General features: G+C 46.9%; 4 protein-coding genes and 3 long non-coding RNA genes across 13 annotated transcripts; 2 read left to right on the top strand and 5 right to left on the bottom strand.

Moving 5' to 3' along the window:
• Positions 1-1,312: 1,312 nt before the first annotated feature.
• On the bottom strand, positions 1,313-11,374 carry LOC311594310 (beta-defensin 36). The gene is made up of 2 exons (XM_084775879.1): positions 11,159-11,374; positions 1,313-1,544 (listed from the first exon to the last, which is right to left on the bottom strand). Exons 1-2 carry the CDS (start codon positions 11,214-11,216, stop codon positions 1,399-1,401), a joined length of 204 nt encoding a protein of 67 aa, XP_084632005.1. The 5' UTR covers positions 11,217-11,374; the 3' UTR covers positions 1,313-1,398.
• Positions 11,375-14,480: 3,106 nt separating this feature from the next.
• On the bottom strand, positions 14,481-26,955 carry LOC311594311. Its single transcript, XR_014778044.1, has 4 exons — positions 26,735-26,955; positions 20,744-20,891; positions 15,019-15,505; positions 14,481-14,868 (listed from the first exon to the last, which is right to left on the bottom strand). It is a non-coding gene; the product is annotated as an uncharacterized lncRNA (long non-coding RNA).
• A 7,152-nt stretch (positions 26,956-34,107) lies between these two features.
• Positions 34,108-40,635, top strand: LOC311594017 (beta-defensin 19-like). Its single transcript, XM_084775450.1, has 2 exons — positions 34,108-34,202; positions 40,369-40,635. The coding sequence occupies exons 1-2, from the start codon at positions 34,145-34,147 to the stop codon at positions 40,560-40,562; spliced, it is 252 nt and encodes an 83-aa protein (XP_084631576.1). The 5' UTR covers positions 34,108-34,144; the 3' UTR covers positions 40,563-40,635.
• An 8,689-nt stretch (positions 40,636-49,324) lies between these two features.
• LOC311594066 (uncharacterized protein) lies at positions 49,325-55,612 on the bottom strand. The gene is made up of 2 exons (XM_084775464.1): positions 55,448-55,612; positions 49,325-49,626 (listed from the first exon to the last, which is right to left on the bottom strand). Exons 1-2 carry the CDS (start codon positions 55,503-55,505, stop codon positions 49,394-49,396), a joined length of 291 nt encoding a protein of 96 aa, XP_084631590.1. The 5' UTR covers positions 55,506-55,612; the 3' UTR covers positions 49,325-49,393.
• A 5,798-nt stretch (positions 55,613-61,410) lies between these two features.
• On the bottom strand, positions 61,411-67,333 carry LOC311593566. 3 transcript variants are annotated; one of them, XR_014777759.1, is made up of 4 exons: positions 67,210-67,333; positions 63,723-63,935; positions 62,251-62,506; positions 61,411-61,799 (listed from the first exon to the last, which is right to left on the bottom strand). It is a non-coding gene; the product is annotated as an uncharacterized lncRNA (long non-coding RNA). The 3 variants fall into 3 exon arrangements; XR_014777760.1 differs by lacking the exon at positions 67,210-67,333 and having other exon boundaries at positions 63,723-63,980; XR_014777761.1 differs by lacking the exon at positions 67,210-67,333 and having other exon boundaries at positions 63,755-63,980.
• Positions 67,334-83,338: 16,005 nt separating this feature from the next.
• Positions 83,339-95,184, top strand: LOC311593724. Of its 5 annotated transcripts, none has more exons than XR_014777813.1 (4): positions 83,339-83,466; positions 84,775-85,082; positions 93,771-94,008; positions 94,931-95,184. It is a non-coding gene; the product is annotated as an uncharacterized lncRNA (long non-coding RNA). The 5 variants fall into 5 exon arrangements; XR_014777814.1 differs by lacking the exon at positions 94,931-95,184 and adding an exon at positions 94,848-94,864; XR_014777815.1 differs by lacking the exon at positions 94,931-95,184 and having other exon boundaries at positions 84,945-85,082; positions 93,771-94,066.
• Positions 95,185-104,225: 9,041 nt separating this feature from the next.
• On the bottom strand, positions 104,226-108,188 carry DEFB115 (defensin beta 115; the record flags this gene model as incomplete). The annotated part of the gene is made up of 3 exons (XM_084775170.1): positions 104,226-104,391; positions 106,207-106,371; positions 108,095-108,188. The coding sequence occupies 3 exons, from the start codon at positions 108,186-108,188 to the stop codon at positions 104,288-104,290; spliced, it is 363 nt and encodes a 120-aa protein (XP_084631296.1). The 3' UTR covers positions 104,226-104,287.
• Between the last annotated feature and the right edge of the window lie 13,708 nt (positions 108,189-121,896).

The raw sequence follows: 121,896 nt of genomic DNA, 5'->3' as shown, positions 1-121,896 counted from the left end.
TTTGAAGTTGACAGCTAATTTCAAAGTGTGTGCCTGGAATTCACTTCTGTTGCTCACTTTCTTACTTACTTAATATTATTGATCACGTTTCCTTCCTTTGTGACTGTCTTATATGTGTATGCACACACATACACACACACATATATAATTTTTATGTGGTCCTGGGGAATGAACAGAGGGCCTTATGCATGCTAGGTAAGTGCTCTGTCGCTGAGCTGTATCCTTACATCTTATAATTTTTAAGTTGTGCATGTGTCATAAGTGGCACTCGTACTAGGTAGTTTAATGTCAGTGATACAAGGCAGAGTCACCTGGGAGCGGGGAGCCTCAACTGAGAAAACACCTCCATAAGATTGGGCTGAAGGTGAGCCTGTAGGGCATTTTCTTATATATATATATTTTTTTGGTTTTTCGAGACAGGGTCTCTCTGTGTAGCCTTGGCTGTCCTGGACTCCCTTTGTAGACCAGGCTGGCCTCGAACTCACAGTGATCCGCCTGCCTCTTAATTAGGGATTGATGCGGGAGAGCCTAGCCCTTTTGGGTGGGGCTGTCCCTGGGCTGGTGGTTCTGGGTTCTGTAAGAACACAGACTGAGCAAAACATGAGGAGGAGGCCGGTGAGCATCTCGCCTCCATGGCCTCTGCATCAGTTCCTGCCTCCAGGTTCCTGTCCTGACTTCCGCTGGTGATGAGCTGTGCTGTGGAAGCAGAAGCAGAATAAGCCCTTCCTCCCCAACTTGCTCTTTATCATGGTGTTTTCATTGCAGCAACAGCAACCCTAAGACAGCATCTAAGATGCTGTATAGACAGGAATACCATCTTTCTTTCAGGATAGCACAGTCTCTTCTATTATGCAGTTAACACACTTCTGCAAATGGGGCAATACAGTACACTTATCTCTTGTGCAAAAAAAAAAGGTGCTGGAATTTAAAAATAATGATTTTGAGGTTACAGAGGTTAATAATGGCAAATGTCATTTGTATGAGGACACTGGCGTGACTAAGAACTGGTCAAATCAACCTCTGCAAATGATTATTACCTTGAGCCGTCTACCTGAACAATTCTAGAACACATATGTACACCAGCACGCCTCTGCTGGCTGTCCAACAGTTGTGTCATCATATGCCTCACGGATTCGAGAACCATCCCACTATCCACCCACGAGAGACAGAGATGTCATATAATAACGATGATGACGACGATGAGGATTATTATAGCTTTGACTTCCTAAACCTGAAAATTGCTAACGTAGATTTGCGGGCAACACAGGGGTCAGGACACAGGGGCCAGGACACAGGGGTCAGGCAGGTGCATTTATTGACTGAGCTGAAGAAGCCGTGGGGTCAGTCTAGGACACTTTTCCAGCTGTGTCACCATCTGGGCTTCAGGTTTCCAGGCACCTAGAACATCCAGGACTTTGGCTTTGGCTGGTACTTGGGCTTCACACAGCACATCTTCCCGTTGGTGCAGTAGACGTAGACGCTCTCCTTCCGGGAGCATCGGTGGCGGCACTTGCCGTGGAGATTCCAGCATTTTTGAGCATCACCTGACACAGAAGAGAGAGAGAGAGAGAGAGAGAGAGAGAGAGAGAGAGAGAGAGAGAGAGAGAGAGGAATCAGTCCTAGGAGGAGGACAGCTCTGGCCTGGAGGAGCTGGTCCATGTGCGAGAGGCTCTCTGCTTTCCGTATGACCCCTTCCACCTACTGAAGTTTTTCCTGACCCCATTTTTTTTCTACCTTTCTTTGACCATAAATTTAGACTAAATGACAAATGATGGGATTTTGAAAATCTGCCTTTACAGGACTACGGTAGCCAGCCTGAGTTACATGACATTCTGTCAAAAACAAAATCATAAACCCCAAACCAGGAAAGAAATAACAGTTCTGTTAGTCACAATAGGATGAGGCTGCACCAAACAACCGGACACAAAGAAGGGGAACAGGTGTCCCACGAGAGGCTGACCAGGAGTGACAGCACTCCCTGCCTGAGACAAAGCAAAGGTCCCACCATACCCACTTCTCCACAAAGCGCCAGCTTTGCCTGCAGATGCCTCGGCGTCCCTCAGATGAATGAAGTCTTTAACCTCCAGATGAATCACAAGTTTCCTTTTGACAAGGCACAGACATGGAGCAAGGGCCAGAGAAGGGCAAGAGAAGCCTCTGCAGAAGAGGCTTGGAGGGCCAGCTTCAGCATCAGCATCGGCCTTGCTCTCTCTGGGTGCTCCCTCACAGAAGGAGAGCAGCATTCTCAATTTTCACCAAAGAAAGAAATGACAAACAGATGTCCTCGAGGACGTGAGGAAAGGGGAGGGCTTGTGCACTGCTGGTGGGAGTGCAAACCTGTGCAGCCGCTACGGAAGTCAGTACAGAGATTCCTCAGCAGACCGAAGGACCATATGACCCACATATCCCATTCCCGAATATGCTTAGGGCCGTCACGGCAATCTCTGCTGTCAGAGATGTCTGCACATCTGTGTCGGTGGATGCACCATTCACGATAGCCAAGATATGGAATCAGTCTAGATATCCATCAACAGATGAATAGAGCCAGTGAAGTCCGTATCCACAGGGGATTATATTCAGCTGTAAGAAGGATGAAATCATGACACTTGCAGGAGAATGGATGGAGCTAGGGGCCATATTACATGGACTCACACAACCATTTCCTCTTTCATATATGGGATCCAGGCTTAATCATATACATGCACATACGTACGCCCTGAAAGCAGAATGGGGCCTGTGAGAAGAGAAGGTAGCTAGAGATGAGAGCAGGGAACAAGAGAGAACAACTGACTGTGTCGATGTGAGAGCAGAAAGAGGAAGGGACCAGGCCAAGGGCAGAGGAGACGGCGCGAGTGGGAGGAGAAACACAAAACACGATCTACGTGCATGAAAGCGTCACACTGAGATCCACTATTTTGTAGGCTAGCTGAAAAGTATTAAAAAATAAATTTACAAGACTAACAGCAACTACTTTAATCAGCATGGGACGGAGAGGAGAGAGAAAAACCATATGGCCACACCGTGGAGGCCTCCAAAGGGCATCCCTCCCATCTGTGAACGCTTCTCTGAACACACGTGTGAGGAAACTACCAAAGCCCGGCAAAGACTCACCGGAGAGCGCTAGGCAGAACCGTCCTCAGGCCTGGCGCTATTCCGAGTGCTCACCCACCAGAGCAGAAAGCCTTTAGAAACCCCGCAGCATTTAGGGGGCTGGAGAGAAGGCGGCTCAGAGGTGAAGAGCACTTGCTCTTCTGTCCCGCTCAGTTTCCAGCACCCACATGGCAGCTCACAATAAGCTGTAACTTCAGTTCTGGGGATCCGGCAGCCTCCCCTGGTTGCTGTAATACCAGGCATGCACACAGCATGCAGACATACACACAGGTAATACACCCATAAGGTAAAAATGAATCCATCTTTTAAAAAATTTGGCCGGTCAGTGCAGTACACAGGTACAATTGCAGCACCCAGGAGATGCGGGCAGGAGGACCGGAGGCAAGTCTCAGCTACACAGTGAGTTCAAAGTCAGCCTGGGCTATATGAGACTAAATAAGCAAATAAAATAAAAAAGCCTCTTAGAAAAGATAAATGAACTTGGAGCCACAAAACAGACTCTATTCAGAGGAAGAACAATGCATCAGTGAGTGCGGGACGACCACAGCGGACCAACACGTCAGCAGCTGACGTGCCAAAGGAATAAGGGGCCAAGGACAATGAGCGGGATGTGAAGAAACAGCACCTGGGAAATCTCAAGTGTGACAACACTCCCAGCAGCCAGGAACCTCAGTTCCCTAATACAACGCCCAAACCTTGTTCTGTGATGTCCACACATGTGGGCATATATGCTAAGATACATGCATTTACATATGTGAGCAGAAGGGGGGATATTTGAAGAGCAGGAGGGAGACCAGCAGGAGTGGGGGTGGGGGACCAGAGAGGGTAGATGGATGTATGTGTGTGGTGTGTGAGTGCACGCACGTGTGTAGAAGTGTATGTGTGTGTGCTGTGTGTGAGTGCACGCACGTGTGTAGAAGTGTATGTGTGTGTGCTGTGTGTGAGTGCACACACGTGTGTAGAAGTGTGTGTGCTGTGTGTGAGTGCACGCATGGGTGTAGAAGTGTATGTGTGTGTGCTGTGTGTGAGTGCACGCATGGGTGTAGAAGTGTATGTGTGTGTGCTGTGTGTGAGTGCACGTATGTGTGTATACGTGTATTGTGTGCTATGGAACGCTGTTCTCTAAGGATAGCAGCCATTCCTTAAGGAAAATAGATTTATTTATAGTTTGGCTGAACTGGGGCAATAAAGACACCCCCTTTCTCCCTTTCCTGTATCATAGAAAAGATGCAACATGCCGGGCGGTGGTGGCGCACGCCTTTAAACACAGCACTTGGGAGGCAGAGGCAGGCAGACCACTGTGAGTTCGAGGCCAGCCTGGTCTACAAAGAGAGTCCAGGACAGCCAAAGCTACACAGAAAAACCTTGTCTCAAAAAATAAAAAAAATATATAAATAAATAAATAAAAAAAAGAAAGAAAAAAGAAAAAAAAGAAAAGATGCAACAACAGTCCAGGCACCCCCATGTGTCCTGAGATAAGCAGTCAGACGGTGTGGGAACTCTTCCAGGGAGGCCACCAACAAGGACAAAGACAACAATGTGTGAACGTGTTGTCCGGGAAACCTCTTCCAGGAGGGCAAGCTCCAGCCCCGGGGATTCAGCCCAAGACATTACTGAGAAAATTATAAGTCTTTGGGGTGCACTGTTCCAGTAGTGCTAGCATTGAAGAGAGCCACATCCAAAGCCCCCCCCCACCCCCCCACCCCACCCCGTTTCTGGTGCAGAGGGATTGGCTTTTTGTTTTTCCAGGAAGCGTCTCTGGCTCTCTTCAGGTCACGGACCCATAACCCTACAGCAAGGACCAGCATGTGACATGTCTGCCAATCATAGCATTCCATCTGTCAGGCAGCATAAACAGACAGAGTCACAGGCCCTCCCAGGAACTGGCCACGTGGAATTCAGGTGTGTGCAAGTGGCTGACACTGCGAACCTATGCCATCGACATGTTATGTGACTTATTACTTTCAGTCTATGTGTATGAGAGTTTTGCTTGCATGTATGTGAACCACATGTGTTCAGTACCATAGAAGCCAGAAGAGGACATTAAATGCCCTGGAGTTAGAGTAACCAAAGGTTGAGCAATGCCTTGTGGGTACTGGGAAGCCAAGCCAGGTCTTTGGAGGAGCAGCAAGTTCTCTTAACCACTGAGCCGTGTCTCCAGTCCCACCATTACCATGTTAATTAGAGCAGCCAAGACTACTTGCAAGAGACCGTCCAGGCTGGGCCTACCGAGGAGGGTCCCTCACAGACAGAGGGCTTGGGGCTGTCATTAGACGCTCCCTTCCGCTAGCACACTCTCCCAGCTGTGTGCAGGTCTGTCCCAGCCACATGCAGGAAGGCTAACTGGGGGGGGGGGGGGTGAAATCTCCATCTTTGCAGCTAGAGGGATGCCATTATCCGTGCTGGCATGAGTCATTGGTGGTGCGCCCGTTGTGGGGTTGGGGTCACCTGTGCCCCTGTGTATAACCCCTCACTCATGCACCAATAACGTAAGCCCACTAAACTGCTAGGCCTGGGTGGAACCCTTGCTTTGGTCTGTTGCTGGTGCTCCATGTGGAATAAGTAGACATTAAAAAACAAAACCAAAAAACCAAAAAACATCTCCTCAGGAAGTGTTTACGCAATGCACGGATACAAGCAAATTACAACGATATACGTGTGCAGATGTCATGAATGAACCCATTGTTTTGCACTCTGATTTTCAAAATTAATTAAAAGAGTGGGGCTGGAGAGATGGCTCAGAGGTTAAGAGCACTGGCTGTTCTCTCAAAGGTCCTGAGTTCAATTCCCAGCAACCACATGGTGGCTCACAGCCATCTATAATGAGATCTGGTGCCCTCTTCTGGTGTGCAGGTGTACATGCAGGCAAAACACTGTATATGTAATAAATAAATAAACTGTTAAAAATATTAATTAAAAGAGCATGCTTCAAAAAAAAAAAAAGACAACAGTCAAGCTTGGAGATGCTGTTCAGAGGGGCAGCACTGTTCAGTGTACATGAGGCCCTGGGTACAATTCCCAGTGTAAAAGCAATGGTCACCAGACAGTTAAAGGGATGCAGTGCCCTGTGAGTTGCCAGTACACGTGGGTGTAAGGGATGCTGGAGGGAACCAGGCTGCTCACTATCTTAAGGTTCCAATACCCTCTGCGAACTGCCCTGTCAGGACCAGAACTCAGACCGAGAAGATACAGATGTCTCTTGTCAACCCTGGAGCCAACTCAAGATTGATGCAGGAAAAGAGTGGTCTACCTCTTCCTGTCACAGCGGGGGTGAACGCCTCTGAGCCATCTGTTCACAAACCAAGGGACAAAAAGCTGGGAAACCTGCTTTTCTCAAACCTGGATCGTGATGGACACTTTGTATCTGAAATCTATCCCCAGGGATGAACCGTCCCATTCTTCCCGCAAGGAACCAGGTTTCCCCAAACAGAAGCAGCTTTGATTTCCAGCAGGTGGGAGGGGCGCATGAGATGTTTTATACACAGTTCTCACTCTTGCCCTCCCCCCTTCCCCCACCCACGCTCTTAGGGGGAGGAGTCATTCTGTAGCTGAGGATGGCCTTGAACTCCTGCTTCTCCCAAGGGCTGGGGTCTCTAGGTTTGTGCCACCACGCCTGGCTCCCTCCCTCCTCTGTGTGCTGTGCTTTACTCAGAAGTTCAGCCTTGAACGTTCTCAGTCTGGACCTTTTACACGCTGCCTTGCTGCCCAGCCTTGCTTGGGAGTCTCCCAAGCATCATCTATGCTATACCTAAGCCCCACCCAGCCCTTCTTCCTCAAGATTTAGTGGCTCTCAACCTCCCTAATGCTTCAACCCCTTAATACAGTTCCTCATGTTGTGGTGACCCCCCCCCTCAACCATAAAATTATTTTGTCGCTACTTCATAACTGTACTTTTGCTAATGTTACTAATTGTAATTATTTGTAATCTGATATACAATACCCAAAGGGGTCTCAACTTACAGGTGTAGAACTATTGTGTCTAAGATGGGCGTGGTGGTGCACACCTTTAATCCCAGCACTCGGGAGGCAGAGGCAGGTGGATCTTTGTGAGTTGGAGGCCAGCCTGGTCTACAAAGTGAGTCCAGGACAGCCGAGGCTACACAGAGAAACCCTGTCTCAAAAAACAAAAGACAAAACAAAACAAACAAACAAACATAAAAACAACCCAAAAAACAAGCAAAAAAAAAAAACCCAACCTATTGTGTCTTGAACTGTCTGTTTCTTCATTGGGTGAACTGTTGCCAAGCCCACAGCCCCTTGGGTGTGCAGTATCCTTTGCAGCAGGGTGTCTTGCTTAATGTAGCAAGACTGCCAGGCTGCGCTGGTAGTCTTTATAAAGATGGCTAGGCAGCATACAAGGAGACTACCACAGCTACTGGGTTACTTAAAATAAAGCTTAGGAATCAAATAGACTCCCCTCACCAAGGATGCAACAATTTGAGTTTAATAACAGTAGCCACTGGTGGTACTTAGGAGGCAGAGGCAGGAAGGTCTCTGTGAGTTTGGGGGAAGCCTGGTCTACATAGTGAGTTTCTGGCCATCCAGGGCTACACATCAGAGGAATACTGTGAATTCTACCCTGAGTGTGCAATTGGCAAAATCCTCACTGTGGGAGGATCCAGGTCAGCAACCAGTTATTTCAAGACAACTTTTAAAGACAGATGGATGAAAATCAGAGAAATATTAAAAGGCACATTTTAAAAACAGGATGTTTGTCAGCCAGGGCTACATAGTAAGATCCTGTCTCAAAAGTACATCACAAACAAAAAGTGTCTAAGCATGTAACCTTGGCAACGAGTGGTTCATGAATAAACCACTCTCTGTCTCCATCTCTCTGTCTCTGTCTGTCTGTCTCTCTGCATCTCTCTGTCTCTGTCTCTATGTCTCTGTGTCTGTCTGTCTGTCTGTCTCTCTCTGTCTGTCTGTCTCTCTCCATCTCTCTGTCTCTGTCTCTGTCTCTGTCTCTGTGTGTGTGTGTGTGTGTGTCTATTTGTCTGTCTGTCTGTCTGTTGCACGGATGCAGAGGCTTGGGAACATTTGGTGTCCTCTGTCACTCCACGCCTTGTTGTATTAAGACAGGGCCTCTCACCGAGTTGACTATTCACTGTTTTGGCTACCTTTGCTGGCTAGTGAGTTCCTGGATCTGTTACCACCTCCAACACTGGGGTTACAGGTAGCCGCGTCTGGCCTTTTATGCTGAGGCTGAGGAGCCAAATTCAGGTCCTCTTGCTTGTGCAGGAAGTGAAGCAGCCCCCCAGCCCTTGAACACTTTATGATTACTTCTATGGACTTATTTATTGCTTGTGCACACCAAGGCCAACTTGCAGGAGCCAGCCTGCTCCTACCGTGAGGGTCTTGGTGCTCAAGCTCAGGTTGTGAGGCTCGGCAGCCAGCGCCTTTACCACCGAGTCATTTTCAGCATTTTTAAGGGATGTACATTTCAGTCCCTTTTCATCATGAGACCTTTTGACTGTCAAAAACTGGAACTGAGTAGAACTTCCAGCCTTTGGGGCGCTGGTGAGCAACAGTTCGGATGACCGTTGTCACCGAGTTTAAAAGAGGTAACAGCTGTTTCCAGTCATGTCAAGATCGTCATTTCAGGAATCAGAACTTACCAAGTCAAGTCAGGGACTAGCTAAAGCCTGGTGGGTTTAGACAGAGCCACCTCACTGTAGGCTGTAGGAGGTGAAGGCTGAGGATGGCCAAAGGACTGATGGCATCCACTCAACCCTCTTACCACTACGAGTCATAGGAAATGCAGGAGAAGCTCTTGTAATAACTTCCTGGGAGCTGAGGAGTTTACATTCCCTTCTATCACCATTGTCATTGTCGTCCTCGTCCTCGTCCTCCTCCTCCTCCTCCTCCTCCTCCTCCTCCTCCTCCTCCTCGTCATCAGGCACTGCCTGAGAAACCCCACTAGCCCTGCTAGACTGATGGCACCAACCTCCTGGAGACATGCAGAGGCCTGCTGGCTACCCAGACATTCGGAGAGTGGAGATGAGCAGAGCTAATGTCGCAGGAGGGAGGATCTGTGAGGACCACCCAAGACGGTTGTGAAGCCCCTCGGGCCTCATCACGTCAGGCAGCTGTCAGCTGGGACCTTAGGGGAAAGCTTAGCTTTTGCACCTCATCAAAGCCTCAGGGCGATGGGGAACAGCAGCGGGAAGTAGCCAAACCTCTCCCTCTTGGGCTCTCCTGTAGCACGGCATCAGTCTGGGAAGCCCCTCCCCCCTCCTCCCCTGGTGTAGTAGAGCCTGGGGAAAGTGACGGGGTGGGGGTCGGGGAGAATTGTAAACAGCAAGCCCGCTGCCAAAGCAAGGAAGGGTGTGAGCAGCCCTGGAAGGACTGTTCGGAAAGCTACCAAGGGCTCCTACCAACACCATCTTAAGCTCCCCCAGGCCACAGGGACCCATTTCCTGGGCACCACTGTGCTCAACATTGGACATGCAGTGACTCGTTTACTGTTTTAACTCCTTTGGGGTCCTCCAGGAGAAAGCAAGGTCGACACCTCTTCAGAATGGACATGCCTGTTCGAATGAATCACAGACTATAAGAAACTAACTGCTCCAGGAACTGGAGAGATGGCTCAGCGGTTAAGAGCACAGACTGCTCTTCCAGAGGTCATGAGCTCAATTCCCAGCAACCACAGGGTGGCTCACAACCATTTGTAATGTGATCTGATGCCCTCTTCTGGCTGCAGGTGTACATGCAGGCAGAGCACTGTATACATAATAAATAAATAAATAAATCTTTAAAAAAAGAAAGAAAGAAACTAACTGCTCAGACTCTTTTTCAGGCAGAGCCTCGCTTATCCCAGGCTGACCTCAGACTTGCTAGCTGGCCGTTGACTTTCAGATCCTTCAGCCTCCACCTCCCCCGATCCTGGGATTCCAATCCTGTGCCACCACACCCAATTTCTGTGGTGCTGGGTGTCAAAGCCAAGGCTTTCTTTGTGCTAGGGAAGCACCGCATCAACTGAGCTGCAGCCCAGAATGTTAGGTCTCTCTCTGTTGTTCCCTCAGCCTGCTGTTACAGCACACATGATGTCGTCACAGCCACCAGAGAAATGATAAACTGATCCTCTCCGCACAGCGGTGAGGGTTGTCCAGGAGTCAGAGTCAGACAGGGGTGAGCCAGTTGCCAACTTGGGCTCTTGGCTTTTCTTTCTCCCTTAGATGAAGGGTGTTTCTGGGTCACAGGAGGGAACTGAGGCTAGCTTGTTTAGGAAAATAGCATGTGCTGACTTGGACAGTATTGGGGGTGGCCAGACGTCCCACTAGGTGAGCCGGAGGGGGCAGGTAGCTGGTACAGGGTTGCTGGGAAGGGTAGGCTGACCTCCTCTGACTAAGCTGTCTCGTGGCCCTTACCTGCCATCCCAGGCCCACAAGGCAGCCTCACCTGTGGCTCCTATCACCCACCCCTGCAGTCTGGACTGGGTCCCTGTAGGTGGCATGCCCTCTCTGGAATGGGGGTGTTTATTGATGCTTAAACTTCCTGGGACACCTTCCCCTGTCCACCTCTTCCCCTCCCATGCCTAATTTCAAGTTACTTCTCAGGACTCTACTGACCTCAGGCTAGCCGGGCCCTACGCATGTGTACCCAGTTCCCTTTGTCACAACTCTGGGTATAATGATTTTTAATTGTGTCCAAGGGCCATGCCATTTGCCTTCATTGTTCTAGCTCTAGCACAGAGTATGGTACCGAGAGAGGAGTTGTAAACACAACCTTCTCTCTCCCATTAAGGTGGGTGTGGCTTTTACTAAGCCTAGAACATTTTGGGCACTATTTGGTAAGAGATCTGCTGTTGCCTTCTCCTACCGCCCCCTTTTCTTCCCCCCTCCCCCCACTGCCCTTCGCACGGCTTCCTAGAGCTCAGCATGGCGTGGGTGATTAATGAGACACTCCGAATGTTGCTGCTGGTACCTAAGGTCCAGCACCTGGCAAGATGCCTCTTTCATGGCGTTGGGAATGGCGGCTCCTTGCCCCTGGGCATTGATAAGGTCAGGGTCTCTCTACCTGGCCCCTTCTCTGAGGAAAGCTGCATTACCTGGAGTGAGCTGGGACAAGAGCAGCAGCGCGGCCAAAGTCAGCAGCAGGAGCTTCATGGTTGGCGAAGCTTTCAACACCAAAGCGGCGGCAAAGTTAGTGGCGAGCTGCGGAGGCCAGGTCTCTCTGGTGGAAGTCCCTCGGATCTCCAGGAGCAGCCCACGGGAACAGCCTGAAACCCCGGTCTACAGTGTGGAGCCACACCCACCGACTCCACATCATCCCTTTGTCTTTTGGATCAAGAAGGTGAGGACAGCCAAGGGCCAAGGCCACACAGTGCAACCCTTTCCCACCAGCTCTGCGCCGTGTTATCCAGGGGACCACAAGGGGGCGCCATATACATAAATGCCATTGAGCACGAGTCAGTGGCACGCAGAATAAAAGAAAGACTGGCAGAGAAGAGGAAACTGGGGTGCCAGGCTGGGCAAGGTCAGTTCAAGAGTTAATACAGCATTAGAGGAACAAAATACCGGGAGGAAAACGGCATGCGAGAGTTCTCAGAGCACCTGACCTATACTAAGCAAGCACAAGGTTGTCTTGGCCTTTGCTCGGGGATACAAGAACAGAGGTTCCGGTGCCCTGGTCTGAACGTTTTCGTTTCTTTAGCTCCCTTGGCGGGAGCGAGGTGGCTGCTTCTGCAGTTGGTAGTGCGTTCTTCAGAGTCCTTGTTTCTCAACTTTGCAGCCAAAGTAAGCAATTCCCTCCATTAACTATCCTCGGTCTCTGTTATTTCCGTGAGTTCTACTTCCTGACGGGACCCTCCTGGTATAGATAGAAGGTCAAGGGAACCAAAGCGTGGTGGAGCTTACAAGATAAGATAGCGACCAAACCAACCGTGGGGACAGAAAAATATTGGGACAGTGGGCTGCCCGGGATTTACACAAAGGTAGACGAGAGCACGGGGTCCTGGGTGTCTGGTAATTCCTTCAAGAAGTTTTACAAGGAAGGGACTAAGAGACGGTCAGGGAAGGGATCCAGTGGCCAGTCCTACAGCTCTACCGTGGTGGCCCGCAGCCGCTTCTCTTCCTGTGAAGAGAACAGCCACCCTCAGCATCACGGAATAAGGAATCATTGGTAAAAAAAAAAAAAACAAAAAACTAGCCTCAACTTAATTGTTCGAGGAGCTGAAAAAGCATTAGCTCATTTCCGTGGGTGATGGGCCAAGAACTGAGGCCACCCCAGGACTGCGAAGGGAAGAGGTACAGACATTCTCAGCTCCCCCGCCTCACACCCCCCCTCACTCCTCACTCCCCTCCCCCCCCCCCCCCCCAGCTCCGCCCTGGCTACCAATGACTGTTGGTGGCGGTCACAGAGAAGCAGTTAGTGGTGGGCCTGGCCTCTGGGGTTACTTTGGTCAGCAGGCCGGAAGTGGGGAAGGAGACCTGTTACTAAACAGGGAACTGCGAGAAACAGCGGAAACCTGCACCTTGTCCTTACCACCTCTCACCAGTGACAATGTCAGAGCACAATGGCTACCACTTCGGATGACTGCAGTCCCCAAAGGTCATTAAAATGTAAAAGGGGAAGGACGCTGAGAAGTAGGAGGATGTCATCCTAGTCAGGGCCTCCTACCTGCCAGGGCACGCTACAAAATATCACAAAGGGGAATGTTAGAGTGTGGGGGACAGGTGGCCCTGGCATTCCTCTTTTTTTTTTTTTTTTTTTTTTTTTTGGTTTCTTGAGACAGGGTTTCTCTGTGTAGCCTTGGCTGTCCAGGACTCACTTTGTAGACCAGGCTGGCCTCGAAATCACAGTAATCCACCTGCCTCTGCCTCCCGAGTGCTGGGATTAAAGGCGTGGGCCACCATGCCCAGCCCTGGCATTACTCCTTAAGGATGTCTGGGTACCGGTAGAAGTTTGGTATTGAACGTGCTCAGTGACTAGCAATACCCTTTCTACAAACCTAGTCTTCATTTTGGAAAATATTTTAAAACGAACCCTTGGAACATCTGATGAATATTATGTCTCTCCCCATCACCCTCTCTTAGCTCCCCTCACACCTTTTTTTTGGAGACATGCCTCATGTAGCCAAGGCTGGCCATGATCTCTCTATGTAGCTGAAGGTGACCTTGAACTTCTGATCTTCCTGCTTCCGTCAGCGTGTGCTGTCATGGCTGGTTTTATAAAGGGCTCACTGGTGGCTAAACTCAGGGCCTTGAGTGTTCTAAGCAGTTACTCAGGCAACTGAGTCATATCCTCAGCCCTCCTACTAGTTTAATTAAAAAAAAAAGTTTTACTTTTAAGTGTGTGTGTGTGTGTGTGTGTGTGTGTGTGTGTGTGTGTGTGTGTGTGCATGTGAGTGCAGGTGTACTTGAAGGCCTGAAAAATCCCCTGGGGCTGTGGATGGCTGTAATGCCTTTACCCTCCACATGGATGCTGGCGACTGAGCCCAGTCCCTTCGCACCAGCTATGGGCATCCTTAGCTGCTGAGCCATCTCTCCCGTTCTTATGTGATATTGGAAGAGTCTTTCGTCCTTTTCCTCCCCTTCCTCCTCCTTTATCATCTTCGTCTTCCCCTTCTCCGCGGTGCTAAACCTAGGGCTTCATGCATAGCAGGCAAGTGCCACATCCCTAGAAGATGCACTTTTTTTCTGGGTTTCAATGTGTTTCATGAAGGGCTTGGAGCAGATAACCATGGGGGTCCATTCACCCACCAGTTTATAGGGTTCTGTAGGTGTGGACGTGATGCAGAGAGCAAGCGGATGTAACAACCCAAGGATTTCAGCTCCCACTCAGGGCAGGGCAGTTGCATTTTCACCCACAGACTCTTGAGGTCAGTCAGCCAGTCTCTGCAACCCTTAGAGCACAGAGCTTCCATCAACACTCAGTGCCCAGCGACATGGTGGCACCTTGAAAGCCACACTCCCCTCTTGGGCCACGTCTTGCATATTCATGTGCTATTGTTCCTTTAAAAAAAAAAGTCCTAGCTGAGTATAAGTGTGGTGGGTCCTCTCAGTTACAAGGAACGAAGGACCTGGGAAGGGGGCAGAGGAAGCTGCCGTGTGAACACCTCCAGGCACACCTCGGACACCACGGCCTACTCACTGACAGGGAGAAAGGCCACTTTCCGCCTGACCAAGAATCAAAGAAAACACATTTAAGTGACAAGGTGGTACCACTTTCTGCTATGAAATTAGCAGGAGTATTATTTTATCAATGATCCCAGAAGTTAAGAAAAAGATTTGATTTGTCCCAGTAAGCGTATGCGTATGTGTGTGCGCATGGCTTTGTGCACACGAGTATAGTGCCCGAGGAGGCCAGGTGAGGGCTTGGATCCCCTGGAGCTGAACTTCCTGAAGGTTGTGATTTGCCTGGCATGGATGCTGGGAACTGAGTCTGAGTCCTCTGCAAGATCTGCACATGCTCCTAACCCCCAGTCCCAACCCCAGAGACATTTGTTTTAGAATAGAGAGCAATCCTTTTATTATAAACAGCAGGCTGCTGCATCCTTTTGGCAGGGTGCTTGGCAATACCCAAATAATGCAAAGGTGCTTGCCTGGTGTCCTTACAAGGAGAAGGCAATTTGGACAGAAATACAAGAGTATGTTATGTGACGATGGAGGCAGGGTTGAAACTGTGCCTCTGTAAGCTGAGATGTGCCAAGGGTCAGCAGCAGCAAGGAGCCAGGAGAGCAGCACAGACAGAGCACATGTGCCCTCTGTGTCTCTGGAGGACCCAGCATTAGCACCATTTTGATTTTGAACTTGTAGCCTGCAGGACAGTGGGGAAAGAGGAAATCTGTTTTAACAAAGTGCTCCATTGTGGTATGTTGACTAGCAGGCAGCCCCAGGGAAACAAACAGACCATCGTTTCAAGTTTATTATTACAAGGCCATGCTATGTCTTTGACGGTCACACTCACCGTCAACTTGAGTGGATTGAGAAGTGTCCCAGTGACTAGCGGAGCACACCTCTGAATGTGTCTGTTGAGGGTACGCCCAGAGAGGACTACAGAGGGTGGACACGCCCTGAATATGGGTAGCACCACTCCATAGGCCAGGACCCAAAGGGCAAAGTCAGCTCACTTGGTGTTCTCTTTCGCTCCGCTTTCTGACAGCTACAACATGAGCAGCTTTGCTATTGCCCCTCGCCATGACGCTCCATCTCACTGTGGCTCAGAAACAACTGATGGAAACTGCTGAAGTGTTGGACCAAAAGTAGCATCTTCTCCCTCTCCGGTATCGTGTCACAGGGATGTGAAGTCTAGATAACATAAGCATCTTTGGCCGCTCATGATGACCGAGCAGTGGGAATAGCCAGGCTCTTGTTCTTCCTTCCTTCTGGGTAAGCAATTCTATAAGCCAATCTCTTGCTGCATTCACCTGCATGCCTGTGACCACCAAGATTACCTACAAAGAAGAAAAAAAAAAGTTAAATGTTGCCTGCCCCATCTCAGCGGCCTTCATCTCTAACTCCAGACAAATATGTCACTAGAAGAGAGCGTTTCTGCAGCATCATAAAAATCTTGAATAAATATTGGCATACGGGTCATCGACTGCTAATGTGTGATATTATAAAGCCAGCCCCTTGCAAGCTCTGAACAACCCAGTGTTAAGCAGGAGGATGGTGCCAGGGGACTGACTAATAGCTTCATCCCCCCGCCCCCAAAAAAATCTCAGGACATGAAGTCCTAATGGTGGTGGCAGTGTCCCTGGCTAGGCCAGGTCAACCCCCTTACCCACAAACAGTACAGTAGCTGGCGGTGGACTCTGTCTGGTTCAGCTGAAACCAGCTCCAGGGATCACTTCACCAGGGGAGCATGACCCGAGGACAGTTACCTTTTCCCCTAGGGAACTTTGCAATTTTAGGAGCTGCTTAAATCTTGTCTATATTCTTGCGTTGTATAAATACATCTACAGCAGAAGGACTTCTGGGTAATGTGGGCTTCCAAGAAGAGCACACCCCTTTCCTAGACATTCAGCCCTCGCGGGGTGCTGCACACCCTTTTCCTGGACATTCAGCCTTCCCGGGACACAGACTGCCATGCATATGTTGGCCAGACATATATTCCAGCAAAACATCCATACACATAAAAACAGACAGGATTTAAGAAAAATTTAAAAAACCGTGTGCTTAACTGATTCAAAAATCCATAGGAAGTGAAAGGACTGTTTGCTGTTTCTTTCTTTTTTCGAGACAAGGTTTCCTGGGTAGCCTTGTCTATCCTAGACTTGCTTTGTAGACCAGGCTGGCCTCGAACTCGCAGTGATCCACCTGCCTCTGCCTCTCGAGTGCTGGGATTAAAGGCATGCGCCACCACCACCCCAGCTTGTTTGTTGTTTGTTATCCATCCTCATTCCCAAGGAATAGTGCAGCAGGCTGTGGTAGCTCATTGTCTGGACAAATCCAGGCACAGAATAAAGAGGCTACGCATGCACTCTGGGCTCAGCTGCCATTCCCGGACTCAGCAGTGAGTCTCCTGTCCAGCCTGCACCGCTGGAGTCTTTCTGCTCCTTCTTCCCTTGGCCCTGAAGGAGAATGTAGCCACTTGCTATCTGCCCCAGCTCTCCAGGAGAGCCAATGCCACTTGTTTCCCAAGCTGCAATCTCAGGATGAATGTACAAAGATGCTTAGCTCTGCGCTGCCCTCCTGCCATTTCTCATGAGATAGTTGACATCCAAGGTCATCGGAAGCCGTTGTGCCGCTTGGGGCTCGCTGGAACGGAACGTTCTGTAATTCTTAGGCTTTTGAAAGACAAAGAACGACCTCGTAAAAGAACTTAAAAATATCTGCGCACCAGTCAAGTCTGCCCAGCAGGAAGGAGTAAGACTAAGAAGGTTCTAGAACCTTACAAGTTACTCCTGATTATTTCAGGGACCCAGGATGGGAGGATGTTGGTTAGACAGGGGGTTAGTGTCAGGAGAGACTAACAGTACCCCACTGCCACCCTGGTTACGTTACTTCGGTTGGGCCAAAAAGGCAGGTGGTGGCAGTGAACACAACAGAATGTAAAGACAAGTCATGGTGGCCTCTCTGCCAGGTCCAGCTCAAGGCCCCAAACAAGATATGAAGAACAGTCAATGGTGGTGGACTCTGTCTAGTTCACTCACCCCAGCTCCAGGGAGGCCTCACCAGGGAGGTGCGTACCCACCCTTTCCTCTGGTGAGCTTTGCAATTTTAGGGGCCACTTAAAAACTTGTATCTATTATCAAATCATGCATGTTTACTTATAACAGACAGACTGACTTCTGGGTAAAATAGGGTGTGCCAAAAAGAGCACACCCATTTCCTGGAAGTGTCTGCCCTGGAGGAGGCACAGGGGAGAGGGGACAGAGAGAAGAGAGACATAAGCCCCATGCCTGCCCGGCTCAGCTGGCTCTGGTTCTAAAGAGTGCATTGTGGTTTTCCTGGCTGAGTTAATGAAAGCCCTGGCTACTTTCCGTCCTGCTGGGTCCCATCTGAATTTTTCTCTGTGGGAGCACAAGAGCCAAGGACCTCTTCTGGGGTCTAGGGCAGAGCAAACTCAAGACCACTTTATCCTAGTTAGTTTTCTCTCGCTATAATAAACCATGACCAAAAGCAACTTGGGAAGGGTTTGTTTGGCTTTCAGATTGCTGCCCAGTACTGAGGGAAGCCAAGGCGGGAGTTCAAGGCCGGGACCTGGAGGCAGGAACCGACGCTGAGACCCCACAGGCTGTCTGATGGAGGCAGGTCCTCACTGGGGTCCTCTTGTCGCAAGTGTGTCAAGTTGAAAACCAAGATCAGACACACACACACACACACACACACACACACACACACACACACACACACCTTGTAGACAGAATTAAAATTCTGTGAAGTTAGCTCTGAGAAGCGAGCCGAGGCTGCCATGAGCTGTGGTAATAAAGAACGGTCTGTGGTTTGTCCAGAAAGATATCCAGGCTAGGGTACCTTTCTCAAAAACCTTTACCCGGATCTCCATGGCAACTGGGATGCGGCAGCCAAAGTAAGGAGATTGTAAAGAGATGACAGATTCATGATCACGGCCCTGGGGCTCTAGGCCCAATTAGTTTGGCCTACATTGGTGGCAAAACCTTAGATTTGCTTAGCCATTCATTTTCCGTGTATCTCGAGTGACCCGCCTGGGAGCCAGCGTGGGTTGGGTTGACTGTTCTAGGCCCCGGGCTCTCATCTGCTCACTGGTAAGACTGAGTCCTAGAGAGAATATGGTTCATTCTAAGTCACACAACCAAGCAGTACAGCTGGGGCAGTGGGCTGACTAATTTCAACTCTGTGTTTCTAGGCTTCAATGCCAAAATTCTTCCTAAAGGTGAACATTTCAGGCTGCAGGAGCACTTTTCTTTGACAGAGACTATCCTGACAGACACAAACTGCTGAAAATGCAGGCGATGTCCTCTCCTCCTTAGTTCCCAAACTGGAAAAGTGCAACAGAAGAAAGGAGCTAATCTGGGTTGAGGTGATGGCTCATCAGTTAAGAGTGTATATTGCTCTTCCGGAGGACCTGGGGTCAGTGTCCAGTACCCACATGGTGCCCGCCAACTGCCTGTAACTGCAGCTCCACTGTATCTAATGCCTCCAGGGGCAACTGCGTTCCCCTGCGCATGATGACACAAAAGAACATGTGCGCATATAATTAAAAAATAAAACAGCTCTTCTTAGTTTGTTTGAGACAAGGTCTCTCTTCTCTCTTTGAAGTCTTGGCTGTTTTAGAACTTGCTGTGTAGATCCACCTGCCTCTGCCTCTCAAATTTGGGGATTAAAAGCCTGTGCCACCTTGCCAGCTAACATTTCTTTTAAAAAAAATTAAAAAAAAAAAGTGGCTCATCTAAGCTATGTAAGGATCACGACAGCTGTGTTTGGATATATGCGATTGTATGTGTGGAGGCAGAGGTCAAGCTGAGGTGTCATTTCTCAATAGCCATCACCTTGTGTTTTGAGACAAGGCCTCTCATTGTCCCGGGGTGAGCTGATTAAGCCAGGCTGGCCGGCCAGTGCGCACCAGCGCTCCTGAGTCTCCATTTTCCCAGCCCAGGGATTATAAATGTATTATCACCAGGCCCACTTTTATTTATTTATTTTGTTTAGGCAGCTATGTCCTATGTAGCCCTGGCTGTCCTCGAACTCCATATGTAGACCCTCAAACTCATAAGGGTCCACCCTGCTTCTGCCTCTTTTATATAATTTTATATAATTCTGCCCCTTTTATATCATACTTGGGACCTCAAGCTTGTGTGGCAAGCGCGTTACTGGATGAACTATCACTGTAAGACTTTGTAGAGCATGGTAAATGTTGAGTGTTTTTAAATGAAGTAACATTTTACACATAATATTGTAATCAATTCTTTGAACATTTTATCTATGCATACAATGTGTTTTGGGCATATCTACCTCCTATTCCTTCCCCTAACTTTTCTTTTCTTTCTTTCTTATTTTTTTTTTTCTGAGACAGGGTTCCTCTGTGTAGCCTTGGCTGTCCTGGACTCTCTTTGTAGACCAGGCTGGCCTCGAACTCACAGCGATCCACCTGCCTCTGCCTCCCAAGTGCTAGGATTAAAGGCGTGCGCCACCACAGCCCGGCTCCCCTAACTTTTCTCAGCTTCATCTTCCACCCCCTACCTTCCTCCCAACTCCGTGTCTGTCTTTATTAAAAAAATTATTGTGTGGGTGTGCGTGTTCTGTCTGCACGTACGTCTGTGCACCACGTGCACCACGTGCACCACAGAGGCCAAAAGAAGGCATTGGACCCTCTGGAACTGGAATTGATGACAGTTGTGAGCTGCCATGTGGATTCTGGGAACTTAAGTGGATTCCTCTGGAAGAGCAGCCAGTGATTTTAACCACTGAGCCATCCCCCCCCCAGCCCCCTGCTCCCCCCACCCCAGCTTCTTAAACAGAACTCAAACAGTCCAACTTGTGGTGCCTGTAGACTCATGGATTCGAGGCCATTCAGTGGAGCGCAAACAGTCGACTAGGGGCCACAGTCTTAGAGAAAACTGACTCTCTCTCCTCCTGCAGCAGGCATCAGCTACGAACGGTTTCTCAGTTATGCGTGGGGGCTCATACGTTCCTTTGCCTCCAGAGCAGAGCAGAGCGTTCCGTGTTGGCTTTTTGAGAAAGACTGACATATACTTACAGTGATATGCCCGGCCATTGTAGGAGTCAAATCTTGCTGGTCCTTGAGCGGATAAGGGAGTGTCAGCTTAGGAGCATGTGGTCAGTGCTGTGGGTGTGGAGGCCTAGAGATGGCGGGGGGTGGGGGGGGTGGGGGGGTGGGGGGGGTGGGGGGGGTGGGGGGGTGGGGGTGGGGGGGTGGGGGGGGTGGGGGGGTGGGGGGTGGTGTCAGACTGTCCCCGTGGGCCTCTGAGGACACGTGTCCCAGCCGATTACAAGGCGCAGGGATCCAGAGCTCTCACTGGTCCTTGTACTTTGCTAGACACAAGTCAATACCTGGATTTCCTAAAGCCATGAAGACTGCAGGGTTGATTATGGCTCTGCTGTTGCTTCAGTCCCAGGTCTTTCCAGGTAACCTAGACCCCTCCAGAGCAGGGGCGGAGTGGGAGAGCGGGTCTGGGTTCATGGTCGGGTGGGTATGAGGCCGCGGGAAGAGCCTCAGATCTTGGGTTAAAACCTGCAAGGCGACTTACTTCTCTGTGTTTCGGTGTCCTAATTTCCAATTTTTATGTACCAAATTCGGTAGAAAGGTCAGGACAGGGCACGCTGAAATTTTGGTGTGCAGCGAGGGTAGCTTCTTTGTTTTCTGTAATTTGTCAGAGAGGACCAGGAACTTCCATCCTGCCGGGAGGAGAGTTGGAAGTTAGGGGTGCAGGGATTGCATAGAATCTGGCAGCCAATTGCACCTTATGATTTGCGATACAGTGCTAGCTTGGAGGAAGAGTGAGGCCTCCAGGGTCTTTACCTTCATCCTCCCCTTTCCTCGACCCTCAATAACAGCTGGATGCAGGAGACAGTGGGTACACTGGTACTCAGTTAAATATGATTTATTTTAGACTAGTGTTTTTGTGCTTTTTAAATGTTTGGTTTTTCATTTGTTGTTGTTGTTTGGGTTTTTTTGAGACAGAGTTTCTCTGTGTAACAACACTGGCTGTCCAAGAACTCACTTTATAGACCAGGCTGGATTTGAACTCACAGAGATTAGACTAATTGTTCTAAGCCACACGTTAAATCTATTGCTACCATCATCACTCTTGCAGTACGAGGTCCTAGTCTTCAGGCCTGGAAGTCTTCGATCTGAGGTGCTGATGTTTGTGATACAGTCTTTCTTGTCTTTGAGAGCTTACTCAGTCTCTTATGTGATAGGATGCTTCAGGCTTGTTTTGTAGTTTCTTGACCAAAAATGGTCTCCACAATTCCAATTTCTAATTCCTATTGGCTGGCCAGTGGTTCTAAGCTTTGGAAAAATCTTTAAAAAAAAAAAAAAAAAGCACCCACGAATTCGTAATGGTGCTTCTGATTTAAATTCACAGCCTACTCTGAATTGCTTTATTATTTTTTTTTTTTCTTTTTGCAGTGGTGGGGATGGAACGCAGGGCCTCACGGGTGTTAGGGAAGAGCTCTGCCACTGAGTCCACACCTGGCCTGCTAGGAATGACAGCCTAAACCCTATTCCATCCTTTCACTGTCTCTTACCACAAATACCTCTACAGTAACATGTTCTCAAGCCACTGAAAACTTCTGCACACATTCCTAGGACACTTCCATCTTTATGTTGTGCCGTGTGGCACTTTTATCAGGGTGTGTGGCCACCGAGTCTTTTATGCAGTCATTTTATTTTCACATTTTTGTGGTTCATGCTGGACAGACACTCTGTCACTGAGTCCTGGTGGCTTGATTTCAATCTGTCATTTAGTTAGAGTCCTATAGCCCTGTGTATTTTTAAAATTTTATTTATTTTTATTTTATGTGCATTGTATGTCTATGGGTGTCAGATTTTGGAGTTACAGACAGTTGCGAGCTGCCATGTCGGTGCTGGGAATTGAACCCAGGTCCTCTGGAAGAACAGTCAGTTCTCCCAACCGCTGAACTATCTCTCTAGCCTTAGCCCTGTGTACTTAACACTTCATTCTGTGTCTAATTTGCTAGTCTGAAGCTCTTTCCCTGTTACACATGGAGGCAATATTTGTACAGTTTCAGGTGTTGACAGTCCGCTGTTGTCCTTCATCCTTGGAAGCCCTGAGTAGCTTAAATACGTGACACCAATCTTTATTCCGGCATGAAGCATTATTGTCAACAAGTTTTAGTATAACCTGACTTCTTGTGAGCATGTGTGTGTAGGTGTGTGCACGTGCGTGTGTGCGTGTATGTGTATGCATATATGTATGTAGTCTACTGAATTCATTAATACAGTGATGCTCATATGTATGTGTGTTTAGGGCTGACCACTTGGAGAAACTTATCAGGGAGCTAATTTCTGGAGAAAACTGGCTCTCCCTCTTTCAGCAGCCTGTAGATCTTCATCTGGTGGGTGGCACCCTGTGAGATTTCCCCTCTGCACCCGTGTCTGTCTACTGGTGTGGTCATGTAGGTCTTATTTATGTATCCGGATCGTTAGGGTTTCACGGGCACAGCATCCCAGTCATGTCTGGAAGACACTATTTAGCAGCCGGTGTCCTCTGCCTCCTCTTCCTGTCTTTCCAGTTCTCTAATGTGCTGTTTCCTGTGTGGATGGATTGTATTGGAGATACAGTAACTGGGCCAGGATTAAAAAAAAAAAGATTTATTTATTTATTATTGTATATACAATGCTCTACCTGCACGTATGCCTGCACTCCAGAAGAGGGCATTAGATCACATTATAGGTGGTTGGGAGCCACCATGCGGTTGCTGGGAATTGAACTCAGGACCTCTGGGAGAGCAGTCCGTGCTCTTAGCTTCTGAGCCATCTCTCCAACCCCTGGGCCAGGATTTTTAATGGTCATTAATTCCCTGCATTTTGAGCAACTGTGGGTCTTTTCTTCTTTATTGAAATATACTTTCCACTTTGCATTTCTCTTAAGCCATTAGCTTTCATTATTTCCTAATGTGTTCCTTCTAGCTCAGTTTTTACCCCTCGTAAAGTAACTTGGGTTGCTCAGTCTCTGGTGAGGTTCTTTTCTTTCATAGCTGGATTTATTTAACATTAGTGTTTTTATACAAATTAACTAATTTGTATAAAATTAATTTTATTTCCATTTTAATTTTCCTTTTTTTTTTTTTTTTTTTTTTTTTTTGGAGACAAGGTCTCACTTAGCTGAAGCTGGTCTCGAACTCACCATGTGTGGCTGAGGATGCTCTTGAACTCTTGGTCCCTCCTGCCCCTACTCATGGTAGATATGGGCTACCATGCACAGTCTATGCTATGCTAGGGCTGGAGCTTAGGGCTTTAAGCATGCTAGGCAAGCACCGACTGAGCTACACTGTCTACGTCATTTGTCACCACAGCTCTCTGGGACAGCTACATCTTGAAGAAAAGAGCAAACAGATTCTTAAGAAGGAAAGCCACCAGCTCAAGCTTGGGACACAGATTTTTTAAGTCCAGGTCTATAGATTCTGATGGTTCATATTGTTAACCTCATAACTCACCGCGCTGGTTAAGCCTGGTGGCTCACTACAGCTCCCAAGAGGGAGCGTTTCTGAAGGGCTGGGATTTGGTATGGAGCTGTCCGTAGAGGGTGTGAGATGGTATGAGGTCCCTTTTATTGCCTGGGCCTCTGGCCTCTGCCTGGAACCTCACGGCTGATGCAGGTGTCCTTGCTTCTGCTTCTGGAACAGGGAGCACTGAAAAGTGTTGGAAGTCCCTGGGTGTCTGCCGCGACGAGTGCTTCGAGAGCGAGACCATCTACATCCTGTGCTGGAGCGGCCGACTGTGCTGCGTGAAGGCCAAGAACGTGCCAGAGTTTTCACAGAATTTCAGATAGCACTCTAAGGGCCACAGCCACACCTCAGCGCTTCCCTGAGCTTCATTAAAGCAGCTTCGGCCGACTTCTGTGTTTGCCTCTTTGTATTCATAACCGAAAGCCAGCAGAAGGCACGCGGTAAGAGGGTACATCTAATTTCCCCCCCAGGACCTCATCTGTGGAGCTCACCCACTGCACGGCAAAAATGTTCTGAGAAAATGTATCCTTACTGGTGCAGACTGCCTTTTCTGGTTGTTTCTAAACAAATACATTCGAGAACGACATATTTGAGATTTACACTGTATTAGGAGTTATAGGTAATCTAGACATGACGTAAATATGGTTGGGTTCTGAAATCCCTTGAAATGCCAAAATACGTGCTCCCTCAGTTCTCTCACATATGGTATCACACTGTTTGTGTGTGATCTGTGCACACCCTCTCAGGTGCTTTATTTACTATATATATTACTGGGGTATATTGATTGTGTAAAGTAGTAGGTTTTATTGTGACATTTCCATCTGGTGTACAGTATATTTTGAACATATTCATCCCCACCACTTTCTCATATGTTTCCTGCAGTCGCTTTTAGCTTCCCTAATAGTTCCTGTTCAACATTTGTGCCGTTTTTATTTTCTTCTTTAAATTCCACATATGAGAGAAAACGTGATGTTTGTTTTTCTGAACCTGGCTTATTTCACTTAACAAGATAATCTCCACTTCTGCCCATTTTCCTTCAAATGAAATGATTTCATTCCTTATGACTGAATAACATTTCATTGTATATGTATTCCATATTTTCTTCCTTCCCACTTAAAAAAAGATTTATTTATTTATTATGTATACAGTGTTCTGCCCGCATGTACACCTGCAGGCCAGCAGAGGGCACCAGATCTCAGGATAGATGGTTGTGCCATATGGTAGCTGGCATTTGAACTCATGACCTTTGGAAGAACAGACTGTGCTCTTAACCTCCGAGCCATCTCTCCAGCCCCCTTCCCACTTTCTTATGTTAAGCTTCTGACACAAAGTATCATTCCACAGCCCAGGCTACCCTGGGCTACGATGTAATCCAAGTTGCCTTGAACTTGTGGCAATCCTCCTGCTTCCACCTCCTGACTGTTGCAGGTATCAGTGTGAGTCACCATACCTGCTGTTCCGCATTGTGTCCATCCACTCACACACCGGTGGACACTCAGGCTGCCTTCATGGCTTGGCTGCTGTGAGTAGTGCTGTGGTGATCACTGACAGGCAGGTAGCCATAACACCCGCTGCCTTAGCTTCCTTCCGGCGTGTGCCCGGGGCTGTGAGAGCTACCTTGTGGAAGTTCTAGTTTTAATTGTTTGAGGGAAATCCCATATGTATTTCTGAGTGGCTACACCCAGAAGCGGGGTGTAAGAGCTCTTTCCCTTTCTCCCTCTCCAGCATCTTACTTTCCTCAGTGATTGCCAGTGATGTCTACAAGCTACTCATCCGACAGAGGACTAGTACCCAGAATATAGAAAGAACTCAGAAAGAGCAAAAGTGACCAATAATTACATGAAAAGAAAACGACCAACTTCTTTAGCCATCAGGGAAGTGCAAACCCAAATCCCTCCTGTACGTCATGGCATCTCTGTGTTCCTTGTCACACTTGATGGAATGGACACACAGATAAGTGTGTATACACGACTGTATACACAGCCAGCGAGGGGCAGTACAAGCTTTTATTTTATTTCTATAAAGATTCATTTATTTATGTTATGCCTGAGCGCTCTGCTTGCATGTACACCTGCAGGCCAGAAGAGGGCACCAGATCTAACTATAGATGGTTGTGAGCCACCATGTGGGTGCTGGGAATTGAACTCAGAACATTTGGAAGAACAGACTGTGCTCTTAACCTCTGAGCCACTGCTCCAGCCCCCAAGCTTTTAATCTCAGCCGTTCCTTAACATGTCTTTATAGCATTGACGGGGTCTAAGGATCAAGTAAAATTATGTGTACATAGGCGGTGTGACATGGCGAGGGCAGACATCTGTGCTGTGAAAGCATTAGCGTAAGTGAGTCAGTGAACTCATCTGTCCATCACAGTGTTAGTCACTTTTGCCGCGACAAAGTACTTGGTAAGAAGTGGCTTAAGGGAGAAAGGGCTTATTTTGGCTCACTGTTTGAAGAGACAGTCCCTGGGGGAGGAAAACAGGGGCAGGAGTGTGAGGCAGCTCGTCAAACTGCATCCATAGTCGGCAAGCAGTGTGAGGTGAACACAGACATTTGCCACCCCGCCACCTGCCACCCCACTTTTGGTCGGGACCCCAGCCCATGGAATGGCACCGCCCACGTTCAAGGTGGACCTTTCTTCCTCAGTTAAGCCTCTCTGGAAACACATTTATAGACACACCCGTTATTCCTCATTAATGCTCTGTATCTTCCCTAATTCCGCTAAACTGGCTGTCAAAACTAACCATTACAAGTCAGCTTCTTATCAACTTGACATCGAATCACACACGGCTTTTAACCGTCACATTCCATCTCCCCATCAAAGACTCATGGCCAGGCCATAATGTGAAATGTGTTTAGTTTATCTGTAAGAGTCACTAACACTTTAGTCCCAGGGTGCTCGCCACGCCTGATGACCTGAGTTGCATCCCCAGGACCCACACAGTAGGTCACAAAGCTGACGTCCATGCTTGACTGTAGCACATGTGTGCACACAAACAAACAAGCAAATAAATAAATAAATAAATGTGAATTCACTTTTCACAGACCTTTATGTCCTGTCCCATTCCATAAACGCTGCAGCTCGGCTGAGGTCACTGCTCCACATCGTCACACTGTGAAAACCTGACCACAAGGTCCTTTCCTTGTTGCTGATGCTGAGACAGAAGGAGCAAAGCTCTAGAGAGAGCTGGACAGGCAGTAGCGCGGTTTGAGCTTGGCAACAACTCACAGCTCACTAGCAACAATGCTGTGGCCACATCCAACCAAAAGAGGACAAAGACATTCCCTACACCAGGCCAAACTGGAAGGAACCCAGAATTACCACAGCATCACCGCTGAGAACGGCTAAGATCTCAGCTCTGCTGGGTGATGCTCAGCAGAGAACTCTAAACATGGCAAACCTCTCTCTAGTTGGTATTTAATTAACAGGCATTCCTTGAGTATTTTTCAAAGGCCATAAAACTTATTTTAAAATGCTTGTTTTGCTGGACGTGGTGGGACATACCCAGCACTGGGGAGGCTCGAGGCTCAGGAATTTGAGGTCAGCCTGGGACATCCGAGTTACTGCCTCAAAACAGCCAGACAAACCAGGCCACTTGTTTTAGGACAGGAACTCTCAAGTTGTCCATTGCCCTCCCCAGCATCTTTTGATGAGCCAGCCTGTCTCCATCTTAGGCTTAAAAGCCATCTTATAAGTAAAGACAAACCAGCTTCGTTCCTGCTTATGGTTAAACCTCTGTGTCTCAAGGATTGGGCTGTGTCCAATCCTTCACAAAATGGCTTAACTCAACATGGCACCTGTTCCAAGAACGGAAAAATCATGTCTTTGCTTCAAAAAATTGTTCATAACTGTCTTGCAATTCTTTGTTTTTTCTAAAGGCGACATGACCACCTCTGACCAACTTGTGACTGTTGTTATAGCTGTCTTATTACGCTTATATTCTGCTTTCATCACCCCCACCTATTTTGCCTGCCAAATCTTCCATTAGAAAACTCTCTACTCCTGAGCTATAAAAGCCTGTCTTCCTCATATCCAAGGCAGACCTCTTAAACCCTGTCTTAGGGAGAGGCAGCCCATGTGTATGAATTAAAAAAAAACTTCCTCTAATTAATTGCTTGCTTAAATTAATTTGGTGGTGATGATTTGGTTCAGGAGTCTTTCTCCTTTTGTCTTTGGGAGTAACACTTTGTCCTTGGCCCATGGGCAGCCAAATATGAGTTGGTTGTCTGCTTCTTTGTTTTTTGTTTTTTTGTTTTTCTATTGCATTTACAGTGGCCTGGGCAGTTCTGATGGGGGAGATATTAGGAAAGTCCACACTAGGAACAGAGAATGCATGATCTGCCCCAGGAGGGCAGCAACTGCTTCCGGGAGAAGAAGATAAATTGAGGATCGAGGGATGGAGAAGCCTCCGGAAAGGCGGAGGCTGCAGTGATGATAATAAGCCAGAAGAGAGATGACAAAGGCACAAGGAGTGTAAGGGAGTGATAAACTCCGGAACACACTCAGCATCCCCCGCTCCCACCGCCCATTTACTCTGTATCCACTCCAGACACAAAAGAGGGGGCTGGCCTTGAACCCAGTTCTGAGTAAGCAATCCAAGCCTTAGATTTTCAAAGCTTTGAAATGTTCAAACAATTTGACGGTGTGCAGTTAGTAGCGAGGTCTGTGTCTCTTGCACCAAATCTTAACTGTGCTGGTGAGGAAGGCAAGCCAGGGCACACCAGGGAAGCAGACAAACTGCCAAATCAGGAAGATGAGCAACGGCAGCCAATGACAGTGCTGGTTAGCCTTCAAGATACTGGCTGTCCTGGAACTTGTTATGTAGACCAGGCTGGTCTTGAACTCACAAAACGCCAACTATCTCAGCCTCCTGAGTATGAAGAGAAGCCCATGGTCACGGTGAGTGAACGGTGCTACCACCTTTGCCTCTGTCTGGAGTGTTCCCCTTTGCCAGAGCCAGGCCTGGCACATGGGGAAGAGATGCCTTGGATTGAACACAGCGACAGCACTAACTCTTGGAGTACTTCAGGCTAATGCTTCCTAAAATGTCACCCCTGTAGCCACATGTCTCATCACACCCCAGTCCTAGCCAAGGCTCACTTTTTTATTTTTATTTTTGCTATGCTGGGTGTGAAACTCAGGACCCTTGGCATACCAGGTACAAGGCACTGCAGTAAGCTGTGACTTTGGCCTCAGATGTCACCTTCCCTCACTAAAGACAAGGTGTTCTTGTCCTCAGACCAGGATTGGTGTGTATTAAAAAGACCATAAATGTGTCTCTGCTGTGTTTTTTAAACAAATAGTGTGGCATGTGACATACTGAGAATGTAACATGGGGGCTGGGGGTGTGGCTTAGTGCTGCACTGGATTTCAGTCGCAGCACCCACATCGCGGCTCACAGTCCTCCGTAATGCCAGTTCCGGGGCATTGGATGGATGCTCTTTTTTGGCCTCTTCTTGTGCCAGGCAAGCACACTGTACACTTACATATATGTAGGCAGAACACTCATATATACAAAACATAAGATACATCTTTACAAGAAGTTAATGTAGTATTTACTTGGTCATTTTTCTCTATTTTATTTGAGTGGGCATCTGTGAAAATAGAATATTTTTCTGCCCTGTCTTTGAAAGAGAAACAGGGCCTTGGATTCTGACTGCGCCTCCTTTTTAAACTGGGAAACTGAAAATGTGTGTGTGTGCGCGCACATACACATGTTTCAGGAGCAGCCAAGTACTCCTTGCTGGCCCCTCTCCTCCTTAGGGAGACCTAGGGACAACGGAGCCATTTCAAGTGGCTGTCTTCTTGGGTGTGTCTGCCCATCAGGGATCCTCAAAGAGGAATTGCCTACTTCAGGTTGGCCTGTGGGCTGTGGGTGCATCCGTGGGGTATGCTCTTGATTGATGTGGAAAGACCCACCCCAAATGTGGATGGTGTAGTCTGGTAATAACCATATTTTTAAAAAGATACAGGGAAGAAGGTAGATTATTTGCTGTTTGCTTTGTTGGCCTTCGCCCTCTCAGCCAAATTTATTTACCCCATCTCCAGCTGATTTTCTTTGTTGATATTGGAACCAGCTTCTTTGGACTCTCAACAAGGACTGAGAATCTGTGAATCTCCAGGAGCCACTGGGGCATGCAGCCTCAGGACCGAGCGACTACTGGCTTCCCATCCTCTCAGCAGCAAGACAGCTGCTGTTGGATACTTTCGACTATATCTTATAGTCCAATGCAATAAGTCTGTACCAAAAGACAAATGTGCATATTGTCTTTGGTTTTTAGAGGATTCTCGTTAACACGTGGATCCCCCTGGGGTGGGGGAGGAGATGGGCTTGACATCTGGCCGGCAGTGCTGTGGAGAGAAGGAACGACCAGCCTGGGCTTTGGTGAGACTTCTATAGTCCCTCAGAAACGCCTAGTGAGCAGTTGGAGGGCCTTGGCCAAACGGTGATCCTGAGAAGTGACAGAGCGAAGACGCACTGTTGGTGCATCCCAACAGGCTCGGGTCTGGGGCCTGAATCGTGGTGGCAGGGGAGTAGAGAAAGGACAGAGCCGCACACAAATACAGAAAAGCTGGAGGCAGCTGGGCCCTGCGCTGGGATGGAGTGGAGTGGTATCAACTGTCTCAGCAGCCCAGAGCCTCAACATTATACTAATTACGGTTAGCGCAGTGGGAGGGGCTAGCTTGTCTTAGTGGCCGATCTCTGCAGGTGAGCCGCTCTTAGAAGGAGGAGGAAGCTGCCATTGCTAGTTTTTTTTGCACGCAGTAGCCAATCATTTGTAAACACTTGTACTTGGGCCAGAGAAAGGTTTTATCTTTCCAGTCTGATCAGGGGGAAGCCTTTGCCAGGTTTCTGTGGCTCTGAGGTCTCAGTCCTTAATATGGCCACGCCCATGTCAAACACGCTCACTGAAGGCGTTCTCAGCTCTCCACACTAAGTCATGGCTGGGGACTGTGACTTCCATTCCTAGACACAGGAGGTCGTGGGAGGATCAAACTGAGAACAGAATGGCATCAACCCAATAGTAATGGACAACAAATGTCTTGCCAGGTTAAAGTAAATAAAATCAGTGTAGCATTTCCTAAGATCTGAGGGTGATGGATCACTCTTAGTGTTTCCCTTACCATTTTGAAGAATTATAGGGAGGGGGGAAGGAATAGAAATGTAGCATGAAAAAAAAAAGAAATGTAGTTGGCTGGTAGAACACATTTGTAGCATGTACAAGACCCTGGCTTCAACCCTCAACAGTACACACACCACACACACACACACACACACACACACACACACACACACACACACGTTTGTAGGTGAGTTACTTCGCTACCGCGTCTGTGTCTCTCGTGGAGATGTGCTAGTGTGGAAGGTTGGCTCAGATCCTGGCCTGTCCATGATACCCTCGGCATGCTTCCCAAAACCTTGGCCGTCCATGTTGGTTCCCCCTGGACCACACACCCCACAGGACCCGGGTCAGATGGAGGGGAGAGTCTTCATCAAGGACTTAATGGTTTTAGGGCGAGGAACCCTAGGTTGAAGTTCTGTGCTGGCCCCTTCATGGGGACTTGATTATCAGTGTTCTTTTCTCGTCTACTCCAGAGACAATAGCTGCCCAGATTGGAAGGGCGGAGGGTGGGGTGGCCTTCAGAGCCAGCCAGGCCAGGCTGTTCCTGCGTGGGAGACTTTCAAAGTTGGATACGACAGTTTGTTCTCCTCCTGTCTCCCACAGACACCGCGCAGCAACTGCAGCAGTAACCGCTACCAAGTTGGGCCTTTGGGCAAAGCACACCTCCTCCCTTATCGCCTCAGGCCCCGCCTACAAAGGCACCCCGAGTTCCCAACGTCGCCTTCAGCCTCTCCTCCCACCTTTGTCCCACATCTCCAGCTCCGTAGGAAAATTCCCAAGATGTTGTCAGGTTCTGGAGTCAAGGAATATAAGGAGAACTGAGGTAGACGCCGTGAAGCTCTGAGAACAGACGAGTGTTTGCAAACCCCTAGGAAGCCACCAACTGCGTGTCTCCACACAAACCATTTGGCAGTATAAACACGCACCCCCACATCCGGTACACACAAGAAATACCTAAATATATACGATTTGAGCATACACACATATGCATAAGTTCACACACACACACACACACACACTATAATTCAAAATATTTAAAAGAAACATAGCAAACCAGGAGGCAAATGTTGCCATCCCAGATCTAGGGAACTGCTTGGCCCTGGAAGGACTCTGACAGCCTGCTCACGTCATCATTTTCACCGTATCTCCCAAAGCAAGCTATTGATTATCTATAATCAATCATTTACTAAATGGAGTAATTATTTAGTAAGTCTGCAAATGCTTGTTAAGTGTTATTCCACATATAAAACCAGGCTCTAAATGTAGCTAATTCTCCTCAATGTCGGTCCTTTTAGTGAGTTGGACCTCGAGTTTTAGCAAGCTGTCATTGCCCAGAATAAAAGGAAAAATTCCCCGTGCACCCTGGAGCTGGCTTTGGTGGGAATGCATTCCGGCCAGTGGACTGAAAACAGCGCGCGCTACTCCTGAAGGTGGCCTTTGACGAAACAGCATCATCCTTCCCACACTCGTGTGCGTGCACGCTCCACCCCCACCCCAGGCTGGCAGGGACCGGGGCTGCTGCTGGATCAGCAGGCGAAACTGTCCATGCAGATGTGGGACCCAAGCTCCCTGCTGACGCTGCTGACGGTGAGGCTGTTGTAGTTGTGCACACACAGAAATGAAAAGGAACAATCAGTGTCCGTGTTTGGGAGCCATACCTGTCAACACAGCTGAACTTATAATACATTACGTTAATGTGGCAGGTGAGCTTCTGAACTAGTGCTATAAACTGTAATAGTCTGTTTGGTGCAGCTATTACAACATATCCAAGGCTGTACACTCCATAAAGAAAAGGGATTCATAAGCTGATAATGACGAGATAATGATGGATACTGATTTACTTTCAGAATTTTAGATGCACCAAGATAGAAAAGATGTTTTCTTCAAAGCTGCCGAATACAAATAGCCAAAACACTAAGAATGTAACATTTATATAATTCATGATTTTTGTCATGGTTCTTCTTGCTGTAGGTAGTTTATAGTATACATGTGTAATAAAATAAATGTATATGTAAATGTATACATTTATATGTATATGTAAAAATGTTTAATTAAAAAAAGGAAAAGAGATTCATTGGAATCACAGCTTGGGAGGCAGAAACTCCTTGATTAGGCAGCCTCATCTGTCCTGCCTCACTTAGGGTGACCTGGTGGGTAGCATCTCAGTGGTGAAGATCATGTGGCAAACCAGGAAGCCAGAGATGATCATCAGTCAAGCTCACTCTTGTTATAACAACCCACTTTTTTGGGGATCTAACCAGAGTCCCTCCCATCTTACAGCTAGGAAATCTTGGGACTTAATTACCTTGCACTAGGCCCCAGCTCTTTGTGTGTGTGTGTGTGTGTGTGTGTGTGTGTGTGTGTGTGTGTGTGTGTGTAGAAGTCAACGTCAGATGTCTTTCGCAATTGCTCGACACCTTATTTTTTAAGACAAGGCCTCTCGCTGAGCCTGCGCATTGACTTGCCTGGCCTGGCTGGTTTACAAGCCCTAGGGTCACCTGTCTTGGCTTCCCTCCTCTAGGATTACAGGTGTGGGCTACTGGGCCTGGCTTTTTTGTGAGTGTTGGGGCTTCAAACTCAAATCTTTCCAATTACACAACAAATACCTAATCCACTAAGCCATCAGCCTGCTTCTAGGCGGCCCTCCCTGTTAAAGGCTCTACTAACCTCCCCACACCGAGAAGCTTCTGGGCCACGATCCACTGAAGGGCACAACTTGAGCCAAGTTCCTGGCATCTCAGTGGAAGAAATGAAGGTGAAATATATACTATAAGTGTGAAAATGTCACATGAACTGATGAAGGCCACAAGGGAAGGCCTGGCACCCACAAGAGACACCTAAAGTGACAGGCAGTGGCAGCAGCCATTGTAGGAAGCTCGGGAGGGCTCGGAGAGGAAGATGTGGGCTGAGGCCTTGGTGTGGAGCATACTGGGAGATTCAAGATTTCATGAGACATATACCTATGTGTGGGAAAAAGAAGAAGAAGAAAGCGAAGAATGAATAACCCTTAAAACTTTCACATTTGTTGTCACATAGTCATGTCTAATTAATGTACTGATCATGGGTCTCAAAAATCCAAACCATGAATTCATTCTTGTCCTTCTGAGGAGGGAGGCCACGTCTGGCCTAGGTGCCAGCCACTTTCCCACACTCTCATTTTGTGCTGAGACATGCTACACTCTGTCCTTTGGTCAGGCTGACCTTGTACGTATGCGCCCCCCTCCTAAGTCTCCGCCCACAGCCCTGCTGATAAAAGGAGGCTCATCCCTTCCCACAGAATGCTACTCCTATCCCCTGAAGCCAGTTACCACCTTCGCCCGGGTCCTGCCACCATGAAGCTGTTTCTTCTGCTTCTTGCCGTATTTGTGGCAACGGAACTGGTGATGTCAGGTAACTGGGGTTCTTTTAGGACCTGGGGTCCTGTCTCTGGGTCTCTTTCCTTTTCTTCACTGTCACAGGTGTGACATCCAAGTCTTTCCCTATTTCATGAAGCTTCGAAGGGTGCGCCAAGATCCTGCCATGCATGCTGTGCGCTCGCTCGCTGTCTCTCTCAAAAATCTTTTTTGCCAAGCAGCTGTGTGAGAGATATTTGTGGGACTGGTACCTTGGGGCAAGAGTGGCATTCTTGTGGGAACTTAGAAGAGGGCTGAGGGGTGAAAGACTGGGTTCTGACTGGGGACCTGGCTAGGACTGGTTCTTGATGAGGGGGCACTCACGGCCTGGGATGACCGAGAGAGCGACAGCATGGGCTGAAGGTGAGGACCTGGTTTTCATGACAGCCTGGCACAAGATGGCTAGGGGAGAGGCTTGGCTTGAGTGGAGCTGCCACGGGCATTGAGCGGGGTGTGGGTTGAGGGTGGGGTAAGCCTCTGGTGTGCAGGGTGCTTGGCTTCAGCTTGGTGGCGGTCAGCTGCTGGGCACTGGGCTGGTGACTTGATCTGATTTGGGCTTGGCTTGGAATGAGGTCACAGGGATTGTGGAGCTTGCCGAGGCAGGAAGCACACTGGGTCTTGAGTTTAAACTAGGCAAGTATGAGAGCAAAGGGGACTGGACACTGGGCTGGGACTGGAACTGAGTCTTGCTGGCTCCTGTCACCAGCTGTTGAGGAGCTGGCTCTGTTGTATTGTGATGGAGGCTCCTCCGTCCACTACAACCGATGGACATTGTGTCTTTCTCAGCACTCCCAGGCTCCACTGAGTGGGACCCTCATTCACACACAGGTGGTGGCACACACCTTTAATCCCAGCACTGGAGGCAGAGGTAGAGGCAGGTGAATTTCTGTAAGTTTGAGGCCAGCCTGGTCTACATACCAAGTTGCAGGCTGGGAGTTGGGATCCTGTCCCAGAAATAAAACAAAAATATTCTGAAAGCTTTCCAAGAGGAAACACCTCTATGCTGCCCCTCTCCCGGCACACTCACCTTTCCTGGGACAGGGGTCAGTGCTGCTCACTCAACTGTGTGGCTGTTTCTCCCCTGCCACTCCCCTCTCCTGTCCTCTGCTGCTTTTCGTCTGTCACTTGAGCCCTACTAATGCATGCCTAACGGTTGTTCCTATGCCCCTAAGATGCGTGTTGGAAGGACGGACACTGCCGGGTGGTGTGCAAGGACGGTGAAGACAGTGTCATACGCTGCCAAAACCACAAGCGTTGCTGTGTCCCTGAGCGTTACCTAACGCTCCCTGCTATGATCATTGATGAAGGAGTCCTTGGCGAGCCCGACCATGGGACGCTCACAGAAATGCACAAAAAGAAGAAAAGATCCCTCTATGGATAGAGAGGACTTGGCTTCCAATCCTTTAGTCTCTACACCACATTAAAGCCCACAGAACTGAGTGTTTCATGTCTGTCAGTCATAACGGGTTGGGGTGGGGAGAGGGAAGGACAGAGTTCAGAGACAGCAGAGAGGAGCCGTCAGGACTGGGTCTTGGTAATGGAGTGAGGAGCACAGTGTTGAAGGTGCTGTCCCCTGCCAGCCCCAGGAGCAGCCAGCTATTGAGACACACATAAACTGAGGGATTGGTGGAACCGCAGGCTTAAAGGGAGAGAATGCGTCAGTGGTGGACAGGGGCTGAGCGGAACCTAAATCTTTGGTCTTTAGGGCCATCAGTTGAAATACCTTCTAACGCTTGAGGGCTCACAGCCCCAGGGGCCAGAAGGTTTCCAAATACAAAAAGCACCTGCAATTTATTCGGCCACAAACGGGCTTGCTCACCATTTATTGTTAGCATTCCCTCACAGATTTGTGTGCCCATCCATTGATCCCAGCTCCGCCTCTTACCACGAATAGACCCAGTTTATAACCCCATCAGAGCTTCAGCCTCTTGTTTTGGAAGGGCCGGACAACAGCGTTCTGTAGCTCAGGGTTACGAGAAGTGTTAAACTGGCATGGAGGATCTAAGGGCTCAGTGACGTCGCTTTCTGCAGACCCACGAAGAGTAAGCACTGCCAGCCTTCCCTGTCCCCGGCTGGGGTAGCAAGGGACAGAAGACCTCATCATTTGGATGGACACCTTAAGATGGGTGAGAATGTAAGAGCGCTGATGAGGAGGAGCCTGTGGGACTGGATGCATCCAAACCCTGATCTTAGAGCTATGCTATTAACCATGAGGTCAAGGACCTGGGGGACCCCAGAAGCGTGACACATGCCATCAAGGTAGATAGAAGCTCACTATGACACTGGAAGAAAATGTTCTAGGAAAAGACACCCCCCTTTCTCCTGATCCTGTCTCTACCCTGGCCTTCCTCCATGTTCTTCCCCCACAGGATGAGAAGATACTGGTCCAGTGGTGCCCATCCTGCCTTCAGCCTTGTGTTTTCACCAGTGAAGCCTGGCGCTGTCTGTCCAAAGATCCCTGAGGCTCCTTCCAGAAGCTGTACGGGCCATAGGCTTACCCACGGAACCTTCTGGGATGTTCCAGTAGGCAGGAGGAAAAGAGTCAATCACGTTCTGTTTTCAGGGACTGTGGCCAAGATTGGGTCACATGTTGTCATGAGCCACTCCTCAGTGTATGCAGAGTTCTGAGGATGTGGGGGAGGAGTGCTGGGCTGAGTGAGGGTAGGCAGCTGTCCTAAGCCGCCATGTTTCTACAGGAACTCTGAGAAGTCCAAGAATTACGAGTCCCAATCCCAACTGGGTCATCCCAGAGGCTTGTTTCACAAAAGAACACAGAATATATTTTACTTATCTCTTGCTGGCTTGACTAATCATGTTTACGATTCCAGACATAGGGTGTAAGGGCCTTCATTTGCATTCTCTCCCAAGCTTTTAATCTGATCTTTGTAGGCTAATTCCTTTTCTCCAAACTAGGATCTGATTGGTTTTACAAACTGCCATTCTGTGTGTGTGTGTGTGTTTGTGTGTGTGTTTGCATGTGTGTGTGTGTGTGTTGAACACATATGTGTCCATGTGTGTGTACTCACCAAGAGGTTGACATGTCAGGTGTCTTCCTTTATCAGTTTCCACATTTTTGTGTGTGTTAAATTATTTTTAGATTCTTAAACTTTATTTTGTGTGTGTGAACATTTTGCCTACATGTACATCTGTGCACCATATGCATGCCAGGTGTCCTCAGAAGTCAGAAGAGCGCATTGGATCCCCTGAAACTAGAGTTACAGATGATTGTGAGCCCCCACGTGGTTGCTGGGGATCGAACCTGGGCCATCTGCAAGAGCAGCAAGTGCTCTAGACCACTGAGCCATCTCTCCAGCCCCTCCGTATTACTTTTTAATACACGGTCTTTCATTGGACCTGAAGCTGATTTAAAACCTTCTTTATTTTCTAAATGTTTGTTGTCTGAATGTTTTGCCTCATGTGCATATGCCTGGTGTCCACAGAGTTCAGGAAAGGGAGCGCATGGCCTGGAATGGAGTTATGGATGGCCAAGAGCCGCCCTGTGAATTCTGACAACTGAACCCAGGTCCTCTGCAGGAGCAGCCAGTGCTCCGAACTCCTGAGGCATCCATCTCTCCAGCCCTCGAGCTCACGGTCTTAATAGAATGTTCTAATAAGGTTAATTTGTAGGCTAGAGATGTGGCTGGGTGGTTAAATGAGTTTGAATCCCCAGGACCCAAAGAGTGCTAGAGTGAGTCTGTCGCCTCAGTGTTGGATGGACAGAGACAGGAGCTCCCTGGGGTTCTTGCCAAGCATGCTAGCCCAAACTACCCAGGTCAGGCTCCACTGAGAGACCCTGTCTCAAAAAACAAGGGTGTCCTGAGGACCACATCCAGGGTTGACATCTGGCCCCCATATGTATGCACACACGTTAACACATACAGGTGCACACACAGGTGCACACACACACACACACACACACACACACACACACACACACAATTGGGACAACAAAAGTGCTGCTAAATACAGGAATGGTTAAACAGTCTGCGCTGTGTGCACCCGAGGAGGACAGTGTTCCGAACGAGCAGGAATGAACCCCTTGCGCTCTCAACAAGGAAGGATCACAGGTTTTGCTGATTATAATTTCTTTTTTAATTTGGCATGTGATTATTCTGATTTTGATGAGTGAATTTTGACGGAGACCAGGACATCTTGTGTGTTGTAAGATTATGGGCTGTGTCCTGGCGTGGAAGCAGATGGGGGGGAGGGGGGGACACTGCCTTTTCATTGCCACAGTGTATTTGGAGGTTCCAGCTCCAAAGTTTGTGTCCTTCGGTACCACCCTAGTTGGGAGGGATGCTCCCTCTTCTGTTCTGTCCTCCAGTGGCACTGCGGGCTCTGGTGGCTCTGGAAGTGCTGCACGATCCTTTGGGTATATGTCAGGTATATACCTGGGTCATGTGATAGCTCGAGTTGTTTGAGAAACCCCTAGGCTGATTTCCACAGCGGCTACACAAGTTACATTCTTGCTAATAGTGCACAAGGGTTCCCCTCCCCCACACGTCCTTTATAGCTACAGACATCAAATACTTTAAAAAAGACTTATTGGCCATTTGTGTTTCGTCTTTTGATAGCTGTCTAGTCAGCTCATTGGCCTATTTATTGATTGGCAATTTTGCTTTATGGTGTCTGTGCTTTCTCGTCCTCCTCTTCCTCCTGCTCCTCCTCTCCCTCCTCCTCCTCCTCTTCTTCCTCCTCCTCTTCTTCTTCAGTTAGAGTAGCATATGAGCTTATTTTATTTCAACATAAGGAATTTAAGCTATTTTACAGGGTAATGGTTCATTTCCCACTCTGTAACAGTGGTAGAAAACGAAATATTTCTTACAGCCTACTGTAGGGGAACAGTGCTGTGGCTCCCACCTGCCCGAGGCAGAAAGGACAGGGTGTCTGAATTAAAAAAAATTTACTTATTTTATTTTGTGTATTGGAGTGTTCTGCTTGAGTGTATGTCTGTGCACCACATATTTGCCCAAGGCCCATGGAGGGAGGAAGACAGTGTGGAGTCGCTGGAACTACAGTTACAGATGGTTATGAACAGCCATGTGGGTACAGAAATCAAGCCCGGGTTCACCGGAAGAGCAGCCAACGCTCTTGACCACTGAGCTGTCTCTCCAGGCCCCTGAGTTTGCTTTACGCCACTTTATGTATAGTCTAGATAGTAACTCTCTATTTGAAGTTTAGGTGAAAAAAAATTGTTCCCTCTTTCTGTTGTCCACTCTGTTGATAGATTCTTTTGTTGTAGAAAGCTTTTTAACTGCACTTAAAACCCCACTTGTCAATTCGTGGGGCTGTTTCCCGGACAGTTAGAGTCCTAGTGAAGAAATCCCTGTGACTAAATCCTGACATGTTTTCTCCTAGCACGTTTCCTGTGCCTACACCCTGATGAGTTTCCTCCTAGCACTTTCTCTGTGCCTATTTCCTGACATGTTGTCTCCTAGCACTCTACCCGTGCCTACAGCCTGACATGTTTTCTGCTTACAATTTCCCTGTCCCTACATCCTGACATGATTTCTCCTAGCACTTTCCCAGTGCCTACACCCTGAGGTGTTTTCTCCTAACACTTTCTTTGTGTCTACACCTCACATGTTTTCTCCTAGCAAGGTCCCTGTGCCTTCATCCAGACATGTTCTCTTCTAGAAGTTTCCCTGTGCCTACATCCTCCCCTGTTTTCTCCTACTGAGCCTACTTCCCGACAATTTTTCTCCTGGCACTTTCAGTGGTTTTAGTTTTAAATCATGGCTCCTTCTTCGTTTGGGAAGGTCTTTTGATCAGGGCAAGAGATGCGGATTTAGTCTGATTCCCTTTAGCCTCACACTCATGGTCACCAGCACTAGCTACTGTACATGACTCCTTCACTCCCAGCATGTTTCTGATTCCTTTGCCAAAATTAGGTGTCCCCAGCTGTGTGGCTTTGCTTCTGGGCCCTGTGTTCTGACTCACCGAGCTCTCCGTGTCCGTGTTTGTGCTGGTACCATCCTGTCTTTTTCACACTAATGTCCAGAGCCTTGACCAGTAGTTAGCAGGACAAACAGAAGAAAGGACTGTCTCTCTTGACTGTGGAGCTGGCTGTCACCCTTTAGGTTTTTTTCTATGCTTGGGACTTCCCCAATCTGTGTCATTGGTAAGCAGAAGTTAATATTCTTTTTCTTTTCTTTTTTGGCCAGGCAAAAATCCTATCCTTCAGTGCATGGGTAACAGAGGATTCTGTAGATCTTCCTGCAAGAAGGAGGAACAACCCTATTTCTACTGCAGAAATTTTCTGACCTGCTGCCTCGAGCCCTACGTGAGGATCAGCCTTAGTGGCATGGATAAAGACACTAAATGGTCTTATGAGAAACACTGGCCAAAAATACCGTGAATGCTGGTGACAGCCACGTACACACTTCCAGGGGGAGCCATCCCTCTTGTCTCATTAAAATCCATGCACCTGACCTGCTTTTTGTCTTTCCTCCATGGCATTTACAGTGTGAGATTGGGTTTTGCATGGTGAGATGTCTCTGTCCCATTCTGGTTGCAAACCCATGGGAGAAGTGTGTGGGCTCCTCAGTGACTTTCAGAGAGGAGCCTGACCAGCCACTGAGGGTGGGAGAGTACGGTGGAGAGACCAGGGGGTGAAGGTTAAAGATTTGTGATGAGCTATGACAATCTATGCCATGCAGGACTCAGGGAGGTACCAGAGCAGGAGAAATGGGAGAGGTGTGCACACACAGCTGGTTAAGCCTGGTAGATCGTCCAAGCAGAGCTGTTGGGCTTAGAGTAAGCTGTCTAATCACAGCTTCCTGAGACTGGGATTGGCTTGGTGGCTATGCAGAAGGAATTTGAGTAATACATCCTGTCTCTATGATTGTTAAGGTCTTCAAATTTCTAAAATTGTAGAGGGCTTAACATATATACATACACACACATACATACATACATACATACATATATATATGTATATGTATACACAAACACACACACATGTATGTATATATATATATAGGTTTTTCTCTGTGTAGCCTTGACTCTCCTGGAACTCGCTCTGTAGACCAGGTTGGCCTCAGATTCATAGAGATCCACCTGCCTCTGCCTCCTAAGTGCTGAGACTAAAGGTGTGCACCACCACCACCCAGCTTTTTAAAAAAATACTATATTTTAAAACAGCTCATTCTTATTGCGTGTGCATATGATGTGTGTGTTTGTGTAAGGGTGGCCCACCATGCTCACGTAGAAGTCAGAGGACAAGTCTGTATAATTAATTTTTTTTCCTTCCACCTTTATGTGAGCTTCAGGGATCAAACTTAGATCATCCGGCTGGCAGGGAACGTCCCTTTACCCCCATCCTTCTCACTGGCCATAATATTTATTTTTTTATGTATTGCTTCCCATTGATATCTTGTTTCTCTCTCTAATTCTAGTTATTGTCAATAGGAGGGCAACTGCCCAAGGCTGTATCTTTCTCTCCTTCTCTGACTGTGCTGACTCGGTGTACTTGGCTTTGGTGTAGCTCTGTCTGGGGAGCTGGCTATGGTCCAACCACTGTTAGATTGTCTCTTTGAAAGTTTCAGAACTTTGCCTCTAGGTAGCACGTCCACCACTTCTGCCTTCCTTGAAACGCTAAGCTTGCTGGCTCTCTGTGACTACACCTCTGCTTTTGTTTCCTTCCTGAGTTTAGAGCTCGGGTTCTTTTTCTTTCTTTCTTTCTTCCTTCCTTCCTTCCTTCTGTCTGTCCGTCTGTCTCTGTGTTACCTAGGGAGCTTCACTTTCTGTTAGCTGGCCTGTTACTTCTCTCTTTGGAGAATTAAAAGCTTTCTACTTTCATAGGAAAACGTTGATAGCTCTACAGCCATGATAAGTAAACACCTTGAAATGCTTTCAAGTTTTCTCATTGCCCAGTGGGAAGTTTCTTGAGCGAACTCACCTCTGAGAGCAAACAGTCCTACATGGCATTATGCTGTGCAGCATTTTGGTAGGCTCTGAGCTCACCCAGTGCACACACGATCCCCAAGCCATCCCCACGTCTGTAGCCAACACAATTCCGCACCGCTACAGAAGTGCAGCACTCTGCTCGGCTTGCTGGCCCCGCGTCTGCTCAGTGAGGCACACCTCTGTGTAGGAAAGGTCACACTGAGTGACAGCTCTGTCTTCTGATCCCTTCTCTTCAGTGCTATTCCTTTGTCCCCACATAGAGCAGAGCTGATGATCTGGAGGAAGTGCCCTCTTCAGACTTAGGTTTCAGGAAGAATATAGGTCTGACCTCTCAGCTAGAGGCTGGAGGGATTAAGAGCACTTAAGTTCCATCTCTTTAGCCCCTGAAGCAAGCTTTTACATCCTAGTAGATAGTGTCATAAATGCAAAGGTTTAGGATTTTGATTTTTGCCCACTTAGACTCTCATCTGAAGGGAAATTAACCCAAGAGTGTGCTCTGCTATGCCCAGAACTCTCATCAGAAAGACAGAAAAACAGAGGACACACCAGTGTGGAAACTAGTTCTTCCTCAAGTGCTCAACTTGCCCACAGATCACCATCAAATATGGAACACAGGAAATGAATGCGGCTTTGGTCAGCTGCAGTGACCACCTGACTTTTCAAGAGCATGGAAGACTTTGCCACTGGAAACATTGGGTTGCTTTACACAGTGGTTTTTAATCTAGATTTACACAGTTATGCGGGTGGGTGGGTGCCATCGGCGTTTCAATGCCACAGCAGGGCCACAGCTGCTAGGCTCCTAGCTGCGGCTTAATGTCATGTTGCTCAGTGCAGCTTTTCCCGACCTCTTTCTTGCCTTAAGCTTTTCTCAAAATGTGGTCAGTCACTCATTAATGCAAGTAAGCTTGCTACTTATAAGGCACTGGAGACAGCCATTACAAAGCTCCTCATATCAAGACCCCCCCCCCCCACCGGGGCTGGTGAGATGGCTCCACGGCACTTGCCACTAAGCCTGGTGGGCCTAAGACTATCTATAGAGAGAGAGGATTGACTCCCACAAGTTTTTTTTTTTCCTCCAGGTATGTATCATGGCACTCAAACATGTGCGCTCCTCCCCCAAATAAAAATAAATAAGTAAATAAATAAACACAATTATATATAAAAAGGAATTCCCCTTAGTTATTTGCTCCAGAAAACTTGAATCCTCTGTTTGTGCACAGATCACTCAAGGCCGATGTCAGAGTGTGGGAGATGGCATGTATAAATTCATAGACTTTTGGTTTGGTTTTGTTTGCTTTGTTTTTTGTTTTGTTTTGTTTTATATTAAGATAAGACAAAACAAAACAAAACTCCTCACTATGTAGCTCTGGCTGTCCTGGAACTCACTATGTAGACCAGGCTGGCCTTGAACTCACAGAGATCCACTTAGCTCTGCCTCCTGGGTGCTGGGAGTAAAGGTGTGTGCCACTATGCCTGGCCATTGCTGTGCAACCATGGGATAGTATATTTAGCTTTGTTAATTAGGGGAACATGTGGGCCACTTTAACGAGTTTGCCGCGTTCTGAAATCTGCCTTGAGTGACCTGTGTGAGAAAAGAGGGTGCAGGTTTTCTGAGCAAGAGCGGCAGGGTTCTGGCCCGGCCTCTTGGTAACTTTTTAAAAGGGAGACAAAAGCCAGTCCTGTCACCCATGGAACAGCTCTGCAGAGAGTTCGTTCACCTAACTCCAGAACACGAGAAGAGAAGACGAAGGATTTCCTTGAAAGCGGTAGCAAGGCTTTTAAAAGGCCAAGAGGCCTTGGGACTGGGGACCGGTTCAAGAGCTGCACAAGCCGGAAGGAGAACGGATGTGGCTGAAAGCCTAAGCTTGTTCCTTAGGTGGAAACATGCATCGAGGCGGGGAACTCTGGCTGTACAGGCTGCCCTGAGGATCACCTGACCCTCCTCCATCCTACCCTTGCCAGAGACACAGTCTCAGTGAGGAAAATGTCCTTCTGGTAGTGTTACAGAGGACAGCCACACACAGGGGCCCCACAGGCCTTCCCTTTGATCGCTTCCCTGCGATCGTTACCTGGGAACACATGGGGCAGAAGAGCAAGGCCAGGAAGGGCCAGCAGCAGGAGCCTCACGGTTCTCGCGAAGTGGGAGGAAATTGACCTAGGCACCCAGAACACTGGGTACAGTGTGACTCTCACCATCAGTTTTATCGGCCCTTCCGGGACGGGCGGGCAGAGGAATGTGCACTGAGCCAGAGAGAGATGGAAGAGCGCACCCAAGCAAGACAGCTGCCTGTTGGGAGGTGTGTGCACTGAGCATCCGAGGCAGGCCCTGAGGGCACACGCAAAGGCCTCGAGGACACGTTTGAGAGTCTGGAAACGGAAAACGCTGGGGCTCCATCCTTAGCTTCTCCAGCCCTCTTGGCAGGGCCCCACGCCTTGCCCATAGCTCCCCTCACTCCAGACTAAGTCTGCTCTCAAGAGCTCTCCTCCGGCCGGGGTGGGGGTGGGGGGTGGGGTGGCGGCGCAGGCCATTAGTTCTAGCAGTCAGGAGGCAGAGGCGGGTGGATCTCTGAGGACAGCCAAAGCTCGCACAAAGAAACCTTGTCTCAAACCTCCTTATCAGTGTCTCTTGACATTAGATTGTGAGGTTGTTACGGGTAAGGACGAGGACTCCCGAGGCACAAAGCATGAGCTCAGTGAAGGCTTACAGCAGCAAAAGGTAACGAACATGTATGTGTGTTAGCATTTGGCTTCAGTCTGCCTACCTGTGACGTCACTGCCTACGCGCCGCGGGGGCGTGGCCCGCCGCGGGGGCGTGGCCTGCCCAAGGCTATATAAAAGGACAGCCCTACCTCACCCTTCCCTCTTATTCTTCCTCCCTCTCTTACTCTTTTTCTTTTTCTCCTCTCTTCCTCTGTCTCTGTTTCTTTTTCTCTGTGTCTCTCTCTCTCTGGGGTACCCCACCCATGCTCATTTAATAAACCTCATATAGTCTAATATCTGGCATCTGGTACCTTATTATCTTATTGCCTTATATCTTATCTATTAAACATAAAAATGTGTTCATATAGCAACTGAAGTGCTTACCTACGTTACAACAAGGAAACTGACTTGATACTAGAGTTGACTGGCTGTAGAGTGTATTGTGTAACTCCAACAGGGGACCGTTCAAGGCTACCCACAGTTGCCAAGAATGCTCCCTGTCAAAGGTGCTCACAGTAACCTCGGATGGTACTGTTGACAAAGGTACCCTAGGGGAACTGGAGAGGTCTGGGCATTATCTGCAGAGATGCCAGCATCTAGAAATGCTTTAGGACACAGAAAACTGGTCTGGGTAGCCTAGCCCCACATTCTCTTAGTCACTTCTACTCTCTGGTTCTGTGTTTACTGATAAGCTGTAGAGGCGAAGGTTAGCTTCATGTTGCTTTTGGGTTTGAAGACAGAGCTGAGCTTCCTGCAGATGGAAGAGTAGTAAGTGGGTAATTCATTGCAGTCAGTGACATTATAGTTAATGTCAGTTGTGACTTTGGTGGCTTGAGGTTGAATTACAGAAGCAAATACTTGGGGTCCAAACAGACTCTGGTCACCTCAATGACTGTGGTAGAAAAGATGGCCACAGGGATTTTGAGGAGATGCTGTTTGAATTCAGCAACACCGACAGAAAACCCTGGAGATCAGGGCTGGGATCTCACAGCAGAGTAGTATTCAGAGGCTCAGGAAAATATTTTCTTTCTTTCTTTTTCTTTTCTTTTCTTTTTTCTTTTCTTTTCTTTTCTTTTTTTTTTTTTTTTTTTTTTTTTTTTTTTTTGGTTTTTCTAGACAGGGTCTCTCTGTGTAGCCTTGGCTGTCCTAGACTCGCTTTGTAGACCTGGCTGGCCTCAAATTCACAGAGATCTGCCTGCCTCTGCTTCCCGAGTGCTGGGATTAAAGGCATATGCCACCACACTCAACTTTCTTTTATTTCTTATAACTTGAGAACTACTCTTGTTAAATATCAAACTTCAGATTTAGTGAAAAGATTTTTATTTTTACTTCTTACCTGGAAATGTGTCAGTGTGTGGGTTTGTACATAAGAGTGCAGTACCTGAGGAAACCAGAAGAGGGCGTCAGATCTGGAGCTGGATTTACAGCTGGTGACTGCCTGATACGGTCTGGGAACTATGGTCTCTTTTAAGAGCAGCAAACACTCCTAACAGTTGCACCATTTCTCCAGCCCCCAGATTTCAGATTTAATTGTGTAGTTTGGTGGGTTTGGGGGCTAGCTCAGTCCATAAGGCATGAACTCTTAATTCTGCCATTTGTAGACCTTCAATGTAATCCTAACACTCTGGTTCAGTTTTGTAAGCTTTGGTGAGGCTTACACTTCACTCTGACACTCAACAGGTATGTGGAATCAGATGAACTCAAGAATTTGGAATCTTTATGGTCCAGAAGCCAGGCAGTTTTCCTGAGAGCTTTTCCTCATGACAGCCCAACCTAAGATCTGCTTTGTAAATTGATCTCTTTTCTCTTAGGATCCACTCCAATAGTCCATAGGGGTGCTGGACCACATAGTTCAGCGCTCAGCATGCCAAGAGTGAGGGTGGCAAACTCTGACCTCGGAAGACAAAACGTCTGTGTCAGGAGAGCTGTAAGACTGCTAATTTCTTTAAGCATAATCTGCAGAATACGTATGGGGCCAGATTCCAGAGTCTGTTGGAGATTTTTTAAATAGTTTAAAATATTTATTAATTAACTTTATTATTATTATTGTGTGTGTGTGTGTGTGTGTGTGTGTGTGTGTGTGTGTGTGTACATGTGTGTGTGTGAGGGAGAGAGGGAGAAAAGGAAGGAAGGAGGGAGAAAAAGAGAGGTGGGTGACTGGGTGCATATGTCATGATGCACATCTGAAGGTCCAAGGCCACTTTGTGACGTCATTCTTGTTCCATCTTTGTCTGGGATCCAGGCATCAAACTCAGGTGCTTAGCCTTGCCAGCCAAATACTTTTATCACCAGCCTGAATTGCCCGATTCCCCATCCCCCACCCAATGTAAACAGCTAAAGCAACCACATGGGCTTTGAGATTAGGACCCAGGAGAATGAAACTTAGAGTAAGAGTAATGTTTTTTTTTTCTTTGTTCTCATTCATTCTTGATTGGGCCCATTAAGGTGTCTGGAGTGATGGTTGGGTGACATGTACCTACCGAACTCTTTTGGCTTCTGTTCTGCTATATCTCAGCAGGAGCAACAGGGGCCTCTGCAGAGACGATTTTAACTTTAGGGGCAACTGAACTTGACAACAGTTAAACCTTGTCGGTCTCTCTTCTCCACTCTATAACTGGACTCCCCTGACATTTTGCTGGCTTTGGGATTCTCCTTTTCAGGCATCTTCTCCAGGGAGGGAGGGTGCATGGGGGGAGGGGGAGGGAGAGGGGAGGGGGGAAAGGGGAGGGATTGCCGCTTGATATTCAGCTGCATTCGCTTTTTCCACTCAAAGTCCTCCCCTTGTCTGATTGCAGGTCCAGCAAGAGGCCAAATACCAAATTTACTTTCAGCAGTTTTCTAAAAACCAGCCTCTCAGCCTCTCAGCTTCTCAGCCTCTCAGCCTCTCAGTGGAGTGGAGTCCAAATCAATGGAGAAACACTTAGAAGTTGGATTGTTGCATCATTCAGCAGCTTGGTTTTTAGTTTTAGTTTTGTTTTTTGTCACACACCCCCTAACTTCTACATGGCTGTTCTCTGTAATGGCGACCTAATTCAGATTCCCAGCTGTAGCATGAGGGATTTGCCTACCCTCCTTCCTCTGCAGTTTATGGTTTCTTTTTGACGTAGGCCATTTCAGCAGGTGCCAGAGGTGGCTAAGTGTGGCTTAATTTGCATTCTTGACTGATTTGGGGGGGGTATTTTTCACATACCTCTTTATGTTCTTTAGAGAAATGTCTATTGAGACTCCTTTCTGGTTTAAACTACATCCATTGTTTCTTTCTACTCTGAGAGCAACCTCTTCCTATCCTGTCCATGGATGCGAACACATCCTCCCAGTCTGTCACGTGCCGCCTCCGGCTTCTGCTTGTTCCCTGGAAGCACTCGAGTTTGATGTAATGCCTTCTTGTCTATTTTTGTTTCTGTTTCCTGATACTTTGAGTAAAATTTAAAGCATTATGGCTTAGACTTGTGACTGCGTTTTTCCTGCCATGTTTTCTTGCAGCCATTTTGTAGAACTGATCTTTATAAGGGATGTGAGGCAAAGGCCAGATTACGCTTTTAGGCACCTATATGCGTATCTATATAATCTGTGTCATATATTATGTCTACATTTATTTGTATCGATCTCCAGCTTTCTTGCATCATCTATTAAAGAGAGTGAAAGGCATTTCGTATAATCTTCCATAATCTTCCAGCATGTTCTCTGTCTGTCTGTTTGTCCGTCCGTCCGTGTCTCTCTCTCTCTCTCTCTCTCTCTCTCTCTCTCTCGCTAACACACACACACACACACACACACACACACACACACACACACACACACGGGAGGGGGGGGGGACTTGAACAGAGAGTCTCACATAGGCTACACAGGGTTCCGCCAGCCACTAAGGTATTCTCTGGCCCATTTTTTTCTTAAGCAAAGTCAGCCAAAGGACTCCTCCGGCTGTACCTCCAGCCCCGTTTCGCTGGGGCAGGGCATCAGACTTATGTTTAGGATGGAAGGGAAGCTAGTTATACATGGGACGAACTATTTATAGCTATTTCCATGTTTTGAAAAGAACTCTTGGGGTCCTGGTAGCTATGGGAAACACAACACTCACCAAGGAATTACTTGCATTGAACCAGAAGGCAAATTGACACGAGAGAGAGAGAGTCCTCCATGGCTTCCCTACCGCCTTTTTGAAGGCAGACACTTGGATAGGGAACATGGAGCCAGAGACCTAGGGCACCATCAAGGAGGCCCAGGAGAAATAGAAAACTGTCTGGAGTGACACACTTTGGTATTTATATTTGAGGAAACTTCCCTGGGGAGCTGAAGGTCCCGCCCCCATCCCCCACTCCCCCCCCCACTCCCCCACTCCCCCCCCACTCCCCCCACTCCCCCCCCACTCCCCCCACTCCCCCCCCACTCCCCCTTCCTTTTCCATCTAAGTGTTGGAATGTTTACTCAGCACCAGTTGCTTCCATGCTTTGGCACCTCAGTGTCTGCCACCAGCCCCGTGAGAGCAGAGAGGAGAGGCAGCAGAGAGGAGCCACGTATTTAATGGACCCTTGGGAGACACTTGAGCTGGCGACACCCGCTCTCCAGAGGACGACGTTATTTTCAGCTTAACTCCGGTTCACCGTTGTTCCTGAAGATCACCACCGGCCGAGTTCTGGGATATTCTCTGAACCTGTGGCCGCGCATTTTGATGGGTGCCTGTGGCAGAGAGTCTGGCTTGCTTGGAGTGCAGCAGTAGTCTCCGTTGCTACATGGCTTTTTGACCTGCTCTCTAGACTTGCAATACTTCCTGCAGTGTCCTCTTATGACCCAGCAAGCTTTGAGGCACCTGCAGACTAACAAGAGGAAGGAAAGGCTGTTAGTTCAAGATATGGGGGTTTATCCAAAGGAACCACTGGGCCATGCCTCAGTTATCTCCACAACGGCCCTGGATCCGTTAAAGGAGACTGTGCAAGCAAAGCAAAGCAATGTTGGATTACGCCACGTTCTCAAAGACCTTACTACCAATGCCAAAGGGACTCACTAGCTATCAGGGACTGGGTGGGGGTGACTTGGCCAGAGGCTATGTGGTTATATAAATTAGATGCACAACAGGCCAACTTCACTCTGTGCTGGCTTGTGGAGAGCCACAGAGCCCTTTGTGGACCTCCCCCCAAGATGGCGCCTGGCATGCAGCCAGAGCCGCCTCGATTTAGACAAACAGCCCCTTATTTGGAAAAGGCCCGCTGCTTGCATTAGCTCTGCCTCTACGAGCCTATCAGCGTGTGAGACGTGGCTTAGTGTGATTGGCTGTTTGGGTGGTATAAATGAGCCTGACGGGAGTGGCTCGGGGGATTCTCCTGGAAACAAAGCCTGAATAAACCGCTTGAGAGAAGAACCGGTGGTCGAGTCCTTCTTGCTGGTCGAGCGAGGCGCGACACTGGCTGAGCTGTTTATTATTCCGCAGATACAGAATTCTAACTCCGACAGGCTCTACAGTTATCAGAAATGTATTGATAACCTTTGCCTTGGGAAGAAGGAAGCTCTTGGAGGCCATGAGTGGGTTTATGGTACTGAGGTGGTTTGAATGAAAATGGTCCCTCATAGGCTCATCTGTTTGAATGTTCAGTTCCTAGTTGGTGGGGGTGTTGGGGAAGGAGCAGGAGGCGTGGCCTTGTGGAAGGAGGTGTGTCACTGTTGGGGAAGGAGCAGGAGGCGTGGCCTTGTGGAAGGTGTGTCGCCGGGCTTTGGGGTTTAAAAAGGCCACACCATTCCCAGTTAGTCTCTTTCCCTTCATGGCTGTTTTCTCAACCCGAGACCTCCAGCTCTAGCTCCAACACTATGGCTGCCTGCCTGCTGCCATGCTCTCCCCGTAGTGGTCATGGACTCACCCTTGGAAACTGTAATAATAAACTCTCCCCTAATAAACTCTTTTTCTCTTTCTATAAATTGCCTTGGTCATGGTATCTCTTCTCAGCAATAAATAACTAAGCCAGGTATGCAGTAATGATCTTATATTCACCTGCAAATCCAACCACGAGCACACGTCAAATACATATAGTTCCTATCTATCCATCACAGCTTAATAAGCTTCAAAAACATAATGAAATAGGCGTGGGAGACCCCAGAAATACAACGGTAGAAAAGCATGCATCAATCCTCACTTTAACACACAATGCCACCTGCCCCATGGACTCGGCGGGACCCACTCCTACAGAGCTTTGGATTCAGCCAACTTGAAATGGACTTGCAAATTAGCACCTCTGACGATTTCACAGCTGCTGCTGGTGGGGGAGGATGGGAAATGCCTTTGGTAGCTTTGGAACACTATCTACACAACAGTAAATTCCCAATAAATGGCACCCATCTTAAAGAGCCTGGGGTTGCCACAGATAGAAATAAGATTGTGAAAGGCTTGTTGGTAACCTCAGATAAAACACCTGGGCAGTCCTAGAACCCCAAGTCTCCTGGAAGTTGTTCCTGTGGTACCCATCTGTCAAAATCTGTCTGTTGTCACACTGGAGAGAAGGCTTTTAATTTAAAAGCACTAGTTCCCAGCACCCATAGTCACATGGTGCCTCACAACTGTCTGTAACGCCAGCTCCAGGGGATCTGATGTTCTCTTCTGGTCTCTGCAGGCTCAGGACACTCACGTGGTACACATCCATACATGCAGGGAAAGCAACCAGATGCATAAAACAAAACAAACAAGTCTAAAATTTCTTTTAAAAAAATCTACCCATTGGTTGTTAGGTGAACCTAAATGGGCTTTCTAATGAAACAGGTTTTAACTAAGAAAAATGAAATAAATAGATAAGAAAACACATCCAACATCATCTTCCATTTGTTGCATTTGGATGTTGTATCATTAACCACAAAGGTTACCCCAGAGTCATAGAGGGGTTCACTGATGAATATCCAGTGTATAAAGTGCTGGTTTCTCACAGGCAATGCCTTTCTTTCTTTTTTTAAAAAAATTCATTTATTTTTATTTTATGCTCATTGGTGTTTTTGCCTGCACGTATGCTTGTGTGAGGAGGGTGTTAGACCTTGGAATTACAGACAGTTGTGAGGTGCCATCTGGATGCTGGGAATTGAACTCACGTCCTCTGGAAAAGTAGTCAGTGCTCTTTAACCACTGGGCCATCTCCCCAGCCCTCAGGCGACATCTTTCGTGGTAATCATGTACTTTGACTGTGTTTAACCTCCTCCGTTCCTTCTCCTTAGTTCCCCTCCCTACTTTTCTTTTCTCCACAGTCTCCTCTCTTCCCTTGGTCTCCCTTCATCTTTCATATCATCTACAGACCAATAGAAGCAGCTTGTGCATCAATAAAGAATTCTAAAAAAGCGAATGAGGAGAAAAAAAAAAGAAAGCGAATGAGATAAAATATGTGATATTGGTCTATTTTTGTGTATGACTTATTTTGCTTAATATAATTCCAACCATTTTGTAGAAAATAATGTAACTTGGTTCCTTTTAATGGTTGAATCAAGTCCCACTGTGTATGTGTGTGTGCGTGTGCGTGTGCGTGTGTGTGTGTGTACCACACTTTTCTTACCTTCTGACAGAAATCCCAGCTGATTCTAAAACTGAGCTGCTTTGAGCAACTCTGCACTAAGCACCCCAGTGCAGAGATCTCTGCCATGTTGCCTTAGGGTCCTTCAGCTTCATACCCAGATGTGGTACAGCTGGGTCATGTAATAGGTGCTGTTAGTTTTGGGGGACCCTCCATCGTGATCTCTGTGCTGACTGCACAGTGTGTGTGGGTTCCCTTTCTCCACATCTCCACACTCGTCGTTGTTGTTGTTTGTTCTGTCCTGACTCGGATGGGATGAAATCCTGCAGAGTTTTACTTCCCCCGTGACTACGGATATCCAGAGTCTGCAAGACTGGCCTCTGTTCGCTGCCTCAGCAGGTATGGCTGTGCACACCTCTAATCCCAGAGCCAGGCCTGCACAGCAGATGCTGTCGTTAATAGGGGGACACAAAGTTGGGTGGGTAAGGAAGGGGGATCTGGGAGGAGTTAGGGGGTGAGTATATCATGCAAAAATCTCAAGGAACTAAGAAAAAAAATACCTCCCTACAAATTTACTGCCTAGTGTCCAATTATAAGTGAGTACGTGCCATGTGCCTCTTTCTGGGTCTGGGCTGGCATGTCGTTATTTTACAAGGCTTTCTTTGTAGTCTAAAATGTGGGCTATTTTTGTTGCTTTTAAAGGATATTTGTTGGTCATAGTTCATGGTCAGCCGCTGACAGTTTAAGATGCACTGGCCGCATCGTCAGGAAGCTTCGATGTGAGGACCTGGGGGTAAGGACCTAGAGGTATAGTTCAGGGCTAGAGTGCGCCCAAGGCTGTGGGATTGAGTTCCAACAGGGTGAAACATTTCTTTGTACTGAAGTTACAAGCGCTAATCTGTTCATTTCTTTCTCCAGTATATTTATTACTCATCTCTTAATTATTATATATTTCCCCTTGAACTATTTTGTTATATATATGACTGCTATTTTAAGTTTCTGTTGGGTTGTATTTGCCTAGAATTGTACTTTACTATTTTGATATTTTCATGTCTTTATATTAGATGTGTCTGTCACTAAAAAAATTTTTTTTTGTGACAGGGTCTTTTTATATACCCCTGGCTTGCCTGGAGCTCACTATGTAGACCAGGTAGGCCTTTAACTTGCAGAGATCCACCACCTTTAATCTCAAATGGAATTAAAGACATGTGCCCCCATGTCTGGCAAATTTATTATTATTATTGTTGTTGTTGTTGTTGTTTTTTTGTATGTGTGTGTTTGTGTCTGTCTGTCTGTTTGTGAATGTGAATGCAGAGACCTGAGGCTCTCAGAAGCATCAGGTCCCCAGAACTGAAATTACAGCAGTTGTAAGCCACTTCACATAGGTGCTGAGAAGAGAACTCAGGTCCTCCAGAGCATCAGTCAGTGCTCTTAACCACTGAGCCATCTCTCTAGCTCCCAAGTCTGTGGGTTTTTTTTTATTCAATCCGTTGTTTATTGAATATAAGACTATGCGCTTATTTAATGAATCTAACCATTTGTGTTTAGTGTGATTATATTATATTTAGACTTTTAAATTTTCTATTTTTAGTAGGTTTTTTAAAAAAATCTATTTACTAGTTTCAATTAAATAGATGAGGCATCTCTCCTGTGGCTTGAAGCATCCATCCTCCCTGACGCTTGAGGCTTATAAATTATTGTGTCTTTAGGAGTGCGCTCAGATCCACTGCCTTCCTTCTCGATGAGCCTTGGCTGCCCCTCCCTCGCCTCCCCATGTTGATTATTGTGGGTTGTACTCGGGGCCTTGAACTATACCCAGAAGCCTCTATTCTAGTTTTTAAGGTCAACTAAAGGACAATAAACAATCGATCAACCTTACATGTCAGAAATCCCAATGCCTTCCTGGATGGCCTCCTTGCTTATCTGAATTCTTCCTCTTTATTTGCAAAACAGATCTTCGTGTGGCAAAACTGTACAATCTCAGAAGATGGAGGCCGTCAGCATTAAGCAGTCTACATGGGTACCTCACTTTGGCACAAAGTCTGTGCCTGGTCAATTTAGGGTCTTTCTTTTCCCTTCACATCAGCAATGATGGAAAGCTGCTTCAGCCAGATTTTTACAATTTTGCACGATGAATGGCTTTTCAGATCTTCTAAAGCACTTGTGCCCTACCTAGGAAGGGGTTGACTTCTTCCAGACATGTATGGCTCAAAGGAGACTCTGAAAATATACTCATAAAAACTTAAATCATAAAAATTACTCTTGTCCTAACCAGTTGACTTCTAGAGAATTGTTTAGAAAATTTTGTCCAAGTGTGCAAAACTCAGTTGTAGCTTTTTGTTTGTTGTGTAAAATATTTGGAAATACTTGATTTTTATCCCCCAATATAGAATAGAGGTATACACATTTGGCTATCTGGAACAGCATGACTTTTAGGAGCATCGAGACAGATATCCATGTGCCTACCAAACTGTTGAGTATATGCTACCGAGATAAGTATTTCAAAAACAATGCAATTACATTTCTACTAAAAGGAGCTACCTTCACAGGCATATTTATATGGACTTTCCTATGCACCAAGAAAAAGAGTTTTCACACATCAGAAAGGGGTCAGTATCTCTTTTCTAAAAACCATCCAAGCCTGTATGAACAGTCATTTCAAAACTCTGACCATTTGTTTATGGAATTAGAGTGTAAATCGTTAACCAAACAGTTATCATGGCTGAGAAAAGAGCACCGAGGTCTGCATTTTCTTCCACCTGACTGCTCTGTGGACGCTTTCATCCCAGAACCAGGGGACAGTGACTTCTTAGGAAGCAATAATAGACTTAAGATCTAAGGACGGCTTGACGGCTCACCATCGCTGGAGACAGGGAAAACTGCTGAAGTAAGACAGCGCCTTGGCAGGGATCACTGGGTCATTGACTGAAGCAAAGCAGTAGGGGAAAGAGCTGGATTTCTCAAAAGACACTCTACCCCATCCCATGGCCCCAGGGATGCTGACCAGACAAGCTCCCGGGCGTTGTGCTCAGGTCAAGCAGTCCAGCAGATTGCAGCCACCCTCAGAGAACCCTGCCCACAGCGGACGGAAGGATAGCAAACCTCCCGCCAGCAATTACCCACATGTAACTCTCTCATCCTTTTCCTTGGTCTTGTTTACCTGGAAACAGCTGGAACAGGACAAAGACTACCAAAAGTGTCAGGAGCAAATATTTCATGATCTTTGAGAAGGATGTAGCACTTCCGAGAGTCCAGAACGTTCTGTGGTGGGGCTCTGGGACTCAGGTTTTATTTGCTTCCGTGGGGTGGAGTCCCGCGACTGATCCATGAGTAATGGATGATTTAGAGAGATGTGTAAAGTGCACTGGCTCTCGGCCAACAGCCGCTAAGTGATTGCTCGCTACTCAAAACAATATTCTAGGAACTTGGAGGGAAGGCAGGAGAATGGGAGAGGGGTTAAAAACACCGCGCAAAGCAGAAAGACTCAAATGGTATCTACTCACTTATATCTGCATACTAGCCCAAGGGGCGTGTCCCACGAAAGCCTTCTCTTACCAGGAAACTGGCACAGAGGGGAGAACATCCTAGTGGGACTCTAGATGAGAGAAGCATGGGAGAATAGCAAAGTAGAAGGATCCAGAGGGTCCTAGAAGCCTACAAATCGAACATAATGATAGGCAGATTTGGGCCCAGGGGTCCCGCTCAAACTAAGGCACCAGCCAAGGACAATACAGGCTGTAAACTTTAAGCCCCTACCCAGATCTAGCCAGAATAGTCTCTACAGTTGAGTGGAGAGTGGGATATGACTTTCTCACATACTCTGGTGCCTCACCTTTGACTATGTCCCCTGGAGGGGGAGACCTGGTGGCACTCAGAGGAAGGACAGCAGGTTACCGAGAAGAGACTTGATACCCTATGAGCATACACAGGGGGGAGGAAATCCCCCTCAGGAACAGTCATAGGGGAGGGGAGTAAGGGGAAAACGGGAGGGAGGGAAGAATGGGAGGATACAAGGGATGGGATAACCATTGAGATGTAACAAGAATAGATTAATAAAAAATTAAAAAAAAACAAAAAAACAAAACACGGTGCAAACACACACAGCGAGGACACGCCCACCAGGAAGTCTTCCTTTCCTGCATGGTGTGTGGAGAGACTTCGCTCATAGCCTCTCATGTGCACCAACACGCGTGGCATTGCGTGGGGTCAGTCTAAGATTCTTTGTGGGAGGAAGCTGCCCCTTTACTGTTTCTGGACCTAGAGACGTCAGTTGTAGGTGCCTCACGAAAGAGTATTTTAATGACATGAGTGAAGATATTTTTCTTTTTGAATGAAGATATTTGTATACACTGTTGGGCAGTAGAACCCCGGAGTGCACTTTTCCTGGAACTGTACCTGAATTCCCTGTGGCCGACCTTTCTCCAGCTCCTCTTGTTTGCCCCCACCCCCTGTGAACTCCCCCCTGTGATACTCTGCCTGTGGTTTCCCGCCACAGTTGGTTGAAGACACCAGTCTCTCGCCCACTGTGTGTGTTCTCGGTGTCTTTGTTGATGGCATATATGGCCATGCTGTTAGAGACAGGTCTTATCGCTCTGCTCTGTGGTCTGATTCAGGGCTTTACGGGTCTGTTTTCACACCAGGACTGTGCTGTTTTGATTGCAACAGCTTTGTAGCATATTTTGGAGTCAGGCAGTAGCATGTTTTGAAGCTTCCTGCTTTGTTCTTCTTCCGCAAAGTTGCTCTGTGTGTGTGTGTGTTACGGGTTTCCACACACATTTTTGGCTTTTTTTTTTTTTTTTTTTTTTTTTTTTTTTTTTGCCTTGTGAGCAATGACATTGGAATTTGGATGGGGATTCATTGAATACGCAGGCCATTTTTGGTAGTGTGTTAGTTACTTTTCTGTTGCTGGTTTATTTGAACTTATGGCTCCACCACCATCATGGCGGCGGCAGGCAGACATGGTGGCTGGAGCAGGATGCTGAGAGCTTTCATTCTTTACCACAAACATATCCTTCACCATCACCATAAGCACAAAGCGGAGAGCGCCAAATGCACGTAGGATGAACCGTAAGCGCTCAAAGTTGCCCCGCCCCCCAACATACGTCCTCCAGTAGGGCCACGCCTCCTAAACTTTCCCAAACAGCGCCACCAGCTGGGGACTAAGTGTTCAAGCACATGAGCCTATAATTCTCATCCATACTAGTAGTAAGGGCCTTTTAACAATGCTAGTTCATCCACACCGTGAACATGCAGTGTCCTCCCACTTTTTGTATCTTCTTCACTCCCTTTCATCAGTTTTTACAGTTCTCATTGTATGCATTGTGACTCAGGTGTTTGGTTGGTGGAGCTGCTTGGGTAAGCTTAGGAGGCGTGGCCTTGCTAGAGGAAATGCGTTACTGGAGAAGGGACTTGAGGTTTTCAAAGTCACACGGTGCCGTGAACTGGGCCGTCCCCAGTTCCCTCTCGGCTCTGTGTTTGTGGATCGCGCTGCGAGCTCTCAGCTTCCAACTCCAGGAGCCACGTTTGCCTGCCTCTCCATTTCCCTGCCAATGCTAGCGATGGACTCTAACACTCTGGAGCCATAAGCCACAAACAAACCCTCCTGTCCATAAACTGCCTGGCTATGGTATGTTATCATAGCCACAGGAAAGCAGCCAGACACTCACTGCCCTTTGGTTTAAAGTAGAAGATCCTGAGGTTGTATATTATTGGATGGAGACATAAATGAATGAATGAATGAATAAATAAATAAATAAATTTGTATCATATTTGTGCTTTTTAAGAGCATGAACATACCCTGGGATTTAGTGAACCCTTTTGATCTAAATATTCACACTTTTCTTCAGTTGTGGCAATAAAAGCACAAGGGAGTGTAAGAGCCTGTCCCCAAGACAACAGTTTCCACGCCTTGCTATTCCTTGGCCGTAATGAACCCTCCCTCCCCTTTGCCTTGTCCACCTCCGGTCTGGTTACTGTTGCCATGCATTGTCTTTGCCGTTACTGTGATGGCAGACACTGATCCTACTGTTTCAAGTTCTAGGAGATCTTTCTTGGGCTCCACCTGTACTTGTTGGACGTGGACTTCCTTGAAAGTTCTTGTCGTGCCAACATCTAAACTTCCGTCTGGTTCTTGTCTTTTGCTTCATCAAGGATAGAGTAGGAGTGAGTAAATGGCCTTTGTCTGCACTCCTTGACCCTTCAGGAAGCTGCTACCCACAGGACAACAACGTCTTAAAATAACAGAGAGTATGGGTGCTATGATGGATGAATTGATGCTGGATTTTGCATCCTGAGCTGGAAGAGCAGAGGCTGCTGGCCACACGCCTTCATCCTAGAGGGCCAGGGAGACAGATCCATGGTCTCCTCATCTTTGGTCTCATACGTCACCTCATATGGCACCCACCCAAATACACATCAGGGTGAATCGAAGGAACCTAAAACAGATGACTGACACCACCCGCCCTGGGCTAAGGGCTAGAATCCATACCCAAGGCCGCCTGTCATCAGAGGTTTATGACACTGATGTGCTTTCTGTGTGGCACACCCTTTTAAAAGAGAAAGCGGGCGGGGGGAGGGGGGACTTTGTTTCGTGAATCGCCCCTTCCCTTTTTCCAGTCTCAAATCCTCTCCACAGTTTCTCTCCCTTTCTCAGAGAGTGGGTTCCTCCTCTGCTCTTTGTCCTCATCCGATATCTGGGGAGCCCGGAGTTCTGGTGCCATTAGGCACTTTGTGACATGTGTCAATAATTTCCTTGATGAACTTCAGCATCCTCTTAAGTTGATCAAACGGTGATCTTATTGTGAGGCTTAGGAAGTGGCTCAAGATAATGCTGTTTGTTTATCAGACCGTGGCGGGGGTGGGGGTGGGGTGGGGGTGGGGTGGGGGTGGGGTGGGGGTGGGGTGGGGGTGGGGTGGGGGTAAGTTCCCAAGAACAGCTGTGCAAAACAGAATTGCATTGGCGCTACCGCCACCTCCGTCTTGTGTGGACACACTACAGCTTGCTACTCTTTACTGAGTTCCTTTCTCAGAGTTATGGGGATGAATTATTAGGTTGTGCCTTCACCTGCCCGATGTCTTACCAAGCTGAGACTTCTGGTACCTGGGGTATGACGAGCATATTAAGTATCTACTACTGTTTTGTTCAATTTAATTAATCAGTCAGCTTATTTCTTTTTTCTTAATTTTCTTTTTTATATATACATTTATATTTTTACACATATATACGATAAACTCCATACAGTAAGAAGGACCATGAAATAACTATAAATGTTACATTCATAGTATGTTGGCTATTTCTGTTTGGCAGCCTTGAAGAAAACATCTTTCCTATCTTGGTGAGTCTAATATTCTGAATGTAAATCAATATTTACCATATCTCATCTCTATCAACATAAAAACATCTTAACCCTTGAACAACTAAGCTTAATTGTAAAACTAAGCTATCTGGTCTTCAGTCCCATCAGAGACTTGAGAGTGAATAAAATGAATTACCTGAGTAAACAGGAAGTGCAGATTAGCAGATTCCAAATGAAAAAAAAAAATGACAGAGACAGTTCGCTGCCTGAACAGTCACCCAAAACTCTCTATAATGTTAGAGCATCATCTTTGGCCTTCTGGCCCAATATACCCGACAGACATATTTGTGAGGCAGGAACTAGTGAGGGCTTGCTTACCCTATCTTGGCAGAGTTTGGTCTTCAACTCTGCCTGCATCCAAGCTCACCCATTTATAGGCAGAATTCTGCCAGTGGCCAAAATGAGGACATTTTGCCCAGTGGCTGGTTTGCCACATTTGAAGCCATCTCCATAAGGAGGTTTTTTGATGCTCATCATCTTCCTTGAGGTAGACTAAGTGTTGCCAGGAGTTAATCCATCTCACTGTCAATGAATCTTTAAAATAATAAAAACATTTTTCAACGCCACATTCTGTAGGTCTCTGAGCTCAGCTTACTTCTTTATCATGTGTGTACACGTGTGTGTATGTGTATGTTGTGGCCAGAGGCCAACCTCAGGTGTCATTTCTCAGGCATGTTATCCACTTTGTCTTTTGAGTCCATGACACTCCTTGACCTGGGGCTCACCAGTTTGGCTAGCTTAGCAGGCCAGTGAGCCCTGGCAGCTGCCTACGGCAGCCTCTCTAGCACTGGGCATTAGAAATGCACCCAGCTCTCTCCTAATGTATGTTCTGGGGCTTGAACTCAGGTCATCGCCCTTGAGGACAAGCACCTTACCAACTGAGCTATCTTCTTGTCCTCGCTGCTGTTGTCTTATGACCGATATTGAGATCATAGTGACTTAAAGAGGCAGTAGACACATCTTTCCCAGTTTCCATGGTTCCGGGACTGAGGTGTGTCTGGGCTAGGCGATTCTGGCTGTGATGTTTCCTGAGGTTGCAGTGAAATGCCAACAGAGGCAACAGGGACCTTAAGCCTCAGTGGGGTACTGGAAATTGTCCTTTTAGGTGGATGATAGGTTGGTGTAGGCCGCTGGTGGACGGCCTCTGTTTCTCTTTATCTGAAAATTGGGTAACTGAGATTCCAGGGAGTGAAAACCTTAAGAGACCTTGGGACGGGAGCATGGCTAACAGCAGGAGAGAGTTGATTTAGATATTTTAGATAGATACACAGGACAGTGTGGGCAGCACTGTCCCGTGGGCTGATTGGATTGGATCCATGACACGCGGCCACTTCCCCCTTTTCTGCTTCCTGTCCAGCATGTGGGAGCTCCCCGGCCACACATCCACAGTACTGTGAGAGTCTCCCCAAGCCCTGAAGGCCAAGCGACCACACACGAGCTCTCTGAAGTTGTGAGCCTCCTCCTTGAAGTGTTCATGTTGGGTCTCTGGGCCAGAGTGTTGAAAAGCTGACGGACTGCTTTGTCCTCGTGTATCTCCTTTCTTAATAATGGACCCCTCGCTTTCAGGAAGATGGCCTCTGTTCCATTGCAACCGCTCCTAATGGACCCCTCGCTTTCAGGAAGATGGCCTCTGTTCCATTGCAACCGCTCCTCTCATTCTCTTCTCTCCTCGTTCTTTTCGGGTGTGTGTGTGGAGGGGGTGGGGGGGGGGAGACTCAGAACTTTGCCGCACACCACTTTGTTTAGAATTTATTCCCCTTTGCTTTGGTTTTGCAGGTTTTAAATCTGTTTACCTTCTTTCGCCTCTAGTTAATTAGGGCATCACGACTGTGAGACTGCTGTGGGTTGACCCCTGTGTTTGCTGGGTGCTTCTCCAAGGGGCCCTTTGGTTTGCGTCTCCCTATCCATGCGTCATCCATTTGAACGTGGAATATCGTGTCTTTGCTGGTGTGACTGCTTCTGAAACCAGGTGGTGTCAGCCCTGGACTCTGTCATTCTTTTTCATATTGTCTTGGTTATTATAACTCCTTTTTTCCATATAAAGTTTGGGTTTTTTTTTTAAATCTGCAGGCTTATGCTTGTGATCCCAACAGTCAGGACGCAGAAGCAGAAGGGCTGATGCAAATTTGAGATCCATAAGGGTTACAGGGTGAGATCCTGAAAAAATAAATAAATAAAAATTCTGCTGGGATTGATAAGGCCTGCTCTGAAACTACCCTGCTGTCGACTAATACCAAGTCACCAGGAACTGATGGTTCCGCCATCAGTGGTACTCGGAGCACAGCTGGCTTCCAGCTCTCCACCGTTAGGGTATGGGAATACCACTGATTTTTGTTTGGGACATAGAGATTGATGGCAGAGCACAGAGCATTCAGAAAGAACCTTACTGCTACACCACCAAATCTGTCAAGACCTAAGCTTTCAAAAGTACATTGAAAAAAAAAAAAAAGAAAACAACCTCTTTATCAAGTGGTCATAGGCAAGCTGTATATCCACCTGTAGAAGAATCAGACCACATCCCTACCTCTCACTCTGCACACACACACACACACACACACACACACACACACACACACACTCACAGTGACTCAAAGCCCTTAATTTATACCTGAAACTTTGAGACTGCTGGAGGAGAGCCTGGGCGAGCCACTCCACGCTGCAGGGACAGCCAAGGGCTCCCTAGAAAGGAGTCCGGTGGCTCAGGTAATAAGCTCAGGAGTTGGCAGAGAGCATGAAGAGGCAGCCTACAAAGCAAGCCTTTCCTTACACGGCAGATACACCTCTCTGGAAACAACTGCATAGACACGCCCAGTGGTTTAACTGTAAATCCAACTTGATAGTGAAGAGAAAATATCACTCGAATTCTTTAAAAAAAAAAAAAAAGAATGAGATATACAAGTGTCATGTGACCCAGCTATACCGCTCTTGGGGTATATATATATACAAGGGAGTCTAAGCCAGCACAGTTAGGATTATTGCTGTACCAGTCACAATGGCTAGGAAAATGGTAGCAGCCAAATGCCCATCAATAGGTAATGCAGGAAAAAAAAATGTGGTACATATATGTAGTGCAGTTGGTCTTCCATAAGGAAAAGTTAAACCATAACATATGCAGGGAAATGGCGGGCCTCAGACATACACCATGTGAGGAACCCAGGTGTGTGTGTGTGTGTGCACGCACATGTATTGAAACTAGAAAGAAAGTCTTGGGAGTGGGGAAAAGAAGTCTTGGGTGGGGTGGTTGGGAAGGAGAGGGTAGTGGAATGGAAGTCAAAGGGGGCACTATAAAGGGAGAAAGCAAGCCAGACAGAGGGGCAGCAATGCAGGGGAGGGCAGTGAGGGTGGCAACCAAATTAGAACAGAGTAGATAAACACGTAACGGAACCAATTAGTCTGTGTAACTTTAAAAATTAATAAATGAGGGCTGCAGAAATGGCTCATGGTTCAGAGCATTGGCTGTTCTTCCAAAAGACTTCGGTTGTATTCCCAGCACCCACATGAGTTGGCAGATAGCTTTATGGGGAGTTTAGAAGATGCACGTGTGTACTTGAGCACTACACACGTGTGTGTGTGTGTGTGTGTGTGTGTGTGTGTGTGTGCTTATGGAGGCCAGAGCTCAATGGGTGGGATTTCATCTGTTGTTCTCCACCTTAATCTTTGAGGCAGGGTCTCCTGCTGAGCCCAGAGAGCACTGGCTGGCCAGTGAGCAGCAGGGGCCCTCCTGCTCCGGCCTCCCTTGCACTGGGATTGGAAGTGTGCACCACACACTCAGCCTCCCCCACACTGGATTCGGAAGTGTGCACCACACACTCAGCCTCCCTTGCACCAGGATTGCAAATGTGCACCACACACTCAGCCTCCCTCGCACCGGGATTGGAAGTGTGCACCACACACCAGGCTTCTTATGCGGATGCTAGGGATCTGACCTCAGTCTTCAGGCTCGCACTGAAAGCATTTTACCAGTGGAGCCATGCCCAGTTTCCCTTGGGCTGTTCTAACTCTTCACTTTCCTCTACAGTTGTGTCTAGGGAGGGAGGGGTATTTGAATCAGTAGGAGAGATAGACCATAGTGATTGACACCTGGAGCAGCAATGCTCTTACTGGTGCTCAACTTGTCTTGATTTGAGCTCAAAGTGATGCTCTAATTGCTTTGGACAGCAATTCCTTTCAAGCCGGCTTCCGTAGCCTGCCTCACAGAAGCTCGCATCTACTACGACAACTCTGCGTCAGCGGTAGCGTGAATCGTGTGGTCTGTCTTCATCGTATACGGAGGTGGGCGTTTTCTTACTTTTCCTGCGAATGCAGAGAACAAAACATTGTTTTGGTTTCGGGTTTTGTCTTGTGTTGTTTAATTTCAATAAAGTTTTGAGCGCTTTTAATCACCTAACAAACGATGCCATTCGATAGATTTGCTAAGCCAAGCCAACAATATAGAGCCGAGTTATCAAAAGAGAGCAATTATCAGTTCCTCAGGCGTCTGAAAACGCCAACGGAACAATTTCTCCAGGAATTGGTGAAATACTGGGATTCTAAAAACACTGTGGCTGTTGCTGTTTGATGGTTTTTGTCTGATGTGTTTCCCAGTGTTTTTATTTGAGGAGCTCCCACGTGGTGTCACGAGCGAGGCCTGGCTTTCTGTTCTCCAGGCGATCTCTAGGTTTGAGTGATGCTTAGGGTAGGATTTCAAGCCCATGCCTGCGCTGCCTGGTCCAGTGCGCAGAGCTGCTGCCTCCTGGAGGTCAGCATCGGCATCACAGTACACTCAAAGCACGGGTCAAAGTGCTGTCTAAAATTCTCCTTGGGAGAAAGAAGTTTCTGTGCTGTTTGGCACTTGCCTGGGAATTTTTGTCTCCTTCTGTTGTTTGATTGTAAAGTTTTCTCTGTGTGTGAACCCCCAAGAATTTAGAGGCAGAGCGCAGGATGTACGAGGCGTCTCCGACTTCCCCGAGGCTGTCCGGCACCGGCCGCTGAGAAGGTTTGTTGAAAAGGCTCTGTTCTCTGACATCTGCGCAGAGAAGCTCACAGGCCTTCCTTTCCAGACCGCCTCTAGGTTGGTAGGAAGGGTGTAAAGGCTGCAGTGACTCAGGAGACACACTAACAGACTCCTAATGCTTTAAATATAAGCATTTTATTTATTCCTCCACCTGCCCAGGAAGGTGGGTAAGCAACAGAGGACCCGAGCAACCAGGTGAGCTTTCTAACATGCAAATAGAGTAAGCCAAGTAAAGAGCCACGTCTTCAGAGGTCTGACTCAGGTTTCTACTTGGAAAAGCACTTTGCAAGTAAAGAAATTACCCAGGTGTTTACAATCATATCACCCTTTACTATATTGGAGCATCATAGCACAAACTATACACTTTTAAAAATATTGATTTATTTTTATTTTGTGTGCATGAGTGTTTTGCCTGTGTATAGGTCTGTGTACCATGTGCTCGAAGAGGCCAAGAGAAGGCCTGTAACTTGAGTTCCGAATGGTTGTGATCCTCCATGTGGGTGCTGGGAAGTGAACCCAGGTCTTCTTCTACAAGAGCAGCCTGTGCTCTTAGCTGCTGGTCCATCTCTCCAGCCCCTAAATATACACATAAAACTTGTGTGTGTGTGTGTGTGTGTGTGTGTGTGTGTGTGTGTGTGTGTGTGTATGTGTGCGAGTGCGCGCATGTGTGTGTGTGTGTGTGTGTGTGCATGGTGTGTGTGTGTGCATGCATGGTGTGTGTGTGCGCGTATGTGTGAAGATGATGTGGTAAGATAAACTGACACCACAGAAGGTTAGAAAAAGTGATTTCATTTTTATTTTTTTTTTTATGAAGCGTTTACTTCAGCTGGAAACCAAGGAACTTTATGAACGTTCAGAAGTGAAACAGCAAATATATAAATAACAGAATGTGCTGACCTCATCAAAGGCCCAAAGACCTTCAAAATCAGTTTAATGGTACTTACTTGAAAGAGATTTCAGATGTGAGAAGGAAACTCTAACACTGGTTAATGGCTTTGGTGTTCCTCTGGAGGGGACAAGGAGCACAGACAAGCCATTACTAGGTTTATGAGTTACTGTAAATGCCACCGTGACTCCCCGTGTGACCAGCTTGAGGATACACGGCTCAGAGACTTTTATAGTGATGCTGAGTTCCCATTAATACTCCTAAGCAGGAGAAATGTTTTTGTTTTTATTTTTATTAGTTGATGAAGTGTGGGTGGGAAGAAGTGAACGTTTATTCTCTTTGAACTTGTCTCAGCGGGAAAGAGAACCACAAATAAGAGATTTTTAGTTTGCCAGAGACTTAAATTGTTGTAAAATTGTCATTTTACAAACTGGTTCAAGTAAATACCCAGGTTACCCTCAGTTGCTTTGTAGGTTGGACAGGGTTTTGTTTTTTAATTATAATAAATTATCAGACTGTACATACGAACACAAACAGGTCTTTGAGTAACTTGAGTCGGGATCTCAGCATATGGCATCTAGGATTTGGTCATCATAAGCCTTAGGCAACACCTCAGCCGCACACACCGTGTGGATTGGGTATTTATGCCGCTGGGTAAAGGTAGGGCAGTTGTTGTTCGCCTGGGATTCTCCTTTTCTCTTGCTGTGCAGCCCCAGCTTGAACTTGCAGCTGTCATCCTCATTGCCCCTGCCGAGTGCTGGTTACATATTTTAGCTGCCTTGCCAGCTCGGGGTACAGTTTTATGGTGTCCTTTTTTTTTCTGGGCAAAGTTGTTACTATGTGCTTTGATTTCATTGTCTTTTAGAGTTATTGTAAAGATGTCTTGTAAAATCTATCACTGATTGAGATCTTCAGAAGAACTGAGTGTTTTGACAACTGAGTAAAATGCTGCGTTGTTACTTTTTCTTTCTTTCTTTCTTTCTTTTTTTATTTTTATTTTTTGACAGGGCTTCTCTGTATGTTCTTACCTGTCCTGGAACTCACTCAGAGGTCCACTTGCCTCCGCCTCCTGAGTGCTGGGATCAAAGGCTTGCACCACCACATCCTGGCTATGCCACAATTTTTTTGCTGTTGTTGTTTTTCTTTTCTTTTTTCAAGACAGGGTTTATCTATGTTGCCTTGCTGGTCTGGACTCACTTTGTAGACCAGGCTGGCCTTGAACTCACAAAGGTCCACCTGCCTCTGCCTCCCAAGTGCTGGGATTAAAGGTGTGTGCCACCACCACGCCTGGTACAATATGATACTTTTAAAGAAATTTAAATGTAGAGAAACAAATAAAGTAATATCTGTAGTTACTGCACAGCTTTCTAAAAAGAAGTATGTATTGCCAGTGAAATAAATTAATTTTATCTTATTACCCAAGATATAAATGTTTTAATGATCAATGACAATCAAGTTGCCAAATTATATTTAAAGATGTTTGACAAAGACCTAGTTTCAAACATCATTTTAAAGCTTAAATGATGTTCATTTATCATTGGTTAATTATAGATCGCATATGTGTAAACAAAAAAGATATTATAACTTTTGATAAAATTTATATTAGTAGAGAAAAAGAACTGACAGTTAAGCAAAAACAAAGTTGCCCCTGGAGCTCAGGAGATGGCTCAGAGGTTAAGAGCACTCACTGTCCGATCTTCCAGAGGACCCAAGTTCAATTCCCAGGACCCACATAGTGGGTCACAGCATCTGTAACTCCATTCTCAGGAGATCGGGCGCTCTTCTGGCCCCCTGGACACCAGGACAGATGTGGTGCACTGACACATGTGCAGACTAAACACCCGTACACCTGGACAAATTTGCGTATAAAGTGATAGGCGCGATGAGGATGGCTTTCTGATTAAGAGATAAGAGTGCTTTCAGGAAGCCTCGAACACAGAAAAGAGAGTGGAGCATGAAGTGTGGTTGAGCTCTGACCGGGCAGGCTGTGTGAAAGGAAAGATTCGGAGTAACCGAAGACAATTTAAATAAAGAACAGAAGGGAAAAAAACCCATCTGGGCTGAGCACGCAGCTGTGTTCATACATTGCTTACTTGTCCTGCCTGAAGCCCCGGGTTTCATTCCCAGCACCACGAATCCACAGCTGGAGGCGGAAGGATCACAACTTCAAAGCCATTCTTCACTTCCCTGGAAGAGGAGCAGGGTAGGGGGTGTGGGAGGTTGGGGGGTTGGCGGGGGGGATGGAGGTTGGGGGTGGGGGGAATAGGGAGGGAGAGAAGCAAGAAGGCGAGAGGGAGGGAGGTGGAGGGCAGGAGGGAGGGAGTGGAAGTTAATGTGCATGCACACAGGCACACCATGGACAACTTCCCAGACTAGGTACGGTCCTACTTTTACTGAGCTCTAATGATCAAACCCGGGGTCATCAGGCTTTCCAGGCAAGCGTTGTGCCCTGTTAATGAGTTTTGCTCACCACATAGTTTGTGCTTTCTCATCATTAATGTGCACAGTATTGTGTGGATGCAGAAAAGACAGCTCTGGTAGCCACGCTTAAGGATGTCCGCACACTCTTGCTTAAACCACATACTCTGCCTGCAGCCTTGACTTACAAACAACAAAATTCGACCAAGTTCAGAGGAGCGCAGCGTGGAGAAGGTGCAGTGCCACTGAGTGGCCACAAGGGGGAGCATCGTGAGAGTGACACACTAGGGTTTTCATCACTTAAAAACTCTGCCGTGTTTATTGCTATGTTTCAAGGCTTAAACTCACATCCCCTCCAACGAAGCAATCAAAAGATGATGTCACAGTGACATGTTTGTGATACTTTATATTTTTCTGGAAGATGAAAAATCAGAGCTGTTCACTGGCCCCTCCAGATCCTCCCTAAAACACAACATAAGCAAGAAAAACCATCCCAGAAGCTTCTAATCTAAGCCTAATGCCAGGCTTAGTGACTATAAAGAAAGCATAGGTAAAACTGTATCATTGCAACTGTATCATTCATTTGTCTTCCTGAGGAACCTGAACTTTCAATATAAATCTGTCCTCTCGTGGCGTGGCGTTGTGTTCTCTGGAGCTGTGGGGCCCTGGGGAATCCAACCTAGTCCTCCTGAGCCCTGTCCCCTGCGTCTGAGACGCACCAGATCTTCTTTTCCTCTCTATCTACCACCTCACTTTTCTATTCTTCTTTTTCTTTTTTCTTTTCTTTTCTTTTCTTTTCTGTTTTTCAAGACAGGGTCTCTCTGTGTAACAGCCCTGGCTGTCTTGGAACTCACCATGCACACCCAGCTGGCCTCGAACTCACAGAGATCCACCTCTCTCTGTCTCCAAAACACTGGGATTAAAGGTGTGAGGCACCATGCCCGGCTCTTTCCCTCACTTTCCCTTCCCACATCTTTGCTTTCTTCAGTGCCTGCACATGGCTGGATGCCTGAGAAATGCCCCAGAAACGCCCTCACAGCACGAGGAGACAGTTTATCATTTTCTTTTCTTTTTATACTCTTCTTTCAAATATTACATCCTGGTAGCATTTCCCCTCCCCCTCCCCCATCCTTTCTCTCACATACATCCCTCTCCATCCCTTAGAGGAGATCCGGTCTCCCAGGGACATGAACCAAACATGGCGTCACAAGCTACAATAAGATCAGGCACATAGCATCATGTCAAGGCTGGATAAGGCAGCCCAGCAGGAGGAAAAGGGTCCCACGAACAGGCAAGAGAGTCAGGGACAGCCTCCCCCCACTGTTAGGAGTCCCACGAGAACACTAAGCTACTCAGAGGGCCCAGGTCACCCCTCTACAGCCCCCCTGAGCTCCTGGAGTTCTCATGACTCCCGGTCAGTTGATTCCGCCGATCCTGTTCCCGTGGTGTGCCCCTGACGCCTCTGGTTCCTCCAAACCTTCCTCAGCTTGTCAGTTTCAAATTCTCCTTTAACAACAATCTATGCTTTTTTTTTAAAAGATGTATTATTATGTGCACAGTGTTCTGCCTGCATGCCAGAAGAGGGCATCAGATCACATTATAGATGGCTGTTGGCCATCATGTGGTTGCTGAGAATTGAACTCAGGACCTCTGGAACAGCAGGCAATGCTCTTAACCTCTGAGCCATCTCTCCAGCCCACAATCTATGTTCTTTTCTTAAAAAAAAAAACCTAGAAGAAAGGATCTTGGGTGTAAAGAAATGGTGATAGCTTGAAAATGGATGGGTCGTTCCCCCTGCCCCTCGCCACCCGCCTAAACACTACACAGAGCATAGCTGAGTCAGAACATCATGGGGACCCCATGAGGATGTGCTTTTATGTACTCTGATGCTAATCACTGGCCCCCAAGATCTAGCTGCTGCCCAGGTGAGCACGTTCTCATGTAGACCTGTCCTTTTTAAAATATATATTTTTTATTAATTTATTCATATTACATCTAAATTGTTATCCCATCCCTTGTACCCTCCGATTCCTCCCTCCCTCCCATTTTTCCCTTACTCCCTTCCCCTATGACTGTGACTGAGGGGGACCTCCCTTCCCCTGTATATGCTCATAGAGTATCAAGTCTCTTCTTGGTAGCCTGCTATCCTTCCTCTGAGTGCCACCAGGCCTTCCCATCCAGGGGACGTGCTCAAATATGGGGCACTACAGTTCATGTGAAAGTCAGTGTCCACTCTCCACTCAACTGTGGAGAATGTCCTGTCCATTGGCTAGATCTGGGTAGGGGTTTGAGGTTTACTGCATGCATTGTCCTTGGCTGGTGCCATAGTTTGAGCAGGACCCCTGGGCCCAGATCTGCCCATCATAATGTACTTCTTGTAGGTTTCTAGGACCCTCTGGATCCTTCTATTCCCCCATTCTCCCATGCTTCTCTCACCCGTCCTTATTGTGAAAACCTTGTTCTACCTATTTAAAGTTGATTGGTTAATAAAAAACACTGAAGCTTGGGTTCTCAGGCCTGGGGTCAGGGCATCATGAGAAGTGACAGGTCCAGGAGGAGGAGGAAGAGGCCAAGATGGGTTACCATGGAGAGAAGCTCATGGCTGGACTGGTGTGGATGGAGTGAAGTAGGCCAGCTAGGAACGATGAAAACAAATGGCCTGAGGATGGGAGCTGGGGAATGGTAAGGGTCGTTTGCAGGGCTAACGTCTGCCCAGCCCAGGTAAAATGAGGCTATTCTAAAATACAACAGGTGTCTGCATCTTTATTGATTATGATAGCGGGTTAGATAATACCGCCATGATAATTTAGGCTAATCTGATAATGCATACTATTAGATATTTTTCTATTTTCTACAATATTCTTGTGTCTAACCAGAGAAGACGAGTGGAGTTTTAAAATGATACCCAATTCATGTTTTTTTCACTTTGAAAAAAATGCAAATTAGTGCAGCCCTTACCGAAAAGAGTATTTATTGGGATGTTTAGAAAATTCAGCACAGGCATTTACACAGCAGTCCAAGCCCTGAGTATTTATCCCGAGAGAATGAAGCCAGAACCTTCCAAAGACACCTACTCATTCATGTCACAGTGGCCAAGACATGGCAAACACCAAACATGCCCATTGCAGATGATCCGATACCAAAAACCCTGGTGATCTGGTGGTTTATGGTAATAACTATGGTTGACTTGAGATATTATCCAGTCATTATGAAGAAGGAAAGCCTGGCATCTGTGACAACACAGATAAGTTCAGAAGACAGTGTGCTAGGCGAAGTAAGCCAGCCAGGGACAAATACCTCCTGGTGTCACTTATCTGGGGAATATATTGTCCAGCCGACGGCACGGTCACGGGGGTGAGGGGAGAAATGGAGAGATGCTGGCCAGGGGCGCATAGTTGCAGCGGACCTGCAATGAGCCAGAGGATCTGAAGAGTTCTCACCCCCCATTCCCCTACCCCCCCACCCCCCACCCCCCACCCCCCCATGATGGAAGAGGAAAAGAAAAGGCAAGTATCTGGCTGTGCTGTTACCCGAGTTATGGGAACCATTTCACAGTGTACGTGTGCATTAGAGCTTTATAAAGCTGAAGAAGATGAACCATTAATTAAAGCAGATTATAAAACCATTTATATAGTAAGGTTTCGTTCTTGTGAAACTTATGTGTAGAAAGAGGCGCTGGCGGGTGGGGTCTGGGTGGTCGGGAGGAGTGAACTCAGTTGTGCTTCGCTGTATTTTAACACATACGTTGGTTGCGTTGTAAACCCCTGTTTAAACGTGAGGCAGGCATTAAGTTTTAAACATCAGAAAAATAGCGATGTGAGATGTGGTCACGCCTCGACACTTGACTTTAATGCCATCAAGCCGTTGGAACAGGAACCATCCAGAAAAACTACCCAGGAAGAGGAGAAACAAAACCAGAACTGTGATCCTTTCCAGATGTAAATAAAAGGAACAGATTCATTAGATTTTTTTTCCCAAGAGAAAAACGGAGATGAAGTTAAAAACAGAGACAGCAACCAAAATGAAGAACAAATATCTCTATGATGAGTTAAAATGTGTAAGAAAAAAAAATGGTGCAAAGCAAAGCAATCCACCGAGCGTCCCCTGGGAGAGACACGAACGGCCTGAGAGGAGAGGCCTCCCTCCCACCAGGAGCCGGACACATAAAGGACTAACACTGAGTCTCTCTTGCTCATATTGTGTTTTTCCCTCCAGCACGCTTATTAATAAAACTCCTTTATTCTCATATTGTGTCCCAGTTACATAAGCTGTAGATGAATTGTGTGATCACCTCAGATCTAGCAACCTTGGAAGGAACGGCGAATTCCTGTGTGGCACAAGCTGTTCTAGAGCACGGGAGAAGCGTGCAAGCTGCGCAAAGGGGGTGTGGGAGGTTGGTGTCTCTGTGATTTCAGAGACAGAGGAAAACAGAGGCCCCAGGGATGAACCTGCTGTCATTATTCTGCATTATCAAACCACCCTCAAAATCTGTACCCACAACCGGTTGAAGAGAGTAAGGGCAGTGGAGAGCCCAGACACAAATGGGGCGTCAATATAAGCACCCCCCACCCCACCCCCATTCACACCCCCACCCCCATTCACACCCCCACCCCCACTCACACCCCAACCCCCACTCACACCCCCACCCCCACCCCACCCCACCCTTACTCCCACCCCCACCCCCAAGCCTCAGGAAGACTGGAGAGGTTGGGGGGCTCTGAGAACCAACTGCGTCTTCTGGACACCAGAGGGCCGCTACACTCAAAGGCACACTAGCTGAGGATGCTCACACAAGATCAAGCTAGTCAGCATTTAAGTACAAGATGGGGAGACTCACAACCCCCCCACCCCACTCCCTGGATTAAGTGAGACGCCATTGAAATCCGATAGATTCTGGAGGAAGAGAGTCAGTCAGTTTCCGGCAGGTTCACTACACGCTAGTGAGTGGCCCCACACCCAGGAGAATACAGACCGTACAACTAGACTTGATGGGTTTTGGGCTGGTTTTGGTTAGTGGTTTTATGCTTTGTTTTGTTTAGTTGTTGTTGGGTTTTTTTTTTTTTTTTTTAAAGACAGGATTTCTCTGCGCAGTCTTGGCTGTCCTGGACTCAGTCCTGGAATTCACTCTATAGACCAAGCTGACTTTGAACTCAGAGATCCACCTGCGGCTGCCTCCCAAGTGCTGGGCTCTAAGGCGAGCACCACCACACCCAATGGGTTTGTTTTTAAGCATAGAGTTGGAGGGCCAGGTAGAAAGGTGGGGAGATCTGAGATCAGTAGATGGTAAGTTTGATTAAAACAGATTGTATGAAAACTTCAAAGAACTTTAAAATATGTTATTAAAAATAACAATAAGAAGTATTAAGCAGTAGGCCATATTGCTTCTAAAATCTTAACTAAAGCTGTGCGTAACCAAATCTCATAAGATGCTAGTACCCCATAACCAATTAGGGAGCGCATGATGCATGTGAAGATGGTCACATGCCAGAAAAATCCAAGGATGCATCTCTGCATCAGTAGACAAAGGGTGGCAACAACCCTTCCCCTGAGATTGCCTCAGATCATATGAAAATTAATTTATGTTTTTTAAGCCAATCACATTGAAAGATTATAACCTTTTGAGAAGAGGAAACTTACAGGCATGTGAAGATTAAATGCCAAAATCACGTGGCAAACGAGTGGATTCAAGAAGTCTGGTGGGGGCCAGAGAAACGGCTGAAAGGTCAAGAGGCTGCTCTTGCAGAGGACCAAAGTTCTGCTCCCAGACCCACATGGCGTCTTACAACCAGCTGTCAGTTCAGTTCCGTGGGACCCAATGCCCTCCTCTGACCTCCACAGGCCCTGCATGCATGTGGTGCACAGATGTACATGCAAGCAAAATTCTCATAAACAAACAAACAAAAAGAATTTATTTATTTTGTATACAGTGTTCTGCCTGCATGTAACACCTGCAGGCACAGGATCTCATTATAGATAGCTGTGAACCATCATGTGGTTGCTGGGAATTGAACTCAGAACCTTTGGAAGAGCAGCCAGTGCTCTTAGCCTTTGAGTTATCTCTCCAGACTCACACACACAAAAAATCTTTTAAAATACGTCTTTAAAGAAATTTTAGGGACGGGTGTGGTGGTGCATGCTTTTAATCCCAACACTCAGGAGGCAGAGGCAGCCTGAGGCCAGCCTGGTCTACAAAGCAAGACCAGGACAGCCAAAGCTACACAGAGAAGCCCTGTCTTGGAAAACAAAAAACAAAAAACAAAACAAAAGAACAAAAAAGAAATTTTAGGTATTTCTCCATTAAAACTAAAGAGGGAACCAATTCTGAGTACTTAGCACCACAGTACCAAATACAGTGTGGTACTTAGCCCACAGTACTAAGTGCAGTGTAGCTCTCTGCCTCATTTGAGTTTGACAATCTCACTCAGCGATTATGGGCACAAATGAGCAGAGAATAGCTAATCTAGTTTCAATAGAGCCATGGGGTACAAATCGCTGGGTATTAAAATTCACTGTAAACTCTAGTGATGAGGAGCGTGCGTTGGGGATTGAACTCAGGACTTTGCACATGGTGGGCAAACACACTACCATGGAACTACAGCCCTGGACCAGAAAGAGTACCTCTGACGCAAAAATAAAATAAGAGAACAAAATGGAAAAAGAAATAAACCTCCGTGGTTACACAAGCAAAGTGCCACCATGAAGCATTGGGAGGCAGAGGGTAGTATTTTAATAGATCCATCATAGCTGGTTCCTCTTTCTCACCTAAAGTCCACGGAGATTGTGGTGATAATGACCAAACCAAAAGACTCTGGGATGAATTTAGCAGATGTGTCTATGACCTTGAGCTAAGCAAAGCACAGAACGTAGTAACTGTAAAGTGGGAGATTGGTTGACTAGAGTTCATTGACATTAGGAATGAGAAAGATGCACTCGAAGGAGAGAGGACACAGGCTTAAGACGATGGAAAGGGATGGCTAAGAGCACTGGCTGCTCTTGGGAGGACCTGGGCTTGAGTCCCAGCACCCACATGGAAGCTCGCAATTGTATGTAACGCCTGCTCCGGGAGATCTGATGTTCCTTCTGACCTGCATGAGCAGCAGGCACGCATGTGGTGCCCAAACACACATGCAGGCAAAGCATCCGAACACATAAAAAAAAAATTAAACCAGTAATGTTTGTAGGTGCTGTTTTCAAAGCATATAACCAATAAAGGTCTTGTATTTTGAATACATAAGGATTTTTTTTTTTTTTTGGTTTTGGTTTTTAAGAGACAGGGTTTCTCTGTGTCGCCTTGGCTGTCCTGGACTCTCTTTGTAGACCAGGCTGGCCTTGAACTCACAGTGATCCACTTGCCTCTGCCTCCCAAGTGCTGGGATTAAAGGCGTGCACCACCACGCCCAACAAGGAATTTTTAAAATATATTTTATTTTTAAAATATTTTTATTAGTTCTTTGAGAGTTTCATGCAATGCGTTTTGAGCATTATTCACCTTCAGCTTCCCTCTGCCTCCTCTCAGACCTACCTCATCTCCCAACTGTCTCTAACTTTGTAGTCTTCTTCAGTTTTAGTTTTTAAAAATTTGTGTGTGTGTGCAAATGTGCATACACATGCCCGCACGTGCACACACACCCAGGGAGGCCAGAAGAGAGCTGGAGTTACAGGTGGTGGTGACCCACCTGACATGGTGGCTAGGAACCAAGTTCTAGTCCCCTGCAAGAGCACCAAGCACTCTTAACCCCTGAGCGTTCTCTCCAGTACCAGAAACAAATAATTTTTATAAACTGGTAAAAGAACTCGAAACATCCACCTCAAGAACCAAGATGTTTGGGATTGAACATCAAATTGGCCAGTAAAAGCAGGAAAGTCCTCTTAATCCCATTGGTCACTAAGGAAACATACATTAAAACCAGGACTAAGACGTCCCCCACCGCAAAGCAGGGGATGCACTTGTGATGGCCATAAGCTTCAGAGACGCCAGTGTCTGTGGTCAGTACCATGACTGAATTCGTGTTGGTAGCAGACTGCTATGCACTGAGGAAAACCCATGGGCATGTGCTCACTTCATCCAAGAGTCCCACAGCCGGAGACCCAGGAGCAGGAAAAACCAACAGGGCCAGACTGAATCCAGGATGGCTAACTGAGAAGGGAGCATGGTGGGTAAGTCCCAAGACTAGGGCAAAATCAAATGTTCTCAGTCACAAATACTTCTGTTTCTTGGCCTGAGAGGAAACTTTACTGATGTGCTCAGCAGTGGGGAATTCCCGGGGTGTGTACTTTTGAATGGTGCATTTTCCTAAGTGCGGTTTATATCTTTTAATAAGACAGTTGATTTTTAAAACTTGTTATCACAAGCACCATGCCAACTATCTGCTTTAAAACGTGACTACAAGGTCTATAAAACAATAATAATATAGCTTTTTTATATGGTTATATAGCTCTTGCCTAGTGTGCACGAGGCCTTGATCTAATCCCCAGAATTGCAAAAAAAAGGGGAGGGACAACAACAAAGTCACATGGTTTTAACACACACACACATACACACACACACACTGGAAAAAGCAGCTACGGTTTTGGTTTGGATTGGTTGGGTAGAGCCCCGACTGGCCTGGAACTTGCTATGGAGACCAAGCTGGCCTTGAACTCACAGACACCCACCTGCCTTTACCTCCTGAACACGGGGATTAATGGTGTGCACCATCACAGCTGTCAAAACAAGAGTAGATTTGGTTTAAGAGAGGGATTTATGGGTTAAGTTATTATAAAACCCTTAAAATGTACATATCTGAGTATGTGTACACGTCGTAAGTTTCCTTGGGGGCCATAAGAAGGCATTTGAGCCTCTGGAGCTGGTGCTGGGAATTGAACTCTGGTCTTCTGGAAGAACAGCAAGCTCTCCTAACCCCTGCACCAACTCCCCAGTATCTGTATAAGGATTTGCGATCATGGCCATGGTTCTGATTCTTTCCAACATAATAAATAACCTTCCCTGATACTCCCTGAAGCCATCATCCTAGCTTTTGAGCCTTCTGGAATGGTTGTCTGCAATAGAAAAGCTGTGTGCAAATAAAATAGACTGACATTAACAGCTGTAGCAGTGAGAGACTTAGCTCATTTAGTTTTTCTAGGAGTTTAAAAAAATTACTAGGTTTTAAGCAGGCTACGTGTGTGTGTGTGTGTGTGTGTGTGTGTGTGTGTGTGTGTGTGTGACACTGTGCATATGCATGTGTGCACGCAGTCAAGGTCCATGTCGGGCGTCTTCTGCAATTGCTCTTCACCTTAGTTTTGAGGCAGCGTCTCTCACACAAGCTGGCGCTGGCCAGTTCAGCTCCACTGGCTGCCCGGCGAGCCCAGGGGATCCTTAGGGCTCTGCAATCCCGGCACTGGGATTGCAGGCACACCTGGCTTCCATGTGGCCGCTGCGGATGGAACTCAGGGCATCATGCTTGAGCGGCAAGAGCTTTGCTGGCTGAGCGTCTCTCCGTCTCCAAACCCATTTAAAAAAATTATTACAATATGGTCTGGATTTTTGTAGCAACCAGTCCTACTGCCCTCATCTTTGTGCCCCCCCCCCTTTAGTTTTGTTACACTAAGAGGCCCCAAGAGCTATGGAAGATTAATGGGGTCTAATTTGAATATAATTATGCTCAGTTTGGTTAACTAACAATTCCGTTCAACTGGTACATTCTCAAAATCCAATGTTAGGTGATATTTCATACCTTCTTTAATATTCAACTAAAACTTATTTGAAATGTTCTGTAGTCTTTAAATATTAACCACAGACTCAACTGGGCCTGAAGTTATAGACTGGTGAAATGGTTTTATAGTCAGGACAGAATTCTGTAGGATTGATATGGTTGGCCTGTTTGTGTTTTTGAGTCAAGGCCTTGTTTTGTAGTCAGGCTGGCCTCAAGCTCTCAATCCTCCAGCCTCCTGTTGGAAAACTATGATGTAAGTACATCTGTCTTCAAATCTCTACCAACCAGAGACCTATTCAGGAGTGTTATTCCATTATGCAGCCACACAGTGGTGTGATCAGCCCATGGAATAAACAAAGGCTTTCTTTCTGTCTGGTATCCATAGAGAGGCTGCACTCCCTCGTTAGAACAAACATTACTTCAAAGGGAGAAGCATCCTGCTTGCTAACGAGAGTCAACCTTAGCTTTTTATAGAATTAGCAATAAGGCTCAGGCTTGATTTAACTTGTCCAAATAACTCTTTAGGATGAGAGTCATCCATCTCCCTCATCCAAACACTGGAGACAAAAAGCAAGTAGGATGTCACTGATGTTCATGGGACTTCATAGAACTCCTGGCTTACTGTAGAAACAGAGTCCCGTTTATGATCCCTGGTGTGCAAGAAGTCAAAAAATTGACACGAAATAATTATCTAAGACTGAAATCACCATCTCTTTGAGCATGTGACATAACACAAAACAAAACTCTGGCATGCAGGCGCCACACAGTGCATCTCTGGCAGGTGCCACACAGTGACAGTAAAACCTTTAGGGGAAAAACACTTATTTGTCACCAGGTCCCAGGAGGCCTTGACCCTGGTGGGGTAGAGTAGAAGACAGATGCAGTTTATTACAGAATAGCATGAGGTCACCTCAGGGCCACCAGAGAGCAGTGAATAAAGGGGGCAGCGACAAGCAGAGGGCTCACACAGGGTGAGAGTTGACAGAGTCCAGAGAGACCGTTGAGCAAGCTTCCATTTTTAAGGTAGGTTTGTACTATCTTTAAAGTGTGTAGAGCAGACAGCTTTCTTGAGAGGCATTGTCCTGTCCAGGAGACTGACAGGCACATTTGGGTTGGCACTCTTTAGGGTGAGCAAAGGCATGCAAAACATAGGCTAGGTAAGAATCTTAGGTTGCCGGGTGGTGGTAGGACGCGCCTTTGATCCCAGCACTCAGGGAGGCAGTGGTAGGTGCATCTCTTGTGAGTTCGAAGCCAGCCTGGTTTACAGAGTGAGTTCCAGGACAGCCAGTGCTACACAGAGAAACCCCGTCTCGGAAAAACCAAAATAAATAAATAAATAGAGTTTTATGTTTTGATTCCTGGAACCAGGTTTAGATAGTTACGAATTAACAGCCTTGGGGCAGTTCCGGATGTTAAGTCTCCTCCTAGGGCTGGAGATAAGACTCCGGTCCCACCCGCTGACCAGTTAGTCTTGCCGCTGCTGTTCTTGGTTTTACAAGTCAGTAGTTATGAAGGGGGAGGCGGGGAGTCTGACCCTAATGGCCTTCAAGCCTGCCAATAGGTAGCTTGCTGTCTAAAAATAGCAGACATTTGCATTATGCCCTGAGTTATCTGGTTCTTATTGTAGGCATGTTGAAATCCCAAGATTTTCCCTCTTTTTAAGTTGGTTAGACAGTGGGAGAAAGCCACTCAGCAGAGCTGGGAAGATGGTTCAGTGGGCAACGTACTTGCCGCACAAGGGTGAGAACCGAGCTAGGATCTCCAGCACCCTTGTAAACACTGGGAAAATGTGGCAGCCACCTGCCATCCCAGCTTGAGAGACAAAGATGGAGGATAATGAATTAAGCTGGCTGGCTAGACTAGGGAAGCTGGTGGGCAAAGTTCAAGTGGCAGACCCTCCCTGCCTCAATATGTAAAGCAGAGAGGGCCTGAGAAAGATACCTGACACCAACTGCTTACCTCCACATGCACACCTGTGCATGGGCATCCAGTCACACAGTGCCCCCCACACATACGTGCACACTGCACACCACACACCACACACCACACACACACACACACACAGACAGACAGACAGACAGACAGACACAGACAGACAGAGAGAGAGACAGACAGACAGAGACAGGAACAGACAGAGACAGAGACAGACACAGACAGAGACAGACAGAGAGAGAGACAGAGAGAGAGACAGAGAGAGAGAGAGACAGAGACAGACAGACAGAGACAGGAACAGATAGAGACAGAGACAGACAGAGAGAGAGAGAGAGAGAGAGAGAGACAGAGAGAGAGAGACAGAGAGAGACAGACAGAGAGAGAGAGAGAGAGAGAGAGAGAGAGAGAGAGAGAGAGAGAGAGAGAGAGAGAGAGAGACACTTGGACTCATGAAAAGGAAAAAGAGTCATCCAAGCACTGTGCTGAATGTAGTGTGGAGACAGCTTTAGTGGACCATCTCTACGATGTGGTCACTTTTCTAGTTTTGGGAGAGTTTCTTGCTTTTCTTCTTTTAAAGATTACTTTTATTATGTGTATGTGTGTGGATTTGTGCATGTGTGAGTGCAATGCCTTCCAAGACCATAAAAAGGCAACAGATCCCTTGGAATGGAAGTTAAAGGCAGTTGTGAGCCTCCTGACATGGGCGCTGGGAACCGAACTCGAGTCCTCTGCAAGTAACAGTGTGCTTTCTTACTCACTGATCCATCCCTCCAGTCCTGGGAATTTCTTATTTCTGAAATAGGAGCCAGAGTCCCTCGACTGATGGAATGGGCCTTCCATTCCTCTGGTCCAGACCTTTGTGTGGGCGTCATTTTGTTCTGCCTTAGCTGGAAAGATGCCTGCTGGGGAAATGGCAACTGTGCCATTAAATCTTGGCTCATTTCCCTAGGGTGTTTTGTTTCTAGTTGATATTGGGAAAAAATCCCTGTCCCTCCAGACTTCAGTTGTAGGAAACTGGTCCTCAAGCCCACGTTTACTACCTGTGTAAACACCCACTTTAATATGGGTAACCAATCTGAGCGCTCCCATAACAGGTGATTTCTGCCTCTCGTGTTTTGTGTCTGTGAACGCATTAGCCTCTAGAACAGTGATTGTCAACCTGTGGGTCATAAACCCTCTGGGAGTTGAACAACCCTGGCATAGGTATTTACACTACAATTCAAAGCAGTACCAAAGCTACGGCTATGAAGCAGCAATGAAATAATTTTACCTTTGGGGTCACCATAACATGAGCAACTGTGTCAAAGCATTAGGAAGAGCCTCCCAGATGCCCATAGCTGCACGAAGGGCTTATTCTTCTGTGTGTCCCTCATGCAAATTTGGGAGAAGGAAGAAAGGATTTTTAAATGCTTTTACTTTACAGAAATGATAAATGTTTAAAGACATAATTTGGGCATAATCTCGTGTATAGAAATATTCTGTGTTGAAAAATCATAATTCACAAATGCATTCAACTTTTATGTATCCGTCTGATAGAAGGAGGAGAAATGAGCTGGCCGATAAACTAGAGCCAGGTCCTGTGTCTTCCAACACTGCAAAGCTGTCATGGTCCCTAGGGGCTCAGGAGCTGCTAACTGCAGCTCGGTTCCAAAGTGCTCTTGCCCTTTCAAAGTATTGGAGGTAAACATCGTATTCTACTTGAGGTGTGTGGGTACAATACCTCATATTACAGTAGAAATATATATAATGCCTGAAAAATAATCTTAAATTTGAATTCTATACCAATGTATCAAAATTAAACTTTTTGCATCAGTATACAAAATTCTATGCCAATGAGTTAAAAATAACCTTATTTGTGAGTAACAAATAAGGCCTTAAGTTGAGGACTAGATTCAATAATCTACTTTTTGTCCTGTCATCCCTATATATTTCTATATTCCCCCTTCTTTCTTTTCAGCCCCTATCTCCAAACCTAAGAAAGAAAGATAAAGGATAAGAGAGACATCCCTGAGTCAAACCTCGTTTTCTCTCTGAATAAGACCAATAGTAACTTATAACCAACTCCCAATAAAAATAAACATCCATAGCCCAAGAAAGCAACCAAAAAGCTACCCAACCCCCCTTAAGGGAAATGGTGCATCATTCTCTTAAGGTTTCTTCTGGCTGACTTAGGATGAATAATACCTTTGTAGAGGCCTAAATAAAATTGGGGGAAATGGTTAAACAAGCTAGGAATAGTATTTGTGGTCCAATCTCTAAATGTTGAGAAAAGCCAGGCTTAATAGAAGTATTGTATGGGACAGTCTGAAATGCTGGAACAATTGGGATCAGAAGCTTTCTTCGAAGCTGTCTTGAGAGCTTTCCTGTTCTGATGAGGAACAGCAACTGAAGCACTTGGTGCTGGAACATGAAGGATGCAGGATGTCAGCGTCCAGCATGCTGGGAGGAATGAATCCTGTCAAGTCTGATCCAGCATCAGTGTCTGGTTCTTTTGTTCTGAAAACATATAATTTCTCACAAGCATTATACAGTCCTAACATTATAAGTGTATGAAGTGTGTGGGATGCACAGAACAATTAAGGCTGGCTCTCTGCCCTTTGTATGAAAAGAAGAAAGACATCTGTAAATCCTCATTCATGCCATACAAAGAATGGCATCTAATAATAAGTCACAGGGATTCTGCAACCATCAAAAAGCATTGTTTATGCATAGACATTCAGGCTGTTTAGGACAAGTAATGTATACAAGTTAATTGTTAGTTGATCAAATCATGGTCATATCAATTGCTATCTATTTATATTACGAGAGTATACGTCCTAGGTTTAACAGATAAATATGATTCTATAGATAGATAAAGATAAAATAGTTAGATAACGTCTTCAAAAACCTCAGAGACATACAGGACTCTTGGACAACAAGACAGGTTAATTCCTGGCAACTCCCAGCCTACCTCAAAGGAGATGATGAGCATCAAAGAGCCTCCTTATGGAGATGACTTCAAATGTGGTAAACCAGGCACTGGGCAAAATGCCCTCGTTTAGGTCATTGACAGAATTCTGCTAAAAATGGGCAAGCTTGGATGCAGGCAGGGTCGACGGCCAAACTCTGCCAAGACAGGGTAAGCAAGTCCTCAATAGTTCCTGCCTCACAATTATGTCTGTCAGATATACTGAGCCAGAAGGCTGGAGGTGCTGCTCCAACATTATAGAGAGTTCAGGGAGCAAACTATCTTTTTTATTTTTATTTTATTTTTTTCACTTTGGAAGCTACTAACCTTACTCAGGTAATTAATTTTATTCATTCTCAAGTCTCTGATGGGGTTGAAGACCAGATAGTTTAGTTTTACAATTATACTTAGTTGTTTAGGGGTTAAGATGTTTTTAGGTCTAGGTAGATGTTCTAATATCTAACATCTGATAGAGATGATGAAATATGATAAATATCGATTTACATTCACAATTTTAGACTCACCAAGTTAGGAAAGATTTCTTCAAGGCTGCCAAATACAGATAGCAAAACACTACGAATGTGACGTTAATATAGTTCATGATTTGTTGTGGTCCTTCTTGCTGTGTGTAGTTTTTTGTACATGTGTAATAATACAAATGTATATGCAGAAAGTAAAAGCAATTTTAAAGGAACAAACTGCTCTTGCCAGTTTCCCTCCTTGCCTCCTCAGCCTTGGAAACCACAACTCCAGTTTCATTCTAGAAGGTTTGGTGATTCCGGGTGCCTCTGTGAGGGTGACTCCACACTTGTGGCGGGATTCTTTGATTCTTTGATTCCATGCAGGGTCTCTGAGGCCCAGCAGTGTCCAAACAGGAGCCCCTCTCCCTTTACAGGCCAACCAATATTCCACTGCACACCTACCCCACACGGTGCAAACCCCTCCATCCAGTGGTAAGTGGCAGGTCTGACTGCTGGAGGTGATGCCGCCGTGAACATGCCTCTGAAACCTCTGTTCATTGGGGGAATCTCCTGGGAAGGGAGCCTTGGATGTATCTCTTTGCGTAATTACCACTCTGCGCACTGTCTTCCCTAGTCCCTGCGACCACTTCCTACTCCCACCAGTGGTGTCAAAAGCCAACATATTCTTGACAACAGTTGTTACTCTTGCTTTGAAATAATATGCGTTCTCGGAGGTTTGATATGATACCTAACTGTGGTTTGAGATTGAATTTCTCTTGTGGTTAGTAATGGTGAACATGTGTCTGTGGATGTGTGTGTGTGTGTGTGTGTGTGTGTGTGTGTGTGTGTGTGTGTGTGTCTGTGGATTCATGTGTGTGTGTGTTTGCATGCGTGTATACATGCATATGTGCATGCATATGTGTGTGAATGTATATGTGTGCATGTATGTGTATGTGAGTGTGTGCTCATGTGTACGTGTGTGCGCACTCACCTGTGCACACACCTGTTGAGGTCAAAAGTCAACAGCAGGTGGTTTCCTTACTGCTCTCCACTTCTTAACTGGCCTGGAGCTTGTGGATTTTTCTAGATAGCCCAGCCACTGAGCCCTGTGGATCTTCCTGTCTCTGCCTCCTCTAGCATTGTGGATCCAGACATATGCTGTCACATGTGACTTCCTATGTGGGTGTGGGAGCGTTCCCTGAGCCTTGGAGTGTTGTTGTTGTTGTTGTTGTTGTTGTTGTGTTGTTAATGTGCTCAATGGCCATCATATAGTTCTTTGGCAACGAGTCTGCTGAGTCTGTTGCCATTTTCCCCACCCAGCTTGTTGTTGTTTGGATTTTTTGTTTTTTTGCCAATATTGGCTTGGTATTGTTTATTTGGTGTCATATGGGTGTTTTCCCTGCATGTGTATCTGTGCACCATGTGGGTCCTGGTGTCTATGGAGGATAGAGGACCCTTGGGGTTACCAGCAGTTGTGAGGCGCCATGAGGTTGCTGGGAACTGAACTCTGGTCTCCTGGAAGAGCAGCCACTGAGCCAGCTCTCCAGTCCCTCCACCCAGCTTTACTGAGGTAAAGTTGACAAGGACTGATTATTCACGTAAGAAAATTTAAACCTTCTTCCGTAGTTATGATGCTATTTAGTTCATTTCTTTCTAGCAGAGAATTTTCTAGTAAAGACTTATATGTCTGGAGATTGCTTGTTAAACGTATTAATTTTCTCATTGAGTGACTGACTCGTTTATTTTCGTCTGTCTCACACAAGATGTCAACTGGCTAAACTTTGTCTTCATCTCTTACAGGAAGGTGGGCCTGCTTTGCTGTGTGCATTTCTGGCATTTCTCCCTAACCCACAGAATGTCCCTAGCTGGGATTCCTGAGGCGGGGCACCCATGTGTTTGATTAACCTCAGCTTTTTCCCATTCCATTCAGTTCACTGCCCCTAACCCTGGCCTATTTCCAAAACTGACAGAGGCAGGGCCCTGCTCTGCTACGCTGATTCCTCCCCAGTCACCTGTAACATAGCCCTCCGTGCCCCTCAGCATGACAGCCACAAAGCCGTACTTCATGATGCTGGCCATCCTGCTGATCCTGGTTGACAAGACTACAGGTAACTCCGGTCTCTCTAAAGCTGTGGGGTCTCATGTGTACTGTGGGTATCTCAGGGACCTCTGAAAAAGTCCTGTGGTGTAAGCAAATCTCAGGTAGGTTGGAGATGACCCAGGATCAGCTAGGACAAGAATCCCCCTTAAAACGCTCTCTCAAGGCGGACTTAAAGTGGTTGGCTTGTGTTGCTGGCATCGTGGAGACTCAAAGCATGAAGGACAGCAGGAAGTGGCACGCAGCCTGGTTCCTGGTGTGGGTGTGGGAGGCTGGAGGAGGAATGACAAGTTTGATGTGCCATGGTGAGCTGGGGGTAGGGGAATGGATTGTAAGACCACAGGGAAGGCGGAGAAGTGAAAAGATGCGTACAGCTGAGCTCAAGGTGAGCAGTTCTGCTATGAGCTCAGGCTTGGCTGAGTTTCTGATGTCACGTGGAGACTGAGCAGTATTTGCTGTCGGACAGAGCTGGGAAGAGTTTAGTGAAACTAGGAATGGGGCAGAGAGGGGGTCTGCCGTTTGACTCTGTTGGGTTGGTGCTGTGAGTTGGGGCTGGGTGAGTTTTCTTGTGCTTGTTCATGTTAGGTTTTGTACATGGGACCTGAGTGGCCATCGGAATGGGAAGGGTTTGATTGACCCTGCACCTGGGAGGCAGAGGCAAACATCTCTCTGACTGGGCTATACAGTAAGATCCAGGAAGGCCAGAGCTACAAAGCGAGACACTGTCTCAAAACAAAATAAAACAAACAAAATGGCTTAAGGAAGATCTCCTCATAAGAAAGAGTTAGTAAGCAAAAATAGCATTACATGTTGGAAGAAACCTTTGGCAGTGACAGGGAGTGGCGAAGCCTTCATGGGTGTGTACTCCATGGGTGAGCCTCCAAACTCAAGATGTATTAATAAATACGCACAGCCCACTGTGGTAGTGCCCCCAATCAAGGGGTGCTAGAAATAAATGGGAAGAAAATGTCTACTATTATTTTCCAATCTTGAGGAAGATATTTTTGAGTATGGATTTTAAGTGTGATCAGGAGGCAGGGATGGGTTTCCTCTCTCGTCAAGCTCTGACACATGCAGAGACACTGGGCGTGGTTTTGCCCTGGCACTGTGGAAAGCGTGGGTGGTCTCCTCCATTCTGAGTGGGTCTTGAGTCCCCGCGTCTGAAGTTGTCTCCCCCGACCCACAGTGTTTTCCTCCCTCTCCCCTCCCTTCCACTTAGTGTTTCTTCTTCATGTTCTCCTTCTGGATCACTTCCCTGCTCCTTTTCCCCAGTTTACAGAAGGACCCTGGTCTCCTGTTCAGTAAAACTCGTTGTGGGACAGTGGTAGGAAACACGGGCGGGCTTGTAAGAAATGGCACGAGAAGGCAGCAGGCCATGCTTCAGAAGCTCAGCTTCTTTGTGACTTTATGACTGCCACCAGGCAGGATTTGGAGGCAGGAGCTGCCCCTGACAACCTTTCCGCCAGGACAGTCAACGTCATCTTTTCCTTTGATTGCCCCAAACATGCATATCAAATTGAACAGTTTGATCCCATTGACTTGGGATCCGGATGGAGCTGTTAGAAAGGGGTCAGAGCAGGGCGGGAGGGATGGTTCAGCAGTTAAGAGCGTTTGCAGAGGACTCAAGTTCAGTTCCCAGTGCGCATACTGGATAGCTCACAACCACATGTAACTCTAGCCCAGGGGACCGGATGACCTCTTCTTGACTCTGCACGCAGTTGCACACACATTACAACTCCACAGGTATATACACATTAAAATTAAAATCATTTTTAAAAAGAAAGGGTCCTGACCACATCATTGGCTTTTTTTAAACAAAGGTTTTATTTTATGGAAACGTATGTGTGCATACAGACATGTGTGTGGGTGTCCATAGAGGCCAGAAGAGGGCACCAGATAGATCCCTTAGAGTTATAATCATAGGCAGCTGTGAGCCTCAGGACACCCGTGATGAGAAAGCCAACCAACCTCAAAGGCCCCTGCAGCGGCAGCCAGCCCTGTATCCCTCGCTTTTTTTTTTTATGGCCATTTATTTTGCTCTGAAAACATCTCAGCTGGCGGTGTCTGTGGCTGAACTTGCGAGAGGCTTCCAGGGTTTGGTTCTCGGTTCAGGCAGGAGCCTATGAGTATTTGCTCAAGACTCCAGCACACTGCCCTGGCTCCAGCTAAGAGTGCACCCAATCAGCTCCATTGGAGGTGTGTGAGCGAGTACGAGAGAGTTATCCCCAAGCTGTGAGACCTCACTGGCTTCCTTCACAAACACAGCTGAGGTTTCCTGCCCTGGTGCAAACTTCCCCTTTCCCGTCCGTCTCTTACGTGGGGAGACTTGGGTTGGAGATATAACATTATACAGAGAGTCAGAGGCCGTGCTGGGGCCCCAAGGCAGCTCATTAAAGGTGACTTGAATGTGACAGCATGTGAACGTCCGTGGTGATGCAGGCCACCACCATGTTTGGAAAGAGCAAGTGTAGGAGGCTGTGCGTGTCTCTGAGTTTATCTTTACTTCAGAAATACTTACTTTTTGAGCTGCTGTGGGTTGAGCCCTCTTGGGGTGGTGGAGAGGAGAGAGTTGTCTGCTCTCGAGTCTTCAGTGTCTACATTGCCAGCCGTCCCTCTGTGACCCAGACCAGCAGGGCACTCTTCAGCGATGGGTCCTAAGTGGGAGGGCCTCGAAATGAGAAGATAAGGAAGATAGGAAAGCTGGTCAGGATGTCTTGCCCGGGTGGTCTTATGACAGGCAAATTTATCAAGAAGTACAGCATCGCCCGGCGGTGGTGGCACACGCCTTTAAATCCTAGCACTCAGGAGGCAGAGGCAGGTGGATCTCTGAGTTCAAGGCCAACCTGGTCTACCAGGATAGCCAGAGCTGCACAAAAAAAACTCTGTAGAAGAAGAAGAAGAAGAAGAAGAAGAAGAAGAAGAAGAAGAAGAAGAAGAAGAAAAAGAAGAAAAAGAAGAAGAAAAAGAAGAAGAAGAAAAAGAAGAAGAAGAAGAAGAGCATCTTATATACCCTTTACGAGGGGGAAAAGGGTTCGAGGTGGGCAGAAAGCCAAGCCAAGCAATGCTGGTAAAGAGGCATCTGATAACCACAGCCCTTCAGTGGGGAAAGCTGGTTCCCAGGAACCCAATCCATAACTTGTTTGAGGCTCCGGGCCCAGGCCCAGCCCAGACCTTGCCAAGTCTGCCCCTGGGCAAGCACTCAGAACTAGCTTTCCGTTCACCCTTCCTCCAGGGCCTTGGAGAAAGTCTTGGGCTGCTCTGGTTCCCAATGCCTCTGGGATGACAGAGATTTTGTGGCCTCTGACTTCTGGGAGACAGAAATTCTTGCCTTTCCATTTTGCTGGTCACTTGCTTGAAGTATAGAACCTTTAAAAACATTGTTTATTATCCAGGCACAGTGGCACACACCTTTAATCCCAGCTCCCGGGAGGCAGAGGCAGACAGATCTCTGTGAGTTCGAGGCCAGCTTGGTCTACAACACGAGTCCAGGACAGCCAAGGCTACAGAGAGAAACCCTGTCTCAGAAAAAAAAAAACCACCATAGTTTATTACACTTATTTATTGATATGTGTGCTCCTGTAGAGGACGACTGGCGGGAAAGCGCCTGGGAACTATTTTCTGCCTTCACTCGTGTTAGCCATCAGGCTGGGTGATGTGGCATCTAGTGTCTTCTCTAGACTCCCAAGGCACTTCACACAGGCGCCAGGGCCCAGATGCCAGCCCCTGAGCCATTTTCTCCTAATATTTCCTCCTTGTTTAAAAACCAAAATGAATGGCCAGGTGCTTCTTTTTTTTTCCCCCCTGTGAAGTAAATCACATGACATTGTCTCATGTTCATCAATGAACGTGATTTAATGTATTCATTCAGTTTCTGTGTAAAAGCATGGGCATGGGAGGCACTACAGGCCTGTGGACGTGAGAGGGCAACTTGCAGGGAGGAGTCTGTGCATCTCAGGGATGGAAAGCAGCTTGTCAAGCTGGGCAGCAAGCACTGCTACTCGATAAACCATCTGGCTGGCCTATTTTTACTTTTTCTTTTTTTTTTTTATTAATTTTATTCAGATTACAACTCAATTCTTCTCCCACCACTCCTATCCTCCCGTTCCTCCTGCCCTCCCACCCCCACCCTATTCCCCTCCCTTAGGTCCATGTCCGAGGGGGACCTCCTCCCCCACTTTATGGTCGCAGGCTAACAAGTCTCATCTTGGTAGTCTGCCTATTCTTTCTTTGAGTGCCACCAGGACTCCCCATCGATGGGAGGTCATTAAATATGAGGCACCAGAGCTCACATCAGAGTTAGTCCCTGCTCTCCACATAACTGTGCAGCTGTAAAAACCAAGGAAATCCAGAAATCTGTGGACAAATGGAGGAAATTAGAAATAAGCATACTGAGTGAGTTAATCTAGAAACAGAAAGACTCACATGGTATATATGCACTTATAATTGGACACTAGCCCAAAAGGCATGTCCCATGAAAGTCTTCACTTACCAAGAGATCGGGACAGATGTGAGGACTTCCTACTGGGACTCTAAGTAAGAGAAATATAAGAGATGGGGAAATAGAAGGATCCAGAGGAACTTAGAAACCTACAAGAAGAACATCGTAATGGGTGGATCAAGGCTCAGGGGTGTCTGCTCAACCTATTGTACTAACCAAGGACAATACAAGTAGTAAACACCATTTTTACTTATGAACTGGAGACTTCGGCATGGTCCCACCTGAGTACCTGGTCCAGTAAGGTGAGGAAGAGATGGAAGGCTAGACAGTCATCTGACTGCTAAGCGAGGCTTGCCGGACTGACTGTTGAAGCCTCATGCCCACACACATGGGGCAGGAGCAGACATCATAGAATCCTTGCAAAGAGAGACCATGTGACCTGGAGAGCAGTGGGTGTGGTCTTGATGTCCTGTCATCTGAAACAACCTCTTTCCATCCCTGAGCACCACGGACTCCCGAAAGCTGTCCCTTGACTTCCGTACACCTGTGGTGGCTCACTTGCCCACCCCTACCCCCCAACTCACACACTTTTAGTGCTGATGTGGTCAAGAACAAGCTATGGAGGTTTGGGTTTGCACACAGCCCCATTTTGAGCCTCTGTGCCTTCATCAGATGGTGCTGATGGGGACACAGTAAGTTTCTATGAGGGTTCTTCAAGGCATCACTGGAGAAATCCTGACACAGAGGACGGGGCAGTGAATGCTTGCATTGTTTTCTTTCTAGCTTCTCATTTGTTGTAATAGCTGATTGGTACTTAGAAAATGTTGACTGTGTGCCAGGAACTTCAGGGTTCCCGTCAGCACACACCGCTGGATGGCTTTAGTCACATGGAGCATGCGTGTGGAGGAGGTTCATGTGGTGAGGACACCTGCCCTTCCCTCGAATATGCGTGTGTGTGTGTGTGTGTGTGTGTGTGTGTGTGTGTGTGTGTGTGTAAAATCAACAGGCCCCATGTGTCTGTCAGCAGTGTGTGGCTTGTGCATGCACTGTACCTGTTTCTTTGGGGGGAAATGTGCAGAGACGTGTGCAGAACATGTTTGTGCTTGTTTTATAGCATTAAGTCATGCAAACCTATAGGTTCAAATGTGTGTTTGCTTCTGGAATTCACATCGCTAGAGGCACACAGAACATGCCCAGTACGTGCCCATGGGTGGCAGTCCATGGACTCAGGGTACTCAGGAAAAACATTTGCACCAACGATGCATATAATGACTTATTAAATTACTTTCCTGAGTAATTTAATTACATTATTAATTTATATAATATTTATGTCATTTATATAATTGCATAATAAATTATAATTTCATTGCTTATGGAATGCTTGATGATTTCATGGACAGCCCATGTGTGATAATTTTATTGTTGAGACCTGCTCTTTGTAACATAGCTGGAGCCATCTTTGTTCATAAGGTGAAATTAAGTTCAAATTTTTTTAACTCTGCTTCCTAGAAGCATTCTTCATATCTGACAGAACAGACCCTGCCAGAGGGTCAAGTGAGCCTTATATTTCACTCTGGCTCAATGGTGTCACACTTTCTGTTCTGATATCTCCACGTTTGGCTACACTCCATGTTATCTCTGCTCTTGGCTATACTCTGGAAGACCCCAACCACCACCTCACTTGGGACCAATCACTTGGGACCAATCAGCGTAAAGGTTAGTTAGCTGATAATACTTTGTCTAGTTAGAGAAAATGAGCCCTCCTCTGCACATGGTTTTCCTATAAAAAGGAGCCTAAAAGCAGACTGATGTGTCGCAGTTTGGCTCCAGAGTCCACTGTGTTGCATTCAATAAACCATCCATATCTAACTGAGGTCATAGAGTGGTTTGTGCAGCTTTCTCTGGACTCTAACATTTGGTGTGTTGGCTGCCCCCTCAGTATGATAAGTGAGCACCGCCAAACCAGCCATCTCCTCCGTAAGGAGGTAAGTTTTTTTTTCTTGCTTTCTTGGTTTGGTCTTGGTGTGGTCCAGACCCTTGGTGACTCGGGGAAAGGGAAGACAGATGCGACTGTGCTCTTCCCAGTCAGGAGACAAAAGAAGTTCGGATTCTCCCTTTGGAGAGGCGGGGGAGGAGGGGGCGGGAAGGGGGGAATCTCATTGAGCGCCTCCATGTGCAGCCCTCTGTCTTTGGTTTTGTCTGTGTCTATCCGAGACTGTCAGGTTATGTCTGTAGTTTTTTTGATTGTGCTCTGTGTTTCATATTCTGGGGGAAAAGCCAAACTTCATCTGCTCGCTTGTTCACCTCTTTGACTTAGTTTTAACTCATTTCAAGAATTTTCGGGGAGGGGGGAAGATGCCCCCTGAACTAATAAACTAGCTTGCCTTTGGAGCCTTGCAGCCGCAGGGAGGAGCTCACTTAACTCCTGGAGAAGGCCCTGCATCAAGCCAACGGCAAGCCCAGGCCTGCCTGATCTGTACATGGTTTTAAAGGCGGACCAGCCACTTCTTGCTTTCCTTGGTAAGGCAGCTGATGGCTAGCCCTGCTACAAAGCCTCTGTGGCCATGAGAATTGCATTCAGCAGGTAGCAAGGTGCTCCTCCCTTGAAACTACAGCTAGAAAAAGTAACTACATGTTTGTTTCTGACTGGCCTCCAATGTATAAATTTATTATGTTCTGTATATTTTTTGTTATAGATTATTAGTTTATAAATTATTGAATACGGTTAAAAATCTCTAACATCTGTAACAAAAAGTTAACTTAAACTCTCAACTCAGGGTTGGAACCATCCTGAACAACAAATGGTGTGAGCCAACTAAAGAAACAGGTTTCCGAAGGTACTTTTAAGTTGGGATAAGATTTTACATAATTTCTGTCCTGTCTTAAAAACTAGATTTATTAAAAAAAAAAAGATTTAAAACTATGCTTGATTAACGCGCATTAAAACTGTACTTCCATGCATTCATATACAAGAAGTTTTCTTGCTGGCAGCCAAACTTTATAACATCAAAATAATACAATTGATTTTCGAGATTGTTTACCCTGTTAAAATTTAGTTTTGCCTTATAAAAATTATGGTTATATTCTGTGACTTCATTCTTTAAAAGGTACTTAATTTTGATATTGCAAAAACAACTTTTCAGAATATTCAAATTTATGAGACTAGGAGACATTTTAAAGTTTATTAAGTATTTTATTATGTCTTTATTAGTATATGATAAATAGGTAAATAAGTAAAAACTACTGCTGCAGCATATCAGGCTTATTTGCCTGATCTTCCTGTGCGTCACTTTGTCAACTGGGCAGAGAATAATATTCCTGTTTAGGCTCATGAATTTCAGGACTTGGGCACCCCCATTGTTGATTGTATTGTTCCCTAGACAAATATGGACTCTGAATACAAAATGGTTTCAGCTATGTTACAAAGAGCAGGCCTCAACATTATCATCACAAAACCATTGGAGGAGGGTCTTGTGCAGTGTGTTTTCAGAAGCTCATCTCAGTGTCCTGAGGTCCCAAGGGCATTGTTGTGTTTGTTGAGCCGTCTCCTGTATCCATGTGAAATAAGAAATTCTCCCCAATTACCTCTGATTGGCTAATAAAGTTGCTGACATCCTGGGTTGGACAAAAGAGAGGTAGGTGGAGTTGAGATTCCCGGGCTTGGAGTCTGAAAAGGACCATGAGGCAGAGGAGGAGGAAGAGGAGGAGGAGGAGGAGGAGGTGGTGGTGGTCAGAGACACAGGAGGTCACCATGGGTTAACTAGGAGCCTTGTATCCAAGAGCAGCTTGCTCCGAGGAGTGGCCTGATGGAGGAGAAGCAGGCAAACGGAGAACTTGTGCAAGTGTTTGGGACTTGGGGGATGGAAAGCAGACAAAATAGCACAGAAGGTTGATGTCTGCCCAGCTCCAGTGCTTTAAGGCTTATTATTAATTTGATAAGTTTCTGTGTGTTTCTTATTTGGGAAATAGCTGGTTTAGGGATAACTGATGCCGTAATAATTTCCTATGTTAATTAAAATATAAAGAATAAGTAATTATTTTACACAAAACCCTTAGTGACTTGGCCCTGTTGTTTCTTCCACTGTAAAGATGATGTAGGGCCACATAAGCATAGAACTAGCACAGAACAGAGCTCTGCCTGGATTCCAGATGTTTCGCCTCTGGGTCCTATGCTCAAAGAGACGGTTTCCCTTCGCTCATGATTTCTCACCTCCACCACTGCCAATGCACAGAAACCAAACGTAGCTATGTCTTTCCCAGGTGGCCTGTTCGGATCCCGCAGTAGCAAGAGACCAGCACCTTGGATGCCATGTGAGGTTAACCGGGGGGTATGCAGAAAGACCTGCAAGAAAAACGAAATCGAATACTTCACCTGCTCAACAAGCAAAAAGTGCTGCCTCAAATATCCTATGGAAATCACCAGTTTCTAACCCTGGGAAGAAGTCTGGCTTGCCCGTCACAAATGCTTCAAGCTACTACCACCAGCATCATCCTTCTTGTAAGCCCCTCCCCCCATGTTCTGGAATGATTTCCTCATAAAAACACGTTCCTTCTCATGTGTGTGTCATGTGAGTGGTCATCACTGGCTGGGTCTGGGAGCTGGGTGGCTTTGTAGAGAGCCCTGAGAGGGAGGGAAGGAGGGAGGAAGGGAGAGAGGCAGAATACAAGAGGGACACCAGTGTAGTTTGTGAGGTCTAAAGAATGCTGAGAAAGGAGGGGCTCTTTATTTTTTTAAGATTTATTTATGTATTACTATGTAGACAGCGCTCTGCCTGCACATACACCTGCAGGCCAGAAGAGGGCATCAGATCACACATTACAGATCGTTGGGCGCCACCTTGTGGCTGCTGGGAATTGAACTCAGGACCTCTGGAGAAGCAGTCAGTGCCCTTAGCCTCTGGGCCATCTCTCCAGAGCGGAGTGACTCATGTTTACGTCCTGTTTCGACCTCATTGTGAAGGCTGCAGCGAGCTCTAACAATCGGGTTGAATCCAGATGATCCAGTGAGAACATGTGGGAGGTCATGACGTCCTCTCAGGAAATCCCAAAGAGCCAAGCCATAGCAACAGAGCTGCCTTGCTTTCCCCCAGCACTAAATACCACCCGCTTTGCCCGCTGCAGTGTCTTTAAGAGGAACGAGAACCACATGGGCAAGCAAAATCAAGGAAAGGAATCTGTTAAACAAATGAGAGTTTTTTACCCAATGGGCTGTTAGATGTGGCTCATCCCTGGGCCATTTTCCTAGTTAGAGGCGGGGGTCCATCTCTCCATGTAAGGGACAGAGATGAGCACGCTTATGGTCCACACTGTAAGACCACACTTGTGCTCACTTTCTAGAAAGGCGTCAGGACATACACACTGTAAACAGCTCGGGACACACTGGAACGGCTCATCTGAGCTCTGGATTGCCCCGCCTCCAGGTTGGCACCTTGGGAGGAATACAAGCCCAGCTGCACAGAGAGAGAGGGGGTAAGGGAGGAGAGCGGAGGCCATGATAAGGACAGAGGCGCTGACACTCAGAGACAAGGCTGACCACCTGACCAGAGGGGCGAGGCTAAACTTTGGAATGGCTGACTGCCTAGGTCCCATCTCCTGCGATGTTCGCTGGCTGGTGTTGAGGTGGATGGCAGACCTCTAGGTTGTTAAGTGGCTGCCTTCTCAGATGGCTGCCTCTCTCAATAAACTGTACCCTGAAGACTCAAGTTTTGATTCTGATGCTTGGCTTCGCAGGGACAGGCACGAGCACCTGCAGTGTTCTGGTATCGGTGGTGTAGAAGTGGTGGGGGATACATTAGCGAGGGATGATGCCCCGAGACACTGGACTAGCATCTTCTTCTCCCTGAGGATTGAGGGATGTTCTCTTCCCAGACTACAATTTACTTCCCGTCTTAGTTACTGTTCTGCTGCTGTGACGAGACATCATTACCAAAGCAACTTTTTTCCCCCCAGACAGGGTTTCTCTGTGTAGCCTTTGCTGGCCTGGACTCACTCTATAGACCAGGCTGGCCTCGAACTCACAGTGATCTGCCTGCCTCTGCATCCCGAGTGCTGAGATTAAAGGCGTGTGCCACCACTGCCATGGCAACCTTTAAAAGAGAACATTTAATTGGGAGCTTGCTTACAGCTTCAGAGAGTCAGAGAGCTGGTCCATGGTCGTCAAAGCAGGGAGCAAGATGGCAGGCAAGCAGGCAGGCATGGCTTTGAACCAGCTGAGAGAGAGAGAGAGAGAGAGAGAGAGAGAGAGACAGACAGACAGACAGACAGACAGACAGACAGACAGAGACACAGAGAGAGACAGAGAGAGACAGAGAGACAGAAAGAGAGACAGACAGACAGACAGAGACTAGATTCAGCCTGGTGGTGTGGGCTTTTGAACCCTCAAAGCCTAGTCCCCAGTGTCACACTTCTCCCAATAAGGCCACACATCTAGTCCTAAGTATCTCATCAACTAGGTGCCGAACATTCAAACATATGAGCCTGTGGGGCCATTTTTATTCAACCTAGCACGGTCTGCTTCTTGGCCCTCATAGGCTTGTAGCCTCAGTCCAACTTCCAAAGTCTCCAGTCTTTCATAGTTTTGACACTGTTTAAAAGTTCAAAGTCTTTTCTGAGACTCGGGAATCTCTTACCCCTATAAAATCGAAAAGAAAATTATATGCTTCAAACATGCAATGGCACAGAATATGCATTACCATTCCAAAAGGGGGGAATTGAGGCAGAATGAGGGAAAACTGGAACAAAGCAAGATGGAACTCCAGCAGGGTAAACTCCAAATCCTCTATGCTCAACATATGGCCAAGACTTGTTATCAGCTTTGCTGACTGTTACCTCTCTCAATCTCTGTGTCTGTCTGTCTGTCTGTCTGTCTGTCTCTGTCTCTCTCTGTCTGTCTCTGTCTCTGTCTCTGTCTCTGTCTCCCTCCCTCCCTCCCTCCCTCCCTCCCATTCTCCCCTCATTCTGACTTGTTCCGCACCCTGTCTGCAGCTCTCTCTTGTAGACACACTGCAGCTCTGGCATTTCCAGCATCTCGGACTCTCCAAGGCCACCCAGGCTTCACCTTCACAGCTTCATGCAAGGGCAGCTCCATGGCTCCTTGCCTGGACTCCCTTGCACATGCCTGGCCTCTGCTGCTCTCCTGACCTGAGGAGGAAGATGCTACGACTCCTTTACTTCTGCATCCTTCTTGACTCTAAAGCCAGAACTAGTGGCCCAAAGCTGCCAAGCTTTTCTGCTTGCTGGGGCTGGAGCCTGCCCCGCTCCAAGACTTGCATTTGTATAATCTTTACTCATCAATGCTTTCCCTTATTGCACAAGTTTTTCTATTTACGATCTGGAAGCTTCTCAGGGTGAGGTCTTGCCCAGAGGTTATTTCATTTAGCATCAAGCTTTCCTTTAAGCTTATCTCCTTGATCACAGGACTTGGCTCCAACATGACATTTCCTGGCACTCTTTTCTCCCTGAACTGTACACTTTGTGTTTCTCTTGGTCCAACTTGCTCTACATCAATCAAAAACTCAATTTAGCCTCTGACAGATTTTCAGAAGAAGGGCAGAAGGCAGCCAAATTCTTTGCCAAAATATCACAAGGATGGTCTCTAGGCCACCACTACTGTTCTTCCCCTCTGAAGCTCCTTGAGCCAGGTCTCCACAGCCAACATTGCTTTCTAGTGCCACTGTCGTCTTCTCTCCTGCTGGGATGGCTCATTAAGCCCAACTGACAACATTTAACTACTTTCCTGATCCAAAGTCCCAAAGTCCCAAAAGGCAGCATGGTCAAGCCTGTCACAGCAGTACCCCAGTCCATGGTGCCAACTTCTGACTTAGTTATTGCTGTAAAGAGACAGCATGGTCAAAGCAACCTTTAAAACCATTTAATTGGGGGGGGGGAGGGCTTGCTTATAGCTTTAGGGGATTAGTTAATGGTCACCTTGTTGAGAAGTGTGATGGCAGGCAGGTAGGCAGGCCTTGGAACAGTAGCTGAAAGATCACATCTGATGTACAAAGTGGAGGGAGGGGGAGAGAGAGAGAGAGAGAGAGAGAGAGAGAGAGAGAGAGAGAGAGAGAGAGAGAGGGGATATTGGTCCTGTTGTGGGTTTTTGAAACCTCAAACCCTGACCCCAGTAACACAGCTCCTCCAACAAGGCCACACCTCCTGATCCTCCCCTAAAGAGTCCACCAGCTGGTAACCAATCAGTCAAACAGATGAGTCTATGGGGACCAGTTCATTCAAACCTCCACACTGCCTCTGTGGAGTCCTGCACGCTGTGAAGTGTTCGTTGTGTGACACAAATTCCTATGAACAATGTTTGATTTCTTCTCCTCTTCCAACAGAAACTTCCAGAACTAATCTTTCTGAAATATTCTCTAAGTTCTATATTCCCAGTCTCACTCAAGGAGGAGTCCAGTTTTTTGTGCCTGTTACTTCACTGATGGAGTTTGGTCAACTTGTTGATCAGTCTGCCATTTTTTTCCATTTGTTTGCCTTTAGCCTGCCCACCATGGCTGTTCCCCTCCCCCCACAATCCCCAAGACAGGGTTTCTCTGTGTAGCCTTGGCTGGCCTGGACTTCCTTTGTAGGCCAGGCTGGCCTCAAACTCAACCTGTTTTTCCTTTCTTATCTGTCTTGGCTTCTGATTTCTGGGAGTTCTTTCTTAGTCATTTTTGGCATTGTATATTTCATTTACCTTATGATAGTATTTATTCTCCTCCTCCCACCCTCTTCTTCTTCTTCCCCTCCTCCATCACCTTCTTCATCCTCTACCTGTGCTGCTCATCAGTTATGCAAACGAGAAGCCTATGGATCAAAACACAAGCACTAAACGACCATTGTGCTTTGTAGTCTTTCTCTCTTTCTGTCTTGGTTAAGGTTTCTATTGCTGCGAAGAAAGACCATGACCACAGCAACTCTTATAAAGGAAAACATCGGATTGGGGATGGCGTACAGCTCAGAGGTTTACTCCATGGTTGGCATAGCAGGGAGCATGGTGGTATTAGACAGGCATGGTGCTGGAGAGCAGCTGAGAGTTCTACATTTGGATCTGCAGGCGGCAGGAAGAGGGAGACACTGGGCCTGGCTTACGCTTCTGAATCTTACGCGGAGCCCACCCCCCATGGACACATTTCCTCATTCAAGGCCACACTTACCCAAACAAGGATGCACCTCCTAATAGTGCCACTCCCTAATGACCAAGCATTCAGATATAATATGAGCCTGTAAGGCTATCCGTATTGAAACTATCATTTTTTTTTCTTCCTTCCTTCCTTCCTTCTTTCCTTTCTTTCTTTTTGTTTTTTGAAACAGAGTTCAGCCCAGCCTGGCCTCAAATTCTGAGTGCTTGGATTAGAGGTGCGCACCACTCGTACCTGGCTCTCAGATTGGCTTCTATCTTGAGTGGGGCTTCGGAACCTGCTGGGATATATAAAGGTTTTTACGTCTTTGAAATTCACCGACAATAAAACCGTTTGTCACACCGAAAGCAGGCACTTGGCAGAAGTCAGGTTTCAAGGCAGAACAAAGAAATTTGGGGGTTACGATGAAGAATTTAAAAATAAAGAAATAAAATCTGTTTGGAAGATATTCTTAATCCTGGATTCAGCTTGAGAGTTGAGATGTATCCCTATGATTCCTGTTATTAGCAGTAATTAAAGACAAAAATATGATTGAGGAATTCTCCATTTAAAGCCCAGAATCCCCTTTCTCTGATTTCATTGCAACTTAGACAAAGAAACTGACAGCGTCTCGGGGCTTGGTCCCTTCCACTGCTGCTCAGCAGCTGTGCGACCCTGGGCAGATTCTGTATGTCGCGGTCGTGAACTGTCCACACAGAGTCCCATGCACATTGTGTATTCACATACGCAACACCCAGAAAATGTTCGGGTTCCAGGGCCACACTAGACTGTACTTTGTTATACATTCTTTGGTATTTCCTCTATCTCACTCAAAATGCTCACAAATGCACCCCGGAGTCACACCTGGCCTTTGCCCCATCTTTCCCAGTCACGGGCATCCACACTCTGTCCTCTTCTTCCAACCAGAAACACGGCAACCATTCCTCCTTCCAGCTCCTCTACGGTCCTCATGTCAGCGATCTGCTAGCTCAGCTTTCAAACCGGTCCCAATTTAACGACGATTTGTTTGTTTGTTTGTTTCAAGACAGGGTTTCTCTGTGTAGCCCTGGCTGTCCTGGGACTCACTTTGTAGACCAGGCTGGCCTCAAATTCACAGAGATCCACCTGCCTCTGACTCCCGAGTGCTAGGGTTAAAGGCGTGTGCCACTCGCCGCAGCCGCCGCCGCCGCCGCCGCCGGGCGAAATTTTTCTTTGAATAATTAGACGGACTCACCATTCAGCCTGAAATGCCTCAGCTAATGAAGAAGCCCTAGATTAGTAACGTCATTCCAGAAGTGGGCAGCAAGGGTAGAGCTCTCAGGGACACCCATAGCGGTGTGCACCTTTGATGGCTCCCTTTAGCTAAGATATTTAAGAGCTTTGTAGACGTGGGTACTAGCTTCTCAGGAGCCCAGTGTCATCGCAGAAATTCTGTTTTTACGAGTTAGGCAAAAAAAAAAAAAAAAAAAAAAAAAAAAAGAGTTAGGCAAACTACTCCCATATACCCATATATAGCAGTGCAGAGACAAGAGGGACTTTCCCCCCCCCCCCACACACCCCAACACCCCGAATGAATCCACTTGGTTCCCAGCGGGTAGGACAGGCTACTTTGGATGTCGCTGCCTTTTATGATGCCAATCAGGCAGCTTTCACAGCTGTGCCCTCCCAGTGGGAGATTTGCTCCCTAATCTCAGATGTGGGCAAGAGGGACACAAAGTGAAACTTCATACTGTGTGGAGCCCTGGACCATAGGGAACAGGAAGGGCACATGATTCTCTGTGGAGAATCCGTGTTTTCTTCATGGTCTAGCCACTCCTCATGGAGGACGCCGTACCACAGCTGCCTGCTGCCCTTGCTGAGCTCTGTTGTGTCTCCAGTCCCTTTACTTAGAGCCCTAGCTGGTTTGTCTTCGTGTTGTCATTTTAAAAATTTTTTTTATTAATTTATTCTTGCTACATCTCAATGGTTATCCCATCCCTTGTATCCTCCCATTCTTCCCTCTCTCCCATTTTCCCCTTATTCCCCTCCCCTATGACTGTGACTGATGGGGATTACCTCCCCCTGTATATGCTCATAGGGTATCAAGTCTCTTCTTGGTAACCTGCTGTCCTTCCTGAGTGCCACCAGGTCTCCCCCTCCAGGGGACATGGTCAAATATGGGGCACCAGAGTTCGTGTGAAAGTCATATCCCACTCTCCACTCAACTGTGGAGAACGTTCTGTCCACTGGCTAGATCTGGGTAGGGGTTTAAAGTTTACCGCCTGTATTGTCGTTGGCTGGTGCCTTAGTTTGAGCGGGACCCCTTGTGTTGTCATTTTAAACTGGTGTATGTGTGGAGAGCTTTTCTTTGGTCTGTAGGTAATTGAACTAAGAAGTGACTAGGAAGAAGTGGTCTCAGAATGGTGGTGACTCCTGATCTTTCTTTCTTTTTTTTCAATGCTAATTTTATTTCTACCTTTTAGGTGTAGGGGTGTTTTGCCTATGTATATGCCCACGCACCTCATGTGTGCCTGGCATCTGAAAAGGCCAGAAAGGATGTCAATTTTATGACACTGGAATTATAGATGGTTTTGAGTTACCACATGGGTGCTTGGAATCAAACCAGGAAAGATGTAACCCCGATTAACCCATGCCAAAGGGCCTTAGAGGGGATTAGGTCTCTCTGATCTGTCTCAGAACAAGATGCCTGAACCACCACTTAGAGTCACCATCCTGAGTGTCCCAAGAGAATTGGTAGATCAGCAGTGGGGTACAATGTGACCAAGATACCTGCTTTTGACCCTTGAGCCAAGGAGATGTTCAGCCTTGTTGCGGTGCCTGGTCTAGACATCATGTGTCATTCACTTTAAATGACCCACAGAGGTGACCAAGGGTGTGTCAGTAAAGAGCATAGAAGCTCATCCTCGTCTTTAGGTCCCATCTGGAATCTCGAAGCATGTGCTAATGACATGTCAAATTAATGTGTTTTACAGGCTTTAGAAAAAGTGATCTGTTCAACAAATGTGTAAGCATGACCTGCTGAGTTTTCCTGTCAGACACAAGGGCTTGGTTTTGGTGGCCTATGTCTTCTCTTGCTAGAATGTTCTCATTTTCATGTGTTCTTCACCAAGTTTTCAGGGGCTTCTAAGGCTTCCCTGTCTCCGCCAGCAATCTGTCAACACCCACTTCTGAAAAGAGGAAAGTCCCGCTGGTTAGGTGAATCATAGTAATAAATCATAATAAATATGAATGAGAAGAATTTGTAAATGAACCAACACGTGCGATAAATATATCTGTGAGACACCCAGTTCCGAGTCTGACGCGTGCCTGTGAAGGCTCATCTTGGTTGGATCTGAAACCAAGTAAGAGGAGGTAAGGTGTTGGGTGCTCCTGTGAGGAACTTTCTTGACCAGATTATTTGAAGGGGGGGGTGATCCACCAAAAGTGTGGGTGGCACCTTCCGATGACAAACCAGATAAAAGAGAGATAGAAGAAGGAAGTGTTGCCTTTGCCTACTTTCCTTTCCTCCCACTGGCAAGTTCATTAGCCCTGTTGCTGCCACTGCTGCATTCCTTTGCTGAGATTAAAATCAGTTTCTTCCGGTTTCCAACATAGACTCTCCAGAAATCCTTCAGGCCTTTGGGTCCATGTTGGGACTTCTGAGACATCCATCCTTGTGGGCTGAGCAGCTACCAGATTCTTGGGGCCCCTCCACTATGAGACAGCCATGGTTAGACTACACAGACCATACTACGAAAGCTAACTAATTAATTTTCTTTTAATATGTACTCATCTTACTGCTTGCGATCCTCAAGAAAACCTAACATAACTTTACGCCCTTTTATTTTCAGCCACGTATTTTCTTGCACACTTCTGTACTACCTGAAATTCAATATGTTATATACCATCAATGTTATGAAAAGCTTGTTAGCCCCTGTATTGGAGATTATGTGTTTAAACATGTTGGTAGATGCAGCCAGTACCATGGCATTGTAGTACACCTTGAAATTGTCATCAGTTGTCAACAGAACATTTCTTACTTCAAAAGGAGTAAGAGAGAGTTTATTCAATGTGAGATCAGGATTGATCAAGGTGATGTAGCGTTATGGGGTCCACTTAAATCCAACATAACTCAAACAATGCAGATGACAACAGTTTCAAGCTATACTGACCGACCAGGAGCAAAGGCTATGGAGCTGAATTGCAACCCTGAGCCAGAATATCACAGAATACTTAAGCTTGCAAATCATAAACATCTGTGCCATGTTATTGTTATATTTTTCCCCCAATCAGCATAGGAGTAGATTCCTAGGCCTAGGAACACAAACTTAGTTTAACTCTGCCAGCGAGATGGAGAAGTTGTCCCTGAGATGTCTGGCCTCAGACAACTGTTTGCTTACCACAGAAGCTATTCGGCCTTTGGGAAATCCCCAGCTCCCCTAGGGGCCTGGGATCTTGAACTTAGTTTCTCGCTATGATTAAATGGAGTCTGAAAACAAAATGGCACTGTTTAGAACGCTTCTTTTGCTTGTTCCCAAAATAGGAATAGAAGAAAGAGCAGACCGATCTTTGCAGGAACAGTCCTTTAGTCCGAACAGTGAAAGACGCCCATCTCTCCAAGGGAGTGGAGACTGTGTGCCCAGACATGGGGAGTGGTGGTGGTGGAGGTGGGGGAGGCTGGACCTTTATAGGCAAGTTTTAGATGTATCCCAAACTGCATCTCTTAAAAAAAAAAAGATTTGAACATGGACCTTCATCATTCTTTGCTTCCTGACTGTGGATACAGCTGCCTCAAGCTCCTGATGCTGCAAGTGACCTGCCATGACAGAAGGAATACCTCCCACCTGTAAGCTACAGCTTTTGTCAGCTCATTTCACCACAGCATTGGTAAAAGTAGCTAAGGCAGCCGGGGTGGTGAGCAGGTGCCCTGGAGGAAGGCCATGGGGTTGGCAGCGGGGACCTGTGCACTTTAGCGTTGTGACTGATGTGCAGACTGTAGGCTGGTTTCCTCTATCTCCTCCCTTTGCCTGGGAAAGCAGCGTCTGCCCATGGTGGTCTGGAGAATGAAACTCTAAAGGTATCCTGACTGAGATTTCCATCTCAGGGATTAGTGGGGGCTACAATTGGTAAGGAGGTGTGGGACCCTCCTGCTGAGGTCAAAGTCTGGCATTTCCAAATCGCCTCTGAGCTTGACGCAAGATGACAGACGCCTTTTCTCAGCTGGGTTCCCTCCCCACCTGATCTGGGGAACCCCAGATAGTCCTCAGGGAAATCACAGGCCCAACCTTTACCTTATAAGAAACCCATTCAGTGCGCAGCTGGGGGTTTCTGGAAACCTGGGGATGTCTTGGTGTCTTGGCTTTCAACCAATGACCTTTAACCCCACCTGGAGCCTCCCCTCCCCCATAGGATAATTAAGTACTGCTTTGCCCCTCTTATGATAGGGCTGTGCTGTTATGTGTAAAGGAGGTATCCCTGGCATCACTGGCCCCAGTGAACCAAACACATTCACCCTCAAAACCTCTCCCACAACACAAGGTTTGTAAGTCACTGTTTCACACAAAATAAAGGGGCCAGCACCATCTATTTAGCCACAACCGGCTAAGACTTGTCATTTATTCTGGGGAAGGATGGGCTCTTCTTCTCCCTGAAGAATTCATCACTGGACCCCCAGGCTTGGCTTCTGGGCAGTCATCCACGTGCTACCGTCTGCCCTGAGCTTCCGCCCAATGGCATGTCAGTGTAGATCTTTATCACCGTCTTTCTAGCATTGCTCCGCCTCCTGGGGTCCTGGTCTGTGGGAGCAAGCAGATTGCTGTTTTTGAAGCAGCCCGGACAAAACCGGGCTCCCGCCTCTGCCTCTTTAGGTTTCACAGGAGCTCTGAGGAGGCTTCTGTTACTGGCTGCTCACAAAGCAGCCACCCACTCACCTAGGCCGGGCCTTCATTGCTGCATGGCTCTGGGTTTCAGAGCCCTGAGCTCCTTTGACCCTGCACTTCACCCTTTCCCACCTCAGAGCAAGGCACTTCCAGCTTCATGCTCAAAGGGGCTGAGCTCCATGGGAGAGTACACGACAAAGCCCAGGCTCCCAGCAGACGTGGATGACAGGGAGACTTAAGCATCCCATTGATACATCCAGATTTTCTCTGTGCCTGCCTCACTTCTATGTGAGTCTGGAGGTGTGTGGTCCTTAGGAAAAGTTAGGATACCCAATGACATGACATGGGTCCAAAACATCCGTTGTTGTTGTTGTTGTTGTTGTTGTTGTTGTTGTTGTTGTTATTGTTGTTGCTGTTCTCAAGGATATTTCCAAGGATAGAAGGACACTGAGGATAGGACAAGACCACAGTGCCTATTATGAAGGACATTAATACCCCACGAGGCCCCTGGGAACTGAGCGTGCAAATGTTACATGTGTCTTTGTAGTCTAGACACAATGAATAGAAGCAAGGACGGGGCAGAGGCTTGCACATGCTAGCTTAGGAAGGCCCTGTTTATGTGCCTGTCCATCCTGCTGCCCTATGCATTGCCCTGCACTAACCAGGTCGGTGATTCCAAGAAAGCCTCCACCTCGCAGGCCAACTCCAGGTATTTTCTTGGTATCTTGGGGGAACCTGCCTCACTTCCCTATCCCAGCTGGGCTGTAAACACCACAGCAACTCTAGTTGGCTTGGACAGTCCAAGACCAGCCTCTAGTTCACTCCTCCACTTAAGTAGTAACCAGGCCCTGTTTAGCTTCTGTGATCAGATAAGGGCAGGTACACTCAGGGTACTGTGCCTGCAGACTCACTGTCTCGATATCCCAAGGACACCTACAAGGATTACAGTGGAGTAAGGGACAGCTGATGTAAAAATGCATTGAGAAGTAGCTTGAGGGAATGTCTTTGACACACAGGGCTAGCCCTTTCAAACTGGGCAATTTCATTTCCTCTTCTGGCTCAGGGGCATCACACTTATTCCTCCAGCATAATAAGATTTCAGCATAGGCCAAGTGGTTAGTTTATTGTTTTTAACTGGTTTTGCCTCCTGTCTTCTTACGGCAGGAATGGTTGCCTCCTGGTCATTGGACATGACCAGCTTCATACAGTCCACTATGATTAAGGACTTTGCGACTTTCAGGTAAGCAGTCAATTTTGAAAGGCCATAAAGCAGAGCCTGGGGCAAAACATTAAGCTAAAGAGGCAAGAGGAGACCTTCTAGATCCTATTGGCCCACCCCATCTCTCTAGGATGACACATTGCATAAGGATCTTCAGCCAAGGTATAATCTACCTGAAAACTTTCAGGGACCCAGAAGCATCTGCTCAGAGGCTCAAGGATACAGGAACTGATGTCATCAGCTGATATTATTGGTCATGTTATCCAACCCAGACAGTTGCTAGAGGGTGGACTGACAGTTGCTAGAGGATGGACTGATAGCAGGAATGAACTCTTTTCCTTCAGTGCTATGGTCAGACCTGGTACTAGATGCTAGATCTGGTGCCCAGACCCCATGCTGTGAACACCGATTAGTGAACCCTCTGAAGCCCCAGCATAGGTATTGTACGTGTCACTGGTTTGTCATGATGACCACTGAAGCTCTGAAGCCGGAATTCTGGAAAGGATACGTACCATGCTTTTCCCATTCATTGCGTATTGAGAGGGAGGATAGTTTTGACTTTGCTTCTGGGACGCAGCAGAAAGTGTGCTTCCCACAGGTCTCTTTTTTCTTTTCACTTGCCGCACATTCTCGTTTGCATTTGCCCCTCCCAAAGAAGCATGTTTTGAGCCATCCATCTGTCAAAACGGGCAGAGAGAAACCCTTAACTGTGTGAAGAGGACACACCTGTGTATCCACGATGCTGGCAGGGCCCATGAGGGGGGTGGCCTTGGTGAGATAGTGATAAGCCCAGTGTGAACTAAACATTCTTCTTGTCTTTCCCCAAGTCCTCTCCTAGGAAGTGAGTTTGAGTTCCTCCTTACCAGGACATTCAAACTGGAAAAATCAAACTCATGCTGACTTAACTTTCCATGTCAGGATCCCACTAGCCAGTGTCCTGGCAACTTGCACTCCATGAAAACCAAGAATATATCTTTTCTTCCTCCCTCTCCCTGTTTTCTAGAACAGTCAGTGGAAGACTGGCAAAGACCTTCGCCTTGACCCAACAGAAAATGATGCAACTGAAAATCATATTTTAAGCCTGGGGGGGGGGGATAACTGAGTGGGTGAAGTACTTGGTGCATAAGCATGGAGGTGTAAATTTGGGCAGCCAGTACCCACATAAAAGTTGCAATGCCAGGTGGTGGTGGCGCACGCCTTTAATCCCAGCACTCGGGAGGCAGAGGCAGGCGGATCGCTGTGAGTTCAAGGCCAGCCTGGTCTACAAAGCGAGTCCGGGACAGCCAAGGCTACACAGAGAAACCCTGTCTCAAAAAAAGCAAAAACAAAGCAGAAGTTGGGCAGATCCCTGGAGCTCACTGGCCAGCCAGTCTAGCCACTCGGTGAGTTCTAGGTTTAGAGAGAATGGAGTCTCAGAAAATAAGATGGTACCCAGCATGGTGGTTTACACCTTTAATCCCAGAGCTTGGAAGGAAAGACAGGTGGATCTCTGAGTTCAAAGATAGCCTGGTTTACGCAGTGAATTCCAGGACAGTCAGGGCCATATATAGTGGGACCTATCCTAAAATAGTTATTAATAAAAAATAGTAGCTATTTTTGTGTGGAGAGTGAGCTAGGAAGACATCTAATGTTGGTCTATGTCCGCTCCACACACAATCCAGAATGGTCTGCCCTGACGGCAGCTCCAGGGCTTCAGCCTAGTATGAACCCACAGATACCCAACATCCGCCCACAAGTTTCCCATCACAAACGCAAAGTGCCTCCTCTGCTTGCTTCAAGGGGGAGGTGAAGTAAACACGCTGGCCACTGTAAGGTACAGTACCAGTGGAGGGGTCTGAGTTGGGATGAGAGCGCTGATATTGGGCATGGATGCCCAGGAGAAAGGATCTGCCTGCTCCTGGCTTCCTTCCCCAATCTCCCTAATGAGAAGCAGTGTTGTAACCACGGGAGGCCCATAGGAAAGCACATTCCTAGCTTCTGTCCTCCCCTCTCTTCTCTTCTCCCTCCTACTATTGCCCCCCACCTCCTTCTATGCCCTGTCTTCCCTCCCTCCTCTGCTCTCCCCCTCTGTGCACTTCCTCTTCCCCTCTGTTCTTTCTTTCCCCCCTCCCTTTTCCCCTTCCTCTTCCCCCTCTCTTCTTTCCTCCCTCCCTCCATCCATTCTCTCTTCCTTCCCTACCCTCCTTCCTCCCATGCCTGGGAATTGTACCCAGAGCCTCACACATATTCCCCAAGCAACTCTACCGCCAAGCTACATTCCGGGTCCCAAAGACACAAGCATAGAAAGGCTGTCTCTCACGGGACCTCAGTAGTCCGTGTGGTCTGTTATTCTTTCTGGCTTGCATGGGCACTGTCCCAAAGCTCCTATAGGTAGGAGGATGTCACCACCGTTTTGGTTACCTGGGGACGTCTGAGCCAGGACCACAAGGACAGCTAAGATCAGGAACCAGAGCTTAATGTGTCCCGAGAGGGTGGAGGAGCGAGTCGGCAGCATACTGAATGTGCTTTGGAAATTCTGATTGCTTTCGGGTTTTAATGGCCGAGGTAGGGCCTAGTCACGGGCAATAAATCTGAGGAAGACCGAGGGCTGCACCATGGGACTGCCTTCTGCAGGTCAGCGCTGAAAGCGGAGCACCTAGCGTTTAGGGTCAGCTCTAGGCACCCTCTGACCATTTGTGGACAATGCGTATCTAGGCCCCAAGAAGTCTCCCCTGCTCCTCCTTCCAGCCTGGTTCTGCCCCACGTTTGCCAGGGTCGGAGCCCAGGTTTTCTAGCTCATCTTCCCACACTGATGGCCTCAAGGACAGCTGTGAGCCTGTGGGCCCAGAGCGCGAGCGCGCGGTGCAGGCGCCGCAGATGTGGACTTTGCATCGCCAGTGCTGACCAGACTCATAGGGTCAGCAATGGTGAAGGAAAGGACATAGAAAGGGAGAGGTCGTGTTGGGGTGTAGTTGGGGTGACAGGAGCAAGACGCACTGTCTACATGTGTGAAAGGGTCAAACATTAAGGAAAAGTACTCCTCGTAAAAAGCACCGACAGTTCAGACGGGTGGGCTGTGGATGATGCTCAGTCGGCAGTGCTGGCCTAGCAGGAGTCAAACCTTCATCCCACTCCAGCCCTGGGGAGGCAGGGGAAGGCAGAAGGGTCAGAAATTCACGGTCATCCTCAAGTGTGAAGTGAGTTCAAGGCCAGCCTGAGCTCCGTAAGAACCTGTAGCCAAACAAATAAAGAGCAGGAGGAAGAAGGCGCAGAATAAACACTGTGTGTACCTTTACGCATGTCCCTCAGACCACGGAGCTGCCCTCTGTTAGTGGGTCCAGAGTATGGAAGAGAATTCTGCAGGGCCAAGGATTAGCAGGGAAGAAACAAGCTGGGGGGGGGAGAGAGAGAGAGAGAGAGAGAGAGAGAGAGAGAGAGAGAGAGAGAGAGAGAGAGAGAGGGAGTATTTCATGTGATAAGTGTGTCATCATGGTATTATGTGCATGTGATTATGTGATTTTGGGGTATGTGTATGTATGGTGTGTAATCATGGTGTGTGTGTGTGTGTGTGTGTGTGTATGAGTGTGTATCTGGTGTGTGTGTATGTCTGTGTGTGTGTGTATAGTCATAATGTATGTATATGTGGTGCATGAGTGGTGTGTGTGGTTATGGTATATGTGTATTGGTGTGTAATCATGGCGTGGGGGTTGTGGTTTGGGGGTGGATGTTTGTATGTAGTTATGGTGTGAGTGTGGTGTGTGTGTGTGTGTGTGTGTGTGTGTGTGTGTGTGTGGTGTGTAGTCATATTGTGGGTATGTGGTATATTGCGGGGTGTGTGTCATCACTGAGTTGCATATGTGTGGTCGTGGTGTGTGGGGGTGTGGGTGTAGCATGTAGGCAGAGTAGTTGAGAAAGGAATCTATGAGGAAATGATATGACATTAAATGGAACCTGGAGGCCCTGAGAACTTGGCTTGATTCACCTAAATATCTAGAGTCTTCCAGGCAGAGAGAACAGGGAGGGCTGAGCCCCAAGGCAGGAAAGCGCTCTGAATTCTATCAAGAGCCTGGAGTGGAATGTGGCTGCAGTAGAGCAAGTGAGAAGAAACAAACGAGGCTGAAATCCCAAAAATGAGCCGGGCGAGGTGGCACACGCCTTTAATCCCAGCACTCAGGAGGCAGAGGCAGGTGGATCGCTGTGAGTTCGAGGCCAGCCTGGTCTACAAAGTGAGTCCAGGACAGCCAAGGCTACACAGAGAAACCCTGTCTCAAAAAACCAAAAAACACCCAAAATCTCAAAAATGGTAGAGCCACCAGCTTTAGCCCATACATGGCCACGCGGGATTTGCTGTGGCTGGGATATGGAGCAGGGTGACATTTTCTCCATCTGAAACTTATCTCGGGGGAATGGCAGGCCCCTGGTGTGTACTGGTGTCACTGCCGTGTGGCACAGTAACGCACTTGAGAACAAACAAGAGGCGGCGTCTGGTGTTATTTTATATAACGCTGCTAAGGTCAGTAAAATGCGTGTGCTATCTAAAGGAAAATAAATGGGACACTATAGGAGAGATAATCATGTTTTTGTGTTGATCCCAAGTGTGGGATGGGGAACAGACTAATGAGAGAGCAGGATGTTTATCTCCTTAGAAGTCAAACCACTTCATGGGGGAGCTTGGATGTTGCCAGCTGAAAACATCCTAGTAGAGATTCTAAGAGGATGTGTGTGTGTATATATATATATATTACACACACACATATATACATATGTATATATGCCCAAAACAGGAGGCTTGAGAGAGGATTTGGGATTGTTTTGGCTGTTCGTCAACACTTGGAGAGACCTCCTAGAGAGAACTGCTCCAGAGAAAATTCAAGGCTTTGGGCTCCAGCTGTTCAGGTTCCAGCAGCAACCTTGCTTCCACTGTGGGTTTGCTGAGGTCCTGCTGACTATGTCGGGAGAATCATTCCTCACAACTGACATCTTTTTTAAAATTTTATTAATTTATTCAGATTACAATGCAATTTTTATCCCATAAATTTAATCCTCTCATTCCTCCCTTCCTATTCCCCTCCCCCAGGTCTATGACCGAGGGGGACCTCCTCCCCCACTATATGGTCATAGGCTATCAAGTCTCATCTTGGTAGCCTCCTTATTCTTTCTTTGAGTACCACCAGGCCTCCCCACCAAGGGGAGGTGGTCAAATATGGAGCACCAGAGTTCATGTCAAAGTCAGTCCCCACTCTCCACATACCTGTGGAGAATGTCCTGTCCATTGGGTAGATGAGAGTAGGGGTTTGATGTTTACTACTTATATTGTCCTTGGTTAGTGTCATAGTTTGAGCAGACCCCCTGGGCCCCAATCCACCTGTCAAGATGGTCTTCTTGTAGGTTTCTAGGACCCTCTGGGTCCTTCTATTTCCCATCTCCTATATATCTCTTACCTAGAGTCTCAGTAGGATGTCCTCACATCTATCCCAATCTCCTGGTAAGTGAAAATGTTCATGTGACATGCCTTTTGGGCTAGTGTCCAATTATAAGTGCGTATATACCATGTGAGTCTTTCTGCTTCTGAGTTAACTCACTCATTATAATCATTTCTAGTCCCATCCATTTGTCCACAAATTTCAAGATTTCCTTGTTTTTAATAACTGAGTAGTATCCCATAGTGTAAATGTACCACAGTTTCTTTATCCATTCTTCAACTGAGGGACATTTAGGCTGTTTCCAGGTGCTGGCTATTGCAAATAAGGCTGCTATGAACATGGTTGAGCATATGTCCCTGGTGTGTGGAGGAGCACTTTCTGGGTATATTCCAAGGAGTGGAATAGCTGGGTCGTGAGGAAGCCCTATTCCCAGTTTTCTGAGATAGCACTAGATAGATTTCCAAAGTGGTTGTCCTAGTTTGCACTCCCACTAGCAATGGGGGAGTAGAACTGATATACTTAACGTTTCACTGCTGTGTTCCTTAATCTCCTTTCTCTCTTATTTATGCTAGTCGGGTTGTAAGGGAGGTAGGCTTGTTTAATAAGTTCATAATGAAATATAATTAAGAAAATTGAGCCTACAGAACACTAGTCCATAGAAGACACTGGGAAAAAAAGTTATTGGATGAAATACAAACAACCGAAACATGGAGGGGGAGGGGGATGATAATGATCATCCTATGGAATTGAGAACAGGAGCTCAGACAGGGCAACTGTCTTTCCTGGGGACACACAGTTGCCATGATCCTTTCCAGTCACTGTAGCCCCCACCTCACCATCTGTCACCTTTAGAAACCAACTGGCCTTTCATCTCCTGGTGTGCGACCTTCTGAGGCTGCTGTTCTGGCTCTTAGCTTCTTCCTTCCACTGCTGAGTGGCACTCACGGTATGAAACGCCTACGCACTGTTTTCTAGGATATAAATATTATTTCTCACTTGTAGTTACCTCAGGCCGGTGCTAAACTCACTGTGTAACTGCTGTCAGCCTCAGTCTCTCCATCCTGTGCCTTGAGCCTCCGAATGCAATGTTTATGGATGCCCACCCCACACACAAGTGTCAGCTTTCACTATCTTAATTCTAGAATGCTGTGTCTCCTCCTCACCTTAAGCTGTACTTCTTTCCTGGCTAGCACTGTTAGACATCTTCCAAGTATTTCCTGTCATCCATAACTTCCTGGGCCATATAGCTATTATTGTCTTATGCCCATTTTCTACATGGGCTGTTTTTAGTTGCTTAATTTCCAAACCCTTTTTTTTTTCTTGGACATAAGGTTTTTACTACATATGTCCCTTGAAACAATTTCAGTCTTTAGTTTTCCTTTAAGTTCATTCAAAAATGTGCTCCCATCTTTATTCCTAGCTCTCAGGAGGCAGAAGCAGGCTAGTTTCTGTGAGTTTGAACCCACTGTGCTGGGTACCATCCATGTGACCGTTGTGTTGGAGGGCCTTCCATGTGACCGTTGTGTTGGAGGGCCATCCATGTGACTGTTGTGTTGGAGGGCCATCCATGTGACCATTGTGTTGGAGGGCCATCCATGTGACCGTTGTGTTGGAGGGCCATTCATGTGACCGTTGTGTTGGAAGGCCATCCATGTGACCGTTGTGTTGGAGGACCGTCCATGTGACCATTGTGTTGGAGGGCCATCCATGTGACCGTTGTGTTGGAGGACCGTCCATGTGACCATTGTGTTGGAGGGCCATCCATGTGACCATTGTGTTGGAGGGCCATCCATGTGACTGTTGTGTTGGAGGACCGTCCATGTGACCATTGTGTGGAGGGCCATCCATGTGACCGTTGTGTTGGAGGACCGTCCATGTGACCTTGTGTTGGAGGGCCATCCATGTGACCTTGTGTTGGAGGGCCATCCAATCTCCTGAAGTCTGATGCATCATCGTAGAGGCAATGCCTTCTCACTCTGACTCTTTCAGCAAAATAGAACTTACTAATTCTGCAGAATATTTTAAAGTAGCCCAAAATGTGACATTCTACTTCTATGAAACTTAATTATTATTTTTGAAAGCTAATATCTATTTTTTTAAAAGCTGATAATGAGACTTAGATCTCATGTATTTCAGGGAAGAGCTTTACCACTGAACTCTGCCTTCGGCCCTGAAAAGTAAGGATGCCTTTCGATATTGCCAACAATGTCACCAAGCCGAGCAAGGCTATGAAACTTCTTTCTAAAAGTAATTATTTGAGGACTTCATGCAATGTATTTTAAATATATTCACCCTGGTACTTCTCCCAGCTTTACCCTGACTTCCTTATCCACCCAACTTTGTGTACTTAAATTTTTTAAAATTTACTTTTAACTTTTGTTGTTTTGAATTTTAATTAATTTTCATTTATTTTATTTACATTTTCCATGAGTGTTTTACCTATATGTATGTATGTGTACCACATGCACGCCTGGTGCCACAGCGTGCAAAAGAGGGCATCAGGTCCCCTGGATCAGACAGTAGTCAATCGTCATGTGGATACCAGGAACTGAGCCCGGGTCCTCTGGAAGAGCAGTCAGTGCTCTTAACCACCGAGCCATCTTTCCAGCCGCTCATGTATTAAAAACAAAAAACAAAAAAGAACCTCAAACAACAAACCAAAACCAAAACCAAATTAATTTGTGCTGCCCAAACCCTTGACTGTGGCTCCATCTCCTGTGATATGGTCACCTTGCTAGGAATCACACCCTAAAGAACACTGACTCCTGCCCGACTCGCTCCCTCACACAGTGACCTTGGGAAGGTCTTGTGCCTGCTGCCACAATCCCTATCCATCAGTTTACATGTGCAGCTGCCCTGCTGGACATGGAAAACAGAGTTTCTTTGTAGTTATCAACTGCTTCTGGCTCCAACGATTTTTCTGCTTCCTCTTTTGAGACGATCCCTTAGCCTTGGGAGGAGATGGTATGGTATGACATAGATGTCCCAGTTAGTGCCAAGAGATCCCACAGTGTCTTATTCTCTGGATGCTGACCAGTTGTGGCTCTTGGTGTTGATCTCTGTTGGGTACAAGAAGCTTCTCTGATGAGGGCAGAGAGATGCAGTAACTCATTGGGGTCAGTTTGATACTATGCCTATTTAGCAGAACAACAGTAGTCGGGTCTGCCTTACAGCCCATGACAGGTTCTTGGTTCCAATAATGGTGCCAGGCATAGGTTTCATCTTGTGAGGTGGACCGTAAATACAATCAGAAGATTTTTGGTTATTCACAATAGCATTTGTGCCACTACTGAACCAAAGGGCATAGGCTGCGGGCCCTGTCATTATTGTAGCTCACAGGGTTCACAGCTGGGTCAGACTAAATATCACAATTCCTCTCTGGTACCACGCATAGCACCTACCCGCACTATGAAAGCTATCAAAAGGTCAGTACTCGCTTGATTTCTCCATGTTCTGTAACTCAAGCTTGTGGTCTTCAGCAATAGAGTTTTTCTGTCAAAGCCTAGCATTGGCAATCATCTGGGGTTCTATGGGACCTCATTGGCCAACAACTCCAACAACTCCAAAAAAGCCAACCCATTCCTGGAGCTAAGATTTTTTTTTCCAAGACAGAATTTCTCTGGTGTAACAGCCCTGGCTGTTCTGCACTCGCTTTGTACACCAGGCTGACCTTGAACGCACAGCGATCTGCCTGCCTCTGCTTCCTGAGTGCTGGGATTACAGGCATGCACTGCCACGCCCGGCAGGAACTGAGCTTTTTATTTGCTAGCCTGCAGCATGGAGTAGGGGCCTTGGCCTTTGCCCCACCCCTACCCATATAGTTGGTTCACCTCAAATATCCGTGATTGTTTCAAAGACTGTTTTACAACTTGATTTATTCAAGCAGATCCATCCCAGCGCCAGCAAATGTGGAGTTTCCTCTTAACACAGCACATGCTTGGCGAATGCTAGGCTCGGGTTGCATTTAGTATTTCATATGGCATCATTGGGCATGTAACTAAATCAAGAGTTTTTCATATCAGGTGAAATCGGCCACAGTCACTTGTTCCACTTTATTCCATTTTAGAGATAGGGTCTCCCTATGTAGCCCTGGCCTGGAATTTGCTATGTAGACCATGGTGGCTTTAAACTCACAGATATCTGCCTGTCTCTGCCTCCTGTGTGCTAGAATTAAAAGCGTGGGTACCACTTTCAGCATCTCTTTGAATACGGAATTCACTGATTAGCTAGACTGTCTGGCCGGTGAGCCCATGGGGTCCTCCTGTTCTCTGCTTCCTCCCATGGAGGCTGGAATAGAGTGTTGGACTCCTTGGAACTGGAGTTACAGCGGGTCATGAGCTGCTTCCTGTGTGGTCAGGGAACCAAACCTGGGTCCTCTGTAAGAACAGCAGGTGCTCTCACCTGCTGAACCATCTGTCCAGCCTCTACTAGAACATTCTTCGAGGCTGAGGCCTCTAGATGTCTGTAGGCCATGCAGAACAATTGATCTATTTCATTTCTGTCCAATTGTACAATTTTGAAAGTCTGGATGTCTGGGCAACTAGGAAAAGAAATTGGCCACTAGGTGGTACTTGAAATCCAAAATCTGTCACTTCAGTGGTAAAGAATGAAAGCTGGGTTAGCCAGTCAAGGTTCCGTGAGGACTCTAGGATTTCCAGATGGAGAGCTTCAACTGGCAAGAGCATCTTTCGCTGCCTCTTGGTCTGATAAGAAAAAGAGAATAGATTAAGAATATAGTATAGGCATATGGTTTTAATCTACGGCTAATTTTTAGATCTATGTTTTCTGAACTGTGAACATGTGTTCCTCTAAGACAGTGGTTCTCAACCTTCCTAATGATGCAATCCTTTATTTAATAGAGTTCCTCATGTTGCAGTGATCCCCAAGAGAAAATTATTTCCATTGCTACTTTATAATTGTGATTTTGCTGCTGTTATGAGTTGTAAATAGATATCTGTGTTTTTCAATGGTCTTAGGTGAACCTTCTAGAAAGGGTTGTGAGCCATAATTTAAGATCGGCTGCTCTAAAACATTTGGACTGTTATTTGTAACTAATTTTCTATTTAAAGCAATGATGAGTTCCTCTCAGTGTGGACAGTTTTGTTTGTTTGTTTGTTTCTCTTTATAACGGATCTCACTGTGTAGCCTTGGCTGGCCTGGAACTCTAGAACTCTCTTTGGAGACCAAGCTGGCCTCAAAACTCACAGACATCTACCTTTGTCCAACTCTTGAGTGCTGGGATTGAAGGAGAGAGTCACAACACCCAGCGTGGGCAGGTGTTTGTCCTTAAACACATAAATGTCTTCCCCAAGTAAGTATCAAATGAAACCAAGACTATTTTGTTAGAAATATATATATTTACTTTTCTGAACATTTGAAAGGGCACTCAGAGTTCCTCATCAAAGAGCCAAGTTTTTAGCATTTGGAAAGTGGCTGTAAATTAGTTTAGACACACTTCTGGTCTCTCGGCAGCAGCTTACCCAAGGAATAGATATACTGAGCTCAGATTTAAATTTTCGGACATATCTCTGAGGAAATTCTCTGCAGCTTGGGGCTGGGGAGATTGTTCAGTCAGTGAAGTGCTTGCTGTACAAGCCTGAGGACCTGAGTGTGGTGCTGCAGAGGCCATGTAAGAAGCTGGGCTCCTCAGAGGATGCTGTGACCCTAGCTCTGGGGGGGAGGGGACAGGGGGGGAGGGGAGGTGGAGGCAGGAGGTTCCCTGGCTAGCTCTCACTTGCTAGGCCAGCCCAGCCCATCACTGAACTCCAGGGCCAGAGAAAGCCTGTCCCAAAAATAGATACCTAACATCAGCCTCTGAAGCTCATACTCCCCCTCTCTGTCTGTCTGTCTGTCTGTCTGTCTCTGTCTGTCTGTCTGTCTGTCTGTCTGTCTGTCTGTCTGTCTCTGTCTCTGTCTGCCTGTCTCTGTCTCTGACTCTGTCTTCTGTCTTCTGTCTTCCCTCTTCCCTCTCTTCTCTCTTCTCTCTTCTCTCTTCTCTCTTCTCTCTTCTCTCTTCTCTCTCTCTCTCTCTCTCTCTCTCTCTCTCTCTCTCTCTTCATATACAGCTAAACCATCACAGAGTTTGAGTTTCTAGACTTCGTGAAAAAGTCTCAGTACACAGCAGGGCATGGTGGCGCACACCTTTAACCCTAGCACTCGGGAGGCAGAGGCAGGCAGATCGCTGTGAGTTTGAGACCAGCCTGGTCTACAAGGCGAGTCCAGGACAACCAAGGCTAACACAGAGAAACCCTGTCTTGAAAAACAAAAAACAAAAACAAAAAGAAAGAAAGAAAGAAAGAAAGAAAAAAAAGAAAGAAAAAGTCTCAGTACAGAGCTGGAAGCTTGATTCATATACCATGCTCTGCTTGTGGTAATATTCTAGGCCACTTTTTATGTCTGACCAGATACTGACCTGGTTTTGCTGTCACATGTCCGTATGCTCAACCACTTGGAGTAATACAAACTTATAATGTTAGGTTCTTTAGATAATTTACATTCATAGCTCTAAAGTCCAAAATGGGTCTCACTGGGCTGAGAAACAAAGTGTTGGGGAGGCTGTGCTCTAACAGAGAACTGTTTTTGTTTTTGTTTGTTTTGTTTTGTTTTGTTTTGTTTTTGTTTTCAGGGGATTGAGTTTTATGCTTGAAGGTCCCTTTATCCATCTTGAAAGACAACTGCGTAGCACCATCAAATATTTCATTGATGCTGACTCTCCCATCTTCCCTACCATGCTCAGTATCCCAGTACCACACTGGACCTCCAAGGTGAGGTAGGACAATCTCCTTTATGATCTTCTAATTAGCATCTTCAATTCTATACACGGCAGTGAAGCTCTCATATAATGCAACATTCTCAGTTTCGGATGATCGGATGATTCATTGTAGACGGATGAGTCACTGTAGATGTTGTGGAGAACTGTTGTTTTGTCCACGGCAAATTTTATTCGTGTGCTGTATTGTTAGTGAGGGTTCTTTAGAGGGACAGAACTTATAGAATGAATCTTCCTATATATGGAAAGGGGATTTATTAGAATGACTTACAGGCTACGGTCCAGCTAATCCAACAATGGTTGCCCACGAGTGGAAGGGCCAACAATACAGCAGTCATTCAGTCCCCAAGGCAAGATGTCTCAGCTGGTCTTCAGTAGATGCTGGAATCCGGAAGGAGGTCTAATGCCAGTAAAGGAATGGACACGCTAGTAGTGAGGGCAAGAGACAGCAGGCAAAAAGAGAGTCTTTCTTCTTCCGTGTCCTTTATAAAGGCTTCCAGAAGAAGGCGTGGCCCAGGTTAGATGTGGGTCATCCCACCTCTAAAGATCTGGATTAAGAGTGCATCTTGCCACATCAAAGATCTGAATTTAGAAGTGGAACTTTCCAACTCAGATGACTTAATTAAGCAAAAGTCCCTCACAGGTGTAGCCAGCCATGTTTGGGTTTTAGTTAATTCTCTACGTAGTCAAGTTGACAACCAAAATAGCCATCACACATGCCTTTTCAGCCAGTTAAAAATTGTACATATAAGGGGCTAGAGAGATGGCTCAGTGGTTGAGAGCATTGGCTGCTTTTCCAGAAGACCAGGGTTCAAGTCTCAGCACCCACATGACAGCTCACACCTGTCTGTAGCTCCAGCAGGCAACACATCAATGAACATAAAATTAAAAAATTATATTTAAGAATTTGTCCATATAAATTATTCATTTTTTTGTATGTATGCTCACATGTGTGGATGCTTGGCATGTACATGTACTTGCATGTGGAGGACAGAAGTTGACATTTGGTGTCTTTCTCAGTCACCATCCACCTTATTATTTGAGACAAAGTCCCCCACTAAACCTCAAGCTCACTGATTAGGCTAGCCCGTCTCTGCCTTCCCAGTGATGGGATTACAGTCACAGAACCCTCATGTGCCACTTTCATGTGGGTGATGGGGATCGAACCCAGGTCTTCCTGCTTACACGGCAGTCATTTTACCAACACAATCATCTCTTCTCTCTCATTTTCTATTTTAAACCTTTATTTTTTTTTAAACGAAGGAGGAATATTTAGTTGGAATCAACGTGAGCTTAGATACATGGAAGCATCAGGCATGTCAGTTGTTGATTGTTGGAATTACAAGTGTGTACCACCATACCAGGTGTCTTCCCATGGGATGGGTGAAGGAACTCAGGTGCCCGTGCTTGTAAGTGCTGTGTTGATAGAGCCATGCCCTCAGCCCGTTGTTATGCACTGTTTAATATTTGCTAACCAAGTTTTAAAATCGGGGTTCAGATGTGCGTTTCCTCGGGTTTCTTTCTTAAAAGGAAGGCTTATTTTATTTTTCGTTTTTTGAGACAGGGTTTCTCTGCGTAGCTCTGGATACCCTGGAACTTATTCTATAGACCAAGCTGGCCTTGAACTCAGAGAGCCACATGCCTCAGCCTCCAGAGTGCTGGGATTAAAGGCGTGCATCACCACCAGCTCAAGATTAATTTATTTTAACTTATGTGTCTGAGTGTTTTGCTCATATGTATGTCTGTAGACCACATGCATGTCTGGTGCCCATGGAGGTCAGAGGAGGACATTAGATACCCTAAAACTGGAGTTGTGGACAGCTGTGAACCGTCATGTGGCTGCTGAGAGTTGAACCTTGGTCTTCTGCAAGATCATGTGCTTTAAACAACTGAGCTATCTCTCCAGTCTCCATAATACGCATTTGTTTTTAGTGTACAATAAGTCTTAGGATCACAGTGTAATAAGGAGGAAGTGAAGTGTGTGTAACCCTAAGTGGGCCATGGAATTTGAGCTAGCAAAACAACTTCTGGAGTAAAAGTATAAGAAGAATTTCCCACTGGGCATGGTGGCACACGCCTTTAATCCCAGCACTCAAGGAGGCAGAAGCAGGTGGATCTCTGTGAGTTCGAGGCCAGCCTGGTCTACAAAGGGAGTCTAGGACAGCAGAGCTGTTACACAGAGAGATCCTGTCTTGAAAAACCTAAAACAAGGATAAAGAATTTTCCTTTCAAGCATGTGTGTTAAAGGGAATATCAGGGGCTGGAGCGATGGCTCAGCAGTTCCAACCTCTGACTGACCTTTCAGAGGACCCAGGGTTGATCCTTAGCACCCATATGGAAGTTTCCAACGGTCTAAAATTGCAGTTCTAGGGTGTCTGACCCCTTCTTCTGGCCCGCATGGGCACCAGGTATGCATTGGCACAGATATGGATGTTGAGAAACATACACATGAAATAAACACAAAAGAATGTTTTTAAAAGGGGAACATTGTATTTTTTATGTTTTTTTTTCCTTTTGATAAATACATGTGTGATTTTTGGCTGCATGAATCGCCAATCCTTCACTCTCGGCTTCTAAACAAGCCGACAGTAGAATCTTATCTCAACCCTCTAAGTCTTCCTGTGCTAGAATTATCACTCCCGTTTCTTCCGGATTCCGCGTGTCCAACACTTTGGCAAGATAACATCTTAAGTAGAATTCAGAGAGCCTTCGTCAGAAATTAACACAGTTAAAATCTATTTATAAGTAAGGGATTAGAAACGATTTGCATGGCTGTGGATGCAGGTAGGAGCAAAAATGTTGACAGGTGATTAAAAAAAACCCAAACCTGGCCACATCTGTGAAGCAAGCTTTCGTTATCTTTCCCAGCCTACTCAAGAGGAGCTGTGCTTAGCTATAAACAGCTCTGAGAATGAGGAGGCTGTGTGCTTCTTGTACACAGTCCAAATGGCAGCTTGGCAGCTTGTAGGCCTGAGGGAACTGGCCCGATGGATGGGCAGACTTGGGGATGAAGGGATGAAGCAGTGTCAGTTTTGAGCTGTAAGGACGTCATCAGAGGAAAACTAGAAACTCAAATGGTCTCAGCCTAGGCTGCCTCCTAAATGATGCAAGACTGGTCCTGAGCAGAGAGTGTGGCCAGCGCAGCCAATGAGTGAGGCATCGTTGGGTTGGACACGGTGTCTTTAGTCTCCCAGTGTTGTAATCTAATGCTATGTGTCAATTTTTGATAGTTTCTGTGAGCGATAAAGCAATGATGACCATAAACCAGGGACGGCCCATCCAAAGCAGGGACTATAGTCAACCAAAGTTGATTCGGGTGGGCTGACAGCCAGGGGGAGAGAGCCCAGCAGGGCTTCACATCCTGAGGAAGAGGGAGTATGTGGGAGAGACCGGAACATTGTGTGACTGTGGATTTCAAGTTTGGGGATGTGGGTGGGGCTGGACCTGGGCTCCCTGTCTGTCCATTTGAGTTAAAACCAAAGCTTGGCATGCTGGTGGTGCTCTGAGCTGTGGCTCACCACAGGGTGCCCTGCTGCTGCCTCTGGAGGCTCTGTCAACATGAAGCTGCTTCCACTTCTCATTGTCTTGCTGTGTGTGGTACCTGCAGGTAACTTGTCCAAACGCACTGTGAATTAGGGGGACCTGGAGCTAGTAAAAACAGGGGTGGGATGCTTAAGATTGCCGATAGCCAGCTGAGTCCTCAGTAGTGCCCGTTCTCCCGGGTACCTTAGAAGAGAGATATCAATGAGGTCAGAGGCATCCTTGTTGAAGGTACCAGTCATCTTTATGACACTGAGAAGTTGTTACCTGGGAACTTTGGCGATTCCCATTTCCAATCAAGTTCATTCTTAGCTTGGGCTGCAGCAGTGATGCGAGCAGCACACAGCAAAAGCCTTTCTCCATCATTAAGTACTTAATTAACTGAGGGAATTATTCCCTTTGAGCCTTAATTGTGTTTTTCCGGCAAGTGAGTATAGCATTTCCAGCTCAGATGCAAAGACACGAAGCCTCACATTGGCAGATGGGGACCT

This window comes from Acomys minous (assembly GCF_964271855.1).
Source record: "Acomys minous genome assembly, chromosome: 3".
Taxonomy (NCBI): domain Eukaryota; kingdom Metazoa; phylum Chordata; class Mammalia; order Rodentia; family Muridae; genus Acomys; species Acomys minous.
The sequence above is the reverse complement of the archived record's forward strand: the minus strand, read 5'-3'. Positions and strand labels throughout refer to the sequence as shown.

Coding starts and splice junctions, on each gene's coding strand:
- LOC311594066 (XM_084775464.1), bottom strand. CDS start 55,505: ATGAAATATTTGCTCCTGACACTTTTGGTAGTCTTTGTCCTGTTCCAG. Junction 49,627..55,447: donor CCTGTTCCAGCTGTTTCCAG/GTAAACAAGACC, acceptor TCCTCTTGTTAG/TCTGCAGGTGCCTCAAAGCT.
- LOC311594310 (XM_084775879.1), bottom strand. CDS start 11,216: ATGAAGCTCCTGCTGCTGACTTTGGCCGCGCTGCTGCTCTTGTCCCAG. Junction 1,545..11,158: donor CTTGTCCCAGCTCACTCCAG/GTAATGCAGCTT, acceptor CTTCTGTGTCAG/GTGATGCTCAAAAATGCTGG.
- LOC311594017 (XM_084775450.1), top strand. CDS start 34,145: ATGAAGCTGTTTCTTCTGCTTCTTGCCGTATTTGTGGCAACGGAACTG. Junction 34,203..40,368: donor AACGGAACTGGTGATGTCAG/GTAACTGGGGTT, acceptor TTTTTTGGCCAG/GCAAAAATCCTATCCTTCAG.